Source organism: Chlamydotis macqueenii, chromosome 3, assembly GCF_036417535.1.
Source record: "Chlamydotis macqueenii isolate bChlMac1 chromosome 3, bChlMac1.mat, whole genome shotgun sequence".
Taxonomy (NCBI): Eukaryota; Metazoa; Chordata; class Aves; order Otidiformes; family Otididae; genus Chlamydotis; species Chlamydotis macqueenii.
This window is the reverse complement of record NC_141558.1, coordinates 21697283-21839101: the sequence shown is the minus strand read 5'-3', so window position 1 is coordinate 21839101 and position 141819 is coordinate 21697283. Positions and strand designations below refer to the sequence as shown.

The 141819-nt window shown below is 40.3% G+C and overlaps 2 protein-coding genes across 4 annotated transcripts; one reads left to right on the top strand and one right to left on the bottom strand.

Moving 5' to 3' along the window:
• The first annotated feature begins 20926 nt into the window (after positions 1-20926).
• On the top strand, positions 20927-49179 carry TDRP (testis development related protein). 2 transcript variants are annotated; one of them, XM_086744435.1, is made up of 4 exons: positions 20927-21233; positions 33754-33813; positions 43667-43770; positions 46053-49179. In XM_086744435.1, the coding sequence occupies exons 1-4, from the start codon at positions 21111-21113 to the stop codon at positions 46396-46398; spliced, it is 633 nt and encodes a 210-aa protein (XP_086600561.1). In that variant the 5' UTR covers positions 20927-21110; the 3' UTR covers positions 46399-49179. The 2 variants fall into 2 exon arrangements, with proteins under 2 accessions (XP_086600561.1, XP_086600562.1); XM_086744436.1 differs by lacking the exon at positions 33754-33813.
• A 10315-nt stretch (positions 49180-59494) lies between these two features.
• FBXO25 (F-box protein 25) lies at positions 59495-94976 on the bottom strand. 2 transcript variants are annotated; one of them, XM_086745246.1, is made up of 11 exons: positions 94870-94976; positions 91268-91411; positions 83126-83235; positions 79200-79249; positions 76747-76839; positions 72833-72926; positions 71913-72097; positions 69798-69980; positions 67552-67695; positions 63525-63551; positions 59495-60764 (listed from the first exon to the last, which is right to left on the bottom strand). In XM_086745246.1, exons 2-11 carry the CDS (start codon positions 91402-91404, stop codon positions 60675-60677), a joined length of 1113 nt encoding a protein of 370 aa, XP_086601372.1. In that variant the 5' UTR covers positions 91405-91411; positions 94870-94976; the 3' UTR covers positions 59495-60674. The 2 variants fall into 2 exon arrangements, with proteins under 2 accessions (XP_086601372.1, XP_086601373.1); XM_086745247.1 differs by lacking the exon at positions 63525-63551.
• Between the last annotated feature and the right edge of the window lie 46843 nt (positions 94977-141819).

Below are 141819 nucleotides of genomic sequence, written 5' to 3'. Positions count from 1 at the left end.
TATAATAAATGTATAAATGAAAGTATAAAACATTTGCATATCCATTTTCCTAGGTTCTTCTACAGAAATACAATTTTTCCTCTCTATTGCATTGCAGCCTATTTACATATACAATTATAGATTTCCTTTTTGCCAGTGAGTCAACAGCCATGCCTTGTTTTCAGTGTTTCTATTATTTTCCTTCTATTGCAGACATATGTTAACAAGTACAGTATCTATGTAAGTAACTTTACATTCCTCATAGCTATGAATGCAGTAAAAAATTGTATTTGTCATAACCCAAAATAAAGATATACTTATTTCTTAAAGATGTATAAAAGTTTTTTTGATCTACACAACATACAAGCTATCTATCATTTCTGAAGAAATTAATGAAGTGGTGTTTTGGTAAGCATGTAACTACTCCAGACATTTCTAATTTTCCCATATCTCCATTGTTCTGGAAGATATTTCCAGGAAATTTTGTATTTCAACATATTTTCTTCTAGAAACGGTACCTCCCTTGCCCTAGCAGGAGTCCAGTAGCCCCCTCACATCCCTGAATCCGGGCAGGCAGAAGTGGCCTGAGTAAAATGGCTGATGGCATCAGATGACGCTGCGGTGTCGTTCGGGCAGGCGAGCCAACACCGGCCCCACGTGAGTGGGTGGGCAGCTGCAGTCTGGCTCTGTTCTCCTGTGGTCCCAGCAAGGCCTGACCGATTCCCAGTCAAACAAAAACACCTCAGGAGCTCTTGAGCAAATCCCACCAAAAAACTCTCTCACATTTGGAGCTTAAAGAAGGTAGGATTGTTCACCCCAGGAGTCACTGTGGATAATGGTAAGAAAATATCAGGCAGAAAGGCAAAATTAGTGTTTGCTAGGAAACAACTAGAGAACAAACCAGAAAACATGATGCCATTACAGAAGCTCATGGTGTAGCCACATCTTCAGTACCACATGCTCTTTTCTTTTCCCACCTTACATAGCGAAACAGAGTTTGGTACAGGAGATGATGTGTGTCTCTGATGACCACATCTGACCCTGGTCATGATGATGCCATAGAAAGCAAGAATGGAAGATAAATCATATGAAGAGACTACAACTTTTTACCTTGAAAGAAGCAAGAGTAATGCCAGATTTGAGAGGAATCTTTAAAATAATGAATAGCATGGATACAAGAATTAGGGAGCATCCAATGAAATCATCAGGCAAAGTTTTGAAATTAAAAAGAAGAAAACACCTTTTTTTTTTATTTGTGCACTGGAAAACTGAAAAGTAAACATGTTGTTCTGCTGGATGTGAAGGGCTGCATTTTGTCAAGGGTTAACAGTTACACTAAGTAGGAGATTGCTGGAAGCTAAAGGCAAGTTATACTTGGAGAAACACCACTCTATATTGTAATACTTTCCCCTGAGGAGCAGCTGCCGGCCGTTATCAGCCAGCAGAAGGACAGACCTTTGGTCTGACTCACTGCAGCTGCCATCATCTTTGTGATGAAAAACTGTTTTTCATTGATGGCGGGGTGAATCTTTCCTGCATAAATGTTTTTTTAGATGTTGTCATATTCTGTAATGTAGGATCATTAAAAAGGAAATAGATACTTCAGAATAATTTTAAAATAACAAAACATTTTCATTTGAGGCATCCTCAGAAAGCTCAACTATATTAAAGATGGTAGGAGATAAATAGATATTTCCTTTAGTAAGTATACCCAAAGTGGGTGATTCTACAGGACACCAGTTGCCCTACTGTTGTTATTGCATTAACTATTGTCTGTAAAAAGGGAACCTCAGTACCTATGGTACAACTCAATCATTTCAAGTTTAATAAAAAGAAAACACCTGTAAGAGATCTTCTTCAAAGTTTATGCTTATATATCCTAATTCTCTGAGTTCCTCTACCTGATTCTGAGGATAACAGATATTAGAAATAGTGTGTGGGGATGGTACACCAGCTAACAAAAAGATTTAAACCCTCAAGCATCTTTTACATCGCCGAACCGTGGCACTCCTCCCCTCGCTGCTTTCTCCTCCGTGGTCCATTGCTCTTGCACGTATCCGTCTTTTCAGAGGGATTCACACCGTATTTCACACGAGGCATAACTAAGTGCTCATTTTGAAAAACACGAGATGGTAACACCGTCACAGGGGTGGGGTTTCTCTTGCACTCGTTGCACTTACCAAAGCCATATAGCGGTAGTGCAAAGACAAAACTGTACAGAAACAACGCAAACCTTGACAAAGTGCATCTAAGTGTGTGTGCATGTGTTGAAATATGGCCCAATTATTGCCTGAAATTGCAAAGAGAGCCAGCCATTGTGTTTCATGCAATCTATCTTGAAGATGAGGGATATGAAAGGTTGCACGGATGTTTGCTTTTTTAGTCATTGTTTTCAGAAGAATAGAAGGTATCTGCTCAGTCACAAAAGCACTTTTTAAAATATATGGTGGAGGATGGGAGAATAAAGAGTCTTGTAAAGTGGTTGGGATGATTACTACTTCCTTTCAGATCAGGGTGAGGGCTCTCATCACCGGGGTTTGGAGTCCAGCTCAGCAACCCTGACAATTCAAATGGCATGGAGCCATCCTGGGAGCAGAGAGCCGTTCCTCCCAGCCAGGCTGGTAGTCAGGCCACTGCCTTGGATGGGGGAGAGATCGCACTCTTGGTTCGGTCTGCTCAGTACCATCATCCTGTGTGAGTACAATTATTACCCCTCCCCACTGGAAGAGGTCTCTTTGGTCCAACAGAGACAGTTTTCGATGGTAGAGGGAGACTTCATGACCTCTGGGAGAACATTAATGTAAATATAGAATGCATTTTGTTGAAGGTTTTTTTTTTTAAAAAAAAAACCTCTAGTTCTGCTGTTTCTTATTCAACACTAATGATCAGTATGCTCTGAACATATCTTTTTCTTTTCCTCTTCCTGCTGTAAAACCATACTCACTGCTCTGCACTCTCCTACAGCTCTGGTTTTGCTTTTCCCTGGAGGATATCCTTTACAAAAAAAAAAAAAAAAAAAAGAAAAAAAGCCACAAGAAAAACATTTTACCTTGTAAAAAAAATCCTTTGATTTTCTTTTGTTCCTGGAAGTAACGGAACCTTTTGTACTGAAGTACAGTGCTCTTTCAAGCTTTAATGCAATTCAAATACAAAATACTTAAATATCTCCACTGAAGTTTTCCCTAGTTTCATGTAATGAAGCAATGAACATACTCAGTTGGTTTGTGTCACCAAACATTCTCACTTCAGAGGTCTTAATCTCCTTTTTGCCTCTGCTGAAAGACACCAGAACTGCTCTGTTGACTGGCACCCCAAGAGGAAGGATGTCCTGTTCCTGCAGGAACACCTGAGGGGGAGCTCCGAAATGCCAGTGCCACCAAAGCCACTAGTTTCCTAGTGGCCTGCAAAAGGCTAAACCTGAGCCTAGAAAACACTGTGCTATGGTATTATTGGCTAGGAGTGACAATTTTAAGACTTAAATAATTATACCAACAAAATATACTGACAAAAACCATGATACTTTTTCTACTTTCACCTTTTTGCAGTTTGGGAAAATGACACAAGCTCTACCAACAAACCCCACAAAACCAGGGAAAGGCTAAAACCAAGGGGTTTTGATGGTACAAGGAGAAAACTTTATACTGGCGTTCAGGTTAATTTGGCCATCCACTTGGCTTGGCTTGCTGTGGTATTTTAATCTACCACAAATGCCTATCATTCCCTCACTCAGCCCCAGGAAATGAATGCCTGCGATTACTGATATTAATTCACTCATCTGCATACAGAGGTACAATCTGCTCACTTAAGTGCTGTCATCTAGGTCGATCACCAGCTATCAGGCACTGAAAAGAAAGCAGTAAGCATTTCACTGGCTCTTTTGTTCTCCATAGACTATTAAGCCTTGAAGGGAAGGACCAAGTCTCGGATATACCTGTGAGGCAGAAGGGTGGCTTTTGTTCATCGGTGTATAAATCTCAGGGAGTGTCTATTCCGATCTTGGCACTAGCCGGATGCCTCCTATATACAAGATTTGCTGAAAGCAGAGTGCCTCTGCCTGTCCCAGCATGGATGCGTCCCTAAGCCCAGGCTGTCTCTGCATTGGTTAAAAGGGTGGGATAGGGTCTTCTTAGGGCAGAGAAACCTCCACCTTGCATTATTAGTCAATGAGCATCCTTGCTCAGCCGTACTCTGGGTAGCGCAAACGCAGATCTCATTTAACATCCTCTCCATCCACAGTGGCTAAAGGTACCTTTCACACTACCGGGCAGCAAAGCAAACGGAATCGCCTGCTCTGCTCCACTTCCAGCATTGCTCCACTTCCAGCATTGCTCCACAGCCTCTGACAGCACTTTGCTTTACCTTCAACCGCTTACAACTGTGCAAAAGGCCAGAAAGTGCCTAGAAGTATGCAGAAGGGAGTAAAAGGTTACTCCCACGCTGCATTTCTTTCCACAAGCTTCAATATTTACAGTGTGCTGGGTCTGCTGACTCCAGACCAACATTTTTATGTTGGCAGTTAGTATTTCTGCCAGAGCGTTGCCAACTGTTGATCTAAAAGAATGAGATTCTGGGAGTTATTTGACCACACAGAAAAGAAGAAACTTGTTTTCCTCATGGTTTTACTACTGTTTACTGAAAGGTGTCCCATAGATCTTCCAAGGTCTAGAAAAGCCTAACTGTTACTAATAGAGAATTTAGGGGGAGAGGGGTTTTGGTGTTTCAGATATCCAGAGGTTTCAGGCAGCATCTTCAAAACCGAATGTCTGAGGTTACGGAATCCATAGCTAAGTATCAGGCCAGTTCTTTCCTGGTGCTGAGGGGCTGCAGTATTCCTGGCATTCTTTGAAAGTGATGGCATCGGGAATTGTTCAGCAGCTTTAAATTCCATCCCCTTTAGGTGTCTAAGCATGGATTTAAAAAAAAAAAAAAAGTAGTATCTAGATCTTAAGATATTCATAATTCCTTTTTTCCTCCTTAAATATGCTAACTCAGTCCTCTCTTGTGCTCACATTTACAGATAAACCCTGCAAATTCTCAGTCAAAACTCCTCACATGAGAAATACAGAATTTGATTGAAGTGGGTCACTGTCATTATTCCCATTATGTCAGGTCCCTAATACATGACCTTACCAAAGGTCAGAGCAATAACAAAAACAACAACAACAATATTTTATAGTTCTCCTGTCCCCAATACTCAGGAATCTCAAAGAACACTTCTGAAACATTGAGCCAAGTAATGGATGTAACCCACCCATTTATATTTGGAGGGCTTCTGCTAGGTTTATTAGCGTACCAGTTTTGCAAGTGAATGAACTGAGATTTGGTAAAAACCACAGAACTAAAACAAAATTTGAACTGGAGATAAATGACCGCAGTAATAACAAATAAACAAACAGTTCATATTCATTTTTTTTTCATTCTCTGATGTTTGTTTATTTGATCTGCTTTCTTCCTTCTTCCCAAGACTAAGCAGAGTATTCTTCTAGATTTGGTTAGATTTAGATCTTTCTCTTGTTCCAGCTTTGTAAGAGAGCAGAATGAGCTGCTTTATAGTACTGAGGATCTGATTGTGCTGCTTTTCTCTAGCTTTGATTTCAATTGCCATGGTTTTTTTCAGCCTCTTTTCCCCCCTTCCCACTCGTCTTACACTTCTGCTTTGTCTCTGGAAGGCTGTGTCTCCTTGTGCTGCTAGGTGTACTCATACTCACATCAGCAGGGAACTTGCCTGGGGGATGTTGTGACTGCCTTACAGCCTCCGGGTTTGAGGATGCTTTCTGTGGAAACCGCAGTGCAGGGAAGGTGAGCCTGGTGCCCCCTCTGCGACGAGCAGCTCAGGTCCACTAGAAAATCTTGGAGCTCTGCCTTGCAGACCTAGCCCAGCAGACCTTTAGAAAAGCTAGATTCTCCATCCTTCTCATATTTGCAAAGAAGAAAACAAAGCAGACTAACGAAGTAGCTTTTACCACCAGAAAAATGTATTATACTAATTGAGTGATTCCATAGCAAAAAAAAATGAGGCCACACAAAGCTCTAGGATCTACAAACCGAATATTTCTACCTTGCTCTGTTATACTGTATTTGGATATAACAAAATTTTTAGCTCAGCAAGCAATGCTGGCCACTTTGTATGTCACATTGTAGCCATACACAGCAATTGTGGACTGAATAGAAAATCTACATTTCCACTTTTTTTTTTTTGCTTTTTACAGCTTATGTCGTAACCTGAATAACACTCGCATCTGGTTTTTTTTTCTGTGTTACTATACCATAGATTAAATTATTATCAGCCAAAATCTTTTCAGCAATGTTAGGTCTATAAGAACTCATTAAGCTTCAATGCAGCTTTCATCCAGAATGTAAAAGCTTCAAGCCACAACTTGCAAACCTCCTTAAAGGACCCAAATATTATGTTGCAGCCGCCTGGTAACATTAGCATAGCCCGTAGCAGTGCTAAGTCATGGGCTTTAGATTTCTATATAACAGCTTAAAATAAACTGTTTAGAGCACAAGTCTTATGAGGAGTGGCTGAGGGAACTGAGGTTGCCTAGTCTGGAGAAGAGGAGGCTGAGGGGCAACCTCATTGCTCTCTACAGCTACCTGAAAGGAGGTTGTAGCGAGGTGGGTGTTGGTTTCTCCTCCCAGGTAACAGGCGATAGGATGAGGGGAAATGCCCTCAAGTTGTGGCAGGGGAGGTTTACATGGGATATTAAGAAAAATTTATTCACTGAACGGGTTGTCGAGCACCTGAACAGGCTGCCCAGGGAAGTGGTGGAGTCACCATCCCTGGAGGTGTTCAAAAGACATGTAGATATGGAGCTTAGGGATATGTTTTTGAGGTGAACTTGGCAGTGTCAGGTTGGACTCGATGATCTTAAAGGTCTTTTCCAATTTAAATTATTCTATGATTCTATGAAATACCTACTGACTATTGCAATGAGCAAGAAAAATAACTTTACTGTAGGGTCATGTTTCAGGGAACACCTCCATCCACACAGGATACTCATTAGCTGAAGAGCAAATGCTAAAAAAGAGTTTGTTTTCTGCGTGCACTAAATAATCAAGAGGGACTCTGCTGTTTCTGATGGCATGGCATGTGTGCTGTGCTCTCAGGCTTTTGGTTGAGACATAAGCGCAGTGTTATCTTAAAGTATTGTTTTCTTACATTATAAATAATAAAGAAGTATTACTGATCATAAAAAAACCCAAAAAATATCAGCAAGAAAGTTTTTAATACCAATGTCTTTCTGTGATGAAGAGCATCTTCATTCTGTTAGCAACCACATTTTTAAGGCACTGTAAATCATGTTTCCATACCAAAGTTGAAAGACTTACTTCCATTTTCTAGAAGATGAATACTACAGCAAGACACAATACAAAACTATTTTCATGGAATAGCTATGCATTTGATAACATCGTTTACTCAGGTAATCTTATTCATCTTATTCACAGATGGGAACTATAAGATAGCAGGTAACAAAAAGGATGATAGATAGTAATGAGCATGACAGATTTCTTATAGATTATTTTAAATTTAGCATAGAGATTTATAGCACAATACCACACTAACAATAATTTTGACACATGCATTAAAAAACAAATAAACGTTCCTTTAAATAGAAAATGTGACTTCTTTTCTTTCACTATGGACAGCAGCTTTGCCCATTCCGAGGTTGAAGTTATAGATCGCTGCAACAACGGCTCCCCTTCACTGTCCCGCAGTTGCAGAATTGGAGTGGGAAGCGAAACTGAAGTGTCTTACCCTGGTACTACACATTGGTGGTACGGACAGTATGCTGTCCTATTAGCCAATGCACTTGACTAAGCTGCCATCGATCAGCTCATCAACGTGAGGAAATCTACTGGCAAAGCCACTGGTTTTTACTAGTTAAACTGGTTTATAAACACAGCTACCCATTAATACGGGTGGCTAAGGAGTATCCACCATCTAAATCACTGTCTAGCTGTGTTTGCACAAATTAGACATGGTGCTTCACATCTAAGACAGTGTAAAATTATCAACTTTTCCCGCCCTCAGAAAGCAAGAAAAAAAACCCAGACAAACAAAAACTCCAAATATCTTTTGGACATGAGGTCTCTGTGAGCTGTTCTCTGACTCACGCCACGCACTATAACCCCTGCTTGGGATTGTACTGAAAGGCAAAAGCTAGGCTTTATTAATGTTATATTAATTTTTCCACAGACCCTCAGGAGAAACACCAGTGACTTTTTTCGGGGGGGGGGGGGTCAGCACTAGGATGGGTATTTTTATTGACTAAATCTATTGATTCATATGCCAGTGTAATTCACTTGTTTACTCAGGCATTTCCCTGCAGGCTTGTTTAATGGAGAAAATCTCTGCATATACATACGACTAGTAGCTTTTCTTTGGACTTTTACGTAATTAGATTAAGAACTTTTGGTTTATTTGCTTCCAGATCTCTGCAGAACATAAGACTCACGTAATTTAAGAAAAATATGTAATAATTGATATATTCAAGTACATGGTCCCTAAAAAATTCTCATTCTTTCTTGCAGTTGTGGTAAAGACAGAGGCAGCATGACCTCTGCTAGGCAGCAGACAGAGGTTTATAGAAGAGTCGTGGGAGGAATTCCTCTTTTTTTTTTGTGGGCTCAGGTCCTGCCTGTTGGTGGAGCTCTCTTCAGTAGCATGAGGAATACTGCAGGGGGTTAAGATGGGCACACTGGTCACTGAACAAACTGGAAATCAATGTACTGCCATTAGGTCTCCACGTTGAGTCACCCATAAGATGGCATCGCCCTTTCTGTATCTGTGCAGGGTGAAAAGACTTACTGTGGGCCAGACCACGAAAATCAATTTGAGGGACTTTAGCAGAAATAAGATGGTTTCTTTCTTAACATCAAACTGCGGAGCAGGTAAGGCAGGCGTCAGCCTCCCGCCTCGCCTAAACCAGGTGCTGCTAAACCCAGGGAAGCCACAGGACAGGAAACTTGCAGGCCCTGTGCATAGGGAGTTTGCTCCTTAGTTTAAATAATGCTGGAAAGCAGGCCTTCTGGACTGCAAACCAGGATTTAGCTAGACAACAGGTACCCAGCTCCCAATCTAGGTCAGTGGGATGTGCTCCCTTCCCACTGAAACGACCTCACTGCCAAGTCTTCATCAGCTTACGAAAGACAGATGTGGTGTAATATTGTATTAAGACACTAAGCCTTTCTATGTGAAGAAAACAAAAGAGGAGTGCTAAGATCTATAATGTATAAATTGATTAGTTTGGTGGCTTAACAACTAAGTTATCCTACACCATTTGAAAAAGTTCAATACTTGCCTTTAGAAGCAGTGGCAAACTGATCGACTGCAGGCTCCTATGCTGCTGAACTCATCCAGAAATCTTGCACAGGATGACTAAACCAGATGTTATTTGCTTTGAAATGCAAAGAAAAATTTACTTACTGGTATTTCTTAAGAGCAAAACGTAGGATGACTGACTTCACGCACACACGTGTAATGGCTGCTTACTGTCAAGATCAAGCAGCCAGTCAGCAAATCTAACATGAAGATTTAAAATACAGGTTTGCAGAAGCAGGATTATAAGATGATAGCACTTAAACAACAACAGACAATGGGGAATTATTTGCAATGGAATTTGTAGATCTAAACATTTGTCCTCATAGGAATTGCAAGATTACTAGTTTTGATATCGATCTACACCGTTTCTGAAGCGTATTAATTTCTTGGTCCCAAGTAATTGATAGGGTTTCTTTTTCCTTTTGTTGCTAACAATAGACACAAATTCTTGACCAAATGGAAAACTACACTAGATAGTAAATTATCGTGATTTTACAAGCAAAAGGATTTATGCAAAGTACATCCTGAGACTGCTAAACCCAGGAGAAGGATACAGTGGCATTTCAAAGCAAGAGATTTTACAGTGTTTTAATACGTGAACATGTAAACTCATCCACAGTGGATGAAAAGGAAGGGAAAGCTATGGAAAAAAAAATTATGGTATTTTAAATCTGAACAAAAACTAGGTAAATTTAAGTTACAAAATTCTGAAGATAAATAAGTAGTGGTGTGCAAATTAACCCAGAGAAGATAAACTCTTCTAATCGAAGCCTTCGCTAAAATCTCTGAACTCTCTAAATCAAAGTAAGCTTCTTAAAGTCTAAGCAAATTCTCAGCCGGTATAAATCTCTTCAGCTTTAGCCTAAACTGAATTCCTAGATTGGAATAAACTCCTTGTGGCTGAAGCGAGCTTTATATTCCCTTACTCCCAAACATAAGAGATGTAGTCTCTTTTACCTGACCTACACTAAGCATCATGCACAGAAAAAAAACTATAAGCTTTTAGAAAGTAACTATCTCACCTGCATCTGCTTTACACTAGACCTTTCTGTCAAGTAATATGTCAAGCATATTACTAGTGAACACCTGGGGAAAAATTTATTCGGACCCAAAATTATAAGTGCTGTAAAAAAGTGCAAAATCTAAACTATTGTAGATTTATGTCTCACTGGAGACACGCTAGGGAAAATGTAAGGTAGCAAGCTGCCAGTTTCCTTGGTGATCCGCACTGGATTTACGTGCTAGTCTACTGAGAACAGTGACGAGCAGCAACTCATTGTCGAAAACCTGATGATTTTGGAAGCACTTTGTATTTAAGTTCTAGTTCCAGAATAATTAAATGCTGAGAAAACTATTGTCAAAGAAGGTGAAACTAGAGACAAGCAAATCTGCAAAGACCCAGCCACATAAACTGCTATCTAGGTTTACTAAATTTAGATTATTTACACAACTGGATAAAGTATGTAGAAAATTGGTAGAACTGCTTGTATGAGCTGGTCTCCAAAGACTAACTTTAACAAAAATGGCATGATTAGGATATGCTTCTGCTTCCAACTCTAACCCTGACTATTTTTTCCTTTTTTGTCTACAGCACTACACAGAAAACTCAAACCTCCCCTGAGGACTGGACCAGTGTTTTCAGAAGGTTGGAGCTCCAGTTTTGGGGCTCAGCTTGTGGTCAAGTGAGAGGTGCCTCAGTGTTTGGGCAGATTGGTTTTTGGTTGGTATTTTGGGGGGTTTTTTGTTTGTTTGGTTGTTTTTGTTTTTTTTTTTTTAATGATTGAATAGTCATTTGAACTGTTCAGGTCAAATAATTTCAAAAAAATTAAAAAGTAATCTGAATTTTATCGAAATAAAAGACCCTGGTCCAAAATCCACTAAAATCTACATCCCTCATTTCAAGCATTCATTCAGAAACATTTTAGGTAAGTGTCTGCCAGAAGAAATGGCGCAAACACAAGATGTCCTTTAATGTTATGCATCTGGTATTACTGCTGTGACAAGAAGGAACAGAGAGGAAAAAAAATGACACCTTTAACTAGTTTTATTTAAGCAATTTAAGTGAGTCTTACTCTTGTGAAATTTAACTGAGTAACAAAATCTCATTTTTAATATTGATCTCAAAGGCATAAGAGAGAACAAAACTACTTGGATGGATGATTAGTGTTTTTATTAACAGATTAGGAAACCTCAAATTACCGACATCTTGATCTATTCATAAAGAGAAGTCTTACCAAGAGCTAATCTGCTAAACTACCTGCTTAGATTGCATTGATATTCCTACATTGTACAAATGTAGGTTTTTCCTCTCTTCTCTTTTGAATTAAAATACATCTCTGCTAAATTCAGTGAAAACTTTTCTTAATCATATCAACGAGGCCCAGATTTCAGCAAGCTGGTCTAAGCATAGAAATAAAAAGCAGCTTGGTCTTGCATCATTAGCCTGTGCATGGGAACGTATTTTTTCGTGCTAAAGAAAATTAATAGGAATGGCAAATACTCTAGGCAAATGCCACTGACTCCTGCATACTTTATTAGAAAACTAATTAATAATCAAATCCAAGTAATGACTTCTGCAGAAATATTTATAGCTGTCTTCCTTACTCCATCATTATCCAAGGCTGTAGCAGAGTTTCCCATATTTGTGTGTCACACAAGCCTTGATTATGTCGGAGCATTCAGGAAAATGATCTGAATTAACTACAGGTGTGACTTTGAAGTATATTAATAAAACTCCCTTTAATCCTGTGTGGACACTGCTTCAGAATTAAAGCACTTTGAATTTAATTTTGCATACTTTACTTCAGAAGCAAAGTAAACAAAGTGAAACCAAGGTCAACTCAATAGTAAGACTAGACATATGAGGAGTAAATATAAAATCTACTTTTTAAAGACTTCCAAAGTATAGTAAGCAAAATACTTAATTGCAAAATGTTTAATTCTGAATAAAGAGATTGACAGTCAGTTTTATTGAGGTGACAATAACTTGCTTTTAAATTATTTTGAATTTTCAACTTCCATGAATGACAAGTCTTACGCTGCAGAATTCTGTGGAAAATATATGAGCATAATTTCAAGAGCCACAACTCTAACTTCATCTGTCACACAATTCGCTCAGTTTTATTGCTTAGCTAGTATTTTGTTACTTTTTCCTATTCCCTTCAAACTATTAATTTCTCAGTGCATTTGATTATATTATTTTATTTAACTAAAATTCTGTCCCTCCATAGTATGCCTCTATACTATGTATGATTTTATACTTCTGTAAATTTGAAATCAATCATATTTCACAAATTTTGGACTCCATATTCCACCGGTATGCTTATATTCACAGATTATAGACTGCTGAACATTTTAAAAGGGCAAGAGATTATGAGAATGTATTTTATAATGACAATAAGACTTGAGATGCTTAGTAGTTTGGGCTAGACCTTTATCCTCTGTCAGCAACAGAAAGTTAAATTACTCTAAGTCCCGTCATTCCCTGAAAGTCTTTGCTAGAGCAAATGCATACCCAGTTGCTGGGCACCCCGGCTCTCTGCAGAGGTGGGTGGAAATTAGGAAACTATTCAGATGGGCACAGGGCTGTCCTGTGGCAATGTATAGGGGGACTTTTTGCAGCGGATGGCATTGTTCCACCAACAGGACTAAGACTAGACTTTTTGGGTAACCTTGTCCCACATTATCTTTTCCCATCATGCTATTAACTTTCCTAACTTTTGTTCTGTTGATTAAAAGCAAAGTTGTCTGTGTGGTTTCTTTAATTATTTTTTTTTAAATGAAATTCTTTTGATGCAGCACTGTAAGAAGTTGAATTCCTAGTGAAGACTCACGGAAGAGAAGTCAATCAGGTTTTATTAAAACCAAAAGTGCTGATATAGCCTCTAGTGTAGGAAGTTGATGCTGGCAGGATATACCAGGGGAAGTATCACCCTGAACGTGCCCCGTGCCTTTTTTCTTTTCTTAAACACCATTGTCAGAGACAGGATGCTGGGGCAAATGGACTTTTGGCCTGATTCAGCCATCCTAAAGCAAGTTTCCCTTCACTGTTCCAGAAGGATGTTTGTCTTTCAGCACTATTGCTTCTCATTCTTTGGGTTTGCACCTCTTCTGTTTTCCTCATAAACGTGGCTATTTCTATAGTTGCACCATAAATAGCCTTACACATTCTCTTCTCTCTGGAGTGAGGAGACTCATAGTCTTTCTTTCTCTCCAGACAGAAGCATGGTATTTAAGTGTCTTCTCAATTTATGTGAGGCAATGTCTGCAATGTCTGCCTGCCTAGCAGTGGAGAAAATAAAAAGTATTTTTCAAATATGAAGGTTTCACACCACATTGATCCTCTAGCAACAGAAATAAAAACCCCAACAGGACAATTGTTTTGAGGGAACAGAGCATTGTGGAACTGGAAGACGGTTAGGAAAAACATAAATGAGGCAACATCTATGCTCTTGTTCTGCTATAGTCTGGATAAAAGCTTCTATGGTTTTGGGGAGGTCGTATTGCTCAGACAAGAATAATTTGAGGTTTTGATCTCTTAAAAAAATGTGTTTGTAGATAGACAGTCCATGACTACTTATTGATAGTTCTGCAACAATACTTACTAGTGTAGATGTGCTACTGGAAAAGAAAGTGGGCTAGTGGAGAAACAGCAAGAATGTGAAGTCAGGAAATTGCTGCTTGCTTAGCAATGGATTTGACCAAGCATGATAGAAAAATCTGTGTATTTTGGCTTCCAGCATATATAGCAGTTTATTATTACTCATGATTTGTTGTTTGATTCCAGTAATGGCAAACTTTGAAAAAGAGGCAAAAAAGATAAGATGCAGTTTCCAGCTATGAAGATGTTATTTGAGAAATACATTGTCAGGATTAATTCACTAATATATAAGTGAGTACTTTCAGATCGTTGCGCTGAAGCTGCACTATAATGGAAGTATGCAACTTGTTTTCTCACATCCAAAGCCCATTTGTGAATATAGCAAATAAGGAACATTTTAAATATCGGGAAAGACTAGAAGTTACAAATAAAAAAAATTCTGTCTTAAATCACACATGACATATTAAAAAGGAGGCTTTCTCACTGCAGAACAGTATTTCAGTCTTGCCTAGATTAAAGAATATTTATTCTTCAAACACATTTTTATTAATGATCACTTGAGATATTTGTAACACAATGAGCAGTAAACATAGCACCTATTCATCATTCTCCTCCCAGTCACAGCCAAAGCGGCCTTTCATGCCACCAGGAGAAGCAAACTCAGTGTCGGGGACACTGCTAACTGCATCATCTGCTTCCAGCCCCTCATTTTCTCATGTCGATGAAGAAAGCACTGGCGGGCAGCATCCATTGCTTCCCTGGGCACATTCCACAAGGGATTGATGGTGTTGGGGGCTGCCCTCCTCCAGTGCCCCTGGACACTGTCAGTGTCTGTGACACTTTAAACTCTCTTGTCCCCTGGAATCACTTTTTGTTCTCCTCATATTTCTTTTTTCCTCTAGCCCTTTCTCTGCTCAGAGGACTTGAAGGTTTCGTTGTGCTTCGGTTAGCACCTGCCTCTAGAAGGGAGAATGACAGCTAGCATGGTTTAAACAGGACTTAATTAAAACTTTTTAGCTCCTTCCGGCATGGTCTAGTGAGAGCTTATGTGTTCGCTGCATCACTGAGAAATACTTGCCAAATAATTGGCCCCAGGAGAGTCATATGTCGGTGCCTTGAGATTCTTCCTCCACGTTGAGCAGTTTCCTTTCTTATCTGCTGATGTCTACCCGCAGAAGCAGCATTAAACTGGAATGTTTCTGGATTATTTTTCTTTGCCAATCACTTTCTTCTGCCTCTCTTTTCAGAGATTTTTTTTTTTTTTTTTGTGAGAACTGGCCTCACAACAGTCTAAGCAAGGAGGGAATGTGGAGGTAAGCTTTCCAGTCTTTCCAGTCCTTGTACGGTAGATTTACCGAAACTACAGGATAAGAATTGGCCCTCCAGAGCAAACTGGGGCCATCTCTGCTGTAGCCTCGCACATCCCCATAGTGCAGAGATGTCATTCACTGCCAGAGCAGCTACACTGGTAGATGGTTGTGTGCAGGCAAATCAGTTCCCTTTTTTTTCCCCCCAATACACTATTTTTTACTCAAATAACAGTGGAACTACAAAACAAAAAGCCCTATCTGCAGTTAAAGTGCTTTACCTCTTTGGAGCACTGGTATATCCATGAAAATATTTCAGGCTGACATCACCAGTTCAGCAGGAAGAGAAGGCCTGAGTTTGCAACCAAAGTTTTACTGTTGACTTGATTAAAATGCAAGAGACGTTTCTGTAGGTTTAACTCTTTAGTACTTCTCCTGCAAAGCCGATCACTGAGCAGTCTGGAGGATGATGCATGCTTGATTACATCTGCTATTCCTATGTGAGTCTGAGCAATCTCTCTCACGAGCACTACGATTTCAATATTCGACCATATAGCCTATGGTTTCAATTTTAAAAAGTTAAGTCTTGTAATTTTTTTTCATTTTCATTAGCTTTTGGTAATTCAAAATTGTAAATGCACTGGATTTCTTGAAAAACTGTTTCTGACCAACATAAAACAAAAGACAGCATACCTTAAAAAATGGAGAACTGCACCCACTTCAGATTATGACATTTGTTTCCTGCAGATAATGAAATTTTAGTACTTAAAATCCTCTGAATGTACTTCTAGCCAATGTACGTATTGCAGAGAACAGCACTGTTTCAGGTCTTTTTAACTCTTTCGTGCCTAGGAAAAATTTTTGAAAAAGACTTGTGGAAAAGAAAATGAATGTAAGACCAGTTAGGTTAGGGAGTGGCATATTTAATCTAATATCCTATTTCCAATAGAGGTCACTGCCAATTTGATTTACATTACAGCAATAAATCTTGCAGTACAAAATAACGGAATGTATTCTCATAAAGTTTTGTTACTAACATCTAGCTTGTGAAAATTAGTATATTTCCTGAAATCTGAGCCTTATACATTGTATCAGCTTTTTTGGTTTTACTTGTATTACCTGATGTTCTTGTCATCCTCATAAACATCCTGTTTCTTGAATCTCACTTCAACGACATTCTTTGTAAATGAGTTCACACAGTGTGCAATTACACAGTTGAAAAATATCTATTTCCTTTTATCAGTTATAAATGCATTATCTTTTGACTAAATGGATGCCTCTTTGTTTATGTCTGACGAGAAGACGCAATTCTATTATGTCTATCTACCTTTGCAGTCTTTTTCTGCATACATTTAATCCATTTCCTCTTATTTATCTCTGGTTTAAAGCACAGTATTAATTTATCTTCGTAAGAGTATTTTTCCATGTCTAACAGTCTTTGTCATCAGTTCTGGTCTTCTTCTATTTTTGCTATGTCATCCCTGGGGACATAAAATCTCTATAATAAATCATAAAGACAGAGTATAAATTAATTTAGCATGCATTTGCATGCTCTAAATCTGCTTCCTCTAAGACTTTTGGTATTTCTTGAACTGACTTCCAGTTGATTTTTTCAGAAGTATTTTGTTTTTCTCTGACACACATTTTCTTTGGACACAGGGCCACACTGAATAAGTTATATGTCAAGCCACAAACAGCTTTCCTAAATATGTCAGTGTTTTAAATCAAATTGGTTTTGTTTCAAAGCCTTATTTTTGTCAATAAGAATGGAGTTTGGCTAGAGACAGAACATTTCCTTCCCCTTACAGGGTTGGATTTCACTTATTTATTGGTAAAGCTTAACATAGTCATATAAGAGTTTAGGAAATAAAGTTAGACCATTTGGGGGTGTTTTCCGGCTCCTAAAATTGCTAATTTTTAGAATTTCCTTTAATTGGGAATTGCACTTAAGTTCCAAAAAAGTTAAAATGCAAGCTTCTTCAAATTGCTCTGGAACAGCTTTCTGTAACAAATGTGACCATATATGCCTATGGAAGGGTGAAATATAAGTATTTAATTTGAATGAGATTAGACATTGTGATGACTTGCAGAACTCATGTACTGTAGTCATCCAGAATTCATATTCATAAAAACTCCGTATTGCATCACACAATATGTATTCTCTCATACATATTACATATGTTTTAGCTTAAAGTATTGCTAAGGAACTGCTGGAAAGTACGGGGAAAAACACAAAGAGGAAAGTCGTGCCGTCCCTGGACTCTTATTGCTAGTTGCTGCACCTCCCTCCTTTCTGTGGTTCTGAAGATGTAGCCCTGCCATTGCTTACTTTTGTGAACTTCGGTATGGTTTTAGCCAGATGCCTACAGTAAACACCGGAGAAAGCTAAGATGAAAAAGGCAAAACCTCACAGTATTTCTCTCCAATAATTAGAAAGGGTGAATAACTGACATTAGACATCTAGGCATTTAAAATTTTATGAGATGAATTACAGCCTAGGACTCTGGCACTATTAGCTTCTAGAAAGTTAAAAACATTTGCTGCTAAACTGAGGTAGGAATCCAGGAAAGGCTATACGGGTACTCCAGCACCTGTGCTATGCTCTGGCACAGAGCCATAAAGACAATTTCCACCATAAAAAGGCTAACAAAGGGTTGCCGCAGGAGGAGAAGGGTGTCTCTCTGACACTCGCAGTGCCTGCCTAACACTGCTGGGAAGTGGTGAACCCCATCTTACTGGCAATAGTCTCCAACAGCTCAGTTAAACACACCGAGTGCCAAGTGCAGCTGAGATGGTTGCCGGTGGTTGCGGCAGTGGTACACGTGTAGTCTCCCACATGATGTAGCTCACTGTCCCTGGGCTTCTTTTTGATTCTTGCTTAGAGCAGCAGCACTTCTGCATGGCTTGCAAGCTTTTCACAGCAAGTTTATTTTGCCAAGTGAAGGTTGACAGACCCCTCGCATAAGATCCTGATTGTAGCACAGATGAGTGAGAGATGCCATGAATAGTAACAGGGATTTGAAAGGCAAGCCCTGAGAGCTATCGAGGTAGATACGGTAGCTGAAACCATTGTCTGTGTACCTGAGAGCATGGCAATACCCAAAGGGCCTGCAGCCTGGAGTCACTGAGTATGCTAAAGTCACCAAGAGTCACGCAGTTACTTGGTATGACACAGGGGATCACCTCTTTACTGCTCTTTCCTACCTTTTCCATTTTTGCTTTCTGTCTCCTGAGAGCCTGGTTTAGTCACCAAAAGAACTCCACCCTTTTCTCCCCCGGGGGAGCTCCTGGAGTAAAAGAGCGAAGGAGAAACAAGTTTTTCAGTAGCATAATGTTTTGGCAGGACATGAAGTGGCTGCTAAAACCACGTTGTCTGGCTTTGCTTTCGAAACAGTGCGGTCTTCCATGGGAGTCAGAGACAAAGGCTGCATTTGCTGTTACTAATAACTTATCTGATCTTTTCAAAGGTCTAAATACAGAACTCATATCAAATGAAACGGTTGTTTACTACTTAAAGTTACCTGAACATGTGTGAATGTAAATTAGAAACATTCAGCTCTGCCTACTGAATACTTCTGTTTATAAATTTGAAGAAGCGAGAGGTTAAAGAACTAGTTATAAATTGACCCAGCCTTCTAGAGGAAATCCATGCTAAACCTGATCTGTCTTAATAACTGAGAATGTGTTTTGTCTCCTACCCTCTTGAGATTTGGTTAATATTAACGCAAGATGTGAAAGGGAATTCTGTGCTGGACTTTTTAGTAGTTTTTAGTCTTGCAAGAGAAGGGATTGAAAATAAGATAAAGAAGATTTTGTTTGGAAACTTATTGTAAAACTAAAGGCTTTTCCAGTCCTTCAAACACTTGTGCACTTGCTTTACGCACATCAGTATAATTTTGCTAAGTTATTTTTCAACATAGAGGGCTAAAACTGCACTGGTGTAAATTCCTTGATTTCAGGTGAAGTGAAGCGAATGTGTCTTTTGTGCAGTTAGGTAATAAATTATATTTAGCTACACGGCATTCCTAAGTCATGACAGAAATCCTTAATCAGTACAAAAGTCAGATTACAGTTAAAACCATGATGCCTCTGCAGTTAGCTGTTATGGATAAGGTTGTTTTATGACAGAAAAAGTAGTGTTTTTTTTCATAGATTTGTAAACCTTTACTCTGTGAGTGTTCATATGCTACTGATGGGGAGTTAAAGGAGCTCCCCTTATGCACTGGTAACGTGCAGAGCAACCATCCCGTGGGAGCCAGCGTCCCAGCCCTGGGCTGAGCCCTTTTCTGGCTAAGCAGGTAGGAGTGCATTGCAGCCGAAAACACCCCCAGCAAAGCATTGCTGCTGCCTGATCACTGCCGCTTGGCCCCCAAAGAGATCAGGCAGTCAAAACAAGACTTATGAGTCTTTCATGAGGGATCCTTGAGGGTGATTCCATCAGATATGGAATGTGGTATATTAGGTGTTCAAAGAACGTGCAGATGTGGCACCTCAGGACATGGTTTAGTAGGCATGGTGGTGTTGGGTCGATGGCTGGACTTGGATGGATGGATCAACTTGGAGGTCTCTTCCAACCTTAAGGACTATGATGGCCTGTTAAGCAAGCAGAACAACAAAAAATGGCTTTTTAGAATGCTTTCATGGTTCTTTGGACATCTGACCCCAACTCACAGTTCAAAATAATGGATAAATGAGTGCCTGGGTGGGGATTATTATGGACAAGTATGCTAGCACGTCTGTTTGAAAACAAAGACCACGAAAGATATCAGCTGGTACATAGGGGGTTATATCTGGACCATTCAGCCACCAAACTGGGACCTACTGGGACGCACTGGACTCCAGCCGCACAGACCAGACCTTTCCGCTCTGGCTGCAGGCCTCCGCTGGGCGAGGGAGGCTGAGGGAGGCAAGAAGGGGAAGGCTTGGCCCAGGCCGTGCGGGGCACTGCCCTTCTCGAGATGGTCCCCAGGCGATCCCTGCGGGAGAGGGGCCGGTGGGCACAGGGGTGGGTACAGGGGTGGGTACAGTGGGACCCTCTGAGTGTCAGGGCACCGCGTGGGTGCCGTTACCCCCAGCACCATGGCCGGGCCCGACTCCGCCTCAGAGGGCCCCGCCATGCCCAGAGGGGCACTGTGCGGCCACTGCTGCCAGGGCGGCGCCCCGCACCGCACCCCCCAGCCTCTCTTCTGGGGGAACCGAGTGGGCCCTCGGCGGGGCCTTGTCTCTGCGGGCCCTCCCGTGCCGGCGGAAGGCTGGGGAGGGGCTCTTCGCCCCCCCCCGCGGCAAGGCCGGGGGTGCTGCCGGGCGCCCGGCGGTCGTGCGGGAGGGCCGACCCCCACACGCAGGGCCCGGCGGGGCGGGCGGCGGCCGCCCGGGCCCGGCGCTGTCAGAGCGCGGCCGGCGCCGCGCCGGTTGCCGTGGTGATGGGAAAGCGCCCCCCTGCCCCCCGCACCCCCGCCCCCGCAAACATGGCAGCGGCGGCACGGCGGCTGCGGGCGGCAGCTCCGGCGGGGAGAGGTGGCAGGTGAGGAGCGGCGCAGCGGGGAGGCGCCGCCCCCGCCCCCTGCCCGCCTCACCGCCGCGGGCGGGACCCTCCCCACAGCCGGTCCCTCAGCCGACAGGGGGGGCGGCGGGGCCGGGGCCGGCAGCAGGCCGGCGGGCGAGGCCAGGCGAGGCGGTCGCGGGGGGCGGGCTCCCGGCACCGCCGGGCAGCGCTCCTCCCTCACTTCTTCCCTCCCGCTCCGGGAGCCCCCGGCGGGGTGACAGCCCGGCCGAACCGAGCCGTGCCCAGCCCAGCCCAGCCGTCCCGGCCGGGGCTGCGGAGCCAGCGCCCGCTCCCGCCTCGGCCCTCTCGCCGCCAGGACGAAGAGAGGCGGGAGCCGCCACCCCCGCGCCCGCCATGTGGAAGCTGAACAAGAGCAGCAAAGTTCTGCTGGACGACTCGCCCGAGGAGGAGGAGACGCGGCCCCGCGGGCCCCCGCCCGCCGCCGCCTGCGCCGCCGCCGCCTTCGCGGCCCCCCAGGTAGGACCGCGGAGCCCGGAGCCCGGCGGCCGCGGGTGGGGGGAGGGGAGCCCGGCGGGGCCCGGGGAGGGGTCGTGCGGCTCGGCCCCGCTGCCTGCTGCCGCTGCCCTCCTCTCCGGCGGCATGAGTAATCACTTTTCCCACTCCTGGACCTGCCGGCAGGCTGGCCGAGGTGGGAGAAGGGGGTGTTTGCGCCGGGTGCGCCGCTGTCACACGGATTTTTGGGGTGCTGGCTGGTCTGCCCTCCTCGGTTTTCTTCCAGCAGCCGGCCTCCGGCATTGCTGGGACTCGCTCTCCTTCACTCCAGTGGCTTCATATCGCAGGGTCTTTTCTCTCCCAGCCCTAGGCAGGGGCACTGCAACCCATCTTTTAAGCACAGCACATTAAACAGTGATTTGTAAGAACATAAGCTTCATTTGCAGATGTGTGCGCGTTTGTGTAGAGCGCTGACTTTTTGGCAGGATTGCTTTTTCTATAGTTTCAGTAATGGTAGCTGGTTATCTCTAAATAGCCGCAATCTTATTTGAAAGCTTTCATTGTTAAATGATAAGTTAAATACCATCAGTGACCTTCTCAAAGTACTGGTCGCCTAACAAATACAGCCTGAAAGGAAGGGTATCAGTTGAGTTATCAGGCAAAACAACTAAAAGAATGTTTGTTGACTTGCTTTGAAAAACTTGATAACAATTAAGCATCAGTCCAGGTCAGAAGCTGGCCGGTACCACTGCTCAGTTGCTGAACTGATCTTTTGTTCCACAGAGTACCTTTAGATGTTGTATGAGAGGTTGCAGGGGACCTGCATATCTAAAGCAGGCAGTTGCCCGGGGCTGCAAACTGGTAAGGTTTGTATTCAAAAGAAGGTACAAAACCCCACCCAGCTTCCTGCTCTATGGCTGTCTTGCCTACCTTGCTGGAAGAGCTGGAGTGCATCTGGATAATCAGTCTTACGCTTGAGTTTCTGGTTGGCAACTGCTATGGGTTGTCAACATGCGTGGCTACTGCTGAAGAGCAGCCTTTCACAATCGCAGTGGTTATTCCCTCCATCTTCCAGTAGCCAAAATCGCCAATCTCCTCCCCAGTTCAGCCTTGCCTTGTCGTGTCCCCTGCACAGTGAACAGAAGAGCCCCTAGACCTTGCTGCGCTGTTTACAGCAGCTGTGAAGGTGCATATGAGTGAAGAGGATCTTCTGTGGGAGAGGAAGAGCTATGTCTCATTTTGGATACCCCCTTCAGGGGATAAAGGGGGATTGTGGGGTTGGAGGGGACCTGAAGTATCTCATACAACATCTAAGCTCTCCCTCCTACAGTTTCTATCCTCAGGTGCTTGGAATCTTCCAGTATTTTCACTAAGCTGCTGGCTTGTGCTATCCACAGCCCTCTTAAACCTGCTTACCTCCTGAAGCCCTCCTTGGACACCAAAGGTTACTGAAAGTTTCCAGTCAATGCCATTGACTATTCGCTGTTTCTCTTCTCTATCACACGTGCTCCAGAGTCCCTCTGAGGCTCCTCAACTTAGCCTCTCAGTCAGAAGATGATCCTTAAGACTTGTGTCTTGAAAATTCTTCTATTATTTTGTCCTCTACTTTAGCAACAGAGGTTGGAGTGGGTGTTTTTTATTTGTTTATCTAGTGGTTTTTTTGGTCCTGTCCAATGTCTTTACTATCCTGAGCTTCTGTTCCATTAGTGGCAGTCTCAAGTTGCAATGGTGATGATGATTTCTGGTGCAAATCTGGTTTGCCGTTCTCATCAGTTTTAAGAAAATTCCTTTCCAACTCTCACAGTGTTTATTACCAATGACACTGGAATAAAAGATGCTTTTTTTTGGTATTGGAAGTGGCAGGGGAAAAATAAATTATTCTAAGGCACTAAATAAAATAATCTTGAAGACAGAGAATTCAGAGAAGTTAGCAAGGCTGTAGTGTAACTTGGCAAAGAAACTGGAGCGAAGACCATAACCTATTAATTGTTTTGCCTGTTAAAATCAAGAAGATTTGACAAGTGGGGGAAAGAACCTCAACATTTCTCCCCTGGCTCCAAACATTTACATGTAGTTGTTTTAGAGTTTGTGTACACTTTTAGGGAGGATAGACTGTATGGAAAACTATGACCACCTGATAACACTGTAATTCTCATGATCTGTCAAAGGCAGCTTCTAGGTCAGCCATAGGAACAGTCTAAAACATAGCTCAGACAGGTGTCAAGGAGAAAGCGTGAGGAAACTGAATGCGCTTGGTCAGCTTGTTACAGCTGATCTGGTTCAAGGGCCTTGCTTTTAGTCTTTGATATTTTTGATGTTTTATCAGAACTGGTTCTTGCTCCAAATGATGTGATCGCAAGGGAATGAAATCCAGCGATGTGTAGGGGAATATGGTAATGATCTGCACTTCCTTACTGCTGTGTCCTGACCCACGTCTCCCAAGCCCCTGACTTTGGAGGACAGTAGCACCACCAGAGCTTGGAGGAGTTACAGGGACAGTTCTCTTGGCACCTTAGATGTGCTTGAAAAAGTCTTGGTCTTCCTCAGCCTCTGCTCTTTTAAAGTTGTCGTGGTACAACGTGCTTAAGCTGTGAATGAAGGATTATCTTATCAAGAAGAAGAGAATCCAGGACTTTCCTGATTTTCTGTTTTGAGAGCAAAAATCTATATAATTTGTTTGAGTGCTTTTTAGTAAACTAAGAAAGCCCAGCATTAGATTTTGTTGAGAAGTTTACTGTTAGACTTCACTTCCTCTAGGTTCTTTTCTGATACGTTATTTGGTAAAAGAAAAGATGAACCGTAGTCATCACATTTTCACTTTGATTTATGATATATTATTTTCCCCAACAACTATCTTTTGTCTTTATTTTAATTTTTAATGGACAAGCAGGAAGAAAATCCTTAAGCTTCTACCATTCATGCTATAAATAATTCTGAAACTTTCTACTTCAAAGAAAAGAAATTGGTAGTTGCATCTGTGTCGTTAAGCAGACCAGGTTGAAAGTATTCCACTGTAATGAAATCTTGGTGCTGTATGTTGTTTCTTCAAAGCTGCGAAAAAGTAAAGGAGTTCTCACTGTGCAACCTAATAATTAGGACATTGCAGTAGCAAACAGCGACAAAGAATTAGGCTGCTATAAGTTAAAAAAAAAAAAAAAGACAAACCAAAAAACGTTTATCCCTCTACAGAGGTTTTAATGATCCTATTTAGATATGGAAGCCTGATCTGGGTGTACTCAAGTGGACATTTGAATCTGTAGAAGTTCATAGTTCTTAAATATAAAAGCTTAGTTTGATCTAAAAAGAGAAGTTTTGACAGTTCTGGTTTTGTGGAATACAAAATGGTTTGATATAGTTCCAGAAGAGAACAAAAACAAATTTTAGAACATGAAAATTGCAATGGGAGGGAATTGTCAGCCTCTGGCCGCTTACTAGCAAAAGCTTCTGCATACATTCAAGTACTTTGAATTGTTACCACTTATCTCAGGAAACACCTTACTATTTTAAATAAGAAGGCAAGTACATTTTGAAACAGTACTTGTGTAAATAAATGTGTGGATTATTGTATATTTTTTTTTTTAGACCAGACAGTTTCAGACTGAATCTCAGAAGTTAACTTTAATTTATGCTTTGAAAGTGCTTTATTGGCTAAAGTTACAATTAATACATGAAGGCAACTTAACACATGTAAATAGTACAGAAGTATAAACTGAAATTATTGTGCTTTTTGTGTGTCTCTCTCAAAATATGCTAGAAATGTACAGTGATGCATGCCAAACTTGCATTCAGTTTGTGATATAGTCATTATGTTTCAGACTGTAGTTATATTTTTGGAAAGGGGAAAATGTTGGGTTTTGGTTTCTGGAAGGCAATGTTTCAGCCATCATGCTACGTTCTCCTTGATTCAAGCCTGCTATCATCGAATCAGTTCTCAGAGATGTCAATGCTGCATCGATACCACATGTAACTCTGACGTAAAATGGCGCTCAGCTTTAAAATGCATCTATATATTAGGGTAGTGGCTGGGTGTCAGGCTGACCTATATTATCTTCCGCAACTTTCTTTCATGCAAAAATATAGCAGATCCTTACCCTTGATCTGTTCTCCCAGATTGTATTTTGTTTATGTTCAAAGAGAGTATGTGCAAAAAGAGAGTATGTTTTATGCTGAATTTTGTTTGGACTTGCTCACTGGATGTTTTGAAGTTGGCTACACAGAATTTTAGTTATCTATTTTAATGAAGATGTTTTAAGTCTCTGGTACCTTTTTAATACTGGCTTTTATCTTGGAATGAGTCAAACTCAGACAAGCCCTGCAGGAACGGGTGGGAGCTGAGCAGCATTTCTTATGTTCTCCTAATACGTTGAATAAGGGTATTTTTAATTAAAAAATAAAGCAGTCAATGTTAATCCACCTAATGCCTTTCCTTCACTTTCTAACCATTTCAGAGTGTCTCAGGCTTTGCCTGCAGTACTCTTATAATTCCTTCATACCTTCTCCTCTCTGCTAGCCTGTTTTTTTTTTTTTTTTTTTCCTTTCATCAGAGTTGTTCTTCTGACATTCCAGTGACGTTTTCCTGGCTAAAATCCATCACCTGTATTCTGTCATCGTTCTTGAACATCAGATTGTGGGACTGACGGCGAATACTTCCCTGAGCCCTTCCTTGGCCTGCCTTTCTTGCTTTTCCTCCTTGTCACATTTATCTTTCAGCAGCTTCTTGAGCGGGTCCTGTTTCTTTCTCACACTCTTCCTGGAGCTCTACAGAGCTGATGGTGTCTTTTGGGGCTTTAGGCTTGCTTTTTTAAAATCCTTTTAATTTCTGAGGTGCTTCACTTCCTGATTTATACCATCATTTTTATGTAGTTGACCCAGATCAGGTCATCTTCTCACGTCTTGCCCTGCTCTGTTGGTTTATTCTGACCCTTAGAAGTCCTACAAAGCGCGTATTGTCTGGTTGGTCTCCTGGTATAGACATCAGTATCTATCCTTTTCTTTCAGTCAAGCCTGTAAGCTGAAGGTTGTCAGTGGTTTTTATCTATTGTGCAAAAGAGAATGTGTCCAATACTTCACTGCTATTTCTTCCATAAAGTCCAGGTCTACTTTTCTTTTTTTTAAAATATTATTTCTCTTTCTGTCTAGACAGCTGAAATTCTTGTGCAGACCCTCACTTCCAGTTCCGATGGTGATTACTTCCTCTGCAGCTTCTAATACCTACGCTGTGTTTCCCCATCCCCATGTCCCTGCAAATCCCATTGCTGATATTAAAGTCGTTGCTTATGACATAAACTTTAAGTTCTCCTCATCCTTCGTTTTCTGTTTCTTTAGCTGGTCTCCCTTTGTTTCTGAACGTTTACATTTAAATCTCTGTCCTTGCCTTCAAGGTTTTTCTTAGTACATCCCCTTCCCCTCCCCGGTTTGTCATTTTTATCGCTCGTTGTATCTTTCCCCCAGCCAGTTCTGCTTTGCCGGCTCAGATGGCCTGGGTTTGCCAGCAGCCTTGCCAGTCTTCCTCCCCTCCAGCCTAATACAGAATTCTCCCCTTTCACTGATCCGCAAACCCACTATCTTCTCCTCCACATCATTGCCTAAGACCCACTTTCCCTAAGCTATTTGTTCTATATTCATGGGCTTTTGCGGGGTTTCTGGAGCCGTACTCCTAGCAAATCCAGCACTTGCTACCATTAACACACAAATGAAAATATATTGCTTTTTGATAAATAATTAATCATTTTAATCTATTTAATTATTTACTGGTAAAATAAGTTTTTTTTTTTTTTTCCTCCCTTTTATGAAAACTATTTGCCAGATGATGTGAGGACATCCATAATGTAAGTAAAGTCATTAGAAGTTACTGACCAGTTTACCTGGTAGACTGTCTTTGGGTTCTGTCATAATCAGAGGTACATTTTCAACAATTTTTGCTGATGGTTCTTTGTGAGGAGCTCCAGGACACATCTGTGTGATCACTGCAAGTGCTGATAAAAGCTGCGTGTCAAAAGGAAGTGGTGCATGTGCTGGTGAGCACTATAACAAAAAATAATGCATTCAACCTGTTTTGCAGAAACTATACTATGAAAATATTACTATTACTCACACAAGAACTTTTCTAAAGATACATAATTTAGTTGCAAACACAATGACTGGATAAAAATTGTGTGTCAGCTACTGTCTTTTGAATTAGTATCCATTGGTTTGTTTTCCAGATCAAAAAAAAGCAAATATGAACTTATAGTATGGATAAATTGTTAAGATGGATTTTCAGTCACAAATGTCATCAAAATTGAAAATTTCACTGGAAGTGAATTGTCTCAGCAGTTGAAGTCAAACTGATTATTTGACCTTCTTACTTTGTTTCAGCTTTGACACTGGTGGTATTTTGATGTTAATTCCACTATTTCAGTTTCTTGAAGTATATTTGAAATATTGTAAATTTGGCAAAATTAAATTCTAATGAGCTGAGATTTTAAAATATTTTCAAGGTGTTTAAACTTTAATAACAGTCTTCCAAAAATATTTCAGAGAAGTAAAGTCTGAGTAAGATTTATTATAACCATGTACTGTAGAGATGTGCAATAATGTGAACAATTAATAGGATAACCTTGTGCATTGATGTAAAAACAGAGAGCGTACGAATCTGGTGTTCTGATGTTTCTCTTTGTAAGGTCAATAAAAAGCAGAACTACAAAAGTATCCCTGTGTAAATAGTTACATTCTGAAATTAATCATCTTCAGTCCATTTGTACATTTATATTCATTGTCAGTAAAAACGTGGAAATAATTTAGATATTCTATTTTAAAGTGTAATGGAATGTGAAGCAATAACTGAAGTGGTTGAATGAAACAGAATTTGTGAAAATGCTAAACAAGTTCTTGACAGCTCTGGATGCTGAAGGCAAAAGCATCATATTAATTTGAATTAATTCAGTACTAGTAATAATCTGAAAGGTGAAAGCATAGGAAGACTGTTTGTCATCTTCCAGTCAGTCTGGTGAATAATAGGTAGTTGTGAAAGGCTGGGGCCTAGAAGACGGAAGCATTTTCAAATACATTGGAGGAGTTGTCAGCTGTATCTGAAATAGTCACCTGGACTTTTTAAAGTCAGTGGAGTGAAATAAGTTCTTCTAGAAATGCTCTGATGAATTGTATTGTAGAAGAATATTTCAAGATTAATGTTATCTACTAAATATATCCAAGATTAAACTACAATTTTTAACATGCTTAGATTTTTACATTTTCCTTTTCTTTATAGACAAAGTATTTCCATTTTTGCCAGACACTGGCAGAGGAAACTTGCACGATAGGAGTCACTGTCACTACTGAGTCACAGTGGCATTTAAAATGATTTATTGTCATAATGCAGAAGTTTTGCTAAGTGTTGTGAGCAATCTGGAGTGGAAAAGTATTTTCTATAGAAGAGAAAAATGAGTCTAAAATACCGAAGTACTCTTGAGCATGAGCAGACCTTAGAAATGCCTAGGTTAATATTTTTCATTGGTGATATTAATAGGAAATTTTTCAATTTTACACTGCCTGCCCAGATGGCTAGTTTGGTTCACTCATTTGCCTTAGGGACATAAAAATGGAAGACTGAGATCTAGCAGTTGATTAAATATGGGCAAGACTAATGAAATGATCTTGATCTCAGTCTGGGCTACCTTGGCTGGAAGGGAGCAGAGGCAATTCGCTGTTCAGTGTGGGAGTTATGTCTGCTGAGCACATAGCCTCATGTCCAAGAAGAAAGCTATGTATGACTGAGTAAGGCATCCTTTATTCGTTAGAATTGCAAACCTGTTTTTTTTTTTTTCTTAAAGGGCATGTTCAGTTTTGTGTGAGTGTTCAGGTACAGCTCAGTTTTATTTTTCAGCTATGTTAAAAAAATGTCACAAATACTTTAGTTGTTTCAGTGCCTGTTTACATTTGATCACTGTTGCCTCAGTTTTGTGACTCAGAAAGCATATATCCATGCATTGAATTTTTCCAGGTGTATGTTAGAGGTGCAGCAAAGAAAGAGGCCCATTGCCACTCATCTGCTGGTAACTTTCTTCTTACCCATATTTAAGTGCATTTTGCACTGTTTTTGATTCAGTTCTAAAATTAGATAAGCAGAGTGACTTTTGCATTAATGATCTACTTTCGTCTTGTTTGTTTCATTTGACATTATAGCAAGCTCCTACTCAAACCCAAGGAAATGGCTTCTTTTGTGAGCTGTATTTTAAGACGGTGATCTGGCAGTGTGATCTCCTCTTCTGAATCTGGGCTGTTTCTGGTCAGGCTGTGTACATATAGTTGTTCAGCTGTTTGGTTTGTAATCAGTGTTTTGGGAATCTTTCTAATTTCAGAAGTTAGCTTTCAGGTTTGTGATTCCTGAGTGATTTTTAATTTAATTTAATTTTATTTTATTTTTAATCTTCCCCTCTCCTATCATTAAATTATTTAGTAGGGTTTGTGGAATACTGGAAATTGTGTTGAATTCTACCCTGGAGTCTATCTCTTGAGGTGGTGTATGTTTTGGCTTCTTTTCCCACTTAAATTATAAATTTATGGTTCATAATCTAATTTGCACTTACAGGCATTTTCACCTAGACTTCAAATGATGCTCAGTCATTGATGAGATGTGATGCTAGGCAGAGGGGACATAATAGGTCAGTAGAAGGGCGAGAACTTGCCCTGAAAGGACCTACTCTTTGAATAATAGCTTGCTTACTCTTATGTGTGGTTGGCTTTGACAGCTAATGTGTGTACCATAGGAAGGTTCCACAGCTGGGTAGAGAAAATCAATAATACACCATTTTATGTACTAGAGCAAAAGAAGGGCATGTGGGGTGAGATGATGCTATTATTTGCCTTAACTGTTTGATGTCCAGCGTTCCTCATCTTGGCTTGAATTATGAAAGTGAATGATCTAAAAAGACTAATTAATTACTTTACCACAAAGGAAGCTGAGGGAAGTAGATTACAATTTTGATCTCCGTACAAAAAGGTTTGTGTGCTAGTTGAATTAATCCCTTGAGTACCTTATGGTTTGCAGTATGTCCAACAAAAGGGCACTTGTTTCCTTATGAAAACACACTGCGCATACCAACCTTCCCCCGCCAGAACTGGAAGGCTATTCAAGTTGCTGATTGGTGTTTCCCGCTAGTGTTAGCATTTACTCACCTATTAGTTACTAAATACTATAATGTGACCCGTGTTTTTCTTTTAAATGGAAGTAAAAAACAAATTGTCATAACTATAAACCGCTCAGATTAAAATACACTGAAATAATTTGGAAGTGTTATGCAGCATGATAAAGCAAACTCATCTCATTCTTTACATGTAGCTGTACAGTAGATTATCCCCTAAAGAAAATTTGAAAAACCAAATCATGGACTCCCTGATCTTTGTACAGTAATAAAAGTAGAGAGTATATATCAGGAAAGGATGTACTATTGTGTATAACTGAAAAACATAAATTATTCTGTGGGTAACAAGTGAAGATGGGTTGTATATGGCTTCTTGTATTTTCTCCTTGGCTTTCCCAGTGGTGGCACTGGTCCTCTCCCTCTCTCCTCTTTTCTTCTGTCCCTTTTTTTTTTTTTTTTTTTTTTTTTTTTTTTCCCCCCCCAGAATACACAACCCAACCCTACTGCACAGTGCACAGGCTCCTGCGATGTGAGCCATGGCTGGCTCTGAACCCCACCATGTGCTTCTGCACTCTCTTCCTGCCATGGGCCATCAATCTGCTTTTCTCTGCTTTCCCTAGCAATGGCTTTTTCAACAAAATGTTTCAAAGTCTTGTCTCTTTGAGACTGCTACATTGGAACTTACTGGCTAGTTTCAATCAAGAGTTACTGTGAGCAAATGGGATGTACAGGACATCGTGAGCACACCACAGTTGTCCATGTTACTTTTTCTCAGACAGTGTATCTTTAAAGGATGCTATGGATACTTAGAATCACAAAATCATTTAGGTTGGAAAAGACCGTTAAGATCGAGTACAGCTGTAAGTTTAAACACTACCAAATCCACCACTCAACCACGTCTCTAAGCTCCACATCCATCTGTCTTAAATACCTCCAGGGATGGTGACTCCACCACTTCCCTAGGCAGCCTGTTCCAATGCTTGACAACCCTTTTGGTGAAGAACTTTTTCCTAATACCCAATCTAAACCTTCCCTGGTGCAACTTAAGGCCATTTCCTCTTGTCTTGTTACCTGGGAGAAGAGACTCTTGCTACAGCCTCCTTTTGGCCAGTTGTAGAGAGCAATAAGGTCTTCCACCCCAAAAAACCCCCATATTTTAGGTATTGGATTGTCACCAGTTGCTTTCTTGAGGATTTCATATATTTTAATCTTTCCATTTTGAATGTTTTAACTTTCTGTTTGCCTTCTTACCATCAACCTTGACGGCATGAGCATAGTTACTGCAAACTACTGGCTCCTTCTTTATGAGCCAGCACCTTGTATATCTGTGAGTAGTAGCACTGTATCAACACAGAAACACAGCTCTAGCTGTCACACTTTTAAAGAAGCTAATAAATACCTCTTGTCCACTATTTATTGTGAATTACATCTTTTATCAACAATGGTATTAACATTTTATGATGTTGGCTCCCTAGCCACGTGGGGTGCTCATTGCATCTCTCAGTTTTCCCCTAAAAGCTTACACTGTGAAAGTTGCTTTGTGCTCTTGCCTCCTTGTGCTCTGGTTTGCTAGAGGCTGTATGTCTTCACACTTCCATCTTTTCTCTGTAGCAGATCATGAAATCTCTTTGTGCACTTTCATGTGTTCGTTATCCTTCTTAAGATATTTGGAGAGCTGGAAGAATTAAAATGAGGTGTTGTTTCTTTGGAAGGTACTAACAGTGTCTTGTTTGTTCTGGAGACAATACTGTTGGTTGTTGAAACTGGTAGCTCTGCCAGCTCTGGATGCCTGAAATAATTTCTTCTTTTACCATGCTTCCCCTTGAGGCTTTTCTAGTTCTTGTTTGGTGTGGTTTTTTTTTTTTTTTTATAAAAATGTGGAGAAATCAGAGGAAATATTCTCTAGCTCTTACCCTGTGTCCAAGCAGAGATACCACTTAAGTCTAAGGCTTTGCAACCTCATCCAAAAGTTTTGCGAGCTGAGTGTTGAGGAGAAACAAGGAAACTTCTGAAATGGTATGCGTGCAGTGTTTCAGTTTAAAACCTTGCCAATGATCTCTTAATAGGAAAGAAAGGGGGGAAAAAACGGAAAAAGTAATTGAATTTCATTTTAGAGTACTACGCAAATCTTAACTTTACCATTTTTATTATTCCATCGACAATAATATACTCTTGTATTAAAGACAGCTAACTGAAATCTGGAAGTTCAACAACTTGTTAAGATCCACAGGAAGTAATATTTTCATTTGGGGTGATAATAGGAGGTCCTGACTTTGTATTCTGCCCCAACAAGTAAAGCTCGCTATCTACGAATCGTTGTATTTCAACATACGGCTGTTGTGGAACTGTAGGGTGATGGTCTTCATACTGGTTCTAGAAATGCTCCTTACTTCCCCCTTGTCCCTTGTATGATATAAAGTATGGCCTATAAAGTAAATTGAAACATTAGTAGGCAAATAAATATGTTTCAATATTTTAAAAATATATTTCTAAACTATAAATGTAACAGCAAAGATGCATGGGATTTGAAGCTGATGTCAAAGTCAAGCTGATACATCTGGGCCCCCACATGACTAGAAATACCTAGTGCTTCTCATACTTGCATTATATATAGAGCAAAAAAAAAAAAAAGTTTAACATTTTTCTCGTTAAAACACAGACTGATGAAAGTGAAAATTACATAATTTCCATACACTATGCCTCACTTCCTACATCATTCTTTGGCCTCTAAAGTACTCCCAACAATGATCTTACTTGCCCTGTCTTGAAGAGAACATTGATAGTAACAGGATGGCCTGAGCGTACTAAGACACTGGCTTAATTCAGAGACTGACAGAAATGCTACCCTAATAAATTACCTTCACTAGCATCATCAGTACTCTGATTTTCTTCAGAAATCTACTGTTGTAAGTGGAGGGGAAAGGAATGTAGGCAAAAGTCTGTCTTTAAGTTAAGGAAATGTAATACTTTTTAATGTGAAGGAGGAAATAATCTTAGAACATTCCTCTCTCCCAGCCTACAGACAGTGCGTAGACCATAATCTAGTACAGTATTCAGAAAATCAATCTAGATCCCCAAAATACAGACACAATTATTAAGATTTAAATTAAATTTTAAATTTTAATTGTACTAAAATTGTTATAGTGCAAGGTTTTTTTTGATCTCTCTTTGGGGTGTGGGGTTTGATTTTGCCTTTTACTTCTGGTGTGGCATTTTTCATCATTCTAAATAGTTTTGTTCACATTTCTTACTTTAGTAGTGATGTTTGCGTAGTTTTGCATTGTGATCATATTTTGTCAATTCTCTTTTATGATGGGCTGAATAGAATAAAATGTGTCACACTGACTGTCAAACTAAAACTGACTATGGGCCTTTTTTTATCTTTATCCTTTTTCTTTTTTTTTTTTTTTTTTTTTTTTGAGAATAAAGACCAGTTTCTTCATGATGAAGTTTCATCTTCAGTGTCACAACTTGCAACAAAGGTAAATACCTGTTCTTTGGAAGTGTAACATGTTTTATATATATTTCAGTCAATGTATGTTAGGAAGTTTCCTGTTCGTGTACAGCCTGATTAAAGAGGGTAGTTATGTACTTCATTGATGATTTTCTTATTACTTATGGTCATGGGTCACAGGGTTCTCACTGAAGTAATATTAGCAGTGCAGTATTAGAAAGAAAGGAAGCTGCCTTATTTCCTTTCATTATTGGGGAGAGAAAAAGGTATCTTAATTTTTTTTTTCTTCCACATGATAAATATTAAAACACAAAATGAAAATAAAAAGCCACAGGGATAACTGAAGTGAAGTCTAAGGAAGCACTAAATATTAGCTGTAACAAGTGATGAAAACATGAAAAGTAGAAGGGATTTGGGTTATTTATTCCCTTATACGTATCTCAGCTGGCTCTCTGACCACAAGAGGTTAAGGACTTTATCTTATATCTCTTTCAAAAAAGAAAAGTAGGCATACAAGTTAATTTCTTTTACCTTGATACATGTCCAAGAATTTTTTTTTTAATGTTCTTAAAATACATTAGTAGAAGATGAAAGAACTGGAAGTTGTTATGATATGCTAGAGCTTGTTTTGAAATTCCATAGGTATAGAGAAAAGCATTTTAAAATAGTTTCATTAGTGTAATAGAATACTTTACATTAATATGTATAAACTGAACATCTGCTTCTCACTTCTATTTGTTCTACTTCAGATGCAGCATGATTTTCACTGAAAATAGAGGTCAGATGGTACTATACCTTTTTCTACTTTTTAGAAGAAATGTATTCCTTTTTGTGAGGACATAGACTACTGTTTAGTTTATGCCAAATGATGAATGTTTAGGAAAAGAATCTTAAAATTAATTTATTTTATACTGAAGCTTTTTTGCCCCTTACTTAGTCACTCAGGAAGACTTGCTAAGTGTGTGTTTTGACTTAAAAAAAAAAAAAAAGTAATCAGGCAAACCACTGAGCTGCAGTACTTTTGTGTTTTAAATTAAAACACCCCTGTTTTAAAAATGTATTCACAAAAAACCCACCTTATCCTTCTCATCTTCTTTCTTTATTGTTGTTTCTGAAAGCACTGCTGTATTTTATTTGGTGGTTCTGTCATTTTAGAAGCTGTCAGTATAGTGATATTCCAGAAGTTCCAAAATCTTTCGTATGTTAATAAAAGGATGATGAATTATATGTGTGGCCTTTCAGTATGTGCATGTTATGAATAAAACAATCTCCATGTTGAATCACTGTGGTGAAGAACAACAAAGTTCTTGAAGAAAAGGACAGTGGATGAAGGATATGTCTGGACTTCAGGGAGACAGCCTTCATGGTCTCTTAAAGCCTGAATTTTAGGATAGTCCTGATGCCTGTTCACAGAGGAACGCCTTTGACCGAGGTTTGGAGGTGCGAAAGAGGGACCTAGTCCTGGTGGCTGGAAATGCAGGTTGTAAAATGGTCTTGGTTTCTGATCATGCAGGAAGCCGCCCACTTAGCAGTGAGGACAGGCTAACTGCTGTGCTGAAATTTTCTAGTTCCCTCTTTGCAGGTGTAGCTGGCTGAAAAGCCTCGTGGCATCTCAGAGTGAGGAACCGTGAACCCTCTAGTGGTGCTTTGCCAAATGCAGACATCTGGAACCTGCGTTCCCACCATGTCTGGCTCAGCAAAAACTTCATCTACAGTTGTTGTTAGGCCTGCTTTTGAAAAGAGACAAAGAGTTTTGAGAAACAAATAATTTTAATAATGAAATTGGATATATTGGTAGGGCCAAATCCTGGATTTTCAGCTCATGTGTGCCAAAGAATAGCATAACTGTTGGTTAGCACACTAGCAGTTGGTTGAGTTAAGAAGTTCTCCCCCCCTCAATGCTTTGATATCTGGAAGACAAGTTTGGAGGGGGGTTGTTTTTTCACTTTGTTATTTGAGTTCTTGCATGTTATGAATAGGTTTCCTATAACGTGGGAACAATGCTTCTTTAATGAAAGCTGATTGGCATTTTTTTATTAGAAAACACTTAGTTGTAACTTTATTGAACTGTAAGGTACTTACATGGAAAATTCCATCTCTAACTTTTTATTTTAGGCTCATTTTTTTTTTTCAAGGAGAGGCAGGAGGGAAGCCGTAGGACAAACAATTGTTTCTTCTCAGTCAAGGCTGAGAGGAAAATCCGTTCTTTTTGTTTACATTTATTAAAAAAAGTGTTTTGTGGAATGCCTGTACTTTGCTGGAGCGTTTTGATTCACCAGTTGTCAGTGCTCTGAGAATACTTGTGAAAGTCTACTAAAACTTGGCTAAAATATAAATTTCTGGAAATCTCATTTCATACATGCTGAGCAGTGACTTTTTAGGGATTAGCTGCTTAACTACACAATGACATTGAATATGCTGATTCTCACTACAGGTATACAGCAAGAATTCCTTGTACTTGCTCTTTTTGGTTGCTAAGACTCTTGTTATGTGGCTTCTTGTAGCCTGCAGAGAGTGGTTTCTGTGCTTCAGGCCCTGCTGGCCAGGCAGTTGGAAAATAGAAAAGTCTAACTGGAATGTGTTGAAAGTACTGGTGCCCACTCATAAAGCCATTTTAGAGTCAGAGTAATGTTCAAATATGCTTGAATTTCTTGCTTTGAAATGTAAACTTTTTGACTTGTATGTCTAATATAGTGTCTCAAATCCTTGCTATTATTCTTTGACTTGATTGAATTCTGTGCTTTTCCCCACTCCCATAATAAAGTGTACTTCATGCGTATTGACCACATCCACCTGATGGATGGATTTAACTGTTTTCAGTTAAATTTATATGGTCTTCCTCTTTAGTATATGTTCATCTATATCTACATAACTTTTTGTGCAATGTACTTTTAAAATTTATTTTTAGGCAAATCTACTTCTTTAGTTTATACCTAGCTGTTAGTATTCCTGGTTTGTTGCCTTTTGGCCTAATATTTCATGAACCTTCTTGCCCTCTAGTAGAGCTCTGATGATGAACAACGTACTTCTGACTGTAAAATTAAGTGGCAGTTCTTAGTGATGTTTCCCAGTAGACTCTTCCATTGTTCATTTATTATTCGTTGCCTGTTTACCGTGTATGGGAAGCTGAGAGTCATGTAAATCACCAGAACTTGTTGATGTGTTGAAACATGGTATACCTAAAGTCATTTCTGGTAATAATACCTTTCAATTTCATAGGAGACTTCCAATTTAAGAGGACCTGTCCATTTCTGGGGCATTTCATAAAGTTAACTGTCAGTAGTCATTTGTTCCCTTTTTCATCTAAAGACAGAAAAACTGTAGTTGACATATGCAATCTATATACAGTTGATGCACTTGAGTCAATACAGGTAACAAAGCAGAAACCCTTTTCTGTAAGGGTTGATACGGAGTGAAGCTTAGGGGGTGGGTTTGGGGAAGCCATACTGTATGTACAAGGCTGTATGTGTGGGAGACAGTGGATAGATGACTGCAACTTTCAGAGGGTGCTTGAGCTGATACAGTAGTTGCTGCTACAAAAAAAAAAAAAAAAGGTGCTGTTGGCCCCAGCTTCCACATTCTTTGGTGATTCACTGATTCTGACATCTTCTAAAGAGCTGATTCTTATCACTAACCCAAAACAACACAAAAAAAAAATGAATGAGTTAGATTTCTGATGGCTTAGTGAGTTATACTGGTTTTCCACAGCATCACACAGGTACAAAACTGTAATGTAAGGAAGGCAATATAAATGTGAGCAGGCAATGGACTGGGTTGATCCTCTTCAGCAGCAGTGTCTGATAAACCAGACATGCCACCTCCTGAGACTTCTCTCTGGGAATGTGACAGATGTGCACCCATACTGATCGGCAAAGCACACGAGAAGGGAGTGAAGGGGAGAAGCAGCAGACAGTTGGACTGGGGATACAGACTGTATCCTTTACGTGATGTTCTAGAAGTGGCTACTTGTACTCCCAGTTTCAGAAGATATGCTAATTAAATGGCAGCTCTTTCATGGTGGAGAAAGACTGCTTCATAAGCTGGAGTTTCCTCTGCTGAGGGGGAAGAATCTGTGCTCTGGGCTTGAGATCGTTTGGTGCCTGCTGGGACATACAATGATGATGTTTTTTCAGTAGTCTGCCAGTTGATGGGTTAATACCTGTGTGTGTAATTTCACTTTACTGATCCTTTTAGGTGATTGCACGGGGTGTTGTGCTTCACAGATTTTCACAATCTAAAATGGAAGATACGGCAGAAACTTTATTAATGGCCGTTCTCAGAAGCATAGTCCATGCTCCCATAGTCAAACTGCTATGAGACCAGTCTGTAACGTACTTCACAGAATACTGAAATGGCATCTTGAGAAGTTTCTGCTTTGTTTCTCATTGGTATTTTTGAGAAGTAGTAGACTGCAGCATCTGACCTAGTCCTCTAAAGGTTTTGACTTTCTAACATCTGATATTACAATTCTAGTCCTTCTTAATAGTGCTTTTTCTTAGCAGTCCCCTTACAGGCATTTCACTTGAGATAGATATATATATATATATATATTTTTTTTTTTTTAACCTGGAGTTTTGACTGTACACCTGGTTCTACTCTAGTGGTGTCAATCAGCTTTGATTTTGAAAGATTACCTCCTCCAAGGTCAAGAGTAGCTCATCCCATCAAGCAGAGCAAGAAGTGAAGGTGGCAGGAGGCTTGTCTGGATGAACAACAGATTCCTGAAAAACCTCAAACATAAAAAGGAAGCGTACAGGAGGTGGAAGTAGGGTCAAGTGACCTTGGGAGAATATATAGACACTCTGAGAGTGTAGGGATGGGGTTAGGAAAGGCAAAGCCCACCCAGAGTTAAATCTGGTGTGGAAAATAAAGAGCAACCAGAAAGGTTTCTGCATGTACCCCAGCAGCAGCAGGGAGAGTGTAAAGAAGATGGAGCTTGACTCTTCTTGGTGGTGCTCAGGGAATGGGCAAGAGGTAATGTGCACAAATTGAAATAGAAGAAATACTATTTAAACATAAGAAAAATGTTTTCACTGTGAGGGTGGTCAAGCTCTGGAACAGGTTGCCCAGAGAGGTTGTGGATTCTCCAGCTGTGAAGATATTAAAAACCTGGCTGTACATGATCCTTGGCAATCTGTTCAAGCTGACTCTGCTTTCAGCAGTGTAGTTGGACAAGATGATCTCTAGAGATCCCTTCCAGCTGTAAATGCTGTGTGATTCTGTGAACTCTGGAAGGTGAATTATTTCTTTTTCCACTAACACATGGAAAAATACTTCAAAGTTTTGAGAATACAAGCTAGACAGTTCTGTGTATAAACTTTTTTTAGAATTTTAGGAGTAGTACTTTTGAGTTTTGTGTAGACAGTTACGTCATAAAAATGAAATACAGAACTTCTGCAAGTGGCTTGATGCTTTATAACCATATCAGTACTATATTTTCATACTTTACATAACAATAATATTTTTACATAAAATAAATCTCCGGTGTAGTGAGGAGTCAGCTTACCAAACTGTCATCTCTTCTTTCTTACTGACCTTCCTTTGACATCCATTGCAAGGAAGCTAATTGTTCTGGCATCTGAGTCTTTCTCCACGTGCTCTGTAAGAATGTATGAAATTCCCAGCTGATCCAGAGACTGGCCCATCCAGTCTGGTGGTCTGTCTTTGACTGTGGTTTGGCCAGTTTCTAGGGCCTCTTCCCTCAACATCAAGAATCATTGTTTTGAGATATTACAGGGTGCATCCATCTAAACAGAGGGCATCCAGTTATGGATCTGCTTTCTGAATTTGTCTAATCCTTTTTGTGATGATTCCCAGCATTTTTTTTTGGCTTTGCAGCTGCTGCGTGTCAAACTGATGGCTCCAGAGAATGGTAGCTTCAAAATCTCCTTCCTGAGCTGTACCTACCAGCGGATAGAGTTGTAACTGTTTGGCTGCACTGGTGGTAGCGCTGCATATGTAGGTGGCACTTGTCTGTAGGTTAAAATCTTTAAAGAACATTGAAAAGAAATGCAGAAAGGCAACAGGCTGTTTGGAGGGATTTTTTTTTTTTTTTTTTTTTTTTTAGTATGTGACAGAGTTACATGACAGCCATAGTCAAAAAGAAACATTGTTGTCTTAACAAACAGTTCAATAGTTAGAAAAAAGCTTCTGGAAGTGGGAAATAAATATTTGACCTGCTCTTTTTCCAATGAGGGTGGTGAAACACTGGAACAGGTTGCCCGGAGAGGTGGTGGACGGCCCATCCCTGGAAACATTCAAGGCCAGGTTGGATGAGGCTCTGAGCAACCTGATCTGGTTGGAGATGTCCCTGCTCCTTGCAGGGGGGTTGGACTGGATGACCTTTAAAGGTCCCTTCCAACCCAAACTATTCTGTGATTCTACGATTCCTCTGCTAAGGTTTATATTCTTAAGTATGGTATCACTGAGAAGATTGTCAAGAGTGAAGTCTTTGCTCCTTTTCAGCTGAATGAAAGGGTGCCTCAGAGGATCAGCGCTGGCGTAGGCAGGTGTAGAACAGGACACTTAAGCATGGTAGGCAGAGGCGCTGGTTTTACCTCTGCGCTTCCTGGGTTTGTTTCAGCCTAGTCCATTTAGTATCCACAAGACTTTGTGCAATGAGTTTTATCACCTATTAGCAAAATTTGGTCTACTTAGACATTGATCCTGTTCTGTGGATTATCCTGGCAGTGTTTCCTCTTGAAACTCCAAATAAATTAGTGATGGAAGTAGGCCTTAAAGGTTTAGTGTACATTTCCCCTAAGGGGGCTGATTGAGAGAAGAACAAATCAGTTAGAATCTGCTACACAGTTATTACCCAGTATGTACCTACCAAATGTCGTGGAGACATTGTGGGAGTTTATTATTGTTTGTGAAAATACTAAAGGAAAGGTACAGTGTGTACATAGGTACTGATTTTCATACAGGTAGAAAGAAGACAGAGTTTGTAAGTTTTTTTCTGGCGACCTGCACACGCTGTCTGCTTGACACTGAACAGAACTTTTGTAGTAATTGTTCTTAAAGATATCTATAAATCAGAATGGGGCTTAATGAAGTTAATTTGAAAAATATCCAGAGTTAAAAAGATGGAAAGCTTGTGGCTAGGTATTAACAGGATTTTATTATGAAATGGTTTTGGTGGGTTTTTTTTGTTTTATTTTTGGGTTTGGGTTTTGTTGTTGTTTTTTTTTTTTGTTTGTTTGGGTTTTTTTGTTTTGTTTTGTTTTGGTTTTGGTTTTTTTTTTTTTTTGGCTGGAGGGTTGCTTGGGTATCCAAAACAATGCAGGTTGGAGTTGTATCGGTGAAGCATGTATGATGTTCTAGATTAAAAGAAGCTGTATGTGTAGGTGTATCCTTTTTCACCTGAACGTGTGTGTATAAATGCTTATCTCCAAATCCTCTTGTGTCAATGCTATTGTTCAAAGGCACATGTAGTTTAAGTTAAGCTAGTTGTCTGTCTGTGTATTAAATTGCTACTTGAAAACCAGTAACAAGGTGAGTTGTTGGGGGTTTTTTGTTTTTTTTTTTTAATCTGCAGATTTATTATGTGTCACTAGTGAAGAAAGATAAGCTTGTATATAAATGAGATCCCTGAGATATATATGGGTCTTTTTCCAGTTTAAAGGCCTAAAGTGGTAAGGCAGTAAAAATTGTGTGTGATATATAGTCTGAAATAGTAGAGTTTGAGTAAGATAACAGAAGAATAAGGATTTTTTTTTTAAAATATGAAAAGCTTTCTGGAGTTCCTTTTTTTTTTTTTTTTTTATTTCTTTCTTTCTTTAAACAGAGTACTTCCTTCAGCAGCTAACTTCTTGGAGATTCTTCCTGCTTTTAGAGGCTTGTTGTGGATTAACTACTTCGCAGTGAGAGGAAGCCAAGTCAAAGTAACAAGTCCTCATGTTAAACTTGTTACAGAATTTAACTGAACAACAGAAACAGAATTACCCCTTTATAGACTAAAATTGGGGGTTTAGACCATTATTTACATCACAGAAGCGTTAAATGTTGAGTACTGCTTGGCGAGGCTGATAATTTAAACACAAGGATTTTGTATAGCAAGGTCTCTGTTTTGAAGGTATCATGTGCAGCTTCTCTGGTTTTGTTTTCTGCTATTGACAGTTCTGGTATTCTGTGAGATGGGTATGGTGAGTCTGCTGCAGGATGCAAAGCTGAAGTTAGCTGTCTACATATTTTTAAACACAATTAAAAATAGTGTATGTTTAAATTAAACATGAGGGTTTGCTTATTATAATCTGTACTTGCTTTATTATAGTGGGGAAAAATAGATAGAAGCTGTTGCTTTTCTTGTGAAGCCATGAGGAATGCTGTAGTTTATGGTAAGATTAGGTGTGGGTTTAGGGAGAAGTGAGCATGGCAGTTGCAGAGGCCTGGGTTGTGATGAACCTGGCTCTCCTGTCCCTAGTCTGTCCATATACCATGAATGAGAGCTGGAAATTGCTCTGGGCTTGCTCAGCCTTCCCTTTTCAGAGTTCTCCAGAACTTTGCCCAAAGCTGGATCCATGTTTGTATCTCACGAAAGTGAAACTGAGTCTAAGTTAGACCTTCCTCCTGATCCTAAAATGGACCTGTTGTGTCTCCTGAGTTGGAGTAGCTGAGGTGGTTCAGCTGTGAGTAGGGAAGGTGGGTAAGAAGTGAAGGTATAGGACATAGTGAAACAGGAGATCAAGAGATGGAAATACTCTGTGACTAATGTGCAGTAACACAGACATTGTTTCATTCCTGTGAAAGGTAGAGGTTGTGGGTTTCTGGAAGGTGAGGAAGTGGCAGTACCAGCATTTCCCTCTCTGATGTTTGTGCTCTATTCATAGGTGATATTTCACATGTTTCAAGGCCTGTGTGGACGCACCGGTTATAAATTGTAATCAATTAAAACGTAAATGTCAAATTGATACTAATTTGCACCAATGAGTTCTGCAAAAAGGATGAAGCATAATCATAGGTGATGAATTAGCCTTCACTCATGTTGACAACTACAACTTTGTTTTGATTGTTGATTATAGTTCATAATATATTGTCGTATTTTTTAATGTAATCAAGTAACACTGATAGACTCACTCTGCCATTCCTATGAGACCCTGCGAGAAAGAGCAGCAACTTTCATATTCTGTGCTCAGCACACATGCGTGCATTTCTGTTAGTGTCCCTAAGCATGCTTGCAAAATAAAAATAACCAATACCTATTTTTTTTTTTTGCTTTGAGGGAGAGGGAATCAAACCTTTAATAATGTTGAAAAAATAATTTATGCTACATGTTTACCGGTCACAGAGAGCACACTTTAGTACCTCAGTGCCATGTGTTACATTTCACTGGCGAGCCAATGCTCTTAGCCTTCTTGCTTGCAGGGACACAAGAAGCCATTTTGGTGAGTTACAAATAGGAAAAACGAGTGCAAAGCAGGTTAAATCTTAAGAGTTTCAGCGTTCAGCTGGCTGTCCTGTCTGTTGTGGACAGCAGTGACTGTTTCATTTCTGTCTGTGGAAACCCCTTACTGTTTCCTAAGCTGCCTAGATTCCCTTCTTACTGTGGTATGCTAAAATGGAGCCAGCAGCTCCTGCCCTCTGAAGAGCATCCAGGACCCAACTGTACTCACTATCGTCACTCCGCAGCCTCTGCAAACTGGGAAGGTTTTGTACCCTTTGCTCAGCAGGAAGAGCTCTTGCTGCAGTAACCCAATCTGCTCTTTCTCAAAACAAGGCCGTTCTCTGCAGGCTGTATAGAGCCACTGTGCTGTGTAGCTGGGAGCATGCAGGACATAGGACCATTGCTGCCTATCAGCCACCCAGAGTCAGCACTGACATCCATACTGTGTGCTTGTAACTCTATAATTCACATTCATGAGGCTATTTACTTCTCTGTATAGGTTCAAGGTGCAAGTTTCCGGGGTTGGAAGGAAGTGACGTCTATGTTCAATAAAGATGATGAACAGCAATTGCTAGCAGGATGCAAATCTCCAAAATCCAAAGGGTGAGTAAAACCAATTGGTCTATCTGCTATTAAAATTGGAAGAGAAAATAGCAAATTAGTGCAAATTAGTGAAGGTTAACATTGAAAAGCAGTAGTGTTCAACTGGTGGAAGTTAAATGACAGAGAAAGGTTTATGTGCATTTTACAATTATGTATATGTTAAGATAACAATGAATAAGGCATGCTGTGTTAAGGAAAGGAACGATATTGTTGATTCCCTTTTTCTTCCTGACAGACCTAAAAAGATTATTTAGCTGCATAATAATTTTTATTGTAGAAACGGAGTAAAGGTTTCCGAGCAAAAATAGTTATTCCCATCCTCCCGCTTTCCTCTTAAGGATTAATTATGGTTAAGTTTACAAATTCCACACCCCTTTCCCCCCCCCCCCCCCCCCCTTTTTTTTTTTAACGTGCTTTACTTTCTCTTTTGAAGTCTTGTCTACACCTAAAAAGGTTAACTGGGATAGCTATAGCAGGATAGCAGGATCTGCAAAACTTCCCCGTCAGAGCTGAGGTGTTTACTTGGAACAGTTCTGCTGCCGGTATGGTTAGAGCTGGTCTCTGGAACAGACAGACTGTTTTGCTGTTACAAATATTTGTAGCTTTTACCTACATGTGCTACCTAACTGCCTTGGTTACAAACAGGAGAACATGTGCCACCTATGAGTATAGCTGTTCCAGCCCAATACTAGCTTTGGTAAGACTTGCTGTACTATGTTTTGCTTCCAGTTTACTTCAAAATATTTATATTTCAATATGCAAGTGCATATATGTGCATGTGGAGGGAGGATATGTGTGTGTATATATGTAAACAATTTGGAATATGAATACATATATTTCCATTTCCATTTAAGCCTGTTCAATCAAACTTCCCAAAAGTTCCCAGCTACTGTCCCTGTACAACTCTGAGTGTTATTAAGATGCTTGGTTGCTTCAAGGTTGCAATTCATGCTGAATATAAGAATCAATCCAGGGAAGAGAGCAGAAGTACGAAAACTGAATTATCACAAATGAGGAAAGCTATTTTAGCATTACTATGGAAACTGCCTGTATTGTAAGTTTGGAGGTATTTTCCTATACCTGTATACCGCCATTTGTACTTTACTTTACTTGTAAAGAAAAATGCAACTTTTCCAGTGTGCTACTCATGAAATATGAGAAAAGTGTTTGAAGTCTGTGACTAGCTTTAGCAAGACGAAAGTTCTGAAAAATCTGATCATAAATTGAAAATTCAGTAAAGGAAAAATTATTTTAGAGGTATGGGTTCAGTTGCTTCTATTTGAAGCTTTCATTAATGGAAATAAATTATTTTAATAAAAATATTTAAAAAAATTTCAGTGGTGGTTTCATTTGTGGTAAGGAATTTGTATGCTACTAGCAGATAACGTTTTGAATTTGCTATTTAGCTAATTGAACCCTGAAGGTTGTCTTTCACCACTGGTATTCAGCCTTTCTTTCTGGTCCGTTATTTGATAACATACATAACCCTGCGTATAAACTTATGCATAAACATTTGTCATTCTGTATTTTAAATACTCCATACTGCAAATATGAAGTAATTCCAATTCAAGGTTCTTAATGGCATAAGAAATATAATAATATGAGTAGCCTTTCAAATGTCTCTGAGAGAGAAAATCCAACAAAGGTGAGGATTTTTTCTTGGTTTAGGGAGGGTAGTTTTGGGAGTTCTTACCAGAAATACAAAAAAGCTGTTTTCAAAATATTGTGCAGATCTTTATGAAAAAAAATGCTAGTATCTTTAAAGTCCTGATACTGTGTACATCAGCTATTTTAGGGTATAAGGTTTAACTGGCAAGGTGATAACAGGGATATGAAACTGAGGAACACAGTGATTGTTAAAGCTGGTGATGGATAGAATATTTTTATATTCATTCTACTACCCTAACGCTGGGTTTGTTTTTTGGATTTTTTTTTTCTGTTAAAGTCCTAAATTGTTCTAATGCATGCTGAAATAATTCATACGTTTCAAAAGGCAGTTCTGTGTGATTCACCGGGGCCGGGGGGGAGTGTAAGTTCTTTTATAATAGGAAATGGCTGTACTCAGTCCACTTCTGATTTATCACGCAAGGTTCTGCTGTGTTTAGGCTTACGTGCATACAAGGGTGTTTTTCCTGAAGTTGACAGTAATGGATGTGCTGGCATAGGCTGATGACTGGCTAGCATTCCTTACTATAAAACATACTAAATTAATTGAATGTTATTAATAACTATTATGTGCATTGTTAAATGAAGAAATTAATTACCTCATTGTTATTTTCTAGAACAAACCTAAAGCTAAAGGAAGAGTTGAAGTCTGAAAAGAAGCCGGGTTTTTGGGACAGTTTGGTGATAAAGCAGAATGTCCAATCTAGGAAACCAGATGAGATTGAAGGATGGGAACCACCACAGATTACTGCTGCTGACTCTACTAATGATGCAGCAACTTCTTTAAGTGACTATACAGCCTGGTCAGGCTGGGAAGATGAAACCAAAGGCTCCACAAAATACACAAACCTGGCCAGCTCAGGAAACAGTTCCAGGTGGAGTATCAAATCAGCTGGAAAGCTGGTTAGTATTAGACGTCAAAGCAAAGGTAACCTTACTGACAACTGGGAAGAACTAGAATGATGCTGGTAATGTGAAATACTTTACAGATAAGAAGAGAAAGGTTCCATGATTTACTCGTGTGTTTAAACCAAAAGCAAATCTGCTCAATATTGCACCTTTATACAGTACTTTGTTTTATTCTGATTGTTACAAATTTTTGCTCACCTGATAGTAAATTTTCTTATTACATTGTTAAATAGCTATGTTTTCCACACTGAAAAAAAAGTAGAGAATCTATTTTGTGCCTATATTTCACATTCAGACTCTGCAGTATGTTGGATTGTTGGTTTTACAAAAAAAAAAAAAAAAAAGTAATTCCTTGGTGAATGTATACACTGGTTGTAAATTTGACTGCCTTATGTAGGAACTTCCACTAGCTTGAGGTCCTGTTGGTTTTTTTTTTTGGTATTTGAGGGCCACTCATAGTTTTAGTTTTGATGCTGTCCCTTTTTAACTAAGAATACTGATCTGTCACTTGCAGGGAGAATGCTTATACTTAGTAGACTGTTTTCCAAATCTTCAGCCTCAGCATATGCTTTAGCTTGTGCACACAAGACGCTCAACTGTCACAACGTGCTATACTGTGTGTGAAATGGGAAAATACTGTCCTAATGTAATTCCTTCCATCACAGGAACTTCACCAATAGTCAGGTCAAATGGGTCTTCCAGAGTTGTGTGGGGTGGGGTTTGGTTTTTTTTTTTTGCTTTTTTTTTTTTTAATATATATTGAACATTGTTTGACAAAGCTAAGCTGCTCAGTTTTTAAGATGCATGTTATGCTAAAAGTGATTGAAAATTTGGAAAGCAGCAGTGAGAAGAGTATGAGAAGATCTCAATATTCAGTATCCACAGACCTGAATCTAGGGATAAGCGGCTTCTTATGGAAGGGCATATGTTTTCATTTTTACAATAGCTGATCCTTGTTCCACAGGCAAATGTTTTGTTTTATACTGTGTTGTTCCTTCCCCCCCTGCCCCATAAGCAGAGATTGAATTATACTCTGGCATTTTCAGGATAACCGAGTAACTGAGCCATTGCAAGTATGTGCATGCACAAAACTTTTGAAGCATTTTTGTTATAAAGCTCCATGTTATTAGCTACTGATATTTTAATTTTTTTGGTAGAAGAAGGTGAAGTGTTAAACTTGAGATTTGAAATGTATATAAGAATACTAAAAGTGCCTCTTTCTAGCATGTTGCCTCTCATTAGCAGTGCGGCCGATGTCAGATCCAAAGCTGGTTTCTATTTTGTTTATATGACCTATATAAATAATACTTTAACATTCATGGAAAAAAATAAAACCAAAAGTTTCATTAAAAAAACGAACAGTAGGCTTTTTCTCTCCTGATTGTTAAACTGGTATAACAGAACTGAAAACTGGGTGACTGCCCAGCAATATGGCCAGTACAGTCGCAAGATCAAGTTAGCATTTCAGAGAAAATAGTGTTTTTACAAGAAAGCATATACCTTTGTATAATGGATACCTTGTAAACATATTTTTGCAAGAAGCTTGTGCTGATGAAAAGGGATGCATGCAATTTTCTTCCAAGCTTGTACCCCTGTTCCTGTTACTGCCACATTATTCCTTTCTTAGCTCTCTCTTTCTCCTCTCTCTTCCAATTCATGTAGAGTTTTCTGGTTTACACTTCCTGCATAGCTATTTTTTGGAGATTCCTGTTGAGATGTGCCTGGAGGGAAACTGTAGCAACATGGTTTTGGTGGGTTGTCGTCATTCCCCCCCCCCGTTTTTATAGGATGTTAAAAGATGTTCTTAAGTTTCTATAAAGAACATCTACAAAGTGTTTTGTGCTACAAAACAGACTCTTGTAGGTGGCAAGTGTTATTTGTAAAATTGGCATTATATGTATTAAAAAATATACTGATAGGGGAGAAGGGTTAGCAATTGTATTGCATCATTTAGTCTGTGAGTAAATTCTGTATTTGCCTTTGGTGAGGACGTATGCTGAGGTTAAATTACAGGAAAGAATTAGTGTTCTTGGGTAAAGTATGCTGCATTTTATAGTTTATGGAATACCCTCTAAGGCATGAGCTAGTATTCAGTTTGGTTGTTGGTGCTGACCTAAAAGAACGGAAAAAGATCTGCTAGCAGCCCTCAATATTTTGTTTTCAAAGATGGGCTGAGACCTTTTAATTTCACTCCTGAAGAACCTATTTATACTGTGACCAGTAAAGGTTTTGCCTTGCACATTATACTGTCAAGTGCCTGTTTCTCACCTTGGTAATGTATGTGTTTGATGTACAGCTTAACTGAACATTTTTCAATTTGTTTTTAAATGTATGACAAAGAATATGCTCACAAAGCTGAAGCCTGTTCTAAAACAAAATTGCATCCAAATGGGAAATTGAGATACGTAAACGTAAGGTTTAACTGCTAGTGATGAAAGTTTTGGTGTGCTTTTTAAGTGATATTTCCTCAGAAATAACTGTTCTAAGGATGAACATTATTAAATTTAATATAATTTATTGTTATGCTTTAATAATGTATTTGTCTTTTGAGAACTCACTCATGTGAGCTTTTCTTCTCTAATGTTTATAAAGTTGTCTGAATTTTCAGAATGGGGTCCTCTTTTCTTTTACTTTTTTTAGATGCTTAACTACATTATACATTTATGGGCTTAAGCTGTACAGGGCTCCATACGTGGTATAAGTGTAGAATATGTCCCTTAATATTTGTTTTGAAATTGCGTTTCAGTCTATGTGAAATGGTTTAGAAGGTGGTAGCATTAAGATTGTACGATAAGATTGCACAAAATAAAATATAGTTTATATTGCTTTCTCGTAGCCAGTCTGCATGGTTGTTGGCGTGGTTTTAACGGGAATTAAAAGCTTCATGTGGCTGTAACTAGTCACTTAAGTCTAAGCAAAGTTCTTTCTGAGTATTTTTATTTATTAGCACCATTTGCAAAAAGAAAAATAGTATTTTCCATATGAATAAAGATTTAGTTTGAACTGAAATGCCTTATTCTTTGATATTTTTTGTCCCGTTCTATTTGTCATGACGGTTTCCATCTGCGTGGACGTTGCTTGTATCGTTGCAGAACGCGGCCAAGGAAGTAAGAGCTGTGTTTGTCCAAACTCAGTGAATCATGCCGTCTCACAAGCTGCAGCATCCTAGATTTAAAGCATCACCCATTGCTTTCACAGTGGGAAGAATTCGTTGGTTTTGACAAACTGCAAATATTTTGTTTTACTGGTATTTATTGGTTTAATTTTTTTTTTTTTTTTTAATTTATTGGCTGTTATGAAAGCTTGGGCAGAGCAGCATTCTTTCCCTGAAGATTTCACCAGCAACATGTAAACTGGAGGACCTGGAATGCTTTTGCATACGCTGGCCCCATAATGAGGTGAGACCTGCACGTCCTGGGCTCTGACAAAAGTGAGATGCAGCCGCAGTTACCCGTAGATCTGATCTAGAAAGAAGAATGTTGTCACCTTCTCGTTCTTCCACTCTAGTTTGCTGGCTTTGTGGTTGTCTAAATAGACTTAGCAGGGAACATTTAGGCAAAGTGTTTCTTATGAGAGCGTGTGAACTAGCTGAAACAGAAAATTATAATCATACAAGTTACATTCTTAGGGAAAAAAAACCTGTATTGAGATGCCTCTGACTATACCGAGGTGCATCATGCACACATCTGGGCAGGTGAAAGGGGAGCGGAGGGACCTGCATTTCCAGACTCTCGGTAGACAAGGACCCTGCCAAATTTTGAGCATAGCTGTTCCCAGAGCCCAGGTGAATTCAGCCTGGCATCCGTCTCAATTTCCAAAATTTTTTTTAAATGCTCATTAATGTCTATGAATGTCAAATAACAAAACTGTAGGTCCTATCTCTGAACAGTCTGAAAAGAAAATGAATGTGCATGTTATTTAGCTGTTTCTTGCATATCTAAACTGTTCTTACAGATGTTTGTGTGGTTCCCCCCTCCCGCCCCCCCCCGAGGGCCTGCTAGTTGGTTTTTGATGTGCAAGTATCTGGGAAATGTAACCAGCACTATGAAGAAGAAAAATAATTTTGTAAAAGGCTTAGTCACTGGTTATAGTTTGCAAAGGTGTGAATCATTAGATGTTTGTCTGTCGCTCAAAAATTTCTTATAGCATGCCTGCTTTGGACCATGCAAGACAAGGAATCAGACAGATATGCAAAGCATCCAGTTTAGAAAATGAAAAAGGAGTGAGTTGCATTTACTGTAAGTGCAACCAGCAGAAAAAAAAATGCTGCTTCTATAGTTACAAAGTAATAAAGAATATGAAAATGATCAGAAAATAGGGAATATACATAATAGAAAATTAAATGAAATATATAATAGTAAAGTGTAAGGAGAAGATGTTTTTTCATATGATATTTACCAACTCTTATCACTGATACTGAACAAAAATACTTGCTTTGGTTTGGGGAAGAAAATTTTCCTATTCTGTCCTGTATTTATGAAAAGATGCAAAAAAACCTACTGTGTTCTTTTCAAGTCCGTAATAATCTGGTAAAAGCTTAGCTGGCACTTAAATTTTTGTGCTCTTGAGACCCAAATAACATTAGTGCAAGCTTAATAACACGTTTTGAACTATGAGTTTGCTGTTGGAAAAGAAAATGCATTACTCTCCAGAGAAAACGCACAGCTGTATTTTGTAAGACTAGTTTGTCCACTACTGAAAATAATAATGTGGTACTTTGCTTTCTAGTCACTCTCATCCCTTGTACGGAGAAGACTAATTGAACAGTTGAGTTTAAATAATTTTTCAGAGAATTGGCTAGTTTAATTATTTGAGGTTGTATTCTAAAACAACTCAGATTTCATACAGAACCATTCCTTAAGTTAGCAATGTCTTCTGCCCTTTCTAATCTTGTACCTCTTTACTTGAAAACCCCAAATGCTGTTGTCATGAACATCTTGTTTGTCCAGGAGTTTTGTGATTCTCCACAAGATTACCCTGCTAAATGCTTCTGGTATTGGAGGGACAGAGAAAATACTGCAGTGCCTGTGTTTGTGCTGGAGAAAGCAAGGGAGATTTATGTATCAGTAGTCCACCTGCTGTACTTGGTTTTTTTTTTTTTTCTTTTCTGCTAAAGCTTTCTTACATGCAGGATAATATTAATTATTTTTTGCTTGGTTTTATTTTTGTACTTGTCCCCTTTTGGGTCTTTTTTTTTTTTGGTCACATATACTAAGATCTCTCTGATTACATGAAGACCTAATCTTCGCTGTTTCTCCAATGACGGACACCCACTTTTAGGCAGACTTGCCTTCCGTTTAGTGCCTGTAAACAGTTTATCTTTTGAACATTTGGACAGAAACTTGGCAGCCACCATTTGACTGGACAAACAAAGGAAAACAAGTCAAGCATCACTTCCCATTAGGAAGTAAACTATTGTTTGATAGGATGGAGCATGAGATTCCCAGAAGTCATACTACAGATACAGTAATGCTGCACATAGGGTTATTTTGAAAATTAGAGACATAATGAAATACAAACTTGCTCTTTTTTTTTTTTTTTTTTTTTTGTATTATAAACTCACACATCTCCTGAGGTGTGTTAACCTGTCTGTGTAGTGTGGCTGTCATGCTGCTGCCTGCAAGAGAGCACATACATGCTGAACCAAACCGTTGTGACCAAGGTGGAGGATCTGAGTTTCTGATCTGTGCGGTGAGAACTGGCTGCACTGGGGACAGGAGGACAGTTCTCAAGGCAAGCAAAGGAGCAGATGCTCTGGCATAGAGGAGTGAAGCACAGTATAAAGAGAAGTATAAAGAAGTCCAGAACATCTGAGACTGTTCCTAGGGGAGGTAGTATGGAGATTAATTATTAGACCAGGGGTTTAGTGTTAGAGAATCAGAACTAACGCATGGCTAGGCCTTTTTCACAGTGTGTTTTCTCTGTTACCGCATTCAAGAGTGGGATTTTTGGCTGTGATGAGCAATTGGAAAGAATATCCCTTGTGCACAGGTATAAAATGAGGGTTTGGATGCCTTTAAGACTGATGTTGCTGTAACTCATGGCAAGCTTCTCTGGATCTATTCCATACTGCTATGCCTATAAATTAGACTTAATTGATCAAAAATCATAGAACAACAAAATAGTTTGGGTTGGAAAGGACCTTTAAAGGTCATCTAGTCCAACCACCCTGCAAGGAGCAGGGACATCTCCGACTAGATCAGGTTGCTCAGAGCCCCGTCCAACCTGGCCTTGAATGTTTCCAGGGATGGGGCATCCACCACCTCTCTGGGCAACCTGTTCCAGTGTTCTACCATCCTCATTGTAAAATTTTTTTCCTTATGTTCAGTCTGAATCTACCTCCCTGTCCTGGTTTTGGCTATTTTAAAAGCTTTCCCCTTGTCCTATCACAGCAGACCCTGCTAGAGTTTCTGACCATCTTTCCTGTAGGCCTCCTTTAGGTACTGGAAGACCGCTATCAGGTCTCCCTGGAGCCTTCTCTTCTCCAGGCTGAACAGCCCCAACTCTCTCAGCCTGTCCTCATAGGAGAGGTGCTCCAGCCCTCTTATCATCTTCATGGCCTTCCTCTGGACTCTCTCCAACAGGTCCATGTCTTTCTTATGTCAGGAGCTCCACAGCTGGGGAGTCTCACCAGAGCGGAGCAGAGGAGCTGAATCACCTCCCTCGACCTGCTGGCCATGCTTCTTTTCATGCAGCCCAGGATGCAGTTGGCTTTCTGGGCTGCAGGTGCGCATTGTCGGCTCATGTTGAGCTTCATGTCCACCAGCACTCCCAATTCCTTCTCCTTAGGGCTGCTCTCAATCCATTCTCCACCCAGCCTGTATTTGTGCCTGGGATTGCCATGACCCAGGTGCAGGACCTTGCACTTGGCCTGATTGAACTTCATGAGGCTGGCATGGGCTCACCTCTTCAGCCTGTGAAGCTCCCTCTGCTTGGCATCCCTTCCCTCCAGCATGTTGAGTGTACCACACAGCTTGGTGTCGTCAGCAAACTTGCTGAGTTGGGCACTCCATCCCACTGTCCTTGTCACCGAAAAAGGTTTCCTTCCGGACGGGGCCCACATTTTCCCTGGACTTCCTTTTATACCCAGCATACCTATAGAAGCTTTTCTTGTTGTCCTTGACATCCCTGGCCAGATTTAATTCTGTCAGGGCTTTAGCCTTCCTTACCTGATCCCTGGCTGCTCCAACAATCTCTCTGTATTCCTCCCAGGCTATCTCTTCTTGCTTTCACCTTCTGTAGGCTTCCTTTTTGTATCTGAGTTGGTCCAGGAGCACCTTGTTCATCCGTGCAGGCCATCCAGTGTTTTTGCTTGACTTCCTCTTCACTGGGATGCATCGCTCCTGAGCTTGGGGTATGTGATCCTTGAAAATTAATCAGCTTTCTCGGGGCCCTTTTCCCTCCAGGGCTGTAGATCATGGCACTTTACCCAGCAGATCCCTGAAGAGGGCAAAATCTGCTCTCCTGAACTCCAGGGTAGAGAGCTTGCTGCACATCCTCCTCACTGCCCTAAGGATCTTGAACTCCACCACTTCATGGTCACTGCAGCCAAGACTGCCCTTGAGCTCTTCGTTCCCCACCAGCCCCTCCCTCTTGGTGACAAGGTCCAGCATAGCACCTCTCCTCGTCTCCAGGAACATCCTGGATTGCTTGTGCCCTGCTGTGTTGTCCTTCCAACAGATAGCGGGGTGGTTATAGTCCCCCATGAGGACCAGGGCTTGTGGATGTGAGGCTGCTCCTATCTGTCTACAGAGGGCCTCATCTGCTCTGTCCTCCTGGCCAGGTGGTCTGTAGCAGACCCCCACTGTAATGTCACCTGTCCCTGCCCTCTCTTAGTTCTGTCACAGCCTTTTATGCTGTTGGTGAGGCTTGTTCTCAGCATTAATCTTTTGACTTCTGCTTTTTGGTGTCTCAAGTGATTTTTAGGATTCTCCATTAGTTTTCAGGGTATTTTTCTTAGTGGATGAATTACATTTTAGAGGTTGATCCTTCTTTGTTATTTTTGTTTGGTTTTTTGAGGTTTTTGTTTGTTTTCTTGTTTTATTGCCTCTAGGCCTGTGAATCTGGTAATTTATGAAGCATTAGTTGGAACTCACCCATTTTAGAATGGGTGAGACTATGGTTCGAGTGCTCTGTGCCTGGCTTCTGTCTCCTGCCTGCAGACACGCTGTTTGGAGCAATTGGAAGCTGCAGAAAGTGTCCCCGCAGCCTTACTGGTGGGGCCAAATCCTCAAAAGACATGTGTGTGAGCCTCCTCGCCAGAAGTGTGTGAGGTGCATGGCCTGGTTTCTCTTCTGGTGGCTACGATGCATGTGCCCGCAATGGGCTGAAGGCCGCATGCAGCCTTAACTGGGGCAGAGGCTTGTTCATGGGCCTGTTCGGAGTGCTGGCGTTTTGGGTTGGGGTGCTCTCCACCTCACTTGTTAAAGTTGTTGCATTTGATGTGAGGTGGCTGGCTAGGCAGTGGAGCAACGCCATCCTGGTTCGTGGTGGCTCCACTTTTGCCCAGTGACTGTTTCAACATGGCCACGCTTCAGCGTAAGAGGAGGGGAAGGGTTGCAACAGAAGGCACAGGATCAGACCACGGAACATGCAGCCGAGTCACAAAAAATAGCCGCATTAGAGGCTCAGACACGCTTCCACAGAAGCTGCTGCGTTACAGTCGAGCAGATCTAGTTTTAGTGACTTGTGAAAGCAATCCTTTGGTGGTATTTTCATCAATTAGCCAAGTTCTAAAGGCATACTGTAGAGTTAAGAAGGGGACTGACAGGTTTACAGCTTTAAAAGTCTACAGTAAGAAAAAGTCTAAAAATCACTGCTGTGTCTGAGAGAATTACAGGGACCAAAACAGGGGGGAGAGATGCTCACAGCATGCAGAACTTTGTTCTGTAATCTAAGCACTGTGTGGGAATGACAACTGGCTCTCCAAATTGAATTATTCTGCCACTGTTATTTTGTTACAAATACTGTAGAAAAACAGAGCATTCAAATACAAAGAGCATGTACAAATTAAACAAGAAAATTTAGAATTAAGTGGTGGCTCTTTGCGTATGCCTTGAAAATTGTTAGAAAGGCTTTCAGCTGAAGGCACAATGACTGACTGCCCATAAAGTGCAACAAATATAAAGCTGAGTAAGTTTTATTCATATTTGTAGAAGAATGTACACATAAATCTGTGGGAAATAAGCATTACCAGCATGTCTGAAAGGCAGGGGGCTAGGGCTGTGTGTTGCACAGGGAACAGCCCTTGGCAATTGAAAGAAAAGAAACCCAGTTTTACTGGCACTCTCACCTCTGTCATGTCCTGAATTCACTTATTGTCATGTCCTTGGGTAGGGCCGTTATAAGCTTTAAAGGTAAAGGGGAGTTAAGAATTATATTCCAGTGTCTTTTAAGGGGTTGGACCTAAGCCTTGCAGCTGAAAGCATAGAAACAGGGCAACTGAAGAGCATAATTAGCTAATGCTTCAGTGTTCTGAACTGTAATTTAACAACTATTTCCAAATACTTGATATTGTTTGCTTTATTTGATGTTGTTATCTTCGTATTGGCAACCGTAACTGGATATTAAGGGGCTAGCCTTACTCCGATGCCCAACATACGGAAAGAAAAAAATTCTCATCATCAGGACCACTTACTGGAAGGGGTGACTGTAGTTCCCTCTACTAGCAGGGGTATGGTTGGTCATACAGTGCCACACAGCTGGGCAGCTGCTGCCCGTGTTTGGCTGTCGTGCTCTGACCCTTTCTTTTTCTTCGGTAATTTCCTGAACGTCTAGCCTCATGATTAAATATTGACTGAGGGCTAGAGAAAATTAAATATTATATGAGCGTAGTTCAGCTGAAAAGACTTGAGGAAGAATGATTGTATGAAAATTATCCCTAGAAATAATAATTTCTCAGTCTGGTTGCATCAGCGACTTGAACTGACTGGTTGACGGCAACTGCATCCATGCCTGCCACAGCACAGGGGAGAGGATGTGACATTGGACACAACACAATCATCTCAAATGTAGCTTTTGGGATAGGGAGTTCCCAAAACTCATGTTCCATCTGTGAAGACTTGGGAAGAAATGGGACCTCTTGTAGACTTTGAAAGAGGTGAGCTCTCCTCAGCTTTTCAAAGTAAGAATGCAGGTGATGAGATTCCCAGAAGTCATACTACAGATACAGTAATGCTGCACATAGGGTTATTTTGAAAATTAGAGACATAATGAAATACAAACTTGCTCTTTTTTTTTTTTTTTTTTTTTTGTATTATAAACTCACACATCTCCTGAGGTGAGAAGAAGAAGAGTCTTGCTTGACTTCAGTGGAGGTGAGTTTTGCTCTCTGTCTGGCCAAAAGTCAAGCACCTGAGGCCATTTTCAGTACGCTGCCTGAGTGAGCATCCTGTTTCTCTCCAGCCATTGCAGAGTGACGACTTAGGCACTGAGCTTTCCCCATGTCTTCTGTAAGAAGCTATGAAGTACTTTTGATTTGTTAAATTTGGGTTATGGGACTTCTAAGTATCAGATGCCGAAGTATCTATGACCGATTTTGTCAAGTTTAAAAAAAAAAAACAAACACCACACCCTTCAATGAAATCCAGCTTTTTTCTTTTTGTGATTCTGACCTCAAATTGTGAGGCTTAAGAAATATGTACACACTGTCTGACTCTCTTTCTGTATATACACATATGACAGGACTTAGGAGTTGAGAACAGTAGCACAAATGCAAAATTAATACATTTTTCCTCTTATTCGTTGCCTCCTTGCAAGTGTATAAATGACTCGTGCTTATTATTGTCTCAAAAATATACTCATAGATGAGACTATTTAGCTCATAAAACTATTTCTTTGCCAATGATCAGCTGTAAATACGCTAAGTTTGTACACCAGGCAAATCTAAAATGTTGTGCTGCTGTTCTCTATCTCACCCTCTCCTTTCTGCTAACCTGCATTGCTTCTGTCTCCTAAACCACAAAATGGCACTAGGCTTTCAGTCCTATTCCTAGTGGATATCTAGTTCCGTTAGTTTTTTTTTTTCCTCACATTTCAGCTTCTTCCTTCTCCAAAAAGCAAATTTATGCATTTCCCAGGGATGGGGAGCAGAGGAAAGGAAAAGAGCCAGGTTCTGCTCCTCTGCTATTTCCAAATAAGAACCTCAGTCCTGGCTGATGTCCCAATAGAAAGCTGACTCAGTGCTCTCTGAACAGGTCTGCTTCTAGTGTCTGTGCAGTTAGAATTTCTTTTTGCAGAAACAGGAGAACAAAATTGTTGGGAGGTAATATAATACAAGGGGTCTGGGCTGTCTGAGAGGCAGGTTTGGACTTAATGACTGGGGGTTGGGGGGGGTAGAAAGAAGATCTTATTTTTCAGAATTGTAATGTCAAGCTCATTGTGGTCTATGGCAGAGAATGTTTTGATTGCCTTTGAAGCAGTGTTGGTTTTCAGGACTAGGATTCAAGAAAACACAAATCCTCTGAGATTCTAAAGTGATCATGCAGGGCCCACAGTTAGAACATGGCTTCCTGTCATTGCCACTGCAAAATCTGTATCTAACCAGATCTAGGTCTTGGGAAAAAAAAGCTGTGAAGCAGAAGAAACTTGTAGAGATTTGGTAAACATTTCAAGGCACAGTTTCTGCTTTAGGAGAGAGCACTTGCCTTTCTTGGCATACGACAGCCAGCACACAGGAGGCCCAAGAGGGGAGGCTTTTCTTTAACTCTTGTCATGGGTTACAACAACTTTAGGTTACATGAGTTAAGTGCTGGTGTAAAGGGCAAGGAGATTAATTCAGGTTGTAAAAATGTTCTTAATACCTCAGCTGTAGTAAAGAACATCATTATCCCGAAGGTGAAATGCTCTCCTCTTTCCATCTGATGAAGCAATTAAAAAAAAACCAAACAAACAAAAAACCAAACCACACCACAAACTATCACTGTCTTAGCCTTTTGCTTACATGACACAATCAAAATCTACCCTTCATGGACTAGGCAGGAGAATGCCTCAAGACCTGTCCTTCAGCCCTTCAAAGGCTTTTTGCTTCTTAAGAAAGGACAAAACAGCAAGTGCTGAAAGGGAAGATTAAGCCTGACTCCTGTCACCTGACATTTGTATGAGAACTGAAAATGACTTGTTACACCTACTGATTTTTCCAAGCATTTTAAACACTTCTTACAAGCCCTTTTAAGTAATCCCTCCCCCTCCTCAGTATAGAGGTAAGGGGAGGTCCTTCTCTCCATTCTTCATACCTTTCCCCAATTCTCACATTACTTGCATCTTCAGTAATAGGCAGCTTCCTAGGGAACAGTGTGGTGCTTGCACTCCTCCAGTCAGAGACGATCAGTGAGCATGACAGGTGAAGAGCTCAGCACAGTATTAAACCTTTCTTTAAAGCTCTCGAAGAAAGCAAGTAGCATCCATACAGGTATTTACAGAAAGTTCCATGAAGGGTAGCACTGCTGTAACCACAGTGGAGTCATTAGAGGATGCCAGCCATCAGCAACCACTGTCGAGGTTACCTAGGCCCCACAGGGTCACACAGCCAGGAAAGGCAGTCTGCCATCAATACATCAGTTAAATACATGGGGAGCAAGTCATTGTTCAAGAAGAGCTGCTGGTTCCTTGACAAATCCAGTGGCTACAGCAGTGCTTGGGCTAGGACAGAGAGGCTTGCAGCAACACTCTGAATGAACAGGAATAAGAATGGATGTCACTGGCTTCACACCCAATCATTACCATAGCCATAGCAGACACCTTAGTTGGAAAAAAAAAAAAAAACCAAAAAAAACACAAAAAACCAACAAAACAAACAAACAACACACACACAAACCCAACAAAAAACGACGAACTCACAAACCCCTGTGTTTAAAATCCACTTATCAGCAAATTCAATGCATAAGGTTGGTGTATCACTGAAATTGAAGTTAAAGCAAATAAAACTACCTCCCGAGGAAATAAATACTCCCCTCTTCTTGTGCGGCCTACTAACAGCCTAGTTCTCCTATTACAAAGAAAAATTGCCAATACAACCAATTACTGAAAAGTAAAGTCACTTGGACTGCTTGTATGCTTCTCATTCCTTTACCAATTACTCAAAGAACAGGTTATAGAAAGATCTTACAAAATTCAAATGGATTCACCTCTGTGCACAAGAGACTTCTAGGAATAATAGATAGAAACATGATTTATTACACTGTACAAAATTAGATTCAGAACAAACAAGTGCAGAATATAGTACATAATTTATTTTTTCTGTACATTACATATTATTTGTTAAATTTCATTGACAGACCCAGAACTTCCCTCATTTCTTCCTTTACCTGCCTAAGCCAAGCAATTAATTTTGTTCTAGAAGACATAAGAAGATAGGTTCTTGGAAAATTTATCATCTGATTAACCTGGCAGAAGGTGCTTCAGCTCAGATTGCCTTTCAGTGTTTCCCAGAACTTGTAAAAAGACTTGTTGGGTTAGAACCTCAGTTGTTAGTATCATGTCCTGCCACTGTACCAGTCTAGAAACAAGCAACTCATTTAATTCTCATTAAATATCAATATCTTCTTCTTAGAAGATGAATTAATGCAGTTGCATTTGTAGACATACTGAACAGTAGAAGTGAAGGCTGTAGCTACCATTAAAGAAAAAAAAAACCACCATACTCTCCAGTAGCCCCAGATTTGTCTGTTTAGTTATCCAGGTTATATGTTTAATAAAGTCTTTAAAGTCCTTAAGAAAAATAAATATTTGCATAATGTATGTACAAGATTGGTTGATTTCATCCACTCCAGTCATAGATTCAAATGACAAATATAACCACAGCGATGTTTTATTCACTAGCTTAAGGATTAATGCCACTTCAGTAACTGATGCATTAAGAGTCCAAGGGAATATTGGCTTATTCTTTGTAATAGTGCAAATTATACAGAGGTGTTTTGAAAACTGGCTTAAACAAAGAAGGATTAACAAAAACAACCCTCCATTGGTCCCTGTAAGAGTTGTTTAATTCTTCCATGAAATTTTCAAAACTCTCCCATATAATTTTAACCAACTATTAAGGCGTCAAAAGAATGGATTTAAAGTTGAGATTAAAATGATCTTTCTTGGACTTGAAAAGAAGTCCACTGCAGATTTCCTGACAAAGAAATTTTCTTAATGTGCTTCCTTCTCCTCAGCTCTTACCTGCACAAAAACAATACGCCAAATAAACCTGTCTGATAGTCTCCCCCCTATCTTTTAATTTTAACTACAACGAAACATTACACTTAATATATTGCACAAAAAGCATAACATATCCTGCCTGACTCTTCACAAAAATGGCCACAAACACAGGAGAACAGCTACTGAACATCTCAAAATTTGAAGAGATCAATGAAATGCTGAGGAGATACTGGCATGAGACAGGTGTTCGGATCACTGGCTGTGCAGGGGTGTCCTGTATCCTGCAAAGGAGAAAAGAGTAAGTTATCTTTCCACACTCACAATCTGTCCAGCTCCAATTAAAAAAAAAAAAGCACACAAATTCACATATAGGCACATGCAACTACTTCCACTGTAAACAAACTGATAGGAATTTGCTCTTTTTAATTTTTTTTCCTTTAACTGTTTTAGACTAAGTTAAGAAAACTAGCCTTTGCAGTTTGACTGTGGTAGTGCAGGGTAGCTTCAGATTTTGGGGAGAAAAAAAAAAAAAAAACAACCAAACAACAAAAACCCCACACCACAAAACTATCTCCTCCTACCAAATCAGCACCTGAGTCAAAGCTCTTAAAAAAAATTTCATATTCCTTATCTGTTATTTTCTGGTAATGTAATTAAACAACAACAAAAAAATAAAGGCAACTGCTTTGTTGAACTTAAGTCATCTGCTTAATGAAAATCTGAAATCAACTAAAGCTCCTTGCTTTCAAAGTGAAGGGCAGTAGACACTTCTTCAAAAAAAAAAAAAACACACAAAAAACTACAACAACTTGTACAGCATGTTTGAAGTCCCAGTCATAAGTCTTCCTAACTTTGCTTGTTTTCCTTTTTCCTCCCTTTCATTCCTGCATTTTCCTCACCTGAAAGCACTGCCTTTAAACACAAGTTAGCACCCAGGCAAGTTAGGAACATAGAAGATGGACAGGATAGGAAGGCTCTGTCATTACAAAGTCACTAAGCCTGCAGTGCTTTCTTTAATATTACAGAAACTTGAACCTAGCACAAGTGTCTGGTTACTTAAGATTCAAATTCCTCTCCAAATAAGTTCAGTTTTGCACCTTACTAGAACCCTCTGAAGGAAGGAAATGCTAGAGATGTAATGAGAAGAAGGTCCCAGACAGTTCAATGGAGAGGTTAAACACCTTGATGAACAATGCTGTAAAGCTCAGAAACTGTCCTCCCCAGGTTTTAAGGTGTTTCTCCCCCTTTTCCATTAGTGTTGATGAGTTCACCATGTGGGGTAAGCAAACTAGAGTAAATAGATGGTAAGTGTATCACAGACCACTGCAGTCTTCATTTAATTTCCATAAGAAATTAATACATGCAATTCAGTTAATAGAAGGAAAGAACCCGTAAGTGCAGTTTTTTTTTTCTCACCTGGAAACTTACAAAATGAAAAGCGCTGTCAAAGACGCCACATTCCCTTCCAAAGTCTTTGCAACACCAAAGTGCACTAGTCAAGACACATCCTAAATACTACTCAGCTTTTCCAGTGAAAATTGTTACCCTATAGATATATTACCTGTAGCTTTCCATTAAGTCTGCAGATGACTACGGGAAAATACCATGTGGTATCACCTCCTCATCCCCCCACTTTTTTTAATAATTGCTTTAACATCACCTGAGAACCAGTTGTTACATTCATAACACACAGGAAGAAAAAACAAACAAGAAAGAACAGACAAGTAGATTAGACCTCAGGTAGAACTGCCTGTTTGGGGAAGTTGCAGATGAGAGGACAGAAGTATTAAACCAGAACACCTTCATCTTGAGACAACATTTGCAAGGAAGGGATACACCACAGCAGAACACTCTCAAAGGTAGTTGCTAATGAACTAGCATCTTCTCTATCCATTGCCATGTCAATGCCACATCATTACTTTCCTAGGAAAATGCACCATCAAGAATTAGGATTCTGGGAAAGAAGCTAGGGTTTAACCCCTTTTAGTGTTTATTTATACTCCTAAATATTTTAGACAGAATTTGTAACATGTTATTTGCTTTGCTCTGCACATCATCATAAAAACACTTTTGAAAGCTCTGCTAAAGTCAGGAATTACAGGTCCAATAAAAATCTTGGTAAGATAACTTAAAAACTCCAAGAAATAATTAAAAACAGAAACAGCAACTTTACAGTGAAAAAAGTGATGAGGACTGAAAATAAGAGTAAATTTTCTTGTAATTGCAAGTATTCCTCCTTCCAAGAAAAATGTTTTTCCCTTGAAATTGCATTTAATAAATAGTATTCAAATAATATTTATTTTCAATATATCTACTTAAAGCTAAACCAGAATGATTTTAAACTAACAAGAGATTTTTCCATGAGGAGTGTTTTCTGGAAAATGTAATTGTTCTCCTCCTCAAATTTTATTGTAACTGCAAGTTAAGAAGCTCCCATAATAACTTTGGAGCTACAGTCCTTTTCTGTATAATTACTTCCACCATTTCATAATTTATAAAACAACAATATAATTGCCTCCCCTCACTCTCCTAAGTCACAAGCAGCCCATTTTGGAGACTTCTTTTCAGAGATACTCTTTCATAAAAGTATGTGACTACAGCATTCCAAATGAAGTAAACTCAATTTCAGTACCTTCGCATTAAAGAAATTTATGAGGTTCGTGTTACTGTTTTCAGATTTAAGTACTGAATTAAACACATCAGGTTAGTGCAGAAAGTTTCTCACACTGAGTGCAGAGAAACTTATTTCTGAGCAAATCTTGCTGATCCATGCACCTATGCTCAAATAAGTTGAATTAGGGTCCCTAGTTTAAATGGCATGAATAGAGAATATGGTAACAAATCTGGTGAAAAAACGGAGATGAAAAGTCACCACTACCTTATCTAATAGGGAAACAAGAAACAAAAGTATTCCTGCTGCTAAATTCATGTGGGAAAACAAAATCAAAACAGAGCATCAGACAATTAGAAGTGAACATGTTATTCACTTTGACATTACAGAATAATCAGCAATGAAAACGGATGAGACACACAGGAAATACCTTGAGTAACAAAGCAAGGTGGTAGTCCTTTGAGATCGTGAAGAAGGAAGCAGGAAGGAGAGCCATAAAGTAAAAGAAGCAGAGTTAGGGTTTGTTTAAGCTAAGGTTCACATGCCATTTAGAAAAATGGTCTTCTATTCTTGTGGCAAATCACACTCAGCTGGAGAACCAAAACCAGCACAAGCCTCAAGACAACTAAAACCAAGTGTGAAGCATACCACTTATGCAAAACAATCACACTATTTTACATAAAGTCCTGGATATTGGAAGCAGAACAGGTATTTTAACTTCTGTGGCCATCCTGGGATAACTGAAATGTGCTACTCAGTTAGCTAAGAAAAAACTAATTGCCCACAATACAGAAAAAACAGCATACGTAGAAAGCACTCACAGAGGCATCAGTCAATAGTTTGCCATTACTCTTACACTACTAAAATTGCATATTTTGCTCATTTTCATCGTGAACAAATCAAGTCACTTTTCAAAAACAGTTGTGTAATAGGAAGAGTTTCTTATAGTAATTCCCTCCTTTAACACAGAACAGTACAAAGCGTTCTTTTATATCACTGTACTTCCTACAGTGAATTCAGGAGCCTCCTTCTTACTGTATTTAACATGACTATGGCACAGGTTTTAAACAAATACAGGAATACAAATGCCGCTTCCTGAAAAGCTCTTACAGACTTGTTAAAAGTGACACTAGGATTGTTACAGCATACTGAGAAGTGAGAAGTAATTTCCCTACTTGAACTGTTTGCTAATTCAGTTCAGTAGCTGTCAGTCCCTTCTCTTGTGAGGCCTTCTTTAAAAGGATACAAAATGCAGGACTGAAAGAATCTCCTGGGTCACGTGTAGCCTTCGTGTTGCCAGCATCATCATTATCAATTTCATAAACTGATTAAAATTCTTCTCATCACTAGCTAGGCCTGTGCTTTGTGGCTATTGCAAAACATTGCTGCTTTGGTTCTTAAACTCTTAACTCAGTATTAAGTTTACCCACTAGTTTCTACAACATATTTGCATCAAGGCTGTCCCTCAGCTTAAATAATTTCCCTAAGTAGCGTCATGTTTATTTATCCTTCCTCTGTCACGTTCAGTCACGTTCCTTGTTAGCTTTAACACAGCTAAGTTAAAAGAAGTTAACCTCTGCTAGTCTTCTTCATACTCTGATCACTTCAGTACTTTTCCCTCTACAACTATTCCAATGTTTTGCTTTGTTCTTGAATGAGGGGAGAGAGAAAAAAACCACCCACAAGAAAAAACACAAGTGCAATAGAAATAAGTGTTCAGCTCATTGCCTGAAGTTCTTCTGAATGCCCTTGAAGACAAAAGCTGCCTGATTTTTGAAGTGTACCATTTAAAGAAGAAACTAAATTTTTACATATTATAAGCTATCTGAAGAATCCAGTGCTTCCATTTGTTTCAAGATTGCTATTTTTCCTCTGCAAAGTAACTGTGATTTCTCTTTTAAAGTTTGGTTTTAGTTTTTTGCTATATGCTCAATGGAGTTATGAAGAGGAAAAACTTCAGTTGAGAACAAAAAGTCTGTACTTTACAGATACAATTATATGTCACCCACTCATACATATTTCATTTAATATTCTGTCTAATCAAGTATGATACTGAAGTTTGAATGAACTGTCAAAGCCAAAACTTTTCTGATTAAGAAATATTTTCACCTAGCACAGAATTTTTCTAGAACTAATAAGGCTCCTCCTGCCCCCCACATTTAGTTTAGAAGGCTTGAGAAGGGCACAGATAAAAGTGCCTGAAAGTTGAACTACTCTTCCCCCATAGAACTCAGAGTGACTTGCGCTATTTTACTTACATTGCCCTGTAAACAGAGGAACTTTTTCAGACCAATGAGTAACCTCTTAGTGTCCCTGCCAATAACAGTGCCAGTTGTGCAGAAATGACTTCTTTAACAATCTATTTCAGCCTGATCAAACATTTTTTTAAGACAGGGATGAGACTTAGGTTGCAAGACCTAGAGAAGGAAAACTGCAATCCCAGGTCGCAGAATAACCAGCTTGGGAGGCACCTCAGGAGATCTGTCCAGCCTTCAGCTCAAAGGTGGGTAAGCTATGAGATCAGACCAAGTTGCTCTGAGCTTTACCCAGTCAGGTTCCAAAAACATCCAAGGATGGACACTGCATAACCTCTATGGTGAAACTGTTCCCTTGCTTGGCTTGAAGCAGTCTTAAAAAAAACTTGAAAGTCTTTTCCAGCTTCTCCTTACAGGGCAAGTTCTCAAGCCTCTTTGATTATTTGGCCCTCACCTGAACTCCACCCACTTTATCGGTGTCTTTGTTGTACTGGGGACCCCCAGCTGGGTGCAGTATCCCAGATGCAGTCTAATAAGTGCCAAGTGAAAAGCAATAATCACTTTCCTCAACTTGCTGACTGTGCTCTTGTTAAAACAGCCAATCTCAGCCACCTGCTACAGAATTTTAGTGCAGAAGCATGCAATTAATCTACCACCACACCATCTGTTAAAAGACCTGCCCCCATCTCCAGGATGAGGCAGTCAGCACTGGAATGGTGATGTAGTAGGTACTGCTCATCAATCCAAACAAAGTACCTTTACAACTTCTTGTGTTGCATTTCAATAAAAATATAAAACTACAAAATTAGTGCCATTGTTCCAGTAGTAGACTGGAGTGGTCACGGTTACAAGACATCTATCTGCCTGCACAGGTTCACTGCCTCTTACTCTCACACACTATCTCTGAAGTTAAACATTTAATTCTAAACATATTTTAGTCACACAATATTAAAGTATATACTTTCAGTTATACCAAGGTCAGAATGAGAGAGAATTTACTGTAGAAGCATTAACCCTTTACACAAAGCCAGACAATCCAAATAAATGCAATACCAAAACCATCCATCTGCATGCATGCTGTGTGCCTACCTTTATAATTTCTGCTTTCAAAGACATAACTTTACCCTACATATCAGGCAACATGATAAAGACTTATTCCATTGTAATGAACAGTTCTTAGTCATTCTTGACACAGGTTCTTCAGCAAATGCCCAAGCTTTTCACAGCAGAAGCCAATTCTGACTTCCTGTTTTCTTACTATTAATTGACCAAAACATTAGTACCTGGAAGGGCTACTGTGATATCAAGGATACTCAGCTTTAAGATAACATAATTCAGTGACATGGTACTTCTATGAAAGATAGCTTATCCTGTTAAACAGTTTAGTTTTCTTCTATGGAAAATAAAAAAACCTCACACTGACATGCAACTCCTCTTAAGATTACAGAAAGATGACAAGAGCAACTTATTTCCATAAACTAGAAGAGTATTTGCCAAGATTTCTCAAGCATTTCTTGCTCTTTCCTATCCATGGTCTTTGAGCTGCAAAATTAAGTCTCACTAACAATAAGGCTAGATTATACTGCATCACAAAGTAAAAGCAGGACTACGTGTTCACACATAAGTTACACATGAAAATGCCCTACAGAAATTAAAATCATCCTGTAAGACAGAACATATTTCAAAGTAAACACCTAAATCAACATAAAATGCATTTTAAGTGACGTTTCAAACACTTTTCCAAGCTTCAGATGAGACAGAAGCAAGACTCTAGCATTCTACACCAACATGGTAGGAATACTATAGTAATCAGTTCTCAGAGACTGATGGATTACTATGCTGTCACTAGAAAAGGGATGTAAAATGGCTCACTTCATACAAGTTCCCTTCGTACAAGTTCCTAACAACTCTGCAAAAGTTTAAAGAGATACAAGAAGACAGAGTGCAACTCTTTCCACATGGCACTTTTCTTTGCAGTTTTAAGTATTGAGGTTACCAGATATCAAGAAATAAAAACGTTAAAGAAAAAGCTTGGAGCTTAATTCTGATTTTGTATGGAAGTTTTATATATTACTTAAAAGTTAGACATTAGTTGTCCAATCACATTTCACATGAGAAAACTGACAACATGATCTTAATCTATTTCCTTATCACCAGTAGCTGTTTGAATTTATTTCTGATTATCTATTTCAAAGATCTTACCTTCCAAAACAGAATACTACAGTGTCGACAGAAATGCAGAGTGTCCCCATACTGTTCCTTTATTGGGTAATATTTCTGAAGTGCAAAGTACATCAGCTTCCAGTCAATGTGACCTTTCTCTGACAGAATCAAATGCCTACAAAACTAGACATAAAACACATTTCTTTAAAATTGTTAAAGAATTAGTCAAATCAGGTAAAGGACAGAGGTGGGAGGGAAGGTAGTTAAACTGAATTTTGTAACTGGAATTCTGTGAAGTCAATAATCTGACATGATAGAGCTCTGAAAAGCAGTGAGAGATCCAGCCAGGAAAAGAAAAAAAAAAAAAAAAGAGGTAAAACACTAAAAATAGGAGAGTGCATATTTGCCAAGAATAAGTAGGCCATACACAGCTGCTATAACTCTGCTGTCTTGAAATTATTCTAGTTATAGTCAGTAACTATATAACAAAAATATTAAGAGCTGAAGTAATTAATTTTATACTTTAAAAAAAACTCAGGCATGAGCTAAAAAGTATGCATTACAGTTAGTGGTTTTCAGTTGAGACAGTAACTATGGATTTAAATAATGCTTTTTTTCTTGCATTTTAGAAGGATAAACATGATTATTTTTCACCTTTACTTATGATCTTTCTAGAAGTATAGTAGTAATCAGTGATTGGTGTACTTCTTGAGGACATAATCTGCATGTAAAGATTAGCTGATGCACAATGGCTATTTCTCCCCAGCTTAATGCACAGCTAAGTATGTATTTGTAAAAGGCTTCTTATTCCACTCAGTGTGGATTACTGCTAACGCATTAAGGGCTTTCTTCATTCAGAAGATGACTCCTAGATGGGGAGAACAGCACTGCCTTTGTGATTCCAGCTACACTTCACTCTGTTTCATAATAGCTTCCCTGTGCAGAGTTCTCATTTTTCCTAAAAGTGCTCTTCAGATATCAAGTATGTTTTTGTGGTTCTTCAATGGTTCAAAAAAATACTGCAGAGGACAGGAAAAACAACCTAACATGACTCTGTAGCTTAAGGTAATACATGTTTAAATAGAAAAAGCAGAATTTGATACTGGAAAAGAAATAATTAGATTTGTATCATTAATAACCTGATAAGAAATTGGATGTGGTTGGACTAGATGACCTTTGAAAGTCCCCTCCAACCCTAACCATTCTATGATTCTGATTTAGGAACGCCTTGGAAACACTGTGTACAAAAGTGTCCTTTAAAAGGCACAGGGCCACTTAATTCTACTGAAAGGCTTAAGTGATCTTTTTCCCCAGCTTTACCTTAGTGTAACAGCTTCCACTGTAACTGTTTTTGTCACTGTTCAGTACAGCTTACGTCATCTGCCCTCAAAATCCATTCAATTGCTACATTAAGCTTAAAACTTCTTATCCTGATAAATTCACCTTGTATTCTTTTGAGCTGCCTCTGAGGAAGGATTTTCCAGTTTGCCTTTGTCCATATGCTCTGTGAAGTTCATTCTAAAGCCCTTAATCCCACCAAAATTCTTATTTCGGTCAACTGCACATGAGTTAATTAGCTTCACTTCTACCTTTCCTGTTATGATGATGATGATGATAATAATAATAATTAATCTGGTAGTCACCAACCAAATGGTACCACTTCAACCTAAGATATTTTAAATGAGTATTTTCACCTCCTCCAGCCTGGAATGTACTAAGTTTTTCAAGCTTTTCCTACAGCTCTGATGTGGTAACTTCTATTTTCATGCCTTTATTTTCACCTAGTCTGATTTTGTCCCAGCATATATCACTGTCAGAAAATAAAGACAGCTCTGGAGGCATTCCTAGATTACTTTAATGCTTTTTATGAGAGAGTGACAGAAAAGTATCCCTTCTCTTTTTTCTTCTCTTCACTAGACTATTCATGTAACTTAAAAGTTTGAGCTATCTGCCTGTGTTGATTAGTAAAACAAACTCTACTTTAGGTATTAAAATTAGAAACACCTTAGAAGTATTGTCTACCACACTTGTTGAGGATTGTAGTTAAAAAAAATCTTACAGTAGACATTTTTTAAAGTAGTGCAAGGAAACAGCCTGATAGTTATTCTAAACTCACAGACATGCTGAATACAATTTTCAGTATGAACCAAGCTCCCCCCCAAAAAGAACATTTTCACTATTACTGCATGCGGTCACATTTTTATCTCAAAAAGGGTGAGTTAATATACCATATTACAAAGATAAGGGCCCTATTTATGCAAATAAGAAGGTTTTTTTTTTTTTACCTGCTTTTCTGCAAAATGGTACTGGCAGAGTTTTTTCCACAACTGTCTGTCTTCACTGAGCATGTACAAAGTTGGGGTCACCTGACCCAGCGTAATAATGTCCCAGCCATCAGAAAACCTGTACAAGATGTTACTCAGCATATGCAGAGGGAGATCACTAAGCGTAAGACCATTGTTGACTTGCTGGAAATAAGAGTTGAAAACTTTTAACTACAAAAACTTGACAGTATAAGTACAAGTAAGATTTTTATTCTACAGGTAACTCAGATCTTAGTTTAGTTTGTACAAAAGCATTGAGTAATATCTATGGTTAATTCTGTGATACTTTGATTACTTGGCTACTATTATTCTCTAACTGTTGTTGAAAACTTAAATGAATATATGTACAGAAGGAGCTGCAAACTGTAGCTTTATAACTTACAGCTTTCCTACTGTTAAAATAAACATATCCTAATTTTTTTATTTAAAATTTCAAATAATTTAAAAAACACTCCCATTCTCAGAAAATAATTCAAGAGTATACAGTCTTGAAAACCGATATATTCAATTCCACCTTTGAGAAAAGTAGACTAAAACCTTAAGTATAATAAAGGTATGAATTAATTATTTATAATTTGTAGGATAACTATAATTTCTCTATTTTCATTAAGAAACAGAGCACATGTCAATTTGTCTTAGGACAACTAGAGTGCAGAATATAGGACTGACAAGCAGAAATACAGAATGAAAAAACATTATGAAAATCACAGGCAGAAGAGAGTAGATTTGTTTCTGAATGCGGAGATAGATAGTTCCTCTCAGACATAAATGGGGAATTCTGCAGGGTGTGACAGACCAGAGCACTGAGAAAGTTTTCATTAGGAGTATATACCTCTACTGAACTTTCTCTTTAACGGGGTAACCTACAGCACAACTCATACATAACTGAATCTAGAGCCTAAGCTGCCAGGTGGCACAAAGGCCAACAGGGCTGGAGGCAGCGTGGGCAGCTGGAAAGGGATGGAGTGTGGGCAGCTGCTGGCCCCACCTAGCAGAGCTGCCCAGGAGCAAGGCACTGGTAGCACAGCAGCTGTACTCCAGCAGGCTCTCACTTATGTCCGTTTATTTCACAACCATTCATCTCACTTATAGGCTAGATTTTCCATAGCATCATCTGTTATAGACATCTCTGGGACTATCGTTCAGGAATATGTGAACGTTACAGAAGCAAGATTTCTCATCAGTTATTTCCATCTGAGCTGTTCTACGTTGGTTGAAGTGGCACACTGGAAAGAAACAGACGCAGCAACTGCAACGTCTCAAAACTGCCTATGCTGTGGTTGCTTCGCATATGAAAATTGCTGAGATTGAGTTCCCTATTTCTCCTTTCTATTCCAAAATTAGCTGTTCTATTCAGATACCCACCCAGCACACATAGCAAGCACAAGTTCAAAATTTCATAGCTGAAAGCAAACAGATGAAACAGTTGTATGACTTTACTGTAAGCAACATCTTGCAGCATTTCTTCCTTCAAGAGTAACCCAGACAGGTTAAAAAAGTGGCCTGCTTATCATCAGAAGTTTCCACTATAAAAACGTGGAGCCATGCATACCACACGCTTTGAAGAAAGTAGCAAAAATCAGAGTCCAGATGCTGAAGTCATTATCTTTTCCTTTTTCAAAAGCAACCGTGCTAATGAATAAAGCTGTAGAACTGCTACGTGAGTATTTTCTGTTTTCTTGACCCACCTATAAAATTCCTTCTAGATTTCTATTTCTTCAATAAAAAAAAAACATTTACTTTGGAATTAAAAATTGGTATTTCTTCCATCTCTACCTGACAATCTAAAAATAAACAGTTTGAAATTTCTTTGGGTGAGAAAAACAATTATATGTATACATCTCTAGCAGAAACCAGGAGTACAGGCACTGTAGCAGCCCTCACTAGAGAAGAGCTATTCAAACATTAGAAAATTAAGTTGATTCTGTTTCATTTAATTTCATATTTACTTTGCTAAAAACAAAGAAAAAAGTAAAACTCTAAGATGTATTTGAAACTTTGTTCACCTACAAATCATAAACCCATGTTCAATATACCTGCCCTCCAATTACTTTTTAGCATGACTTAATAACATACCTTGTTCATCTGAAGGTTTTTCAGTTGTTGTTGCCACAGAAGGATTGTTTCTAATCGGCAAATCCAAATATTGATGTTCCCTACCAACACAGATTTTCCTACTCCCCTAATCAGTATACAGAGAGTAGAACTCAGATCCTGTAGAAGTTCTTTGATTAATCGTGGGTTATGTTGGTCTTCCATGACTGGAAAACAAAACAAATACAATTTTGGTTAACTGAGTTAACCAAGCTAATACAGTTAGCTCAAGCTAATCAACACTTTTTTAGATGAACTAACAACAAGTCAACTGTTTGTGTGCAAATAGCTGCCCTAATTCCTACCATGACATTTATTAAATGCTGTTCTGTAAGGGCGAGACCAATAATTAACAATTTCATGGCAAATTTGATGTAACACATCATGCTATGCATTTAATAAACTTAATACTGAACAACTAGTTATAAATCAAATTTCTTCTGTTCAAAGCTGATAGTGTTACATCTCCACTTAGTGTGGTTACCAGAAAAATATTTTTTCCAATATTAACTAACAGCTCTTTTTAAAATAAAGAAAAGCAGTTATGTACTTGAAGTCTCAGTATGTCATGCAAATGGAAAAACAAACATGCTACTCATCTAAAAGCTTTCATGTTTCATCAAGAGTATAACTTAATAGTAACCAATAGTTTCTGAATAGAATCTAATTGTCATTTAACTTCAATCTGTTTCAACAGACATGATTCAATAATCAAGAGAAAACAACTTACTGAAACTGTGGGATGAAAAGTATGAAACCATTCACTAATTAAATATGCCGTTGCTTTATGTTACAATGTAAAAACAGTAATAAAGCTAACAACAACAACAAAAAAAATCAACCAATAGATTAGTCATAGCAATTAAATGTGAACAAGCAGATTACAAAACCTTAGGTCTTACCCTTCCGCACAATTTTGTCCAAAATGTTAAAGTAGTTCTTCTGTGCTGCACCACTCAGTGAGGTTAACTGGGATTTCGCAATTAACTGCAAAAGCTAGGACAAAGAATTAAAACTCAGAAGAATGACAGAAGCAAAGAATGGTTTCAAATACAGACTTTCAGTACATACATTCACCTAGAACAGCCTAGAGCACTGCAACCACATTTCCTGAAAACATAACTACAGAGTTTAGAAAATTAAGCAAGACAAACACAGAAAGCTGTAGGCATTCCTACTGGCATCCCATGAACAACTCACAAAGAGATGTACATTTTCAAAATACTATACAAATACTAGTGTTTATCCCCGTGACAGAGCACATGACATATGGCCTTTATAAGCTGTAATGAAACAATGGAGAGAGACTGTTTTGGAAGCTCACAAATAGAAACGTAGTTTTTGATGTGGCTGGGTCCTGAACCCCCTGACAGATTTTGTGGCCAGGAATATCACATTGAACTGATACCAACTACCAGACTTCCAATTTGAGTATCATACTGGTCAAACTGAGATGTGATGAACTTAGTGCACTACTTTCTGCTCACGGAGGGGGAATGTGCTTTCTTCTACCAGGGACCTGAATGTGGGAGCAACCCCCGGTTTAGCTAATCTAATGATGAGCAGCATACATACTGTATTAGTAACTTTCCCTTAACATTTCTCTCTGGAACCACTGTGAACAGAAGAGTGGCAAGGGTGGTGGGAATGGCCTAGGGGAAAGTAAGCAGAATAGGTTAAGTTCTTGCTGCACATGATTGCCAAGCTTCAGCTACTAGAGGCAGCCCTTGCTCCATTCTGACACCTTTGCTTTTACACCTGAGATTCAGTTTTGTAGCTGCCAAGCACCATTGCCTCTTCAACACAAAATGGTCATAGTATGAGATAAAAGAGAGACTTCGATGCGATGATAGTATTGCAATGTTTAGAAGTGTGGCACCGAATTTTACAATTGCTATTCATAATGCTGAGCTCAGAACAAGAGTTCTCAATACATGCGAAAGGGAAAGCAGGGAGCAGAAACCAGCATCCCCTACAGAGTGCTCTGAACACTAACCCGCAGAGCCGTGCTTTGTAGAACAGCATCAACTATTGGCAGAGGCTGAACAGAGACTAAGCCTGCCAAAAATGATTTTGTATCTTCATTTCTAAAACAGCGATTTGCCACTACGCTCAACGTTAATTTTTCTTCGGAGAAGAGAGAATACACCTGTTCTCTCCCCGATTTAATAATATTCCTTCTGGCTTCTCTGCATGATTCCTGACAAAACATTATGTGCTATGAAAGGAGGAAATAATTCTCCTGATGTATTTAAATACAAGCAATCTATTTATACAGTTTTTGAGACGAGATATCAGAATCTCTTTCTTGGCATCTTCAAAGCCTTTTAGTTTGATGAATAATTTGGAGCACACCTAGAGGTACCTGGCAGTTTGCCAATTAAAGCAAGTATGTACATTTCTCTTGATTAAGTCTGAAAAAAAATCAGTTATGTTACTCAGGCTAAAGATCAAATCAAGGAAATAAATTCCACCTGGCTAATTTTAATGAAGATTCCCATTTCAGTGGAAGTTAATATGCAAGGCTTAAGACAATTGTAGCAGGCGCACGAGTACAAGGATCTGAGACGCGAGTTCAGCTGTACTGACACATGCACAGACACCGCTTATGTTGTCTACTACAGATTACAGCTTTGAATGGATCAACTGTTTATTCAAATTGCAACATTTTAAAAAAAAGACTATCCATATCAAACTCAATGTATCAGACATTTAACAGCTAAGAAATTATCATTATAAGCGCAGGAAAATAGCTGATCCTACTGCCTCCCCTCACTGCCTGCTCTAAAAAGGTCTTGAGCAGACATCTGTATTAACTTTTAATAATAACTGGGAGGGTTTTAGATAGTTGGAGAACCAAAGTGGATCATCTATCCATGTTGACAGGATTCAGTTTGCCTCCATCACCTCAGAGGAACCAATACAAAGATATAATTAAATTTTTGTAACTGTAAAACAATCCTACAATTTAAAAAAAATTCAAAGAAATTCTGAAGTGTTAAAAGGTTTATGGAAGTGTGTCTGCTATTCTAAACCCATCTTAATTTCTCAAGGTCTACTGTTACTCTAGTAACAGTTTGAATCACAAAGCCAAATTCCTCAATTTTAAAGTATTGTTCCTTTCTCAACAATTTTAAGCCTGGCTAACTAAACTAGTCATTTTATATTTTTTGGCAAACAGAAGGGAAACTGGTCAATGTGCTTATGTTAGACCTTGCACGTTGTTCCGATTAACTGTTTTGAGCAACTCAGCTTAGGCACTGCAGCATCTAGAAACATGTAAAATTCTACTTCTGGATTCATTCTACCTGTTTATCATTCAAGTGAGGCACTCAAGGTTGACCTAATTTATAACATGATTCTTCTTTTTTAGGTGTTCTTTTTTCATTGTACTGTTTGAGGCTGAGAAGTGTTGGGAGAGATCAAGGTTCTTCTTTCTGCTCCCAAAACAGCATTAAAAAAAAAAAAAAAATCAATGTTCTAAACCACGATGCATATATATACTGAAAAATCTGCAAGGGGAATAAAACAGGCAAGTACCCTGACCACTAGCCTGGAAGCAAATCCTTTTTGCTTTGTTTCCTTTGATCCCACATCTCTTGTTTTTCTGGAAGTAAATTATGCTTTCTCAGCTTCACAAGGATCGGTAGAATCTGTTTTCTCTCCAAATACTCCACAGCCTAGTGGTAAGGGTGTTCTCCTGGTATGTTTATTGAATTTTGATTTGTGTCTTTTCAAGCTCTGGAAACATTCCAACCACTACATTATTCGTGAACAGCCTCACCATTGAACTGAACTTTAGTCCTGATAGGTCTTACATTTTGAGCTTCTCTGAGTTAGGACAAGCACTCTACTAACTCAAGTTTGATGACAAAAAAAAACCTGGGGCTAGAGAAAGATCAGTATCTGCCAGAATAGGTATTTCCAAGCAGGCAGCTAGTTAGGCATCAAGGAAATTAAGGCATGATATTATGCAGCTCCCTAAAGTACAAGTGAATGTAGTTTTGGAAAACAGGAAGATAGCACTGTTGTCCAGAACTTACAGGTTCCATGCACTTAATTTTCAACTGAAGACTAGGCATGACCCAGAACAGCTAGTATAGTAAAGAAAGAGACTTTCCAAGGAAAAATTGACATTAGTATAACTTAAATGTTTCTATAATCTTCATGTTACATTATTTGTAAAAGACAGCTTGCAATAAAACCAATTTCTGGAAGACAAAAAAAAAAAGGAAGACTGAAAAAGCTGGAGTCTTGAGTTTTAAGAGATGTTAATAAAAGGTAGATATATCTATATCTTGTCCAGATAAAAATAAAAACTAATTTTAAAAGAGAGCAGTGAGTCACAGGACTGTTAAGAAGCTGCAGAAGAAACAGAAAGAGCAGAATATTCACACATCAGATATTCTTCTAGAAATTGCTATTTTAAGCATATTTAAGACCTAGTAAAGTATGTTTAAGAGGTACTACACTTTGCTATTTTTGGTTGTATAGGGATTCTTTTGCCTTTAAAGAGCATTCACTACCCAGACTGACGAACAACTGAAACTACCATCAGTGTTTCCTTCTAAATACAAAACATGCTGGCCATCACCATCCTCCTCAAGCTACAGGCTTTCATAAAGCAATAGAAAGAGTTCTCACCAAAGAAGAATTACTCAGTTTGAAGTTGCTTCACGCAGTAGAAGTTACATAAGAACAGGATATTTCTACAGTCACAAAACATCAAATGTTCAGTGCAAAATTATTTCTTTCGTACACATAGACACATCAGCAAATGCATTTTTAAAATACGCATATAAAATAAAGAGCTTACTTTGACCACGTAATTGAACCTTCTGATGTCCTGGATTGCACTTGAAAAGTCTAAGCGGTTAAAAGCTTCTCCCAGAGTGCAATAGCCATGTCTCTGAGAAGAAAAATAAACACACTTTAAATGGAAAGAAACAAGATAAAATTGAGGAATATATTCAGAAAAGCACTCTGTTGTGCAACTGATGCTTTTGTATACCATGCTCCCGAGAAATACAATATATCTGGACTGAAGATTTATTTAATTTCTTGTAGAACAAATGGAACCAGATATGCTATTTGGAACCAACAGTAGGGATATAGTATTACTTGACAGCAAGGCCTTTAAGTTCATACTAAACATGCAATCTGTAATCACCAGTATCTGAGCGTCCTGGAAATCTACTCCACTACTGCACGGCCACAGTGCTGGTACTCTCTCATGGCTATCATGCTCTCCATTTGCCTCAGCACAAAGTAGAGGTTGTCTGTACAACAGTCTGCACTTACAACCATAAGCATTAACTGACTGAGTTTGTGTTCACATTTGAGGGTGTGAACAGAGCTACTTGCTCCTGGGACTGGCAGAACAAGTGGTCTCAACATCTAGAGTTTATTTTCTGGGGGCTACAAGCTAAGGCACAGTTTTTCTTAGGCAGCAAGAGAAACTGCATTTTCTTTTGGTTCTTCTGCACAGGTGTCTTAAGGTGAAAATGGAAGTTCCAGCGGCTGTTGCAGAGCTACTTAAGGTGTTAGTAGTACTGGAAATTACATGGGATCACATAAGCTGAGTAAATTTAGAGCCACACAGGAGCCTCGGAGCAAACATAATGAGAAAAAGCCTATAACTGGTGAAAGGGATACTTGCAGAGCAGTATGTTAGTAATCCTGCTCTTGTCACTTTGCCCTAAAATTCACTATCTAGTTTGGAAAAAAGTCTCCTAGTTGCAAGATTGAGCCATTTCAAAATCAAGTAAGATTACAACTTGTAAGTAAAACTAGAACCTCTGTAAATTACATTTTAGATTAGCTTAAACTGTTGCTCTGAATTTTTTGGTTCAAGTATGTTTATTACTTGCTACTTCTTCATTCTGCTACTTAAGTGTTCAAGGCCAGGTCAGGTGGGGCTTTAAGCAACTTGGTCTAATGGAAGGTGTCCCTGCCCATGGCAGGGGGGTTGGAACTAGATAAACTTTAACCCTTCCAGCCCAAACCATTTATGTTTCTATGATTAACTTTCAACTTTTTCCTTTAAGCTTTTGAATTTATATAAGGAATTATGTGAAAAAGATTAGTGATTAATTCTAACCATCCTTGTTTTGCTGTTGTTTGCTCTTTTAAAAAAAGCAGGAAAGGTGAATGGTCAATTATTAGAAGACAACAGTGGTGACAAGAATAAGCTAACTGGTACAACAAAATATTTTGTTCACTTTCTGAAAGGAAAAGAAACCCAAGCAAACAATCACACATCACCAGTATGTCAACTTCTGCACAAATATGGGGGGGAGGGGAACCCATAATCTCAACATACAGGTTATGAAGGACAGTAAGGAGTGATTTTAGGCAATTTGTGTTTTGGCCCAAGTGTAGTTTGAAAATTCAGCTTAACAACTTTATAACTCAAAACATCATAATGACTGGTGAAAGTCTGTCACTCTCCCTTCTTTCTTACCCTAAATTTGACATGGCACAATTAGAAAAAGGGTCCTCGAGACTTTTGCAAACCAATGTAAGTAAATACATCTCTCATGTCTGAAGATAAAACTGGGAAAGAGGTCTATGAATCTGGTGAAAGGCTCTAATACCCTAACATTATTGTGGATGAAAGACATCCTTACAGGTGTCCAAGTTCCACCCATGCCAGGTAACCATAGGAATGAACACAGGAATGAAACTCAAACTTCAAGACAGTTTCTCTACATACAACGAATGTATATTAACTCTTGGCTTTCCAGGAGGCCATTTCTAGATCTTTCATGTTCCCTTTACAGTTGCATGATACAGTTTCTACACAAAACTGAAAGCATCTGGACTTTGTGGGCTATGAAAGTCCTCTTTGCAAAGTTTGAAAGTGAAGTTTTACTTATATTAAAATCTACATCAAGATTACAAAACATCAGGTAGCTGCCTGCAGACACCTTCTTTGGAGATATTACTCTGGTTTTGCAAATACTTTCAATTTTAGTTCAAAGACACACAATACAGATAGAGACAAAGATGGCTTGAAGAAGTAGTGGAAAACTTATGTCCATCCTTGTAAGTTCCCACATCTCTGCCACAATGACCCATGTAAAAGTAACTTTGCTAGATGCCTTTGCCTCACCACATGCAGGTGTACTATGGTACCAATGAAGAGAGAATCGAACATAACCCCTAAGACTATACAGCATGAATGCATTGTATTTTTTTTTTAAATAATATTTGTCAATTAAGAAGCACAAAGAGTGTAGGAATTGACCCACAGCATGCAGGACTTACTTCTCTGGTGCTTTCTTTATGAACATAAATCCAATTTTCACGATAAAAACCTAAAATGAAAATAAGTATTTTTAACCTTCTACTTTAGGTAATGCTTTCCAGAAAGAAACTGAAGAAAACGGACCATCCTCAATAAAATGCTTCATAAGATAGGAGAGATAGTAGAATACTTTTAATAAAGGAAGTTTATAAAAGCTGAAAAGGATGACTACAAATTTTCAAAAAAATAAAAGAATAGTTAAATAATTTTATAAATCAAAGACAAGAGTTGGAACACAATTGGCATAAATAGCACAACTTTTGTCAACTGTTTACCAACAACAGTCAATTTCTCCTACAAAATCCCTGACCTTTTTTAACCCAACAGACTTTTTAGCACTTAACACAGGAAAGTACAGAAATGAGAAATCCTTTTTGTTCCTGAACACTCCACCTCTCTATTTTCTTCAGTAAAGGTGTCTGCTCTGCATCCACTTAGTTCAACTAGTTGCAGGGAAGTTAACTGTACAAGACTAATAAAGGCAACTAGGCAGACCTTCAGCTTTCAGAAGTTCAGTATGTTGTCAAATCACAGACTCACAGAATGGTTAGAGTTGGAAGGGTCCTTCAAAGGTCATCTAGTCCAACACCCCTGCAAGGAGAAGGGACATCCCCGACCACATCCGGTTGCTCAGAGCCTCATCCAACTTGGCCTTGAACATTTCCAGGGATGGGGGTTCCATCACCTTTCTGGGCAACCTGTTCCAGTGTTCTACAACGCGCACTGTAAAAAATTTTTTCCTAATATCCAATCTAAATCTACCCCCCTCTATTTTAAAACCATTACCCCTCGTCCTGTCGCAACAGGCCCTACTGAACAGCCTTTCCCCATCTTTCTTGTAGGCCCCCTTGAGGTACTGGAAGACAGCTATATGGTCTCCCCAGAGCCTCCTCTTCTCCAGGCTGAACAGCCCCAACTCTCTCAGCCTGTCCTCATAGGAAAGGTGCTCCAGCCCTCTTATCTTTGTGGCCCTCCTCTGGACTTGCTCCAACAAGTACAGATCCTTCTTATGTTGGGGTCTCCACAACTGGACACAGTACTCCAGGTGGGGTCTCACCAGGGCAGAGTAGAGGGGGAGAATCACCTCCCTCAACCTGCTGGCCATGCTCCTCTTGATGCAGCCCAGGATGCAGTTGGCCTTCTGGGCTGCAAGGGCACATTGCCGGCTCATGTTGAGCTTCTCGTCCACCAGCACTCCCAAGTCCTTCTCCTCAGGGCTGCTCTCAATCCATTCTCCGCCCAGCCTGTATTTGTGCCTGGGATTGCCATGACCCAGGTGCAGGACCTTGCACTTGGCCTGGTTGAACTTCATGAGGTTGGCACGGGCCCACCTCTCCAGCCTGTCAAGGTCCCTCTGGATGGCATCCCTCCCTTCCAGTTTGTCAATGGCACCACGCAGCTTGATGTCATCGGTGAACTTGCTGAGGGTGCACTCTATCCCACTGTCCATGTCGCCGACAAAGATGTTGAACAGGGCCGGGCCCAGCACGGACCCCTGAGGGACGCCACTCGTGACCGGTCTCCACATGGACATTGAGCCGTTGACCACCACTCTCTGAGTGCAGCCATCCAGCCAACTCCTTATCCACCGAGTGGTCCGTCCATCAAACCCATGTCTCTCTAGTTTAGAGAGAAGGATGTCGTGTGGGACAGTGTCAAAAGCTTTCACAAGCCCAAGTAGATGATATCCATTGCTCGTCCCTTGTCCACCGATGCCGTCACCCCGTCATAGAAGGCCACCAAATTGGTCAGGCACGATCTGCCCTTGGTGAAGCCATGTTGGCTGTCACCAACCACCTCCTTGCTGTCCATGTGCCTTAGCATGGTTTCCAGGAGAATCTGCTCCATTGACCTTGCCAGGCACAGAGGTGAGGCTGACCAGCCTGTAGTTACCTGGGTCTTCCTTATTCCCCTTTTTAAAAATTGGGGTTATGTTCCCCCTCTTCCAGTCATTGGGGACCTCACCAGACCGCCACGACTTCTCAAATATGATGGTCAGTGGCTTGGCAACTTCATCTGCCAGTTCCCTCGGGACCCACGGATGGATCCCATCAGGTCCCATGGACTTGTGCACCTTCAAGTTCCTCAGATGTTCCCGAACCTGCTCTTCGAGGACAGTGGACGGTTCTTCATCCTCACAGTCCCTGCTTGTGCCTTCCACAGCCTTATCGGTGGAGACTGAGGCAAAAAAAAGTCATTGACTACCTCAGCCTTCTCCATGTCCTGGGTAACCAGGACACCTGTTTCCTTCCGGAGCAGGCCTACATTCTCCTTGGACTTTTTGTCCCCTGCATACCTATAGAAGCCTTTCTTGTTGCTTTTCATATGCCTGGCCAGATTCAATTCCGTCAGGGCTTTAGCCTTCCTCACCCGATCCCTGGCCACTCGCACAGCCTCTTTGTAGTCCTCCCAGGCTACCTGTCTCTGCTTCCACCCTCTATAGGCTTTCCTCTTCACTTTCAGTTGGTCCAGGAGCTCCTTGCTCATCCACACAGGCCTCCTGGCCTTTTTGCCCAACTTGTTCTTCGTCAGGATGCACCTCTGCTGAGCTTGGACGAGGTGCTCCTTGAATGTGGACTTGCCCGGGCCCCACTTCCCTCCAGGGACACCTCCTATGTCACTTGGCCCATCAGGTCCCTGAAGGGGCCGAAGTCTGCCTTCCTGAAGTCTAGGGCAGAGAGCTTGCCATGTAGTTTCCTCATTGCCTCATGGATCTTGAACTCCACCGTGTTGTTGTTGCTGCAGCCAAGGCTGTCCTTTAGTTTCACATCCCCAACCAGCCCCTCCCTGTTGGTGAGCACAAGGTCGAGCATGGCACCCCTCCTTGTTGGCTCCTCTATCGCCTGCAGGAGGAAGTTGTCATCCACGCATTCCAGGAACCTCCTGGACTGCCTGTGCCCTGCCGTGTTGTCTCTCCAACAGATGTCAGGGTGGTTGAAGCCCCCCTTGAGGACCAGGGCTCGTGACCGTGAGACTGCTCCTATCTGCCTATAGAGCGCCTCATCTGCTCTGTCCTGGCCAGGTGGCCTGTAACAGACCCCCACCATAACGTCCCCTGTCCGTCCCCTTCCTCTAATCTTGACCCATAAGCTCTCTGTCAGCTCCTCTTCCATCCCCAGACAGAGCTCCACACACTCCAGCTGGTTGCTGAGTAGAGAGCAACACCCCCTCCTCATCTCCCCTTCCTGTCCTTTCTAAAAAGCCTATACCCCTCCCTGTTGACGCTCCAGTCATACGAGTCGTCCCACCACGTCTCCGTGATGCCAACAAGGTCGTAGCCCTGCTCCTGTGCGCACATCTCCAGCTCTTCCTGTTTATTTCCCATGCTGCGTGCATTGGTACAGAGACACTTCAGCTGGTCCCCCGAAAGACTATTTTCAAAAAAACTCTATATTGATAAAGTCTTTACCAAGAGCTATAAGCATTAAGATTTATATATAAAGACATTATAATAATATTATTATTATATATATCATGACATATATATTATTTATGGACCAATTTTAGAGCTGTAACACTAATCAGAATTTGAATTAACTAAAAATAAAACAGCTGCTTTGGTAAGCAGAAGTTTCCATAGTCATCCAGAAGAATTTAATCTAAAACTAGCTCACAAAACAATGGTTAGTATCAGAAGACATTTATTATTCAGAAATTAATATTCTAAGTGAATGAGCTTTGGATCTTTGAAAAAAAGTCACGCAACAGATGATCAATGCCATAGTTAAGATGTATCACTTCCAACACCAGAGTTCATTGCCAATACAGGAGTAAAGATAACTCAGAAAGCTACTCTACAGACGAATACAAATGAATAGCTATTATAAGATTTTGCTGAACCTACAAGAGTTTTCTAAAATAAATGAAAAAAAAAAACCAGACTTACATTGTGAATCTGTGTTATTCCTGAAGTGATTTTTTTTTCTTTTCTTGGCTGCAAACTCACAATCTTCAGTACTGTATATTTCTTCATCTTCATCATCACCAGTTAAGATGCTGAAATAGACACATCTAATTAAAGCAGCAGTGATTAAATATTTAAGATGCATACAGCTTATAATTCTCTGTATTAAAGTCTGCCCGTTGGGGGGAAGGAAAAAAATAAAAATCATCTTTTTAATGATGTTCCTCTACCTGATCAACAACATATCCTGACAGAAGCTGTCCTGCTCTTTTCTTCCCAGTGGGGTTGAATTTTATGTCAAAGTGGTTAAATACATGAAGGTATCTTCCTAAAATGTATTTTGTAAGTCATTACTGATATTTAGAAAGGACTGAGGAGACAGTCCTAACTGGATAGCTGGCTGTCTGCAAAGCTCTAGTGTACAAAAATTCATTATTTGAAATGGAACAAGCCTTGAAAAACTGTGCACGCAGGTGAATGTCAGGATAGAATTACTGCACATCCTCACACAGCCAGAAAGCCAGCAGAGACAGACATCTCTCTTCCTACCATCAACTTTGGAGCAAAAAGTCTTTCTTTAAACAAATGCCTGAATCACAACACTGTACATAATTTAGGTGTTACAACAATATTTCACACATGATTTGTATGGCGTGAAGAACTACATGGTCCACCCTCCACTCTTCCAGAGACAATCAGCTATGTCACTTCTGACAGGTAACTATGTAACCTAACACGGAGGACTACACTAATTTTATACATATAGTGTATATGTAGACTGTAAGTGTAACTATATTAGAATATATATAAAGCAGCTATTTTCAAAGTTTTGTTGGATAAACTAACCTTTTAAAAAGTCATTTAAAACTGCCTGTGCTACAGAAAGTGTACACAGTTACATGAAGTTTTGCTTTCTATTTTTGCAGATGATTATAAGGAACAGCCATATACATAAGAATGGGTGTTCATTTTTTTAGCACAGAGAAGGAAGATAGTTCATACGAAGGCCACAGTCTTGCCCAGGTAAGCACAATAACTAAGGACACATGGTAGCAAAGCTTAACTGTAGGACTATTTTATTTCCCAATTATTATTCTTTGACAAGAAAGCTGTACACAAAACCCTTCCCATTAATTATTTTTTAATCTGAATTTGTCAGATGAATCTATCAACATAAGTCTGACCTTCAAATTCCTCCAACAACAGCTGAACATTGCAAAACTGAAGAATATAAGCTTTTTATTAAAAAATAACCTGTACTTGGGCATTAAGCAGCAAACCTCAGATTTTATTAATTTATTGCTACTACTTTATAAAATTAAAATTTTCAGGCTTGAACCATCTGTTAACAAGGATGACTAAACAACACTTTAGCAAAGCTTTGGTTTTTAGTTGGTCTAATCAGTAAATGCTAGCTCAACTTAAAGATACACAAGTTGAGAAAAAATAAAAAGTTGTTTTAATTTTAGGTTTAAACTCTGAAAAAAGCTAACATACCTCTCCATTCAGACAGAACTCAATACAAGGTGAGCACTTTAGTTAACGTTTTACTGTTTTTAAAGCAGAGGATAAAGACTCAACAGCTTCAATACTCTATGCAACATTGCCAGATATCCTATTTGGTCAAACAGCAGAAGAGTTTGGAGAAAAGGAACTGACAAAAGCAGAATATCAACACTAACAAATTATTTTGATTATGTAACAATCCAATCCATCAGGGTTTTTTCCAAAGCTACTGTAAAGGAAATATCTTTTTAAGCTCACTAAAATAATTAAGTTAATTATGTTTTAGCATTTTGACTACATCGCCACAGTATGTGAGAAGTTACTGCAGAATCAGAAAAGTTGCTACAGAATCAGAAATAGAGGCCAAAGCTCCCAGGCCTGTCTTTATCATCCTAACAACAGATACAAGACTAGAGAGATATGGCCCGATACTCTGCAATATAATTAAGGCAGAACAGAAACACGCCCATTCCTATTGACCCCATGCAATGGGGAGAGGAGAGGAGTCAGCATTCCTGAAGGCCAGCTTTAGCAAAGGAAGCTTAATCTGGCACAATTCCTTCTTTTGTTCCTGGAGAGGAAGCATCCCTAGAAGGCAATTTAGATCAGTAAGTACCTGAAGTGATTTGAAGCCCACTCCTGCCCCCCAACAATATAAACTTCCTCAAGTATCAGATAAACAAGAAAGGCAGCTTAAGGACATTCCACTAATACAAGGAATTGTGACGATGAAGAGGGCTATTTCAAACACCTTTGTCCCACAATCAAATTCACATTTGTGAATTGCGACATTCCTAGAATTCTTTATGTAATTTTAGAGAAAAGACAGATTTGACTGTTATCATAGATTAGTTAGGGTTGGAAGGGACCTTTAAAGGTCACCTAGTCCAAGCCCCCTGCAAGAAGCAGGGACATCTCCAAACAGATCAGGTTGCTCACAGCCCCATTCAACCTGGCCTTGAATGTTTCCAGGAATGGGGCTTCCATCACCTCTCTCAGCAACCTGTTATAGTGTTCCACTACCCTCATTGTAAAAAACTTTTTCCTGGTATCAAGTCTGAATTTACCTCCCTCTATTTTAAAACCACTACCCCTCATCCTATACCAACAGGCCCTGATGAAGAGTTTCTCCTTGCCTTTCTTATAAGCCTCCTTGAGGTACTGGAAGACTGCTATAAGGTCTCCCCAAAGCCTCCTCTTCTCCAGGCTGAACAGCCCCAACTCTCTCAGCCTGTCCTCATAGGAAAGGTCCTCCAGACCTCTGATCTTCTTCGTGGCCCTCCTCTGGACTTGCTCCAACAAGTACACATCCTTCTTATGTTGGGGGCTCCAGAGTTGGACACAGTACTCCAGGTGGGGTCTTACTGGAGCAGAGTAGAGGGGCAGATCACTTCCCTTGACCTGCTGGCTGTGCTTCTTTTCATGCAGCCCAGGATGTGGTTGGCCTTCTGGGCTGCAAGTGTGCATTGCCTGCTCATGTTGAGCTTCTCATTCACCAGTACCACCAGGTCCTTCTCCTCAGGGCTGGTCTCGATCCATTCTCTGCCCAGCCTGTAGTTGTGCTTGAGATTGCCCTGAACCATGTGCAGGACCTCGCACTTGGCCTGGTTGAACTTCATGAGGTTTCCATGGGCCCACCTCTCCATCCTGTCAAGGTCCCTCTGGATAGCATCCCTTCCCTCCAGCATGTAAACTGCACCACACAGCTTGGTGTTGTTGGTGAATTTGCTGAGGGTGCACACTATGTTGCCAAACATGTTAAACAGGGCTGGCCTCAATATCAACCCCTGAGGATCTTCTCATATGAGGCTTTATTTTCCCACATTCTGTTCCACTTCTTGTGGAAAATCTTTCCCTATTTATCTGCAACTATCACAATTTTTCTTGACAAACTTTAAGTCTCTTACTGAGAATGAAAGCAAGGGTCACACAGACATCAGAAGAATGGGACAGATACAGACACTTCCCCATTAACTGTTAGTCTTCCTTCCAGAAATCTGGAAAACTAGCTGATGAGTAACAAAGTTGGCCCATCATTTCCAAAAGCAACCCCTGCCCCCACCTCCGAACACCAACCTAAGATACAAGAAACCGAATCAAGTGCTGCACATGCCATATGGTGTAACAGAAGCCTTAATTTAATGTTTTCACCATAATACCGCACACAACATCTGAGTGCACCTGGAAGGATTTAAATACATACATAATACTGCCAATTTACAGCTACTCTTACTTTGTCTTGATGATGCACTTCATTAAAAAATTATTCTAAAGCTCCTAAAAGCAAAGTACCTGGTATCCTTAGAACTACAATATCCTACGTAAAGAATGCAAGAATTGCAGCTTTTTAAAAAAAGTAATTTCATAACAGTCTTCAAATAGCTTTTTGGGTATGACACTTAAAATGCTGGAAAACTTGACAGGGCTATCAGCAACGCAACTGTTCTCCCTCATCCCCTTGCTTCTTTTCTCATGGAGGAAGGAATTCCCTTAAGTCATGCAGTTACCTGCAGAGACACAATGAGTGTTTTAGAAGATACTCAAAGCCATTTACAGCTTGACCATGCATGGAAAATCCTGAGGTAAGTGCCTGCACCAAATAACAATATACTTAAGATACATTTGTCAAATGCCAAAATTATCTAAGACTAGATTAAAATCCAAAGACTTCTATCCACTGTCAAAACCACTTCTGTGAATACCGTATGCCACTTACAGAATTAGGTAAGAGACACCACAGACTCAAATAACTACCCTGTCAGCCCAAGTAGTTCGTATGAGCCTAACATACACAGAAAAGGAATATCATCATCATGAAAATCTTATTAGTCTGATTCTCTCCTTCTTTTACCTCAAAAGGAAACCATAAAGACAGCTTTGCTCCTAAGTCACAGGCTACTGAGAGGTATTTACATACAATTCTGTAAGGCAGTGCTGTTTTCTCTCCCACACCAAGCTTCAAGGACAGAGGCACTGACAATATCTATCTGTGCTAGAATTTAAAGGTACAAATTGCTGGTAGCTGTGGCCAGCATTCAGCCCACAGAGCTTGAATGAGCACCGCCCCAACCACATTTCCAGCTACTGTATACCTTCAATACAAGGCACTCTTCGCTTATACAAGAATATTCATTATCCAAATAAGTAAGAGCCTCAGAACTGAGGGTCTAATTTTTTCCATCTCAGTTTCCATAAATAGAACTAATTTAAAATGCAACTATTCAAACATTATTCAAAATCATTTAAATTGTTCCTGCACAAGTGATTATGTTTGTTCAAGGATGGTTATCATCAGGTCCACTATTTTTAATTCACCAGCTGGATTCACCAAGGCACTGGATGACTAATTGAATAAGAAGGTAAAAAACTCTATTTTAATAAAAACCTATTCACGAATTTATGCAAGTTATGTACATGTCTTGAAGGTTTGTTTCTGAATCTGTTTGCAAGTAGATATTTTTAATTTCTGAAGGGAAACTATTTGTAACTGATAAAAGAAATAGTTTGGCAAGTAACTCTATCTGTACTTTCTCTCCCAGAAAAGAATCCAAGTAATAGCAAAAAGAGTTTCAGTTGACTATATAGCTTGAATTTATTTATTTTTAAAACTGCTCCCTGGAATACAATAAGTATTGCATTTAGCACAGATTTCTACAGAATAGTTTGGTGGAAAAATATTACTTCATTTAATGACTGAAAATAAATAAAACAGGACAGACAGATTAGCATATACCTTCATCCCTATTCATAGGACAGTCTAAAAAGAGACATAAGTACTTATGTGTTGTTTACTATATTTTATCAAGCCTCCTCTTTACTCAGTGCTATATCATGTTAGCAGATGTCCTCCACTGAGCTGTCTACTCAATATACACAAATTGTTTCCTAATAGCTTAAGATGGTACAGAGAACCAGCCAGCAAGACACAATACAGTGCTGTACCTAAATACAAAGCCCTGCATGTGGGATAGAAGAACGCCATGCCCAGGTATATGCTGGGTACAGACTGGATAGGAAGCAGTTTTTCAGGAAAGGAGCTGGGGTCTGGTGGATAACAAGCTGAACACAGGTCAGCAGTGTGCCCTTGTGTTGCAAAGACCCAACTGCACCCTGGGCTGAGTTAACAGAAGTCGTGCAGACTGAAAGAAGTAATCACCCCCATTTTTCTGGCATGAGAAACTGCTTCTGGAATACTGTCTCTAGTTTGGGGCTCTCCAGTACAATAAAAACATTGGCATACTGGAACAAGTCAGTGGAGAGTTACTGAGGTGATTAGGTACTGGAGCACACAACACATGAGGGTAAGAGAACAGAGCTGTTCAGTGTGAAGAGGTGGTGGTGGAGGGAAGCCTGATTACTGCCAATATCTACTATGATGGTAAAAAGAACAGAGCTAGACTGTAAGGTTAGAGCAGTAAGAAGTCAAGTGGTAACAGACACCATCTGTGATAAGAATTCTCGTTAGACTGAGGGGGGAAGGGAGAAGCAAAAAAAAAAAACCACAACCAAAAAAACCACACAAAAAACCCCAAACCAACAACAAAAAACCTCAGTGAGGGTAACAGAACTTGGAACAGGAACTCAGAGAGAAGAATCTCCATTCATGGAAATGTACAAAGCTCAGCCGGGCGAGGCCCTAAACAACCTGACTTCAGCTGGTCCTGCTTTGAGTACATGTTTGGACCAGATTACCTCCAGAGGCTTTCCACTCTAAATTGTTCTATAGTATTGCACAAATAGACATTAATTGCTGTTCAGCAGCAAAGGTTAACTCACAGATCCAGAGTTCATGTTGTAGTCATACATCCAAAGTTCAAGTTGTAGTGAGATTACTCCCAAGTAGTGCTACTTTGCCAAGAATTACCACCTTGAATCCTTTAGTCTAAATTTGGACAATATAAACTTTTAATTGAATAGACAGAAACAGAACAAAAAAAAACAGAGCTACAGAATATGGTGTGGTTTGACTTCACTAAGTAGGAAGAAACTGGGAAATTGCTACAGAGGAGGGTATCTGCTGCAGACCAGGTTGGTCCGAGTTTTGGATTCTGACAAATTGCCAAGCTGGCTTAAGAAACCCAAATCATGAAACACCTCAGTTTTAATGACAACTCCCCTCCCACCCCTGCCCTCGAGAATTTCATGGCCAGTCCCTTCAAATTAATGTACCTATTTTAGTCCTGAACTTTAATACTCCTATCTTTCCAAAAACAGTTGATTTAAATCTGTATCTAGGAAGACAACTTCAGAATTCAATACTAAGTTCTTTCAAGACTAAGGAAAAAAAAAAATCTAGCATTTCTGCTTGAAGCAGCAATAAAGATACCTCACCTTGCTCTCTGGAGAAAAGATAAATATATCTCAACATATAATTAGGATCAGAAGAGCAAAAGTCTTAAGGATATTCACAAAAGTAATGATAATTTCTACCATACTTGCCAAACAATATTCAATAAAGCAACCTACAAAATATAATTCAGTAACTGTGCAAGTTGCTATAAAAATTAAATTAGATTTCCTTTAATTTGTCAACTATATTATTGAAGATATATGAAAGAGGGAATAAAAGATTTTTTCAAAGGCGTTTAAGACAATTTTTACATTGGAGGCATACTGAACACCCTTCCAGACAAACACAGTCTTTTGTATCCACTGTGACCAGACTATTTGGAAAAAGAAGCCCAAATAATATCAGTGACAGATGAACACAAAAAACAGCATGAAGAAAACAGTAAGTCAAGATAAGCTTAATAACAATTCTTCACTGCTTGATAACTCTCTTGAGGTTTCTTTCACAAATTCAGAAAACACAGGTGTATGAGTACAGCAAGTCCTGGCTTGCCAGTAAGTTCCCTCTATATCAGATCAGCTACTGTATCAGTTACTGGACTAACAACAAAACACTGAATGTTCCCTTTTCTCATGATGAACACATTATGCTGGAAATTATGACCAAGAATGCTATCCCTGAGAATTACTTCTTGGTGGAGAAACTAAGTAAAAATTTGTTTGGAGAAAGCTATTTATATCACACCAGTCTGCAGGCATCTGCCACAAGTATTACTCTATTTAACTAATATCTTTCTCATCTGTTCTACAGGAGCACACACAGTCATATATTCTGTTACAGAATTACCACAAAAGTTCCATTAATTGTGTATTTGGAGCAAATCCATTATGTGACTGCCATAAACAGTCCTAATTCAACACCTAATCAGCAGAAAGTCTTCATTCGCTACCAGGTAACATTTCAATATGCCTGTTCAACTTGCAATTTATAGGTATCACTTTCATCTTCAAATAGTGCCCGACAGGTTTTTTCTGTTTGGCTGGGTTTTTTTAAGTGGATTTTTAAAATTGTTTTTTAAGACACGCAACATAAGATAGGATCTATATGCCTAAAATCAGCAACTCACAGCAGTGCCAAAAGAGAGAGCCACTCAGAGCAGTGGCAAAATCTCCATAGGGGTCTCCTATCTGCCTAACTAAACAAAACACATGGTTGCATTTGTATACTTCTAGCATATGCAGATGATATAATCTACCACAAACACTTGCAATCTTTGCCTTCTCACCTGCAATTAACTCATGCAGAATCACTTTTTTTTTTAAACTTACACAGTGTGACTGATATCATTCAGCTGATTATTCTCATCCTCAAGTGCAGGACTGTAGAGTTCACATCGTTTCCATCCATCTTCTGTTTTAACCCATCTCCATCCAGGAGATCTCCAGTCTTGGCCCAAAAATGGCATGGTTTCTCTATAAGCAGCAAGAAGATTGACTGTGTATTATTAAATTATTAAGAAAAGTTGCAAAACTTCTTGTCATTATTTTTCCTTATTATAAAAAAAAAAAATTACCTTGAGGAAAGAAAGTTCTCTGTAGAGTATAGTTTTAAGAAAGGATAAGTTACAAAAAAAAAAAAAAAAAGAGGATAAATTTAAAAAAACTTCCTGAAAACAATACAGGAAAATATGGAGTATTTTGTTCAAGTGGATGGAAGTAGCTGAAGTTCAAAGCTAATCCTAATTTACAGAATAGGATGCCTAGCATGCTTCATAAATTCTTACACTTTGGAAAAAATCCTTACAGTTTCAAAGTATCAGGCCACCCGTGTAAGTGCTACATATAACTTCCTCCTGGGGAGCTGACATGGACAGAGTGAGAGTGATGGACTTCACTTGCAACAGAGAAGCAGCAATGCACTTTATCAATATAAACCAGTGATTTAACAAAGTTCGATAGTAAACGTGACAGTGGTTTAACAAGATGCGATGGCAAGGCACAATGGATTTACTGCACAGAGAACAGGATCACATAAAACTGTCAGGGACACCCTCCCATTGAGTCATGAGATTCAGAAAGGACTCCCTTGCTTTCTAAACTCCTTCTCAGAGAGGAATCCAGGTGCGGCTCGATCCAATCCTAGTCCCAGGCTTGGCCAACAGTTTATGTCTAAAGGACTACATGCACACAATCAATCCTGTATATCACTTAGCTAAGCTTACAAAGTTTCAGCAATCTTATTCCCAAATCACTTACCAAGAATCTGTTGCAACAAGGAATCTCTCAGCCTCCAGGAGTAGCCTTGAGAGGCGTCCCTACTGAAGGGGAGATCCTGACACGCAGCCCGCTGCTGTGCGGGAGAGCTCAAAGGCCTCTTGGCCTGCTCACCATTTATGGAGTAAGATAATTGATTCATAGTCTTATTTGCATACCAACTGTAGATGTTAGTTTCTTCCAAATTTGGCATGAGTTGAACACTGACCACCACTGTGGCTAGGTGAGCACATCACCACAAATCAGCCCTTGGCTATTGTGTTGTTATCAGTCTCCCCCGGGAAGCACACTGTCACAGAGCTGTACTGGCATTTAAAATGACATGCTTCTATTGTTACATGCTCTAAACCAGACTACTTTCCAGACCTTTACAACCTGAAAAGCGATGGTCTTTCACTACAAAGTTTCAACACAGAATATTTTTTTTTTTGAGGGGGAATGACAGAACACTTACATTAAGTGTTTTCAAAATAACAATGGTATCAGGAATCACAGAATCATAGAATGGTTAGGGTTGGAAGGGACCTTCAAAGGTCACCTAGTCCAACCCCCCTGCAAGGAGCAGGGACATCTCCAACTAGATCAGGTTGCTCAGAGCCTCATCCATACTTAAGACAAAAAGCTCACAGAGACATGAATGATTTCTATATACATATGATATACTCAATTCATTATCATTCTATGAAAAAAAAAAAAGCTATTAGAAAAATCACAGATTACTTTAAATTCTTTAAAATTCTTAAACATTTGCAGAAGATTACCAAAATCTGGGAGGCTAGTGCATATTGACCTATTTATTCTTTTTTTTCCCCCCAAAGAAACAGATAATCTTAGCCCGAGACAATTTCACTACTGCACCAGATAAGACTGCATCCACCAGTAGCAATTCCACAAAATGACCTGTACTCATGCTCAAAAGTTGTAGCTCATGGAGTCAGAAATGTAAGAGTATTCTTTTAGTAACAGTCCATATGCAGCTAGGGGGAAAAAAAAAAAATCCCACTGCTTCTCAATTCCAGTAGGATTGAAGTTTAGATTTGATTGTTGTTTAGAAGTAAATGACCAAGTTTTAAAAAGCTGCAGTGCATCACAAACATCTCTCCTACAAATCTCATATGAGAGGTGATCATACAGTATGACTGCCCGGACAAGTATGAAGATTCATGCTTTTGCTCTGCCTCCATTCAGACTTTGCTTCCCAGCACAGCACTGCCCTAAAGCTTCCCTCTGGCTTCCAGACCAGACCTTGCCTTCATGGGTTCCTGCATACTTTAAGTAGTATACCTTCAGTAATAGCAAGCAACTGTTTACTTGTTAAAACTTTCACCACAACAAAAGATGATCTCCCTAGACTTAGATTTTGGGGAAAATGCAGTGGAACAAGGTTCTTTAAAGAAAAAAAAAAAAAAAAAAAGGACTGGGAAAGGAATGTGGTCATCTGCAAAGAACAAGTGTTTAAGACATGACATTGATCACATTTAACTTACTCCTAAAAACAAATAAGAACAAAAGTTCTTCACGTTGCATCATATACCTTTTCCTCAGGAGAGGGGGTAAAAAAAAGGACTGAGGAAAGAATAATGACCAGAAAGAAGCACAGAATAGGAGGGCTGTGTATGCCAGCTTAGTACAGCTTGAGATTACTGTAACTGCTCTAGATATCCTTGCACTTGTAAGGGAGTTCTGCTTTCTGTGAGGCAGATAACTCGTCACATGAGCAAACATCACTGCAAAGCCAATCGGAATTGCAGCAAGTCATCCTATTACTCTGCCACTGTACTAGAGATCGCTTCTGTCTATATATTCCTATACTTAAGAACATTTAACTATGAACCAAACCATTCTTGTTACTCAGTAGCGAGACTGTTGCCAACATAATGGGAACAGGCAAGGTTCTCCTGTTTCCTAACAATCCAACAACACATGTATCTCCTCCTTTAGCACACTAACAAAGTATTTCCAGCAGCTCAACTTTCACTAGAAACCACTCCTTTACACCCTCACTACAGGTAGATGACTTCAGGTCTACCTTCTTCTCGGGGCCAGCCCAGTCAGCCTCTGTGACTCAGAGGTCAGAGTCTGCTTACAGACTTCATCCCGCCCCATGTTTTTCATACCACACGACTGTCTCAAACCAAGCCTCACACTTCCGCAAGACAATGATTCGCCAGCTCCTCAGTTTTGCTCTTGCCCACCCCTATTCTGACTGTTGTTTTCCCACACAACAATTTTAGTGCATTTCTCCATTCCCAACAGGCACAAGCGCTCCTCCTCTCCAAATGAGCTGCCTACCCTAGGCTTCTCCCACCCTCACGCAGCCTATCGATATCCCAGCACCCCACTCCCCCAGGCAGGCTCCAGACGCCTCCCCCAAGCCCCCTCATTCCTAGTCCGACACCCACCCTGACCCTAACACCGTGCCCCAAACTATACACGTCCCTAAGGCCCCATCCCAAACCCCTCAGGCCGTGCCGGCCCACTCTGTCCACACTCAGCCGCAAACCCCCGGGCCTGTGGGCTCCCCCATATACAGTCCTAGCACCCCTCTCCCCCCGCCTCCCTTGTACGCTTAGGCCCTCATTGCGCTCCCCTTCTCACAACCGAATCGGTCCGGCCCGGCCCGCCCCCCTCCCCAGCCAGGCGCCCCCCGCCCTCACCTCACAGCAGCACCGCTCACCCGCAGCGCGCGACCGCCCCAACGCCCTCGTCCGCGCGCGCTGGCGCGCTGGGCCCAAGCCGCGGGGCTATTGACGGAAGTAACATGGGGCTGTGCTCCGCCCCCGCCCCGTTGATTGGCCGCCGGTCGCCGCGCTTGTTGCTACCCGGCAGCTCCTTTCCCCATTGGCAAAAGCGAGAGGTGGCGTCACCGGCAGGCGCGTCACGTGAGGAGGAGGCGGGAGGGGAAAGGTGGAGATTGGGGGGGAATCGGTGCGCACGTGTCAATGTTTTGGTCGGCGGGGGGGGCGGGGCGTGTGGCGCGAGCGGGGTGGGGCGGGGCGGGGCCGTGCCGAGCCGTGCCGTGCCGTGCCGAGCCGTGCCGCGCCGCTGCGCCCCCGGGTTGCGTGGCGGGGTGCTGTTCGCGGGCGGCGCGGCGGTGTCCCCGTGTGGGCGGGCGGGGAGCGTCTCAGCCTCGGTGGGGCCCGCGGGGGCCAGTCCGTGTCTGAGCGGCATTACGCGAGGGCTGGAGCCGCCCTGGGCTGGGTTTTGTGGCGGAGGAATTTTGGGGATTTGGGAAGCACATGCGTAGGAAACCAAGCTCGTGGGGCTCCCTTGTTTCTTACGGCTTTAAGTCATGAGTATCTGGTTGTACAAATATGTCAGCTTTCACTTAAAAATCAGTAGTTTTACCCTGTGTGAATGTGGAGAAAGGTATGCAAAGAGAAGGTCAAGGGGCTAAAACCAAAATTTTGTTGTAAAACATTGTAATCCGTCGTAGATACTTTGTGCTGCAGAACAAGGGGTTGGCCTTTAATTACTGGAATGCCTGGGATGGACCATGCCGCAGTGGCTGCAACTTGTCCCTGCCTGGAAGCATTCCCGAATCCTTCTGCAGCGCATTCCCGTGTGAAGCTGAAGGTTACTATCTGAGAGCATCGGGGCTCTACAAGCACAGAATTCAGCGTAGGCTCAGATGTTTTTGGGAGGTTTAGGTTGGATATTAGGAAACATTTCTTTACTGAAAGAGCGGTCAGGCACTGGAACAGGCTGCCAAAGGAAGTGGTGGAATCACCATCCCTGGAGGTGTTCAAAGGGCATGTAGACATGGCACTTTCAGGACATGGTTTAGTGGACATAGAATAGAATCATAGAATAGTTTGGGTTGGAAGGGACCTTTAAAGATCATGCAGTCCAACCCCCACTGCAAGGAGCAGGGATATCTCCAGCAAGATCAGGTTGCTCAGAGCCCCGTCCAACTTGGACCTGAATGTTTCCAGGGATGGGACATCCACCACCTCTCTGGGCAATGTGTTCCAGTGTTCTACCACCCTCAGTGTAAAAAATTTTTTCTGTCTAATCCGAATCTACCTCTATTTTAAAACCACTACCTATCACAAGAGGCCCTGCTGAAGAGTTTCTCCCCATCTTTCCTGTAGGCCCCCTTGAGGTACTGGAAGGCCGCTGTAAGATCTCCCCGGAGCCTTCTCTTCTCCAGGCTGAGAAGCCCCAATTCTTTCAGCTTGTCCTTATAGGAGAGGTGCTCCAGCCCTCTGACATGGTGGTGCTAGGTTGTTGAGTGGACTTGATCTTAAAGGTCTTTTCCAACCTTAAAAGTTCTATGATTCTATGTCTTAGAAGGCCTTGTTTTCTGGTTTTGGGCTTGGAAAAGTGACATGAGTAGTTCGTTTTGACCTGGGATTGAATATGTTCTCAATATGTCACTTTTAGTAATTCAATTACTTAGAGGTAAGATTCATCTCTTTTTTTTTGAAGAGAGAAAAAAAGACTCTACCCTTGTCTTTTTCAAGACCCTGTAGTCCTGACACAATCCAGCTGTGGCAGAGGTGCTGCCCTTGCATGGCTGTCGTGGTTTTGTTTAGTGAGGGGGGGCCTAAGGTGGTAGCTTCTGTAGGAAACTGCTAGAAGTCGCTCCCCTTTGTTCAGGGGACTTGGCCAGGCCTAGGGCGGACCTGCTGCTGGCCAAGGCCGAGCCGATTGGTAGCAGAATGTCCCGTGATAACACCTCTGCGATAACGTATTTAAGAATGGGAAAACAGAAAAAAAAGAGAGAAGAGAAGATGTGAAGCAGCTGAGCAGGGGCAAAGGCGCAGAGGGGGAGGCGCAGGCCTCATGGGCCTTGCAGGCCTCACCCTCTGGCCTCTCGCCAGGCAGCCGACTGGGCCCGACTCGGTCCAGCCCGGCTGCAAGAAGTGGAGAGGAGATGAGAAGTGAATAAGATGTAAAAAAAAAAAGATCCTGAGAGACATCTACCAGCCTGTTGTGAGGAACGGCTGCAGACGCCAAGGTCAGTGAAGAAGGAGGGGGAGGAGTAATGCGGCTCCTGGCCAAGATTCCCCTGCAGCCTGTGGTGACGACCATGGTGGAGCAGGTTGTCCCCCTGCAGCCCATGGACGTCCACGGAGGAGCAGAGATCCACTTGGAGCCCGTGAAGGACCCCGTACTGGGGGAGGTGGATGCCTGAAGGCAGCTGTGGCCCGTGGAGGGCCCGCTGGGACAGCCGTTCTGGAGGGACTGCACCCGTGGAAGAGATGACCCACGCCGGAGCAGTTCCACGAAGGACTGTGGCCCGTGGGAGGGACCCCACGCTGGAGCAGGGGAGGAATGTGAGGAGTTCTTCCCCCAACCATGAAGCAGCGGCGTAAAACAACATGTGATGAACTGACCACAGCCCCCATTCCCTCTTCCCCGCTGTGCCGCTTGGGAGGGGAAGGTAGTAGAGATAATGTTAAGCTTGGGAAGAGGGAGGGGTGGAGGGAGGTTATCTTGTTCTCTGTCTCATTATCCTGCTGTTTGTAGTAATAAATGAATAGTTTTCCCCAAGTCGAGTCTGTTTTGCCCGTGACGGTAACTTTAAGGATTTCTCCCTGTCCTTATCTCAAACCTTGAGCCGTTTTTCCTTATATTTTCTCTCCCTATTCTCTCGGACAGTGGGGGGAGTGAGAGAGAGACTGCGTAGTCTGGTCCGATCGGGGCTGAACTACGACAATGGCAAAAGGCTGTGAGCCATGCTGCCTGCCAGCCTGGTCGTCGCATGGGAGAGCATGGCCATTGAAAAGAGTTTCCGAGCCTCACACTGGAAAAACATGTGAGTCAATATTGATGGTTTATGCTGGTCTGGAAGTTTCTGTGGGGCAGCATGCTCTGTCGTCGTGGTTTTAGCCTTGCTAGTCCCCACTTTCATGTCCCCAGCTCATCTAGATTCCTGCTGATGTCGCTGGCTGCTGTGGGCAGCCTTCAATCAAACACAGCTAGCCAGGCAGCTGAGTCTGCCTGCAGTTATCCTCATGTTCACTGGCCTGAATTATTCTGTCATAAATATATGTCTGAACCACACTACTCTGCCAGGAACTTGTAACTCTCCTTGCCCAGCCCACGAAAGGGTCTTTTTTCCTCTTTTGGATCCATATCTAGAAAATTCCTTCATAATCTGGCAAAAAATCAACCCACCACAGCTCCCTTAATTATCAAGCCCACCTGGTGTATGGTACCCCAAATGAATACCTCACATCATAGGAAGGACACAGTATGGAAGGAGGAAGCGGAGGAAGCGACGTGTTTCTTTTACTTTTCTCTTTTACAGTATACGTTCTAGAAAGGCAAGGACAAGTGTGCCTTCCCAGCTTGGGCAGTGGCACTGAAGTCAGAAATGACTTGTGCTGCAAATTTAATGAAGTCTTTGATAGCTGAGTGTCCTGGTTTCATCAGGGATGGAGTTAATTTTCCTCTCAATAGCTGACTTGTTTTGGATTTTGGATGTGAAAAATGTTGACAAACACAGTGATGTTATGAGTTGTTGCTAATGAGACCAAGGTCACTGTCTGGCTTTCCGAGGTCTCGCAAATGTGCAGGTGTAGGACACTGGGAGGGATACAGCCAGAACAGTTGACCCAACTCATGAGTTTTCCCTTCTTCCCAGTTCTCTCCCACATCCCACTGAGGAGGAGGAGGGAGAGTGAGCAACTGTGTGGTGACCAGGGCTAAACCACAACATGTACATAAGTAATTGTTTTCCAGGAAAACTCTCTTTCCTCAATATTCACTGCTACTCATATCCGGTTATTGTATTTACCTGTTTGCTTCAGTGTATTTGTATTAATTATACATTAGAGGGAGCTGCAACAATGTGGATTTTTTTTTTTTTCAGTACATGGCCATTTGTTATAAGACTTTGTGTATATGTGATTTCATTCCAAATGTCTAAAAATCTTGTGCTAATTCACCAAGCAGATGTAAAGTGATTATTCCATAGTTAATGTTGAGCCATTCTCTCTACTAAAAGTGAATTTTAGCTCTCTATGCTCCCTAATAGAAGTTTTTTTTGCTATTTAGTATTTGTAATATCTGTCCATCTCCCTTTATTTTTTTTTTTTACAAAAGCTGATAAATTTTACAATGATCAAATGTAGACATATTTTCCATGGAAAGAATGAGTTGCTATCTTGAGAGTCCAAGCTCCTACCTATAAAAAAATTCATCTGGTGGATTTAGGTTCTCTTGAAATTGATTTTTAAATATTTTTTATGTGTACTGTGTGTCTACGTTAAAAATGTACAAAAGAAAATATGTTGTTCATTTTGGGAGGATTTGAAATGTTAAAATAACATAATGGAATGTGTAAACTTTAAAGACATTGAGCAGCTCAAACAATTCTTGAGTAATTTAATAAGTATGGACACTGTCCTGTTTCAGACATTCTTCATAAAACTCTAAGTGATTTTTTCTACTCTGGTGTCACAGTCCTTATCTGGGCCTTCTCTATCACATTTTGTTTAATACTAAAGCAGTTAAAACCTTCGCAGTGGAAACTGAACAAATTGGTCAGCAATGTGACTGTTACTGGTTTTGATTATTTCAGAGGGATCTAAAGTGAAGATTGCATTAAACTCAGATGGTGTCTTGCAATTGGATGTGGGGTGCTTTGTAATTGCGATGGTTACCCTTATTGTTGATAGTAGGTCCATGTGACTAGTACAGATGAGACAGTCTAGATTGTTGCCACTCTAACACGACATTAGGACAGCTAAATAAAATGGCAAATTCCATCTTTCTCATTTCTTTCCTATTATATTACTTAAATTATTAGTTCTATCTAATAAACCACAGCAAAGGTGAATTCTCTAAATGACCTTGTACTGATGGAAAGCCAAGCTATTTTGCTTTTAAATTATTTTGCTTGTAAGACCTGAAACACATGATTAAAAGCAAAATAATCATTGTTATTTAGGGTGACTTAGGATAACCTCATGGAGAAGGCGAAGCAATATTTCATCAATATTCATATTTCCTGAACTATCTGGTTTGGAAATATGCATCACTTTTTAGGATTCCCTTTCAATTTTTCATATAAATAATCTGAAAACGAAGGTTGTGGTAGATGCAAACAGCCTTCTTTCCCTTGGGAGAGTAATTTTCATTTTGCTGAGTAATCTCTATACGTATTTCAAAGGATTCAATAGTTATGCCAAATAATACCACAGCCTGAGTCAGTTACTTAGCAACACTTAATGCTAACAGAAAGAAACAGGAAAGTGATGCAGCGGCAGTAAAATCTTTAGACAACAGAAGAGTGCTCATGACAATAATGAAGACAAAAGTCATAGTATTTTGTAGGTAAAACAAAACTGGAAAAAAACACATAATCCAAGCAATTTTCATTTTTTCCAAGCAGTCATGAGCTTATAGTTTTGTTTTTCAGGAAAGCTTCCAACCTGTATAAAAAAGCAAAACTTGGGCAAAAGCCTCATTGTCCTCAATATTACTTAATGTGTGATTTACAGTGTATTACACAGTTCTTCAGAAGTTCCTTTTGTGGTTGGCATCATTTTTTTCTAAATCTTTATAATCAGTACTGCCAAAATAAGAGATAATGCTGCTGCTCTTCCTTTATTACATTTATTACTCTCCCCAAATTATGAGGAGATAATATTTAGGTGTGTTAGGATAACTATAGATGGGTAAGAGAGCATCCCCCTTGCTGGAGGCTTGGCTGCTGCGGCTCAGGGCTAGCTGAGAGGTGGTACAGCCCAGGGCAGCCACGTACCTCCAGGGACAATGGAGAGAGGCTTCCGACAGCGCTGTCAGGAACCAGCCCGGCCTGGCCACATAACCCACTGAGCTAGGCCTAGACCTGCAGACTGGCTTCCCAGCTTGACCTTGGACCTGTCTCACCACCCGCCTGGTGGTCTGGACTCTTGGTTGAACCTGGCCACCATCTTATGAGCCAGCCCTCATCTGCTTGGCTCAGGTGGACAGGCCCTGGCCGGTGAGGCCCCTGCCTTGCCGGCCCCAGGTTCCCTTCTGGCTCCCCAGTCTGCAGGGATGTCGTGTCATCAGACAAATTGCTCTCCAAAGACCATGGGGAATGGAAAGCCTTTGTGAAAAGAAACATCTTAAATGAGCTTTGTGAAAAAGACTAATTCACAGATATATATTAACAATTACATTCAAAGACAATTATTTTCAGCAAAGATTCACAAATCAATGTTGGATGTAGAATTTTAATATGAAAGATGTTTTATCATATAGTATTTCACTGTTGGACGTAAAACCAGATTTATTTCGGTTGAAAGAAACAGTATATAGTGTAGGGCAAAGAATTTTGAAAACTGGTAATTATTCTAGGAAAAATGATGGTAAGAGTTTGCTAGGAAATAACATTAAGGGAGAAATAAAAGAAGTTTCTGTGTTGCAGTAAAAAACATTATTTTAGTTAAACTCCAGAGAAACAATCTGAAAAACAGCGTGTACCCTATCTTGAGACAAATCTTTAATTGAAAGCACTGGGACACCAACAGAAATTGCACTGTTAGATCAATGACAGATTGGACGCTTGCAACTAACTCATTCACAGTAGTGGAAATGTGAGGTGAAAACTAAGTTTTGGAAAGTAAATTTTCATTTTTCAGAAAATATGAGCTTTGTCTATGTAAGAGAGAGATAAGTAAGAAAGCAAATAAATTATTTTAGGGAGTAACTTCATGGGGTGGAATTTTGTGGCAGTTCAAGCTATAGAAATTGGTAAGAAATTATTTATAAAAGTGAGAGTTCTTGCTTTTAAGCTAGTGAAGGATGGCAAGGGATTTTCTAACCTTCTGCTTGAAACCTGTAATCAGAAAAACCCCAGTTTTTAGAAGCAGACCTCTCATATTAGTAAGTTACCAACTGTCTTCATCATATTTGTATGCATCCATACAACAAATAAACTTTTTTTGATCAGTGGTTTTTAATATATTCATAAGAGAAAGTGACTGCTGCAGTAAGAGCTACGGACATAACGGCTTGAGGAGAAAATGGACTGAAACTGAAGACAATGTTGTAATAATTAAAATTGGTATAAAATTATTCTATAAATGAGGAGATATCTAACTGTTATAGGAGAGAGATTCTCTCTCCTTTCCTCTCTCTTTCAGCTTTTCCCGTAGGAAGAATTGGAACAAAGAAATCTGATTTTAAAGGAAAGCTTAATCAGTATATGAAAGAGGCTATATGATGTAGTTGAATCTGACTGAAGGGAACCGAATTAAAACTACTAGAGGAAAAGTATTAAACTATTAAGCTGAACAGTCAGTTGTTCTACAAAGTAATATGTGTTGGTGTTTACTAAAATTCTCAACTAAAGGAGTGGCGAACAGAACTGCTAGCTGCAAAGGGTAGATTTCCAGAGGAAGACAGAGATAGAGGAAAATAGAGGCATCCAGAGAAAGAGAAAGATAGCTAGAGAATATTTAGAGAAATTAGATGTTCATCAGTTTGACTGGATCTGATAGGTTGGGTTACTTAGACAGTAAGCATTCTTAAAAATAGTAGCACTTATGTAGAAAACATACAGAGGATTGGAGAAGTACAACAGGATTGCAAAAGGGCAAATACAGTGTCTATTTTTTTTTTAAAAAAAAGAAAAAATAGAAACAAGAAATTATAATTTGTAAATTTAATTTGAACTTCCGGTGGAAGAAATCTGGAACTAACGTGATCTCTTTACTGAGCTAGAATATGGAATATAGAGTGGATGCATGGTAAATTTGTAGATGGTAGGAAACTGGCAGGATCTCTAAGAATGTGGAAAGATATGCTAAGAATTAAAAATTACCTTGGAGAAGTGGTCTGAAAAACAGAATTAAATTCCCTACAGACCTTCTTTTAAATATCTACTCATAATTAAAATGTCTGTCCATGGTATGCCTCTATCCCATCTAGCTATACCTGTGATACAACCACTGTTCAATGAGATTGCATGAAACCAAAATGAATTACTAGTGCTATCAGTGACTGTCTTCATCTCAACAGCAGAAGTTGCATCTGATGTAACTAACATTATTTGTTACTGCATTCAGGAAATAAAAAATAAAGCATTTTGGAGAAAAAAAATACTGAACTTAGCTTTTTCTTATTTGGGTGAAGCACCCTTAAATAATAGTTGTCTTAATTAACTTATGTTGTCTTGCTTATGGTATTGTGAGAAAAAAAAAATCAGGCTCTCTGATTTATCAAAATATTTAGTGGAAGCCAACAAACACATTTTAATCTAAGTGTTTCATCTACATGAGATGCAGAATCCTAACTTACAGTAATTCAAGGTGAAAATAAATGTGTTCTTGGTTTACGCATACACTTGGTTATTACACTTTAACTCACTGGTGTTAAAGAAATATGATTCTGGCTTTCTAAATGTCCTGTTTCAGGTTTGCTTTCTGAAGTGAACTGCAGATGCATAGTTAGGAAAGAGAAAAGGTCTTGTACAATAAAAAATCTGATTGAAGACCCTTAAAGTCAGTGTGTCTTTCCACTGACATAGCAGAGTCCAAAGTAATTTCTAAAACAAACTAACCACTTTCTTACTTCAACTACTTTGATACTGTACCTGTGTTATTTTTCAGAGCTGGGAAATCTTCCACTCTTACTGGAAATTTTTCTCTGGTAAATTTTTGCATGTTGAACTGAATAGCTTAATTTCATGAGGTTTTGGTAGTTTTCAATTTCCATGCCTTATATTCTTGCAATTTTGACAAAGTAAAGGAGAGGAGGATGCCAGGATGAGGTCGAGGCACAAGGAAGAAGGGGAGATGCTGAAGTAAAAACAATCATTTCCGTAGAGACAGATAGCAGAATTAGGGTTTTGGGATAATCATATGATGAACACCCGAATATTGTAAATTCTGCTGGGGTGTGTCTGCTTCTGTGGGATGCAGGCTTTGCCCTGATGCTCATTTTTTATTATAAAAGTAGTTAGTACCATGGGTTATGTTTATTACCTCATTCTAAGACTTAAAATAAGAACAAAATTGTGTGACTTTTTGACAAGAAGTGATCTTTTTAGCGGTTTTGGGGCACTGAGTCATAGACAATTGTGTGTCGGATTGGTTTTTAATGGCTACTTTCTTTGATATGTGTTATGACTGCCATTAATAGTGACAGATAGATGGGCAGATACAGTTTATGCTTTCATCCCTTTCAGGTGTCCTGTAATGACTTTGAAGCCTCACATTTTCACTCTTTCCTTTCTCAGTTACGATGGCATTCTCTACAAAGCCATTGTTCCTTCTTGAGCTCAGGCTGTTCATAGCTTTGGCCATGAGAATCACCATCATATTTAAAATGCACCCCCTCCTCACAGCAGTGGGGAAATTAGTGTTTTTGTCTACTCTTTGTGCACATGTAAGCCTGTCTATTAGGCTTTTTTTTTTTTGATAAATAATTGTGATTATAAATAACATAATAATGTTTGGTTTTAATAGAGTAATTTGCAGTGCTGCTGAAGGAGAGTGGCACCAATGGATTACAAATCTGACCCAGAGATGAGACAGCAAGCAAGCTGACAAAGCCTTTAGTTGGTAAGGTATTAGAGCAATAGGGTTCAGAATAATTATATCCTTTCTTGGAAAGATGATTCTAATGAGTGAAACCAAAACCTGAAGGTTCTCTATTAGAGAGGTTGTTCTATAGTATATGGTCTATATATTGTATATTTACAGTGGATTTAACTACTCAGAGGTCTATCAGAGATTAGTACATGATCAGTAATTCTGTACCTCATCAATAGTAGTCCTCACGATTAGCAATCCTGTGTGACCTGTGGTTGTAAAGAGCTCCCTTTGGAAACACTAAACAGTAGAAGTCTTAAAAAGTAATATATTTTCTGAAATAGAAGCACAGTATACTTTTATGGTCTTAATTCATAGTCTTGCTCACCATGTAATTACGATCCCTAAATTCACATTTCCTACTGAAGAATCTGAAATGGTAGCTTTTTATTGTTATTGTGATTTTGTCCAGTAAAGCTTTATGGGTTGAGCTTCCTGCATTTGGTTATTTGTTCTTTGCTGACTGTATTGATGTGAATACCACTTTGTATGACAGCCTTCCTTAAGTGCCATCCAAGCCCCAAGGGAGTCAAGGAGGATTTTGACCTTTATTTCACAGGAAATGAATCAGGCTTGTTTATACAGAAGAAAAGCAACTGCATATATGTGACTACAGTTCTAAACTTTATAGTTAAATCAGTGCCAGTCTAGTACTAAAAACAACCATGAAAGATCTGGGAAAATTTCAGGTTTGTTTTCTTGGTGGTTTCTTTCTTTCTTTCTTTTTTTTTTTTTTTTTTTTTTTTTGCCTTGTAAGAAGGAAGAAACAAAAGCAGCATTTTTTCAGAGTCACAAATAGATTTCTGCATAGCTCTTGGCACTGTTCTACTACACAGTGTAGGATGCCTTAGCAGTCTGTTTATCCAGTTCTCAGCAAAGTCTGGAACTATTAATTCTGAGTTTACATTTCTTCACATCTTTATTGGAAACTTTGGTTATGATTTGACGGAGACCTTAAATACAAAATCTATGGAAATGGATAGGAATTTTTAGGAAGCACTAAAAGGCCTTGTGCTTAGCAAAATTCTTTTTCCTGGTGTATTTTGATAGAAAAAGGAGGATTATAATTAAACTAAACATAGTCTTTTTCAGAAGCACAAAGGGCTGGAAGACACATAGATTTCATTCCATCATTATTTGAAAAATATGCAAATAATTAAATCATTTTAAAATCCTATTAGGATAAAACTGACTCATTAACACCCATATTAAACTAAAGGAACAGCAGGAAGTGAGCAATGTGCCTTTCAAGTTGGAAATTTATACTAGCAAATACAAATAAACAATGTGATTAGTCTTGCTGATAGCGTTGGGAATGCTGTTTAGACTGACATTGCATAGCGCAGTGTACAGTTATCCCACCATCTAGAGGCAAGAATCTCATACATATTCTTCACCTGCAGGCACCCTCGTTGAATGAACATAACATTTACTGCAGCAATGATCTACTATCTTCACCCAAAGGATAAATAAATGTCTTTAAAACTCTGAGAATGGAACAGGAAGCAGATTTCCTGGATTCTCATTTTTTTTCTTCCTTTTCTCCTGCTTCTTTCTTCCTGCCTTGACTTTCTAGGTTTCAAACAGTGTACGTCCCACACTGTTCCTCAGTGAAAAGCCAAAGGACTTGCACATGCACAGCAAGTGGGCTGGTGGCCTGTCTGCTTTCAGTTGGTTTCTGGGTTCTGTGGAGATTTTTCTTCAGCTCTGACCTGAGAAAAAGCCTGCCCTGGACCAGCATTCTCCTCAGGCTGTGGTCATTCTCTACTCTTTTGAAGATATGGTGTTTAGCATCTAGATCATCCTGTGGGCCCTTTGACGAGACAAAGTGGTACCCAATGACTGCATCCACACTGTCATATTAAACACCTGGAAAATTAATTTTAGGACGAAATGGCATTCTTTTACATCTGATGTAATGTAACAGGCCTCTCGGATCTCTGGTGTTTGTCACTAGTATCACCCAAAGGAAACTCTGGGTGTGTACAGTGCTTAAAACATGCTGCAGAGCGCATCACCTGCGGTGTGGATCTGGCACTATGCAGGCTCTGCACGTTCCAGCTGCTCTTGCAGAAAGCCAACCTGAAGGAGAACTCCTGAGGATCTTTCATAGAAAACAACCAGAATGCAGGCTGCGTGTGAGGGCAGTATGTAAATCAGAAAGATGTGTGGTCTCTAATGGTCTGTATGTAATTGTTTCACTTTCCCAAAGCTGAAGAATTAATACAATGGGGGAGGTTAGCAGTCACTCCTAATCACTAGCAGTAGGTCTTTGGGATGAACTGGAATTTGGAGCACTCTATAAAGTAGAGTAAAGATGTAGCCAATTTGTTTAAAGACATAGCTAACTTGTATAAAGATGGCCCTGGCAGATCCTTTATATTCTACGATTGTTCTACAGGTCCGGTTTTGTGATGCCCTCAGTTGTGAAAACTGCTGCAACTGGAAGGAATTTTGCCTAGATGATGGAAGCAGGATTGTGCCCCGTATAATTCTGTTCTATGGCATCTTCATAACATTTACATTAATATTCTTGAAAGAATATACTTATAATTGTACTAATAATTAATTATTGCTGTTAACCACTACTCTTATATTAATTCTTCAACTTTGGGAGGATGCAGCAGTTACCTATTGATCATTAGACCTGGCACATCATTGTGATTTACCAGTCTGAAAGATATTACAATTTGTTGTTGCTAAGTTAAAACCAGTTAATCGCTTTCCTGTATTCATTTATATTAAGGAGATCATTTCCTGATTAAATTTGCTGACAGTTCTAAAATGTAAATGCATGCCATGTACTATTTTTCTGTCCCTATTTTATAGCACAGTTATATTTTATTCATCTAATTAAATACAAAATATGAGGGAAGAAGTCATTTATAACTTAGATACTAGATCTTTCAGCTCCGGAGTTGGGATCTGTACAAAATGTATTTGGCATAGTACAGGTAAGGGGAAAAGTATTTTTTTCAACTCTTAAAGCTGGACTAGGTTGAGTTCATATAGTAACAGATGAAGTTTCATCTGGATATAACTACCATTTTGGATACTTATTTCTTTGGTAGTCACTTCCATGCTTGTCATGGAAACTACCTGTTTTAGGGAGTGTTAATAACTGGAATAAAATGGAGCTGCAGAGATTACATCTGTGAGATCAACTGAGCTCAGTCACTTTAGTCAGAATTTGGCAGGGTGAAGACTGGCCCCAAGATGCTGTTCTTGTGTAAGAAGTTAAGTAGGAGCTGCATCATCTCTTGAACACATGCTATGTTATTCCATAACATTATGGCTCTGGCACACTGGAAAAGCTATTTGCCAAAATATATACACCCAGAATCAGTGGAATGCTTAGGTTATGAAGCCCAATGCTTGTGTATATGGGTACAAGATTTAGGCTATGTACTTCTAAATAGCTCCCGTCTATTTCTCAATGCAGCCTTGGTCACTTCTAATGGATCTTGGAGCAGGTGCACTTCTAGAACATCCAGCTCTTAGTCCTTTTCATGGGATCACAGAAAATAAATTAGCACTGAAAATGCTGTCCTAAGTCCAGTGGCTTTCATATGAGGACGCTGAAGGCGATTTCCACCCATAATTATGCTGTAACTGATTAGTCAGCACAGCTAGCAATGTGGCATGATTTTCTTGGGACTTGGTTCAAAGCCTTGCACTTGGCACCTTCTGGTCTTGCAGGCCTTCTTCAGTGCTAAGGGAGTAGAACCGCCTGCACATTTGCTCGTAAGACCAATCCAGAAGTTGGCAGAACATGCCTGTGGGTGAAGAAGGAGGAATGAGGCAGGTGACAGAGTGCTCTCTATGGTTTTTATCTTCCTTACCTAAGACCAACACATCCTTATACTCACCTTTTATTGTATCCTAGCTGATATAGGTGTGATAGAAAGAGAGGCAGCGGGTTAATTATAAAGAGATAAAGACAGGATTTTTCAAATAAATCTGTGCCAGTCTGGAGAATTTATTTTATTTTCACGTCAGAAAAGTTACTGAATTAAGACCAATTTGAAATTATTTACCCTTACTTGAGGCTGTCCATATAATCACCTCGAGGAAGGTGGTTCTGCCCTCTATTCTGCTCTCTTGAGACCCCACCTGCAGTAGTGCATCCAGCTCTGGAGCTCCCTACATAAGAAGGTTGTGGACCAGTTGGAGAAGGTCCAGAGGAGGCCACGAAGATGATCAGAGGGCTGGAGCACCTCTCCTATGAGGACAGGCTGAGAGAGTTGGAGCTGTTCAGCCTGGAGAAGGCTCCGGGGATACCTTATAGCAGCCTTCCAGTACCTAAAGGGGGCCTACAGGAAAGATAAGGAGAAACGCTTAAGTAGGGCCCGTTGCAATAGGATGAGGGGTAATGGTTTTTAAATAGAAGGAGATAGAATCAGATTAGATATTAGAAAAATATTTTTTACAGTCAGGGTGGTAGAACAGTGGAACAGGTTGCCCAGAGAGGTGGTAGATGCCCCATCCCTGGAAACAGATAAGTGCAAATGAACCTAAACTGCGATCCTGTAGCACCCCTGTAGCTCCAGCCAGCAAGTCGGCTTTGTCGGGGGCCCAGCTGAAGTGTCTCTATACCAATGCACGCAGCATGGGGAATAAACAGGAAGAGCTGGAGATGCTTGCACACGAGCAGGGCTACGACCTCATTGGCATCACGGAGACGTGGTGGGATGACACATACGACTGGAGTGTCAACATGGAAGGGTATAGGCTTTTTAGAAAAGACAGGAAGGGGAGACGAGGAGGGGGTGTTGCTCTCTACGTCAGCAACCGGCTGGAGTGTGTGGAGCTCCGCCTGGGGATGAAGGAGGAGCTGACAGAGAGCTTATGGGTCAAGATTAGAGGATGGGGACGGACAGGGGATGTCACGGTAGGGGTATGTTACAGGCCGCCTGGCCAGGAGGATAGAGTGGACGAAGTGCTCTATAGGCAGATAGGAGCAGCCTCATGGTCACAGGCCCTGGTCCTCATGGGGGATTTCAACCACCCTGACATCTGTTGGAGAGAGAACACGGCAGGGCACAGGCAGTCCAGGAGGTTCCTGGAATGCGTGGATGACAACTTCCTCCTGCAGGTGATAGAGGAGCCGACAAGGAGGGGTGCCATGCTCGACCTTGTGCTCACCAACAGGGAGGGACTGGTTGGGGATGTGAAACTGAAGGACAGCCTTGGCTGCAGCAACCATGACATGGTGGAGTTCAAGATCCACGGGGCAGCAAGGAAAATACACGGCAAGCTCTCTGCCCTAGACTTCAGGAAGGCAGACTTCGGCCTCTTCAGGGACCTGATGGGCCAAGTGCCATGGGAGGCGGCCCTGGAGGGAAGAGGGGCCCAGGAAAGTCGGTCCATATTCAAGGAGCACCTCCTCCAAGCTCAGCAGAGGTGCATCCCGGTGAAAAACAAGTCGGGCAAAAAGGCCAGGAGGCCGGCGTGGATGAGCAAGGAGCTCCTGGACCAACTGAAAGTGAAAAAGGAAGCCTATAGAGGGTGGAAGTGGGGACAGGTAGCCTGGGAGGACTACAAAGAGGCTGCATGAGTGGCCAGGGATAAGGTAAGGAAGGCCAAAGCCCTGGCAGAACTGAATCTGGCCAGGGATATAAAATGTAACAGGAAGAGCTTTTATAGGTACATAGGGGACAAAAGAAAGTCCAGGGTAAATGTAGGCCCCCTCCAGAAGGGAACTGGTGTCCTGGTTACCCAGGACATGGAGAAGGCTGAGGTTCTCAATGACTTTTTTGCCTCAGTCTTCACCGACAAGAGTTCCTGTCCCACCGCCCAAGCTGTAGAAGGTGCAAGCAGGGACTGCGAGAATGAAGAACTGCCCATTGTACTCGAAGAGCAGGTTCGGGATCATCTAAGGAACCTGAAGGTGCACAAGTCCATGGGTCCTGATGAGATCCATCCTCGGGTCCTGAGGGAACTGGCGGATGAAGTTGCCAAGCCACTGGTCATCATATTTGAGAAGTCGTGGCGGTCTGGTGAGGTCCCCGATGACTGGAAGAGGGGGAACATAACCCCAATTTTTAAAAAGGGGAATAAGGAAGACCCAGGTAACTACAGGCCGGTCAGCCTCACCTCTGTGCCTGGCAAGGTCATGGAGCAAATTCTCCTGGAAACCATGCTAAGGCCCATGGAGAGCAAGGAGGTGGTAGGTGACAGCCAACATGGCTTCACCAAGGGCAGATCGTGCCTGACCAATTTGGTGGCCTTCTATGATGGGGTGACGGCATCGGTGGACAAGGGACGAGCAACTGACATCATCTACCTGTACTTGTGCAAAGCTTTTGACACTGTCCCGCACGACATCCTTCTCTCTAAACTAGAGAGACATCGGTTTGATGGACGGACCACTCGGTGGATAAGGAGTTGGCTGGATGGCTGCACTCAGAGAGTGGTGGTCAAAGGCTCAATGTCCATGTGGAGACCGGTCACGAGTGGCGTCCCTCAGGGGTCCGTTCTGGGCCTGGCCCTGTTCAACATCTTTGTCAGCGACATGGACAGTGGGATAGAGTGCACCCTCAGCAAGTTCACCGATGACACCAAGCTGTGTGGTGCCGTCGACACGCTGGAAGGGAGGGATGCCATCCAGAGGGACCTTGTCAGGCTGGAGAGGTGGGCCCGTGCCAACCTCATGAAGTTCAACCAGGCCAAGTGCAAGGTCCTGCACCTGGGTCACTGCAATCCCTGGCACAAATACAGGCTGGGCGGGGAATGGATTGAGAGCAGCCCTGAGGAGAAGGACTTGGGAGTGCTGGTGGATGAGAAGCTTAACATGAGCAGGCAATGCGCCCTTGCGGCCCAGAAGGCCAACTGCATCCTGGGCTGCATCAAGAGAAGCGTGGCCAGCAGGTCGAGGGAGGTGATTCTCCCCCTCTACTCTGCCCTGGTGAGACCCCACCTGGAGTACTGTGTCCAGTTCTGGAGCCCCCAACATAAGAAGGACATGGACCAGTTGGAGAAGGTCCAGAGGAGGGCCACGAAGAGGATAAAAGGGCTGGAGCCCTTATGAGGGGGGAGCCCTCTTATGAGCCCTCTTATGAGGACAGGCTGAGAGAGTTGGGGCTGTTCAGCCTGGAGAAGAGGAGGCTCTGTGGAGACCTGATAGCGGTCTTCCAGTACCTCAAGGGGGCCTACAAGAAAGATGGGGAAAGGCTGTTTAGTAGGGCCTGTTGCAATAGGACGAGAGGTAATGGTTTTAAAATAGAGGGGGGTAGATTTAGATTAGAAATTAGGAAAAAATTTTTTACGATGCGAGTTATAGAACACTGGAACAGGTTGCCCAGAAAGGTGGTGGAGGCCCCATCCCTGGAAACGTTCAAGGCCAGGCTGGATGAGGCTCTGAGCAACCTGATCTAGTCAGGGATGTCCCTGCTCCTTGCAGGGGGGTTGGACTAGATGACCTTTGAAGGTCCCTTCCAACCCTAACCATTCTATGATTCTATGATTCTATGATTCTAACATTCAAAACCAGGTTGGACGGGGCTCTGGGCAACCTGATCTGGTTGGAAATGTCCCTGCTCCTTGCAGGGGAGTTGGACTAGATGACCTTTAAAGGTCCCTTCTGACCCAAACTACTCTATGATTCTATGATTCTAATTTAATGAAGCACCAGCCACTGATCTGACTTTTTTTTTTTCAATTTTATGTAGTCTGTACGTGCTTTGAGCATAAAGTCCATCAGGAGATAGATGTTAGCAAAACCTTCACAGCTTCCAAAACTACAAGAATGTAATGGACCTCACAAACTGGCAGTCCCGGTGGTGGGAGGAGTAGTGTGATGAATTCTAGTGACAGCAGCAGTTGAGTGGCTGTAAAGCACTGAGTTCAGAGGATGAAAATGCATTAGGCAAGTGCTGTATACTTTCACTAATCTATCACAGCACAATCTATCATGCATCTCCTTTTCCTTGGATGAAATTGCCTTCTAGCAACATCAGCACAAATATTTGGAAGAAGATAGAGAAACATATGGCTTGCAGTACTTCACTGACAAATTGCTTCAGCAGAAAGCATGCCTTTTCATTTACCTTCTCAGCCAATGCTTAGAGTTAATCACAGCAACTAAGTGCCACTGCTGTGCCATATGGAAGCAGAGCTAACTGTGTTAACTGAAATTTAAACACATGTGGAGAGAGTCACAGGAATTATGAGACCTGAGAGGGTACATTTAATAGTCAGACAGGAACACTTGACAGAAAAGAGAGGAAAAAGTTGCACATTTATTGAATCTTACTCTTTCCAAGACACTCTCTCTTTTGGCTTAAGCTTTCACCTCATATGCTCCTTCAAATATTGCTGTGCTCCGTAAGTTTTAGCTACTTGGTAGAGCAGACAGCAGTAACACTGAGAGTGCAGTCCTGCTCTCATCGAAATCAGTGGCAGGGCTCCAGCGGAGTAGGGTGAGCCAAAATTTCTCTTTCAATGTCGATTCAATTCTATGAAAAATGTTGGCCTAAAAAAACCCAAAAACCTTTCTGCTCTCTTTCTAAATATTACAGGAAAATGCCACAACTGGATCCCTATTCTCCAGTTACTTGCCATTGTGATGAATTACTGGGTTGTATTGTGCTTTCAGGTTCCAGGTCTAAAGGGATTGTCTTGGCAGCTTTGCTGAATCTTCACTTTAATCAATTATGTAATCAAATTGTCCTTCCTCCTCCAGTGTTCTGTAGACCTCTCTTGAAATGATTAGAAAAGATTTAGAGGATACTCGATGCCCTCAGTGAGCACATAACTCGGAAATCTCATTACCACTCATGAGGAATATTCAGAACAGGGTTATTTAAATGACAGGCTCAAGTCCAAATTTGGACAGTTAGTAAATTCTTTCCAGACCTCATGAGAGTGAGTCAAGGTAGGATTCATCTCATCTGACTTTAGCCATCTCTAGTTTAGTTATCTCCACGTGAGCTTGCTACCTGCTGCTGTCTATATACTTGGGGGCAGAGTGGGGGAGAAATAAGGAATTTTAAGGCATATCAGTAATTTGACCTGTTTTACGCTTCTGCTTTAGGATGAGATGAATTGTTCCCTGAGAGTGCCTGTGTCTTTCCAATGGCAGGAGAGGGAGCCTAAAAGGTAAATTTCTGCATTGTACATATGTCTAGTTAAGTGAGATTCACTGCATCTGCGATCACCTTTCGTTTTCCTCCCAGCTTCTGGGGAACAATTTCAGTTCCCACCATAGTTCCTAACTGCTGTACCATGACTAGGTGACCCAACAGAATTGAAAACAAAGAACTGATTCCTACCAGCTGGCCTTGGAGAAGTGACAGAGTAGACATGGTGGAGGCTGGGTGGCCTTTATCACAGGTGGTCAGTAAGGTGGAAATAATGGATACAGAAGACAGTCAAACTAATTTAAAGATTAGTGGAGACATACAAATATGTGCTTAACCTCATAAAAATGGAAAATAGAACTTTAAATACACCACTGGTTTTTTAACACTAGATGGCAACAGTATACATTAGAAGTAGTTGATTCTCAAGCAGTAAAAATAAACATTACTCAAGGAGTTGAATGAAGGAGAATCAAAGACATTATTTTTAGAACAGATTTTGCATTAAATTAGAAAAAAATAAAGCATGTTTGGAGTACCATATGTTTCTGCTGTCAAGATATAGAACCTAGATAAACTCCCAAGAAAGAATATTTATTAGAGGTTCATCAACCTAAATAAAGGCCAAATGTAGCTTCTACTGACTGGATTATTACAGAGGATCTGAAGGTCAAAGGCTGCACTCCTTTACTCCTCAACTTCCTAAACAGATTAGTGTATGCATAGAGCTTGAGAACAGTTTTGTTTTATGATCAAATACAGTTGTAGAATTTATGAATCAAATTTTCATTTCCAGCTCTGCAACAGAGTCATAAAGACACTATGCTATGTGACTCATATAATTAAAAAAAAAAAACCAGACTGAAAAACTGCAGAGAGGTGAAATTATGGCGTTTGTTTGAGAGATCGCAGCTGCACTGCTCCTTTCACAATGGTCTAAACCTTCTGGTTTGGTTGCTGTCATTAGCCAGTGCAGAGAAAGAGAAGGAAGGGAATTTTTGATGCTGGCAGTTCCTTTTTCTTTCTTGGTGTACTTGTTGGGGATACCATGTTGGGGATACCATGTTCGAAAGATAGCATGGGTATATCTGGGTAGTACTTCCCAGCTGCTCAGGGAAACTCCCCTCATCCTCACTGCTCAGTCATTTAGGATAATTTTTCTGAATATATCTTTCTCATTGTGGTGATTTTTAGGATAAATATCTCCATCCCAGCCAGACCCAGTACACTGTCGTTTGAACTTGCCAGGTTCCCAATGGTGTCGCTTATGAAGCATCCTGTAACTGTCAACATTCCATGCGTGCTGATGAGTTATGAGTTCTGTGATACTGTAATACGATTTCTACAGTAAATGGGAACATTGGTCCTTTAAAGAATAGAAGAATGGACTATTTAAGGGTTAACAAAATGTGGAGAAAAATTCCTAGACTTTTCACAACCATGTCCTTTTAATATTGCTACCATTTTGAAAGAAAAAAGAATATTTCTTTTGTAGAATATTCTTCTGGGTTATGGATGAGTTTCTTGTAAAACAAAGTGGACATTGACAGAGTTAGCAGGCTGAAGAGTCTTCTGCAGGACTAAAGCCACACCAGAACTCGTGGCTTCACAATGAAATAATATAGAGACATCTTTTGGAGGGGAAAAAATGGGAGTTACTCACTTTTTTTTTTTTTTATAAAAACATATGGTAGAGTAGAGATTTGGAACATAGGCACTGAAGCCATCTTCCCAACTGCAAGAGTTGCATCTATATTGTCTTCTAAGTGGACTCTTCCTTCCACCTTTGAGCAGAAGCTCACTAAGCATCAACATGATCTCTATTCAGGCCTATGCTGTGGTCAGACAGTGTGTCTATCCAGGATTCTGGTTCAGAGCTTGCCAGTAGGTATTTCTGTGGAGAGAAATTCCATTGCATCAAGCACAGGCAGACTTTTAACCCATTCTCAGAGGTTCACAACCCACAGGATAACTTTCATTTCTCATGTGACTTTGAGGTGGGGTATGTCCTAAGGGAAATATTTTTGGAGGAGAGAAACAATGACCTTTCTTTACTGTTAGGTGAATATGGTAACTTCGTATTTCACAGATGTGGAGTATGAGGCAGAAAGATTAAGTGAACTGCTCAAGGCTATAAAGAAAATTTTGTATCAGAGCCCAGATCAGAAGGGAGGAACTGCTGACTCCCAACGCTGTGCTAGGATACCTCTCTCTGTTAAAATAGGCCTATGAATCATCCTAAAAGCCAACAGTAATGCTTTATGAGTCTCAGCACTGCAGATGCTATTAGTACTGTTGAGAAGGAAGGCACTTCTTTATGAATGTGCAGCAATAATCATTCTTAATTCTTATAAGCATTTATTCATATTCAAAGCATTCTCAATCTAAATCCAGCAAAACACGTGGTGTGTCAACCCTGCCTTTCCAGGACAGTCCTTGGATTTGCTTTTATATTAAAAAATCCTATTATTATTATTTTTCAAAATGTAGTTTCCAAAGCCTGTGAAAATGACTTTGCAATCATGTCTACTTCCTGACGATGCCTTTCTTTTCCATCCCTAGGAGGATGGATACTGTAAGCTTCTTGATGGAAACAGTGCACAGAGAGAGGAAAAAAAGTCCTAATGTGAGCCTTTGTATTTCCGAACATATCTCCATTTGATTCTGAATGATAATGCCTGCTTATTTTCTGTCCTCTTTCAGATATGAACAATTTTATTCTCCCTGTCTGGTGAATAGTGTGTCCCCATATGAGAGAGGTTCTGTGCACTCACCTTTCCTGACACAGCCAGCAAGAGCAGAAGCCACAAATGATCATTTCCCTAGGGGAGGGAAGATATTCTAGGATGTCTGGGAATAGCAGGAGGACTCTCTTGGGCACTGCAAAGGTACATTCCAGAAACTTTTCTGTATCTGTACAGAAGGACATTTTCAGGTTGAACAAGAGCAGACCTGTTGGATAGATGTCTACATGAGCTACCCTCTTCTTTGGTGTAGGCGGTACATTAACTCTGAGGCTAGTACATCTCAAAGGACGATGATTCAACAAAAAACATGCTTGACATAAACCACATGCAAATCCCTCAGAAGTCAGTGGGATTTTAGCATAAGCTAACTAACGCACCTGCCTTATTTAAAGCCTTTAGTTGCATAGCAATATGAGGCATTTTCTTATTATTCTCTTGCAGAGAATATTCCAGTTCCCAAGCCTTGCAGGATATGCAGTACTGTGTCCAGCTCTGGAGCCCACAACATAAGAAGGATGTGGACCTGTTGGAGAGGGTCCAGAGGAGGGCCACGAAGATGATCGGAGAGCTGGAACACCTCTCCTATGAGGACAGGCTGAGAGAGTTGGGGCTGTTCAGCCTGGAGAAGAGAAGGCTCCAGGGAGACCTTATTGTGGCCTTCCACTACATGAAGGGAACCTAAAAGAAAACTGGGGAGGGACTTCTGATAAGGGTGTATAGTGATAGATCAAGGGGTGACATTTTTAAAACAGAGGGAGGTAGACTGAGATTGGACATAAGGAAAAATTTTTTTAGAATAAGAGCAGTAGAACAGTGGAACAGGTTGCCCAGGGAGGTGGTAGATGCCCCATCCCTGGAAACATTCAAGGCCAGGTTGGACGGGGCTCTGAGCAACCTGGTCGGGTTGGAGATGTCCCTGCTCCTTGCAGGGGGGTTGGACTAGATGACCTTTGAAGGTCCCTTCCAACCCAAGCTGTTCTATGATGCTGTGATTCTATTATCTTTTTCAGTAACTTTGTTTTGTAGCTGCAAGTAACTTCTGACTGTGTTATTAACAACTCCCAGCAACCAAGTTGTTTACATCCATCCAGCACATTGAGAAGAAACCAGAGTCTTGTAGATAGTGCTGGGGATTGTGCAGGTCTGATCCTGCTGTCATTCAGATGTATCAGGCAACAGTGCAGCTCCAGTAGTAATTTATTCAGGTTTTAGATGTGAGTACTATCCCACCCAGAAGTGATAATGTAGCCCAGGAATTAGCAATGAATGAGGCCCCTGAAATAAGAGGAACACTATTGTGCCAGTGGAGGGGAATGGCTGATAAAAAGTGGAGTCCTAAATAATTTTATTTGTGAGATAATCCATACCCTTTTACTGAAATACTTGTTCAAGAGACTAACTTGGAGTCTAATTCAGGTAACTTTTTCCTGGGTTTGTAAACTGTTGCACATTTTGAGTAGCATGATGTTATTTTCTAGTTATACTGGTCTTGAACTATAAATGCAGAATCAATATAAATTGTCCACAGCACTTCAGATGGCATTGTTATAGGAAGGCAGACTTCAAACTATTTTACTTCCATAAATTCTTGTATATTTCCTTTTTTTTTTTTTTAAACCTGACTGAAATAGAAATAATAAATGGCCTGATCCTAGAGTGCTTCAATTAAAAGTTATAAAACTCATATGGCAATTTCATTAAGAGAGTATGAAAATGCCATTTGAAAAAGGCCCCCAAAGAAGCAGTAACTTGGGGCAGGATGGTCAGTACTCGCATCACTGCCTGTTATTACGGATGTATTGCACCTTCATGATGCTGTTCCCAGTTGTTCATAGCGTTACTGCTTGGACCCATCCAGGCTGAAACTTGGAGACTGTATTTACACCATAACACTAAATACAGTCAAGCTACACACTTGACTGCCTATACCGTTAATTGTTAGCCTGGGTCCTGGCAAATTTTTTTTACTATGCAAACCAGCAGTCTCCCAGCTGATGTCTGGGTCAGCACAAGCCAAGGAGACAGGCTGTGGCCAGCCTGTTTTGGGATGTAAGAAAATGTAGGGGTATGTCTGCAAAGCGTATTATGACACTTGGCTACTCAGTGCTAGAGAGCTGTCCCTGGAGTGTTTGATTTACTAATACAGTCATAGCCTAACTGTTGAGTATCAGCCTCCTCTTGGTTTTTGTTTGGAAATTTTCAGTGGAATTTTTACTAAGAATGACATAAAAGAGAAATACAGTTGTCCTCTCAAGGTAGAACATACCAATAGCCTTTTTTTTTTTTTTTTCTGAAAATCTATGAAGTTCTTATGCCTTTGAGGCATATATTCCAAATTGGTTGGTTTGGGATGGGACAAAGGGGCATTTCAGCCTCCAGCTCTTACGAAAGACAGAAAGCAAGAAAACAGTGATAATCTGTAAAATAATTAGCTAACAGGGAGACTGGCATCACACAGGAACTCTATGGAAGAAACAAAGACAGAAAACAATTGCTGGGAGGCTGGAAGCAAAAAGGATAAGCAGAAGATTCAGTTGCCTGAAGCTTGAGATCAGCTTTTTTTTTGTTCTAGAAGTACCCTGCCTTATTCACTAGAGACCTTCTTATTCCCTCAGGAAGCGAGACTGCCACAGATAAGAGCCTCCTTCAGTATTCTGCCTTGATTTGATCCTCAGCACAGCTTGGGAACAACTGTGTATGGTAGGTTATTAAACGTTGTACTAAAGCAGACATACAAGAGAGCACAATAATGTTATCCACACGATATAGAAACAGATTTGTCACTCTGTTGGTACTATTTTTCTTACTCTAGGCAACATTTGCTATGACTAGCACTCTTTTCCATGGGAGTCTCAGCACTAAAGTAACTTGATTATTGCAAGATTTTTGTCATACACTCTGATAAACAGGATTACTCCAATGCTCAAACTATGGTTTCATCTTCATGCATCCAAGCTGTTCTGTTAAGGAAAAATCAACATGTAGTGTAGTATATTCAGATCATTTTTCTAAATCTCCTTGTGATTTGATTCAAACAGAGAAGCCAAAAGAGATTAGACACAACCATGGTGAGATTTCCTTTGGAGCAGACTGCAAGACCCACCTGCTTGCTAAAGGCTTCCTACCATTATAAGTAAAGACAAGGAAAGCAAAAACCAAGCAATATTTCTTAGAAGAAGAGATGACTGAGGAGCCAAGTCTCTGGTAAGTTTGATTTGCAGAAGTCACAGTGAAAATCTGTCAGCTTGTACCTTAGAGAAAAGTGTAGAAAAAGGTAGGATAACAGAAATAGCATTGACCATGGAGTACATCAATTACCAATCTTAAATTTTACAGTATCTACTGTTGTAGTCCTGATCCATGTCCTTGTATAAACTCTGGGTTTTTCTCTTGACTTCTAAATGAAATTTCAAATTAACGATTTTTTTTCGCTTCTGTTAGCATATCAGTGAGGGAGTTGAGACCTGCTTTTTTTTTGTACCTAGTTTTGAGACATCTGAACACAGGATACTGCAAGTCCTGCATTATTAGTGACAATTTTCATGTTTTGCTGTTTTGTTTTAGTTGTTTTTTTTTTTATGTGACAGTGGTAGATGAATATGGGAGGGAAATTCACACCGTGTGGAGATTTTATATAGTTGTGAAGCAGGTTATCAACCAAACTTTTCACCATTACCCATTAAGCCATTAAACATCACACATTTAATTTCTGAAGTCGTAAGTCCAAGAGAAGGATTCCAAATGTGCCTGCATAAAAATTCAGGAATTGTGAAACCCCTGTTCTGGTCAGTATCTATCTTTTTTTTCAAAAGTTAAAGAAAAAAAAAGATACAAAAGCAAGTAATAATTCAATGCAGAATTTCTACAAACACTGGCAGTCAGGCGAGGGCAGAGGGGAGGGGAAGAGGGGGCCTCTGGAATAAAAGGCACGTTCTCACAATATATACAGCTACGTGGTATCTTGGCTACCGAAGACTATGAAATAAGGAAATCATTAGTTTCAGCATCTTTTGGATACTCTGATGGATGTTAAGAACTGCTTTCATTACAGAGTACTTCAGACCTAGCTAAGAATAAAGGCATCTTCACACCATCTTTCATCTTTACTTTCACTTTGCTGTATTTTATTTTCCCAAAGGGTGCCACCGGGTTCCAGCTGAGGGGTATCACTTAGCAATGGGGTTATGGGATTACATTTTTCAGCTTCTTGATGGTAGCTATATCTGTCTGCTTCCTGTGCTGCAACTTATTCTATTACAGTCCCTTTTTCTTGGCCGAGCTACTATAAAGCATTGAGTATGCAAATGCAGAGACACAATGTGGAATTTAAACTGTTTCTCTAAGTTTCTGGTTGCTAGGTCATTATCTCACTTGTTGGCAAACATTCTGTTGCTGACAACTCAACTGAGCTATTAAATGTTAGTTGAAAGAAAGAAAATAACTGCAAATTCTCTTTTAATTACTTGAAGAATTTTCCACATCACTCGGTACCCTAATAGCTTTATTCACCAACATACATATCCTTATTAATATTCCTCTAAAGTAAAGAAATACTACTATTCCCATTTCACCAATAAAATGTGACTAGAAAAGATAAAGTGACTTGCTGAAAGCTGCATCAAGATAGTAACAAACATGTTCAAAGTTCTTGAATCTCAATCCTGTTCCTTCACAATAAATATCCTTTCCTGTAACCAATTCTAATTCCTCTAACCTGTACTCTTCTCTCACAATGTCAGTATTTTAGCCAGTTACTTAAGTTGTAACTGATATTTCTGGTGATTACACATTAGCTTATAATTTATTTTTCAATCAGAAAATTTTAAAACATAATAATTTTGTAACAAACAATGAAAATTAAAATGGAAAATAACATTGTAATGGATATGCTGTTATTTTTACCTGCCATAAGTTTTTTCTTTAAAATATGTGGAGGCAGAGAGATGTTTATCAGAACATATTTAACATATTCCAGTTACGAATATAATAGTTTAAGAGAAACTGGCTATCTTCTCATAATTCTAAAAGAAGTGTATCCAGTACTGATATTTTCACACTGAGAGACAGATACAATGTCATCAAATGATCATCAAACTTCAATATCCCAGGGGAAAAAACAAACAAACAAACAAACCAAAACCCACATGAGTTGATTAGTGAAAGAGATCTTTCTGTCAAGGATATGCAATGGTTTCTTTCAAAGCCACCTTTCACTCTGTGCGCCATAAGAAAAAGCAGTTCCTTTTTCCAGCATAGCAGAATATAGGACTTTTCCCCAATGCTCAGCTTTAAGTCTAAATCAAAGTTCCACAAATTGTGTTTTAGATTTGGTATTTTGAATGTTTTCTTTAATAACTTGAGGGATTGAATAACATTTGTGGATGGCAATTAGCTGCAAGGTCCACAGAAGAGTAGAAGGATATCATGTTGCTATATACATCATGCTAACCCTCCGTTGATTCCAGCATACAAAAAGACATGTCTTCCACCTTTGACGAAGAGTCATTATGACATGGAAATGTCTTGAATTAACTTTTGGAAGGGTTTGTGTTAAGAAATGTATGTTCAAGCTACATTAAATTAACACTACTGGGTAAAACTGACTAAAATATCTATTTTAAAAATTTTTGTCCATGGAGAGTTGCTTACTCCCCAGAACTGGAAATTACTTTCTTAGCCACATAATCATGGACATGTTCTTTAGCCCGTGATTAAGAACTTGGAATAAGGGCGTGTGAGTCCTGGGTTTAAGTCCTTCCTGCTAGCGCTGGTTCTCCACTGCAAGTAGGAATATCACCAAGTGAACTCTAAGTGCTCTCTTGGAAGTTGGACTCTAAGGAGGTTTTTAGATCTAAGTACTTTAATCACTAGCCTGTATACCTTGCTAGAAATATTCCATTATGTATCGTATGTATTGTATATCTTCCTGCTTACATTTCTGCCTACTCATGTATATAAATATGCATGAGCTATGTTCCTGCTGTCTTGTTTTTTTTTTATTCTGCGATTTCATCAGTGTCCTCTTTGCTGAATAATGGCACAGCTTCAAGAGGGAATAGTGGACAGTGGAGCCCCTTTCTACAGCACTCCACCAGGAGTTCTTTCCACCAGGAAAGGACTGAATTCAGGTTTCCTGCTTTCTGGACTCTTCCTACTTTGGCCTCATTTTGAAAGAAAAGAGTGACTCCTGCCTAGTATTTGAAAAATCATTATACTTATGCTTAAGAGATGGCACTGAGCTGTGGATCCCTGGTACTACATCCCTGTGGCCCCCAATCAAGGATCCAGCTCCAGAGAAAGGGAGACTTTCGTAAAATCTACCCTCATAGAATCCCACTGATGAGCTGTAGGCAACTGTATTTAATTTTAAATATCCTTTATAAACATTTAGCTCTCTGCATAGAGATTATAAATTTAAAATGTGGGTTCTCATTTCCAGAACCTGCTATCAAATGTTTAGGTTCCAGTCTCCTCTAACAGTTCTAGCCCACGGGCCTTAAACCAGAGTATGAAAGTCTGTGAACTTTTCAGATAATGGATTTCTTTTCCTGCTTACTAAATCCAGTGAGTCAGTAAAATTAGGAAGCACATTTATGTGAAGTATGACTCACATTTTAAATTAAAAAGTTGGCCGAAATAATAGAGGACATGTCTTTTTGTAGTGTTCATTTTGCAAATTGTATGCAACTGCTGCCAAAATTTCTGTCGTTACTGTTGGTTGTTTAGCCCCATTAGCAATATTTCTTTTGGTCTACCAGATCCTAAGGGCATATTTTTCTAGTCATATGGGAATTATGTGTTCAGGTTAACTCCCTTTCCTATGAACTGGAACAAAGGGCCTAAGGCAGGTGTGGATTCCACTAAATTTTGTTTGGAGCTGTAGTGATTGTGGCCAGCAGGTCAAGGGAGATGATTTTGCCCCTCTACTCCCCTCTGGTGAGACCTCACCTGCAGTACTGCATCCAGTTCTGGTGCCTCCACCATAAGAAGGACATGGACCAGTTGGAGAGGTTCCAGAGGAGGGCCACGAAGATGTTTAGAGGGCTGGAGCACCTTTCCTATGAAGACAGGCTGAGAGAGTTGGGGCTGTTCAGCCTGGAGAAGAAAAGGCTCCGGAGAGACCTTATTGTGGCCTTTCAATGCTTAAAGGGGGCTGCAGGGACAGGATAAGGGACAACAGTTTTAAATTGAAAGAAGGTAGATTTAGATTGGACATATGGACGAAATTTTTTGTGGTGAGGATGTTGAGACGCTGGAGCAGGTTGCCCAGAGAAGTTGTGGATGCCCCATCACTGGAAGTGCTCAAAGTCAGGTTGGACGGGGCTTTGACCAGCCTGGTCTAGTGGAAGATGTTCCTGCCTACAGGGATGATCTTGGCAGATCCCTTCCAACCCAAATCATTCTGTGCTTCTATGATTTCGTACTTTCCCAGCAGAACTGCCTGCATGTAGTTCTCACATAGTGAGAAGATAACAGATACCTTTAAAACTCACGTTCCGTATAATTTTTAACCAAAACCTCCCGTTATAAATGTGCCTTTGTAACTCAAACATCTCTGTGTCTCCTCAGTATGTGCTTTAGAATAGCCCCTGACAATTGTATTAATATTGAGTGCTACAATTTGTCTCTTCTTTACTGAAATTTGTCCAGGGATTCACTCTCTCTTTTTTCTTTCATAATTCAAACAATGAAATGCTAGACAAACCTGAGGCTGAGAAAGAGCCAATTAAAGAAAACCGGTGGAAGTGACTTGTTATTCTGCTACCTTCTTGCACAGAAATGATACCAACATGCTTAATACACCTCGTTCAGATGAAGATGCCCAGATGAAGAGAAATACAGCTTGCAAGACATTTAAGGTAATCCTTAGCCTTTACGTAGCATTAGTGATGTTTCTGTGGAAGAAGAGGCTTCCAGTTCGTGGAAGAAGAAAACAGAAATTCAGGAAGAGATCGGCAAAAGAGGACCAGTGGTCTGGAAAACATGATCTACAAGGAAAGACTGAACAAACAAGGTGTTATTTAGATGAAAGAAGAGAGGATTATCAGGGGATAAAGACAGGGAAAGGAGTGTCAAACTTCAAATAAGCAAAGGTCTTCAGCAAAGATCAAGGAAATAATTTGTTCTCTATGTTTACAGTATATGTATGCAATGAGATGTAAGGGCTTAAATTACCTCATAAAAATCAGGTTAGACACGATGGAAGTTTTCTAACACTATGAGTAGTAAAGGGATGGAAAAGCTGCCTGGGGAAGATCATGGCATCTCTGTCTGTGGAGAACTTTAAGAACAGGTTTAGACAGATATCTACCAAGAATAATCCAGGTACAAGTGATCCTGCTTTGGTGGAATAGATGGAACATAAGGTCTTTTGCAGTTGCTGAGATTCTATGAGACTAGTAGGAATAATAATGCATTTGCCTCATTTTTGTAGTCTTCACATTTTTAGCACACAATTCTCCAAGGGATAAGCAGGGATTTTCATGGTACTGGCAAAAACTTAAATTTGATGGAGAAATTGCTAAGGAACCAGGAAAGAAACTCAGAAGGCTGAGTGACCTGGGCACTGAAATAACTGTGTTTCTTTTGGAGGGAAGGAAGTCAAAGAATAACTCCAACCTTTGGCTGCAGTGGAAAGTGACTGGATACAGAAAATGCGGCTATCTCCATGGAGAATCATAGAGTCATAGAATCTTAAGGTTAGAAGAGACCTCCAAGATCATCAAGTCCAATTGTCAACCTAACACCACCATGCCTGCCAAACCATGTCCTGAAGTGCCACATCTACATGTTCTTTGAACACCTCCAGGATGCTGACTCCACCACTTCCCTGGGCAGCCTGTTCCAGTGCCTGACCACTCTTTCAGTAAAGAAGTGTTCCCTAATATCCAACCTGAATCTCCCCTGATGCAACTTGAGGCCATTTTTTCTTGTCCTATCACTAGTTACTTGGGAGAAGAGACCAAATTCTGCCTCCCGACAACCTCCTTTCAGATAGTTGTAGAGAGCAATGAAGTCTCCCCTCAAACCTCCTCTTCTCCAGGCTAAAAAATCCCAGTCCCCTCAGCTGCTCCTCATAAGACTTGTGCTCCAGACCCCTCACCAGCTTCATTGCCCTTCTCTGGATGCGCTCCAGCAACTCAAGGAAGGACAAGTGTCCCTTTGAAAAGGGACTTGTTGAACGGTTAGAGTGGAGGGTGAGTGATTCACTCACCATTTGTACTGGGGTACATTTGTACTGGCCATTTGCTTTGGGTTTTGATCTTAGGAAACTGCAAGCACTTTTGCAAATAAATGTAGATATCAGGATTCCAGCATGCCAGTACCACAGAATCATAACTTGCTAGCACTGAGGAAAAACAGTGGCCTGAAGGAAGCATGAGTGAAAAATTATTTTGTACAGAAGTTGTTGATTTCAGTTGATGAGAAACTTAACAATTAAAAGCTAACTTTTAATTGCGCTGCTGCAAACTTTGTTTTAGTGAATGAATGTCATCGTTATGTATTGGAAGCCCAGAAGTAAAAGCAGCAGCAGCAGCAGCAGCACCCATGTTCCCCGTGGAGGGAGGGCTTCTGGTGCAGTTTTGGCTGATTGCTGAGATCCACAGTGGGGCTGGAAAGGCTTGTTATCGACATGCTCCTGCCTGACACGGAAGCAAGATACTTCGGACAGCTGATGAGTGGTCTTGTGCAGTTGTGGCAGGTGGGGACTCTAGAACCAGTGTGCTCTCTGGTATCTGACGAAACTGAGCGGGAGCACCGGTGCCCCCTGTCAACGTAGACTTCTCCCCTCCCCTGAGCAGTAGTATAGCTGCCTTCGAGATGAAAAATAGTGGTATGCTGTATAGCTCCGTGGGGTAGTAACAGTAATAACAGTAAGCTCCACTTACAGTGGAGCTGTAAGTAGCTAGGAAGCAACAAACTAGTTTTCCCATTTGCTAAAACATAGAAGACTTGTTTCAGTTTGTGAGCTTTGCTAAAAGAAAATGATACAAAAGCTGTTGCTAAAATGCCAGCAGAGACTTCAAGCTGTTCTTAGCTCATTACACATATATTCACCCTTACTGGGGATAACTTTATCTCACAGTGGGAAGCATTGCTTTATTTTCATGGCAAGAGTTCTGCATAGTCTCAAACTAACAATTTTTCATTTTTCAAGATGTCTTGGGAAGACGCTATCACTGATTTTGTAACATCTAGGAACCATCCCTAAAGATAGGAGTTTGAGAATGTTTCATGGAAATTCACAGCATGCACGTATTTCAGGGATGTCAATAAAAAGTGAAGGTGCTTTGCATGTTGGAAAACCACATTCAGATACCAGATGATTATGAAAATCTGTATATAGTGTGGAGGACTTGCTACCACTAGGAATGATGCTGCTAAGATATGTGAAATATTCTTTTGACATGTGTTGGAGATACAGTAACAGTCACGGTTCCAACCGGTGCCAGAGCTGGTGCTCAGAATTTAATCTATTGGTATTAAGTATAGCAATTGATGGAGCATTTCAAATATCTGGGGAAGCTTATTTAACATTGTTGAAGTGATTCTAAAATAGGTTGAGAGATCTGTGACAGCTGGTTCAATTTATCATGTGTGTACTTCCCTGAAATCAATCTGGCCCACATAGCATTTTCAATTTCTGTTGAAGTGTGACTACAATGCACAAGCTGAAATGGAGAAAAGAAGTCAAGATGACAATCAGTTTCTAATATTATAGTGAATAGATCTGATATGTGAGGTACCACTATAAATGTACAAGGCATGATACTAAGGAATTTAGGAATCTTGTCAAAAGTAGGTGTAATAGCTTGATTTATTACTAACCAGTAGGAAAATTTGTTTAATCGAATCACGCTTTGTTGTTATGTTTCTGTTGATCAGAAATGTATTTCACCTTGTGCTGCACTGTGGAAAATGGTCTTCAGAGTTGCCAAGAAGATTTTTTTTTTTCTTAACATGGTTTGATAGTTACAGGCTGGGGCCGCATAGCTTTAGACAAGCTGTACTTTTAAAGCATGAACTTGTCAGGGCTCTGAGAGCCCTAATAGGCTTTAATGGCCCTTACCTGAGCCTACAGCCCCACCGCTGCCTGAGGGCTCCATTTCGGCTCAGGTCTGGGTAGGCAGTCCTGGCCCCAGCGGTGCCCAGCCACGTCTCTGGTCCTGCCTCCTGGACAGATGACCGTGGACCTGATTCATGTCCTCACTCTGTCTGGAACTGTCTGTGCACCCTGTTCCCAGAACTGCTGCACAGGGGCTGTGGGGCTGTGCCCTGGTCAGTGAGGGCACTGCAGGACCAGCAGTCACCTTCGGCTCCCAGCTCACCTTCCCTTAGGGAATGGCCCCATCTCTTGCTGCTCCCTGCCCGTAAATTTCTCTGCCTGTAAAACTTGAGACTTCTGCAAAACTTTTTTTTTTCCTTCAGTCTTGTCCTAGTTAATTTTAAGGACTTCTGCTGTTACTTCAGCCATTTTGCATAGTAACCCAGTTAACATTAGATTATAATTATGATTGACTCATAGAATTTTAGTATCTGTCAAGGTCTAACATGTTTTTCCTGAGCCATATGCAGGATCTTGCCTCTGACGTTCTGCTCCATCTCTGTGAGTTGACATTCTACCATACTACCAACTACCACAGCAGTTGCTTTGCAAGAAAATAGACAAATGACTGTTAGACATGTGTGCCTATTTTCATGGTAAATACTTAGAGACTCATGCAAAAACACAGTTTGGAAGGAACACTGGCAGGCTATCTAGTTCAGACTCCTGCTCAAAGCAGAGCTATCTTTGAAAGTCGATGGGCTTTGTTCAGGGCTGTGTCTAGATGACTTCTGAGTATCTCCGAGGATGGAGATTCCATAATTTCTCTGGGCAGCCTGTTCAGGTTACCCTTCATGTGGATTTTTTTCCTCATATGTGATAGGAATTTTCCTTATTGCAACATGCATCCTCTCTTGTCCTTTCACCGTGTGACTCTGAGAACAGCCTAGCTCCATCTTCTCTGTAAACTCCTTTTCAGAAAGGGAAGACTGTTGCTAGGTCCTCCCTGCAGTCTTCTCTTCTCCAAGCTAAACAAATGCAGTTCCTTCAGCATCTCTTTGTAGATCAAGTGCCCCAGATCTTTAACCATCACAGTTGCCTGCTGCTGGCCTTGCTCTGATTTGTCCTTGTCACTGTTGTGCTGGGGGCCAAAAGTGAAACCACAATATTCCAGATGCAGCTGTGCAAGTGCTGAGTACAGGAGAATAACCACTTCCCTTGACCAACTGACTACACTTTTGCTGATACAGTCCAGTAAGTGGCTGTATTTGATTATATATGCAACAGAAGGCTGTGTGGCCACAATTAAGCACAGGGCACTGCAAATTATCTCAGTGTTTGCCCTTTCTGACTGTGCCTGGGGACTGCGTGGAACAGGGGTAAGGGATCTCATTTGTATGGGCGAGGCTGCAACTTGTCATTGTATCCACCCATCTGCCAATTATTTTTTTTGTTTGTTTTGCTTAAGAAATAGGGACTATGTAAGAGAGCATCTCTGTGTATTACTTTGAAACTCTGCCCTTCACCTTTGTCGTTCTGCCAAATAGAATCATAGAATCATAGAATGGTTTGGGTTGGAAGGGACCTTTGAAGGTCCTCTAGTCCAAGCCCCCTGCAAGGAGCAGGGACATCTCCGACCAGATCAGGTTGCTCAGAGCCCCATCCAACCTGGCCTTGAATGTTTCCAGGGATGGGGAATGTACAAATGATAGCCATTCCATGCACTTGCAACCTCAATGGATTATCAGCCTGCTGTGAAAAGCCCTACACTTTGCTAGGGCTTTTAATAACAAGTGTTTAATAACAATTTCCTCTGACTCCAGTAAGAACAGTTTACATAAGACAGTGGTGAGGATCTGGCCAGTATCAAGGGGAACATTCAGGTCATTGCACTGCCAGATATGTTAGCATCTTGTGAGCAGAAAAGCTTCTTGGTCTGAAGTATCCCAGAGTTTTAGCCTCCATACTTGGCATACTTCCAAGCCCAGCTTTTTGAAAAGGCATATAGGATCAGAGTGGTTTTGGAGAATTTTAGGACAGAATTTGGTTTTGTTTTGAGTACCTTTGGCTGGAGATGGTTACCTTAAAAGAGGTATGGAGAGAAAAGAATTAATATTGTGAGTTTATAGCTGCTAATGTATTAGCCACAGCACTACAGTGCAGGAAAATCTGTCCTTTTAGTACACTGATTTAAATACTGAGGAAGAGAGAAAAGGAAAATGAATATAGATGAAACCATATTTCATTCTGTTACAGTCTGTCATTACAGAGGTCACTGATCCCATTGTATAGGCAATTCAGCTGCAAAGCAAAGATGTGTGCATGATGCTGAACTGTATTTACACTTGTCATGCTATTACTGGACAAAAACCTGAAAAATGTTAAGCATCTATAAACTCCCAAGAGAGAGACAGCAGTTGAGAGAAATAATCTTCCTCTTCACCTGAAGAGAACTTAACACTTTTCTGTATTTACATCTCAAACACACAGTGAATGTGTGTTTCATTTTCAGTACTTAAGTTGGCCTTTACTGAAGTACTTGACTGTTGTTGAGTGAAATTTATGACGTTACTGAAGGTCTGAAGCCACAAATATTTGTGCCTGTATAACAGCACAGTATGGTTCTGTCCTTTGTTGTGGTGGGTCAACCCTGGCTGGATGCCACCAAGCCACTCTATCATGCTGTCCTCAGTGGGACAGGGGCAAGTGGAGAAAATAAGAAGGAAAAAAACCTCATGGGTCAAGATAAAGGTAGTTTAACAAAGCAAAAGCAAAGGCTGCACACAGAAGCAAAGGAAAACAAAAGATTTGTTCTCTACTTCCCATCAGCAGGTCATGTCCAGCCGCTTCCTGGGAAGTAGGTCTTCTGTAGGTGTAGTGGTTGCTCTGGAAGACAAATGTCGTAATAACAAAGGCTCCCCCTTCTTCTCCTTTTCCTTAGCATTTGTTGCTGAGCAGATGTCATATGGTATGGGATATCCCTCCCAAGACCTTGCCCACCCCCAGCCCACTGGTGAGGGGGAATGTTGGAGAGACAACCTTGATGCTGTGTGAGCACTACTCAGCAGTAGCCAAAGCACTGGCTATCAACACCTTTCTAGTTGCCAACACCAAGCACAGCACTATGAGGGCTGCTATGGGGAAAATTAACTCCATCTCAGCCAGACCCAACACATTTGTGCAAACCAGTACACTGCAGCGTGGAAAACTGAAATGGCTCATACAAGGCAGTACAACGGAGAGGGATGCTCAGTGCGCTGGCACGTGCTTTTCATTATAACTGCCTCTCTCTGCAAGCTGTCAAAGGTCTGCACCACAAAAAGTAAGAGTGTGGAGTCTCTTGTCACTGCCTCAGGGATCAAGGGTGCTTCAGAACCCTGATTGAAGAATAAAAACATCAGAAACCTGCTCATTTGGCAAGCAGAATGACAAATGTGTCTCATGTCAGAAACAGGATTCAAAGGAAATGCATTATTTCTTTATTTATTGCTATTTTTAATGTAAATACCAATGAAAAAAATTAAGATGAACAGTGAGTTCAGCTGAGGAGAAGAACTTGCAACCTAGTTAATAATGACTTTTCTAACAGAAGTTTTTTGAGGATTTGGGGTTTCTGGGCTAATGAAAGTAATTTTGGGGTCTGCTTCATTTTTAGCTCTAGCATTACCCTGTTGGAGGCAGTGTGTTGGATACTCAGGTCAAGTCTACAGAAGTGCTTCAGACAGGGAGCAGTGCTTATATATTAATACAATTTATCTCACTAATAAAAAGCAGTGGCCAAAATAAGATGTTATTGGCACAGTGAATGTTCTTCACATCCTCTTCAGCTTCCATGCAAACATCTTGGAAATTAAGGTCACAAAGGTAGTGTCGTAGTTCAGCAGGTAGTCAAGTATCACACTTGAAAAAGCATCCCAGTGGAGCCACTGTAGTGGGTAGCTTTTATACTGTAAGCTTTTGTTATGCTTTGACTGTAATGCTGGCACCAAATTAGGCACAATTGTCCAACTGAAGTCTTACCAAAGCAGAGCAGAATAGAAATATTACTTCCTTCTGTCTTTAGAGGCGTATTTCTGCTTACATATGCCACTATGGCTTTCCTCTACTGGCACGGCACTTCTGCTTTTTCATCTTAATACTGGCTTCAGTGCCAAATTCTTTTCTGAAATAGTATGTACTCAGTTATCCCCATACCTGTATTTTTGCAAATGATTATTACTCCTGAAAAGTAGTATTCTGCACTTGTATCTATGTTTTGATGCCTCTTCTCCAATTTGTCAAATTCATTTTGCATTACAGCGCTGTCTTGCAATAATATTCTTCAGCTTTATGGAGTCGGCACATGTAGGAAGCACATTCTGTCCCTTGAAGAGAGCTACAGCCAGGAAAGACTGCTTCAAAGTTTTACTCAATGCATCCTCTTATTTTGAAAGTGGACTAGCGATTACTACCCCCTTAGTGGGACACAGTGTTTGAAATAATAGTCTATACCATATTATAATCTGGTTTATGGTAGATTATAGGAGTGACCTTTACAATGCTGCAGTTATGCATACAATTTCATCTGTTAGTTTTGTAAATCCTCACCTGGTTTATTCTGCTGGGTCAGATGGTCCAATTACTCTTTCAGGACCCTTTCTCAGTCTAAAATGTTTGTTACAGAAAATTTCTGAATATGTTGATCAGAATCTATAATTTATATCTTTATTTTTTTCCTCTTGGCTGATACGATATTGTATAAAAGTCTTGGCCTAAAACTAGTGTATTTTTAGTATTAAAGTTATTAAGAAACTCAAGACAAAACTGGATATGCCAAAACCAGAGACAATGTGTATTGCTTTTATACACATGGTATATAATATTTAAACAAATATCAATTGTCATGGTAGGAAATTCCTGTATCTTTATTCTTTTCATGCCAGGTATTTCGGTGTGATTATAAAAATATTTTAAAAAATACTTTGCGCTGAATTTGGCTCTCAGATGCATTTCTGCAAAGCTGGAGGAATTATCTCTTAGCTAATAGCGTTACTGGAAATTTAACACTGCTGGAACGGCGGGCTAGCAGCTAGATTTACTGAAGTATGTAGCAATCTTCCCAGAGATTTCATTAGGCTTTGATTTGCAGCCTCCAAATCTTAAAGATATTCTTTTTTATATGTTAGTGTATTCAAAATATTTTATTGTGATAGATGTCGTACGCCATCCATTTTTTAAATGTTGAAACAAGTATTTAGCTTTAGCAAAGACAAATTATGTCGTTTTGTTGTTGCTAATACAAAGTCCTGAGTAGAGAAAATTCCACATGTAGAAAAAGATTATGTTCTCTGTCTTTTTAAAATACAATTAATTCTTGAACGTTGTTGTTTTGTAGAAATTTAACATAGGGACCACGATCACTGAAGGAAGGACTGCCTTGTATGGTGTCTGATGGCCTGTAGCTAGTGCTATATGTATGGATAAAGCAGCCTCTCCGGCTACATCTATATTCGTATATTAAGCCATACCAGAGTATATCTCTGCATATGGGAACTAGATCCTCTGTAGTGTTAGATTCTTAGAATGTTTTTTGGCAAGATTTAACCAGGCCAAGTAGCACATGGCAATTCCTGGGCACGATTTTGGAGTTAGCACAGGTCATTCCAGATGAGAAATTTGTATGAGGACGTTGTGTTTTGCAGGGTAAGAGAGTTTGGTATTAGGGGCATAGGCTGGACGTATTGGTGGCCGTGGAATAGTCTTGGGCACATGCTTCTCAGCACAGAACACCTTAAAACAGTGAAGCCCTGAACATGTGCTGTGGCTCTGTAGAAACACTATTGGATTCCATTAAAAATATGACTTCCTGAAGTTAGATACATAAACTACATCTGTGTTAGTAAACTCTACAAGGACTGGACACAGTCCCATGGTGACAAATGCTCTTTAACTGCCAGTATGTCCCGGTGTGGTTTTGGCCTAGATCATCTAGCGCTTCCCTAATAGCGTTTGGGTATAGTCCAGGGAGTATAACAAGCCATCCCATCACATCCCAGCAGCTAAGACCTTATTTTGGACTACAAGAGAAGTTCTCCATGTGGGTGTGAGTCTTGCTGTATGGTTTTATTTCTGGACTCATGTTGTTTACTAGCGCAGATATCTTCTTTTGTTTTGGGCATGCTAACTCACCTTTAAGTATCTAATGTAAGCTCTTAGCTATCTTGCAATGAAAACTGTCATTGAACTTCAGGTTGAATGAAAATACTGGTCTCATTAAACCTATTTAATTATTGTAGTGCAATATTTGGTGCACTTCCTCAATATACAGCGGGCTTCTGCCTCTCACTGAACAGTCCAATCACTCTTCAGGGCAGCGGAATGCCAAACCTGGGGAATGACTTCACTTTCAGCAGGTTTATCCGTATGTCTGGGATTAATTAAAATGGACTTCTCTGTATGTAGAAATTGAAATGATTCTAGTAAGACAAGCACAGCATCAAAGCATCATCCAGAGGTGATGTAACTGCTGAAGGAAATCCATACAGTCACAGGAAGATTTGCAGAAGGACTTAGGTGTCATTTCCCTGGTGCTCAGCTTCGGGAACTTGTTCTCTGCAGCCCTTACCTGTAGACAAAGCACCTTCCACACTATGTTTATAAGTGTTCATATTGATAAGGAACTTACACAAAAATGTAAGTGTGTCTGGACTGCATTTTTGTTTTTATGGCATCTTGAGAGTGTTGGGTCCTGCGTTCCTTTTGCATGTTGCACTGTAGCTCAAGTGTTGGCCACAGCCACAGCTGGTGTCAGAGGGAGGATCAGACAGATAACCTCTCATGAGAAATGCTGTGAGCACAGATTAACTCCTGGCATTTCAGCAAGCATTTCTGAACTTCATTTCTATTTTTAACTCCGTTTTGTGAGGGTGTAAGCTTCCTAAGGCAGGAGACATTAGGAAAGAAAGCTAATTGCAAACTACAGAGATAAGAAACCTTCCCTTTATGCATCCACATAGACTAAAGCTTTGTGAGGGACTGGATTAGCTACACAAGAACAGTTAGCTAGAAGAATGTTGTGGATGCTGATGTGAGCAGTTGCATGAAATATTTCTGCCCTCATGATGAATTCCCTTACCTGTACCGTCACCATTACAATTCCTTAAAAAATGTAACAGGATTTGACCTGGCCTAGTCTGCAAAATATGTTTCAAATTTGAGGCTTCTGGGAACTTTTTCAAGCCATTGCACCATTTTGTAAAGGTAGAGAACTTCCATAAAGGTCACTGCAGGTAATATACTTTCATGCTTTTTTTTTTTTTAAAAAGGGGATTTTGCTTACTGAGTAAGCCCCTAAAGAAATGGCATAGAAGTTCTGAATCCTTGTGGTCATCTAAACTTATTTTGAGGTAATTTTCCTCTTTTAACGAAATGCTCATGGTGTATTTTGTCTTCACTCTTTTTCAACTTGCAGATATAATCACAGGTGGGCTGGTAGGGACTCAAAGAAAATCTGGAGGTGTTTAATTTCCTGCTGTAGGTACTCCCTGTTGCAGACAGGTGTGGTTTGCTATCCCTGGCGCCGAGTTATGTATTTTACAGAGTGTGATGCAAAGCACATAGGAAGCCAAGTTGACATTTGTCATCACTAAGTAATACCTATACTTAGAACAGGGAACTTAGAGGCAAGAATCATCATTTTTGTTCTCTATTTGTACAAAAAGGGCCCTGATTTGTGACTCTGGGCTGGCACTTTAAAGGCAAACAGAATATACTTGCCTGTTACTGTTACTAAAGGCTTACAGCTGAAGTTGAAATGATTATTTTATTGGTCACAGCCAGTGATCATGCTAATTTCAGCTATGGGAGATGAAAATGTCCCTTTTACCCTGAAAACTTTTGTAATGATTTCAGGCTAGTGCTATTTCCACTATAACACTGAGTTATACGGCTAATAGTGAAATATCCTGATGTGAGGGCGACCTCAAGCAGCAGCTGTAATACCACCAATTTTCTAAGTTACTTATTTGTAACATTTTATAATGGTAGGAAAGAAAGAATCATTATGATAATATGGTCACTGATCAGGAAAGCACAGCACTGTGCTACTTTTCTTGCTGGGCAGAAAAAAAAAGTGAGGAGTTTGGCAAAGAGCAAGGAACATATATTTTCTGCAAGCTCACTCTCTTATATTATTAGGAATTTTCCATTGTTTTGTTTAACGCAAACCCAGTTTGTTTATATGCTTTTCATTTCAGAGAGTTTTTGGTGCATTGCAGTCATAGTGCACCCCACTGAGACACCCTAGAAGGGCATTATGTTTTCGTGCACAAGGAACAAATCACGCTCTTGCAGGCTATAGCTTCTTTGATTTCAATTAAGGAAAGCGACAAGAATGAACAAAAAATAAAAATTCCATGAGAGAATATAGGAAGAATGTCTCTTTTATTACGTATTACAGAAAGCAAAACTTGCCATAAAGCGACAACAGCAATTTGGAGGTGGAAACAGAGATGTGTGTAGTATTCGTTATGTTTAAACTGTATGTAAGAACTCCTATCAAAAGGAAGGGTTAGGAGTCCACAGGACCCTCACAATGTTTCATGGCACCATTGAACTACACTAATTTTACATGGACATTCATTCAGGGATAGGATTTGGAACAGGGAGAGGATTTACCACTCAGAATCTACTAAAAGCTTTCAAAACAAAGAAAAAACTCCTCCTTACTATGTCTATTTTAATAGCATATCCATATCCCCACTTAAGGATATGCTATTAAACTCAAACAACTCAAGACTTGTATCCATGCGATTACATGATGTTAAAGAAAGCTTTTGCAGGGAAGCAGTTTCAACTATATGCCCCAAGTCTCAAAATTCAGAGGGCAAATATAAAAAAGGCAAGAAATAAAGTAATATTTTGAAAATACCATGATTTTAAGCTGCTCAACCAAACACTTTATTTTACTTCTTACAGCTTTGAGTAGCTAGGGATAAATCATGACATTATGCCTGTTAAAATTTAAAGGAGATCTATAGAGTTTTGCCTAAAATTCTTACCAATGTGAAGAGTGCGCTGGTCAGCAAATGTCCCACGGGAAAGGTCATTCCCATCTGATAGTCTCTGACAGACTGGAAAAGGTCTCGGCCTTGTCCAGGCACCCTGCGCACCGCAGAGACCAACTCATCACCCTGTTTGCGGCTGCCACCCCTCTGTGAATACAATCTCTATGGCATGCCAGGTGCTTGGATACTGCTTTGAAGAATGGGGAGATCATAAAGTAAAAGCAAAATGAACCAATTATCATGCTAAAATGTAAGACTTGACAAATAGTGTATTTGTAGCAAGTATACAGAAGAAGACCTCAGCTGTTTCTAGCTACTGGTGCTTTGCTTATTACCTTCAAGGTGTTTTTGAGTACATTGGCCAAAGAACCATCAACAGTCATGCAGCTCTGCCATCTGGGACTCAGATATTTTAAAACATCTGCCTTCACAATTGCATTCACCAGAACAGAATGTCATCTGAGATGATGCCTTTTCTTTTTGCCCCTTTTCTCTGGGGACTCCATCCAAAATCACATGTATTCACCTGCTTGTCTTCTAATAAGCAAATCAAAATTTTAAGCCATATTCCAAAGAGCTGTGGATTTCAAGATGATTTAGAAATGCTGATGTCTCCAGGGTATATCAGACAGAGTTAGCACTTGGCCAGACAGTAAACAAAACATTCATTAGAGGTAACATTTGATGAGTAGCTTGATACTTGACAATAAACAGATCATTTCCCTGTTGAGAATCAAGTTTTCCTTGCAGACTATTAAGGAATGGTATAAACCTTAGTGCACAACCCTTTATATCACATACATCAGAAATATGTTTTATATAAAGGAGAATTACGAAAGCACCTTATTGCTAGTTATTGACAGAGTTTGGAAGTGATGACAATCAAGCAGGTTGGTGGTTTGGACTGATGGTATGTTTGGAATGAGAACCCTCCTCCAGATTTGGCTTTCAGGGAGTAGAGACACCATGGCAACCTTACGTAAGTGCAGTGAGATTCAGACACATTTTTTTTTTCCCTTGTCAGAGTGAATTAATTAACCACTGCCACAGGTAAGTGCTTAAATTGGCCTGTAGCCATCATCATTATCAAGAACAAATTTGTGTTTTTAATGTTTGTTTTAGTAACATTTAAAAAAAAAATCGTTTCAGATCTGAAGATGATGATATACCAGACAGAAGGGGAAAAGGGGTACAACAAATTCTGGAAGTGTTCGAATTCACCTGAAAGCTTCAAGTACATACTTTAAAGTGTTGATTAAAAAACCACCATGCCAATTATCTATGTTACTCCGAGGCAGTAGCCTATGTATTATCTTTTTTAATCAGTCCTTTTTAATATCTGACTCTTGTTGACATCCAGCTGTCTGGAATTTCTCCAGGTTCTAAGATTTATTTAAAAAATAACATCAGAAAGATGAAGACTTCTTTGGACAAATCTTCCAGATTTTTAGGTAGGATTTAGGAAGTTTGCTGATTTTAGTGTTTGTCCCTCATGAGCACACCTACTAACTAAAAGGAGAGAAAGTTCTTCAGTTCCTCATGTGTACACCATCCTTCTTCTTCCCAAATCCATCCATTAAGCCTATCTTTGAAATAGCTTAAGATTTTCTTTTAATATATTCCTTTTGCATCAACTTTGGTCATAAGTTTCTGCAGTGAAGCAATGAGTTAAATTACTTTTCAGAGTGGTCCCCCAATGTGCCAAATTCCAATTTCTATATTCTTTTTATTTGTAACAGGAAGGTCTTTACCAAAGTTACTTGACATTCTGTGGAGTTCCTTTGTGGGATGGGAAATTGCCGTTTATAATTTTAGGAACTCCACTTACATTTGCTAACTGGTCCTGTAAGATCTCCTGTACATCTCTGTCAGACTTGCACACTTCTGAAAATACTCTATCCTGTATTTGCTTAAAATACAATATGTGATACATCCCTGGTGTTCTTGTTGATACGCTGAATGTTTTATTTAATTGTGTCTTTTTAATAAATTAGTATCTTGACTAATTCTGCTGTTGCTTATTTCTAATTAGTAATGACAAAATCTAAAGGAAAAGGAGGATGGAAGCTGTATTACTCAATGCCTCTTTTGAGCTTATTCCCCAAACATTTTAAATTACAGTGCAGTGAATATTTTACCTTTGACCACATTGTTATCTTCAGGTTGAAAATTGCTTCCAAAATTGAGCTGACCTCGTTTGGGATATAGTTTATCTGTTCAGCTGCAGGGTTTTTGTAGGACTGAGGGCAACTCACCCGTGCACATCTGACGCATGCTGCCCTGCTGCTCCTGCGTGATGTGCGGAGATGGCAGCAGCGGGTGCCGTGGCTGTGGGCTGTGGAGCCGAAGCCTCTTGCCCTGGGAGTTTTCAGCTTCCCACTTTGGCTTCTGAGACTGAAGTTCAAGGTGTGCTTAGAAATTAGTCCCATTTAGGGAATGCTGAAGTGCTAAAATTTTTCTTTGTATCTTGCTTGTTTGGATACTGGGCTTTAAAACTATCCCTCAAGACTAAAAAGGAGAAATATTTACTTATGTGAGACAGCAGTACATCAAGTGCTTGTACGTGAAGTGAGAGCATGTCAACAGTTGTACAACTAAGCACCCATTTTTCCACTAATTAGACCTACATCTTACAGATGTAAGATTGAGCTGATTTGAGCTGATCCTTGGCTACCTTGTAAGCCCTCCAGAAAATTCTGTGTACCATGCAAGTCACATCCCAACACTTTAATTTCCAGAAACCTTGTGGTAATGCAAAGATATGAGTCAGATAATGCATTAAGCAGCAAAAGGGGTGAATATTTTACAATATTCAGTTGTTGCTTACTCTGTACTTTTTCCTGTAGATCAGCAGGATAGTGTTAGACACATGGAATGGTAATAAATGAATCTTGGATTAGTTGCAAAAAGCCAGAAGGGACTAGGGATATAGCTTACACACTGCGACGTAGCACACGCAAAGTGTTTGTGGTTAGGGCTTTGGTTTTATTTACAGTGGAACAAATCTTAAAGTGAATTATGGTTCCTTTGATCATTTAATCAACTTGCGTAAGGAAAGGAGATGCAAATTCCCAGAAGAGAATGACCATGACATGGGAAGCTTTCTACCAGACTGGTCAGATCTGAGCACACTTGTCTGGGCTCTGCTTCCCTAGGCGTATGTGGTAGGCAAGGACTGGCTCCACTGGTCTCTGCACACAAACATAAATGGCGCCGGGGCTAAAGGCTAGCCCTCTTGGGCAACCCACAGCAGCTGCAGTTCCTGCCCAAATAGAGCCAAACCTTTTATTTTGGGTTTCACTGGCAAGCTGGGACTTGGTCTTTAAATTGGCCTCATCAGGAAAGAACTAAGGCAGGGAGCATGTAAGATGCAGTCTGGCTTGCCAGTGCTATTCCGGATGGCATTTCGAACGGACGGCCAGGGGAGGTTACAGATCATTCACATTTTAGCCTCCTGAAGGTACCTTGATCAGCTGCAGCAGGGAGAGGGAACAGTAGTATCGTTCAGGGCAGGAGCTTAGGTATTCACAGCTGACCTATGACTTGTACCAGGGAGGACGGGAAATCTGGCCATTTTCTGCTAGCTGTTCTTTACCACAAAACATATTGTGGTTCATTTTCTTAGCATGGCTGCCTTACAAAGGTAGGGTGAATCTTTTATTTTTGGACTGAATCTTCATTTCTTTTCTTAGTTTGGCAGCTTGTTTCCTAACAATAAGACCAAGAAGTATTCTGCCTTCAAAATATTTCAAAACACATTACAAAAATAGAGTAATTAGAGCTGAATTCTGCTTTTGTCGGTGGCCTCAGTGGTCTAAGTTGAGTTAGTGATGAGACTACTTTATCTCAAAGCTTTACACTTCAGTATACACACTGGGATTCAGTTCAGAAGTTGACACTTACGTATAGAATCACAGAATCATAGAATCATTTGGGTTGGAAGGGACCTTTAAAGGTCGTCTAGTCCAACCCCCTGCAAGGAGCAGGGACATCTCAAACTAGATCAGGTTGCTCAGAGCCCCATCCAACCTGGCCTTGAACGTTTCCAGAGATGGGCATCTACCACCTCTCTGGGCAACCTGTTCCAATGTTCTACCAATCTTATTGTGAAATTTTTTTTTTCCTAATGTCTAATCTGAATTGACCTCCCTCCATTTTAAAACCATTATCTCTTGTCCTTTCACAACAGACCCGGCTGAAGAGTTTCTCTCTAGCTTTCTTATCAGCCCGCTTTAGGTACTGGAAGGCCACTATAAGGTCTCCCCAGAGCCTCCTCTTCTCCAGACTGAGCAGCCCCAACTCCCTCAGCCTGTCCTCACAGGAGAGGTGCTCCAGCCCTCTGATCTTCTTTGTGGCCTCCTCTGGACTTGCTCCAACAAGTCCACTTATGGGTTGGTACAAGCTCACTAAATATCTAAAGTTTCCACTATAGTCAATGGAGATGTAACTGATGCAGAGCCAAAGGATGGGTTGTCTAACTCTCAAGACAGTTCGAGGAGAATTTAGTTGCCTTAGCATAAGTATTTAGTGCCACTCTTGAACACTGTCTACCTGTAACCTGAGCAGGGGGGAGTACGTGTGTAGGCAAGTATGGAGAGGGATGGCTAAACTGGAGACTCTCAGAGGGGGTGGTGAAGACACATATCATATCTTGAGGTGCGGCTGAGTGATGGAAGGACATGAGATCCACTGCAGTGGGTGCTTGCCTGGGAAATACCGGGTGTACACTTCCCTTTGGTGAGGCATTGTGAAATAGCAGGTTCAGAAGGGGAGGTTCTCTTTTCAGGGAGATATAGGACGTTCAAAGTGTTTCATGACTTTTGCTCAATCTGTAGAAGGAAATAATGTGTTGGGCCCGTTCCCCTCTGTTACAGCAGGCTTTTCTTTTTATTGTTTTTGCCACTTGTTCTCATTCTGAAGTGACAGGATATTTATGCTCCCTTTGGCAGGATCAAGCAGGTTTATATGTGGATAGATGTAGATACATTTTGTTTTGTCACACTGACTAATGAAACCCCCCCAGGATGAAAAAAAAAATGTAATTAGATCAGTGTTTTTTGTGGAGCCAAAACCACTGATATAGTTTTTGTGTAATGGTCTAGTACTCTAAGTGTTTTTGCACGCTTCAGGACAAATACTGTCCTGAAAGA

Coding starts and splice junctions, on each gene's coding strand:
- TDRP (XM_086744435.1), top strand. CDS start 21,111: ATGTGGAAGCTGAACAAGAGCAGCAAAGTTCTGCTGGACGACTCGCCC. Junction 21,234..33,753: donor CCGCCTTCGCGGCCCCCCAG/GTAGGACCGCGG, acceptor TTTTTTTTTGAG/AATAAAGACCAGTTTCTTCA. Junction 43,771..46,052: donor AAATCTCCAAAATCCAAAGG/GTGAGTAAAACC, acceptor GTTATTTTCTAG/AACAAACCTAAAGCTAAAGG.
- FBXO25 (XM_086745246.1), bottom strand. CDS start 91,404: ATGCCATTTTTGGGCCAAGACTGGAGATCTCCTGGATGGAGATGGGTT. Junction 69,981..71,912: donor AAAACCTTCAGATGAACAAG/GTATGTTATTAA, acceptor TCTTATTTCCAG/CAAGTCAACAATGGTCTTAC. Junction 60,765..63,524: donor ACCTTGCTTTGTTACTCAAG/GTATTTCCTGTG, acceptor TCTCCTTTGCAG/GATACAGGACACCCCTGCAC.